Genomic DNA, 124,451 nt, shown 5'->3' on the forward strand with positions numbered 1-124,451 from the left:
ATAGCAACCACCCTGGCAGTTGGTCTTTTGGAAGGGAAAGCATTAACTAAGGAGCACATCTTTTGCACTGCACTGATTACTTCAATTTGTTTGCTACAAGAACTCATATTCAAAGATTCAACAAAAGCAGCATTGTTCTGCCCATCAAAACTATCATTGGCAGGTCTAACTGGATCTAAATGTGAAACTGGACCCAGGGAACCACTATCTTCATAGGCATACTTCTTTTCAGGAAAATGACAACTATCATTAGGGTTGGGATAGACCTCAGTATCCTCCTGGTTTTGACTAGGGCGGTTTCTGCAATCAGCAGAGTCATAATTGGTATCTTTATCTTTATCTAACTCGCCTTTTCCTTTATAGATATTGCCAGCCACATCATCAGCTTCTGTGAGGAGGCTACAATCTTCTGGTGTTGCATAATTGTTGCAAGTTCTGTTAGATCCTTTCATTTTTGTCCACGATGAGAATGAATCCATTGTAATAGCAACAATGTCACCTTCCACCTGCATAGCACAGTCAACGTTAACCTCTTCTAGATAAATGTAAAAGCCACAGTAAGTCAAATTTTTGTTACTGCATCAACTAACGAAGTAGCACTGCAGCTTGCCAGCTCCATCAAAAAGTCATGCTTATAAATGACCCTAAAAATAAGTAGCAAAGGAGATGAAAGAATTTTATCCTAATCCTAATGCCAACAAGAAAATCATATACATGCAAAATTACAGAGAGAAGTCCATAAGAAGGGATGCACCTAGATTGTATGTGCCGGGAGTATATGCCCCACCAAGACCATGTATAATTAACACTACATATAGTTATGCTATGTAATGTATTTCATAAATCCTTGTTCCCACCATCAGCTTAGTATGATTCTCAGTGTTTAGATTCTTCAATGTTAAAAAGTAAGAGACAACAACATAAATTGCTTATACATAATAATGAATTGAATTAAAATCAAACTCATTACCTTATATTATTGAATTTTTATATGGGCACATGAATACTTTCTTCTTTTTTCATTTTTTTTAATAAATAAATAAATGTGTTAGTTTTATTCTCCATCATTCTGCTGAACACCCAAGAAGATTTCATAAAGAAACAATAAACATCTAAAATATAAAGCATGATAAAATCCCATACTTACAGCTCTGTTCTGGGCTGGAATTCCGCTAATGAGTACATCTGTTGGCAATCCGTCAACTTTGCAGTATGCCTACATGTGCAGCAAATGTTTTTAATAATCACTACAATTAGAGTACCAGGAAGCTCAAACTGAATTAACTAGAATGATAGAAAACCTCAAGTCTGTTGTGAGCATTCACTCGAAAGGAAGCTTTAAAAACATCACCCTTCTGCCAAAAAAAAAAAATCTATTTGAGTAAGCACAGTTCAATTCCTAGTAACAGTAGCATATTGATCAATTTTTCAGTCCAGTGCAACGATCTAACCTCGAGTGCCATCTCAACAGCTTCCATGGGCCAGTGTGGACTAAAATAACACCTTTGGGGGCAAAACCCTATCTGAGGGGGAGAAGGGACCAAATCTCCGTTCCAACCATTCCATGAATCTTGTGTTTGCGCATCGACGAATTGCGGCGGCGATTGCTCGTTGATATGCATTGGGGCTGCCGCTGCCGGAATCGAAACCAAAGTTGTATCATCGTGTTGATGATCGTAACAGTAAGGAGCATTGTCACCTTGCTGCTTCATTGGGGAAGCCGTCGGAGTAGGCGCCGCAGTGCCGTCACCAAAGAATTCCGACGATACGCTACAGATCTCGTTCGCTGAATAGAAACTATGTTATCTTCAATGTGAAAATTGATAAAAAGTAAAGAGATTGAAGCAGAAAAAGAAAGGCGAAAGAGTGCACCTGAGGAGGAAGTAGGGTTTTGTTTGGAACGACGATTGGAACGTCGTTTCTTCTTCTTCTCCTTTTCCACATTATTATTAATATTATTATTATTATTATTATTATCAAAGCCCTCAACAGTGGATTGTTCAGTTGCGGCTTTCATAGTTGCCCCCGTAGAAGTAGGGAGAAAAAAATCAATTATTTAAAAAAAAGAATAATTAGAAGAGAAAGAACCCTAATAAGTGAAAAAATCTATGGATATATAGGGTTGGGAGGAATGAAAAAGATTGAGAAGAAGGGAAAGAAGATGTTAGATTAGAGAACAGAGAAAGATTTTAAGAGAAGCAAGTTAGGAAGGAGTGAATAAAGAGAGGAGATTGGAAGTGGAAAGGAAAAGAAAAGGACCTTATCATTGGTCGGCGGGGACATTGGCGCCGACTATCCATTTTCTTTCCCTCCCTCCTAATTTCTTCTTTTTTTCTTTTTCTTTTTTTTTTTAATTTTACTTTTTCTTACCACTTTTTTAAATTTCTTTTTTTTTTTCTTAATTTTTATTTATGACAAGTAAATAAAGGCCCACCGAACTCGACCCGCATTAGGTTGGAATGTTGGGCCTATTGTATCCATCAATTTGCACTCTTATTATACGATGGACGAGTGGATTTATCTTTTGCAAAAATATTTATTGTCACCAATCTTCAATTTCTAATAATATGAAAATAATATTTAATATGAAATATGAAAAGATTAAATATTGAATTTGTAAAAATAAATTTGTTTTATGTGAATAAGATGTAATCGAATTAAGAGATTTAGAATATAATAGAATTAATGTTAAAATTTTAAACCGAAAAATAAAATTAGAGTGGAGCTTATATCTTGCCCCTCTCTACTCATGGAGTCATTGTCACTTCTAAGAAACACCATATGGGCATAGGAGGAAGCAGCAAGAAACAATGTGAAAAGATATTTAGTGAGCCACTTTATGTAGCTTTTCTGCACCTCTAGAAAGCTTGTGTATAAAAGTTTGTTTGAAACCATTTAATATAAAAAAATAATTCCTTTTTTTATATTAATTATTTAAAAAAAATTATTTAAAACTCAATTTTATTATTTGAAATAATTATGATATATTAATAAAATAGACTTTAAGTTTAAAGAGTGTGAGAGTTGATTTAAAAATCAAACTTCTTTTAATTTTGTTTACAAATAAAGAAAAAATGAGAATTGAAATTCTCAAAGAAATTTAAATCATTTAGATTTAGGTGTTCCAAAATAAAAAAAATTCAACTCTTAAATGAATTTTAATTTCTAACTTTTCAAATAAGTTCTAAAAATCTTTAATTATTTTGTGAGTAAATAGCTATTTTTTATCATGAAATATTGAGGTGTTGATAATACTGACCGTGACTAATTTAAATGAACTTTATTAACATAAAAGATTATATCCGTTTGATATTTCTAACCAAACATTAATCTATGAAAGATGCTATTAATAATGTCATCTAAATCCCTTCTTTCTCTTCGAATACTCTCCTTACTCGCAGCTTCTTTACAAAATCAAAACTTAAGTCATCATCTTTCCTCACTCAATTCAATTCCCATCACCACTCCTAGCACACCTTCCAATCCCATCACTACTTCAATTGTCATTGGTGTCTCATATTGAATCAATCCTCAACGAAGTAAAGCTAATTAGAATCCTATCTTAACCGCTCTGTTAAAGTCGTTGACGAAGGTCGTAAAGGCAAAAGTCCTGACTTTCAAAACAGTGCATTTTGGCGCACAAGTGTTGAAGTGGAGAAAAGAAGAAGAGGAGCATGTGTCTAGTCGAGGAAAAGTGGAATTGAAGGTGAAGCGATAGATTTCGATTCCTAGATCAAAGAGGGAATGTTGTTTGTGGTTAAGGCTAGCAGGGTTATGCATGATGAATAGTAATAGTGTGAGAGTATTTGAGTGAATGTTTCTATTTTAGGATAATGTTATCATAGTTATTAAAACCGAATCAGAACGGATAGTTTGATCAAAAAACCAATGAATCGAATCCTTTACAGTTCGATTTAGTGTATTGACCGCTTGAAAAAATAAACCGGTTAAAACCGCACGAACCTGAATCAAATTAGTCCGATCAAACAAGCGCAATCAAGGTCAATCTGCCTATTGACGACGTCATGCTAGCATCAGCGTGCAGGGTTGGGAATTTTTTAAAAATGGAGTGCAAGAGGTAGGAGTCAAACTTAGCTCCTTGTATGAAGGCAAAGCTAACCACCATTGCACTAATATGTTTTGTTGGTATCATTCATCCTTTTTATGGTGGTATATATTATATGTTATATAATATCCTAACTAATACACACACGCACGCCCGCAAACTTCCATCCGCTCACCCGCACGCACGCACTCACGCACAAACACATACGCAAAAATACTTAATTTAATATTTTTTATATTCAAAATTTTTAAACTAATTATTTTTTAATTAAAGTACAAATTAATTAATTTTAGAATAAAATAAAAATTACTTATTATGAGAAAAAATAAATTTATATATAATTATTTAATTATATAAAGAGATTCAAACTTTAAAATTACTCTTTGGATATAGTTCATAGATTGTTATTCTTATTGTGTTCAATTAAGATACTATTATAGTAGTATAGACTAATTTTATGTCTATCTTTCTATTAGCTATTTATAGAATTCGAGACTTAATTCTTCTTAAAATGTTAGTAAAAATATGTATTTTAAATTTTAATTTTAGATTTTTTACTATTTTATATTTTTTATTTACATGAGACTGGTTTTGTCAATTGGACCAATAACTTATCGGTTGAATCAATAAATTAATAAACCAATAATTTAATCGGTTCGATCACCAGGTTAGTTCTGATAAGGGTTAAGTATGATTTTGGTCCCTAACGTAGAGGATGAAAATTTATTTCGTCCCCGGCCTTTTTTTGCTACAAAATAATCCCAAAGGTTTCAGTTTGTTTTACAATCGTCCTTAAAACGAAAATACCCTTCCCTTTCTTTCCCAAAATCAACCAAATGTAGAAGCTAAACCAGAAGCTGAAGCAGAACAGAAGCAGAAGCAATACCAATGACCAGAAGCAAAGAATAACAATGGAATCCAAAGAACAACAGCAAAAGCAGCTACAAGCACAAGAACAACAACAACAAAAGAACAAACAAAATCCTAGAACTCAAAAAATCATCATCATCATCATCAAAACTCAGAACCTCAGAACCTAGAACTCAGAATCCAAAACTCAGAAAAAAACCCAGAACTCAGAACTAAAAAAAACAATGGATAATGGAATAAAAAGAACAGAAACCAAAAAAATTTATAATCAAAAGCAGAAGCAGCAGAACTAGAAAAAACCAAAAACCGGCGAAGAGCAGCGATGACCGGCGACCGAGCGAGGAGGAGGAGTAGAAATGGCGAGCGGCGCATGACGTCCACCCTCACGGATCTGCCGTCGACATTGAGCTAGGAAGAGGAGCAGCGGTGAGATCTGGCGTAGATGCGATGACTAAACGATGAGGAGCAGCGGCAGCGGTGGCAAAGAGCAGCAGCGACAGCGATGAAGTCCCCTCCCCTTCTCTTCCCCATCTTCTTTCCAAACCCCCCTTCTCCCTTTGCGTTTTCCCTTCCCCCTTTCCCCTTTACACATTTTTTTTTCTTTTTTTTTTAATTTTTTAGTAAGGATAATTTAGTAATAAAAATAAAAAATTTGGTAAAAAGGACTGTAAACCCTAATAAATTAGTAGATAATTAGTCAATAATTTAGTTTTTAATAAGAAAGATTAGAAATGTAAAAATAATATTAAATTAGGATAGAGCTCAACGAAATGAGAATTTTGACACTAATTTTGAAAAAATCGGTCTAAGATTGGACCGAACAGACTGAACCGGTTGAACGGAGCCCAAACCAGGCTATCGGTCCAACCGGACCAACCCTTTTAAGTGAGCCCAAATCCTTTCTTCCCCTCCATTTTAACAGAAACGAAATTGAAGCACACATAGATGAGGGAAGAATGAAACTTCACCAAACCCTTACAGCAATCTTCCATGTGTCGTAACTTCTCAGCTGGCCCACTTGTGCCTCCAAATTTCTGATGGAGGATCTTGTTTCACTCATGAAACTGAAAGTGGCCTTTGACAGATCAGAGACTAAATTGGCTAAATTAGAAGTGTTTTGTTCAGAATTCTCTGTCTGTTGCTGAGAAGATGATGGAAAAGGCTTGCTATTGCTTAGCCTATTGCGTCCACCATTGTTAAAGCCTTGTTGAGGCTTTTGTTGATCCTTCCATGAGAAATTTGGATGATTTCTCCATGATGGATTATAGGTGTTTCCATAAGGTTCACCCATATAATTTACCTCTACTATTGCAGGGTTCTCAGGATCATAAGCTTCTTCAGAAGCTGCCTCTTTAGTACTGTTGGATGCATTTTGCCATCCATTCAGACTTTGAGAGATCATGTTGACTTGCTAAGTCAACACTTTGTTCTGAGCCAATATGGCATTCAGAGCATCAATTTCAAGAACTCCCTTCCTTTGAGGCGTCCCATTATTAATGGAATTCCTCTCAGAAGTGTACATGAATTGGTTATTTGCAACCATGTCAATAAGCTCTTGAGCTTCTGGAGGTGTTTTCTTTAGGTGAATGGATCCACCTGCTGAATGGTCCAATGACATTTTTGAAAATTCAGATAGACCATAATAGAATATATCTAATATGGTCCATTCTGAAAACATGTCAGATGGATACTTTTTGGTCAACTGCTTGTATCTTTCCCAAGCTTCATAGAGGGATTCACCTTCTTTTTGTTTGAAGGTCTGAACATCCACTCTAAGCTTGCTCAGCTTTTGAGGAGGATAGAATTTATTCAAGAAGGCCGTGACCAGCTTATCCCATGAGTCTAGGCTATCCTTAGGTTGTGAATCCAACCATATTCTAGCTCTGTCTCTTACAGCAAAAGGGAAAAGCATGAGTCTGTAGACTTCAGGATCTACTCCATTCGTCTTTACAGTCTCACAAATCTGCAAGAACTCAGTTAAAAACTGGTAAGGATCTTCAGATGGAAGTCCATAAAACTTGCAGTTCTGTTGCATTAAAGCAACTAGCTGAGGCTTAAGCTCAAAATTATTAGCTCCAATGGCAGGAATGGAGATGCTTCTTCCATCAAATTTGGACGTGGGTTTGGTAAAGTCACCAAGCATCCTCCTTGGATTATCATTATTGGGTTCGGCTGCCATCTCCTTCTCTTGTTCGAAATTTTCTGAAAGGTTACTTCTGGATTGTTGTAATTTAGCTTCTCTTAGTTTCCTCTTCAAAGTCCTTTCAGGTTCAGGATCAGCTTCAACAAGAGTGCTTTTGTCCTTGTTCCTGCTCATATGAAAGAGAAGAAAACAAGAAAAGAAAGAGGAATCCTCTATGTCACAGTATAGAGATTCCTTTATGTTAGTAGAAAAAGAAGGGGGTAGAAGAAAGAAAAGTGAAGAATCCAAACACAAGGGATAGATTGGGTTCGGATTTTTAGATGAAGAGAGGTGAAGAGAAGTGTTAGTAAATAAATAATTAAATAGAATAAGAAAAGAGATAAAGAATTTCGAAAATAATTTTGAAAAAGTAGTTAGTAATTTCGAAAATTAAAGATAAGATATAATTAAAATTAAACTTTAAAACAATTAAAAAGAATTTTTGAAAAAGAGAGAGGTATTTTCGAAAATTAGAGAGGGATAGGTAGTTAGTTGGTTTTGAAAAAGATAAGAAACAAACAAAAAGTTAGTTGGTTGATTGAAAAAGATTTGAAGTTTTTAATTTTAAAAAGATAAGAAGATAGGAAGATAGAAAAGATCTTTTAACGTCAAATTTTGAAAAAGATAAAAAAGATAAGGTAAAAAGATAGGATAAAAAGATAAAAAATGATTTTAATTTTTAAATTTAAAATTACTTACTTCACTAACAAGAAACTACAAGATGAGATTCTAGAACTTAAAGATTGAACCTTTCTTAACAAGAAAGTAACAAACTTCAAATTTTTGAATTAATCACATTAATTGTTAGTGAATTTTCGAAAATATGATATAAAGATAAGAAAAAGATTTTGAAAATATTTTGAAAAAGATTTTTGAAATTTTTCGAAAATAATGAGAAAAATGGAAAAGACATGATTTTTGAAAAAGATTTTAAAAAGATAAGATTTTTAAAATTGAAAATTTGACTTGACTTGTTAGAAACAACTAATTTTAAAAAATTTTTTTTGACCAAGTCAACCCAAAATTTCGAAAATTTGGAGAGAAAAAAGGAAAAGATATTTTTTTTTATTTTTGAAATTTTTATTGATGAGAGAGAAAAACATCAAAAATACTCAATGCATGAAATTTTTAGATCAAAACAATGAATGCATGCAAGAATGCTATGAATGTCAAGATGAACACCAAAAACTCTTTTGAAGATCATGATGAACATCAAGAACATATTTTTGAAAAATTTTTAATGCAAAAAAAATATGCAAGACACCAAACTTAGAAATCTTTAATGCAGGGACTCTAACAAATGAAAAATGCACATGAAAAACAACAAACAACACAAAACAAGAAAACATCAAGATCAAACAAGAAGACTTACCAAGAACAACTTGAATATCATGAAGAACACTATGAATGCATGGAGTTTTCGAAAAATGCAAGAAAATTTTTTTTAAAGCATGCAATTGACACCAAACTTAAAAGTTGACTCAAGACTCAAACAAGAAATACAAAATATTTTTGATTTTTATGATTTTATGATTTTTTTTTGGATTTTTATTAATTTTTTTCCGAAAATATTTTTGAAAAAAACGAAAAAGAAAAGAAAAATTTTGAAAAAGATTTTTGAAAAGAAAATTACCTAATCTGAGCAATAAGATGAACCTTCAGTTGTCTATACTCGAACAATCCACGGCAACGGCGCCAAAAACTTGGTGGACGAAATTGTGACCCTCTTTGTATTTGCATGTGATTTATTTAATGGCTATTGATTATGTGTGGACACAACTCCGTTCATCTTAACCAGCAAGTGTACTGGGTCGTCCAAGTAATACCTTACATGAGTAAGGGTCGATCCCATAGAGATTGTTGGTATGAAGCAAGCTATGGTCACCTTGTAAATCTCAGTCAGGCAGATTAAATGGTTTATGATGAGTTCGAAAATTAATAATAAACAGAAAATAAAATAGAATAGAAATACTTATGTAAATTAATGGTGGGGATTTCAGATAGGCGTGTGGAGATGCTAAAATCCTCTCGAATCTCTATTTTCTTATTACATTCATCCAATCCTTCCTACTCATTTCCATGGCAAGCTGTATGTAGGGTATCACCGTCATCAATGGCTACTTTTCATCCTCTCGGGAAAATGGTCCTATGCGCTGTCACTGCACGGCTAATCGTCTGGAGGCATCACCCTTGACAATGGCTACATCCCATCCTCTCAGTGAAAATGGTCCAAATGCTCTGTCACAGCACGGCTAATCATCTGTCGGTTCTCAATCAGGTTGGAATAGAATCCATTGATTCTTTTGCGTCTGTCACTAACGCCCAGCCTTCAGGAGTTTGAAGCTCGTCACAGTCATTCAATACCGGAATCTTACTCGGAATACCACAGACAAGGTTAGACTTTCCAGATTCCCGGAATCCTACTCGGAATACCACAGACAAGGATAGACTTTCCGGATTCCCATGAATGCCGCCATCTATCTAGCTTATACCACGAAGATTCTGTTGGGGAATCTAAGAGATATGCGCCCGGCTTAAGGTAGAATTGAAGTGGTTGTCAGTCACGCGCGTTCATAGGTGAGAATGATAATGAGTGTCACGGATCATCACATTCATCAAGTTGAAGTGCAACGTATATCTTGGAATAAGAATAAAAGAGAATTGAATAGAAAATAATAGTAATTGTATTGAAACTTGAGGTACAGTAGAGCTCCACACCCTTAATCTATGGTGTGTAGAAACTCCACTGTTGAAAATACATAAGTGAAAGGTTCAGGCATGGCCGAATGGCCAGCCCCCTTGGTCTGAGAACAAATCGTCCCAAGATGATCCTAAGATCTATAGTGATCAAAAGATGTCTAATACAATAGTAAATTAACCTATTTATACTAGACTAGCTACTAGGGTTTACATGAGTAAGTAATTGATGCATAAATCCACTTTCGGGGCCCACTTGGTGTATGTTTGGGCTGAGCTTGATCTATCCACGAGCTGAGGCTTTTATTGGAGTTGAACGCCAAGTTATAACGTGTTTTGGGCGTTCAACTCCGGGCCGTGACGTGTTTCTGGCGTTTAACTCCAGACAGCATCATGTACTTGGCGTTGAGCGCCACTTTACGTCGTCAATTCCCGAATGAAGTATGGACCATTATATATTGCTAGAAAGCTCTGGATGTCTACTTTCCAACGCCATTGAGAGCGCGCCATTTGGAGTTCTGCAGCTCCAGAAAATCCTTCTTGAGTGCAGAGAGGTCAGATTCCAACAGCATCAGCAGTCCTTTGTCAGCCTCCTATCAGAGTTTTGCTCAAGTCCCTCAATTTCAGCCAGAAATTACCTAAAATCACAGAAAAACACACAAACTCATGGTAAAGTCCAGAAATGTGAATTTAACATAAAAACTAATGAAAACATCCCTAAAAGTAGCTTGAACTTACTAAAAAACAATGCCAAAAAGCGTATAAATTATCCACTCATCACAACACCAAATTTAAACTGTTGCTTGTCCCCAAGCAACTAAAAATCAAATAGGGTAAAAAGAAGAGAATATACTATAAATTCCAAAATATCAATGAATATTAATTCTAATTAGATGAGCGGGACTTGTAGCTTTTTGCTTCCGAACAGTTTTGGCATCTCACTTTTTCCCTTGAAGTTTAGAATGATTGTCTTCTCTAGGAACTTAGAATTTCGGATAGTGTTATTGATTCTCCTAGTTAAGTATGTTGATTCTTGAACACAGCTACTTATGAGTCTTGGCCGTGGCCCTAAGCACTTTGTTTTCCAGTATTACCACCGGATACATAAATGCCACAGACACATGACTGGGTGAATCTTTTCAGATTGTGACTCAGCTTTGCTAGAGTCCCCAGTTAGAGGTGTCCAGAGCTCTTAAGCACACTCTTTTTGCTTTGGATCATGACTTTAACCACTCAATCTCAAGCTTTTCACTTGGACCTTCATGACACAAGCACATGGTTAGGGACAGCTTGATTTAGCCGCTTAGGCCTGGATTTTATTTCCTTGGGCCCTCCTATCCATTGATGCTCAAAGCCTTGGATCCTTTTTACCCTTGCCTTTTGGTTTTAAGGGCTATTGGCTTTTTCTGCTTGCTTTTTCTTTTTCTAATATTTTTTTCGCCAATTATTTTTTTTCGCAAGCTTTTTGCTTTTTTTTTTACTGCTTTTTCTTGCTTCAAGAATCAATTTCATGATTTTTCATATCATCAATAACATTTCTCTTTGTTCATCATTCTTTCAAGAGCCAACAATTTTAACATTCATAAACAACAAGATCAAAAATATCCACTGTTCAAGCATTTATTCAGAAAACAAAAAGTATTGTCACCACATCAATATAATTAAACTAAATTCAAGGATAAATTCGAAATTCATGTACTTCTTGTTCTTTTGAATTAAAACATTTTTAATTTAAGAGAGGTGAAGGATTAATGGAATTTATTCATAGCTTCAAGACATAGTTACTAACTACTAATGATCATGAAGTAGAGACACAAAACATAGATAAACACAACATAAAAACCAAAAAGCAGAAAGAAATAAGAACAAAGAATGAATCCACCTTAGTGGCGTCTTCTTCTTGAAGGACCAACAATGTCCTTAAGCTCTTCTATGTCCCTCCCTTGCCTTTGTTGCTCCTCCCTCATTGCTCTTTGATCTTCTCTTATTTCATGGAGAATGATGGAGTGCTCATGATGTTCCACCCTTAATTGTTCCACATTGTGGCTCAAATCTTTTAAGGAAGTGTTGAGTTGTTCCCAATAGTTGTTGGGAGGAAAGTGCATCCCTTGAGGCATCTCAGGGATTTCTTGATGATGAGCTTCCTCATGCATCTCTTGAGATCCGTGGAGGGTCTCTTTTGCTTGCTCCATCCTCTTCTTGGTGATGGGCTTATCATCTTCAATGGGGATGTCTCCTTCTATGATAACTCCAGCTGAGTAACATAGATGGCAAATAAGGTGAGGAAAAGCTAGCCTAGCCATGGTGGAGGGCTTTTCGGCTATTTTGTAGAATTCATTGGAGATGACTTCATGAACTTCTACTTCCTCTCCAATCATGATGCTATGAATCATGATAGCCCGATCCACAGTAACTTCAGATCGGTTGCTCGTGGGAATAATAGAGCGTTGAATGAACTCCAACCATCCTCTAGCCACAGGCTTGAGGTCCAGTCTTCTTAGTTGAACTGGCTTGCCTTTGGAGTCTCTTTTCCATTGAGCTCATTCCACACATATGTCCATTAGGACTTGGTCCAACCTTTGATTAAAGTTGACCCTTTTAGTATAGGGGCGTTCATCTCCTTGCATCATGGGCAAGTGAAACGCCAACCTCACATTTTCTGGACTAAAATCTAAGTATTTCCCCCGAACCATTGTGAGATAATTCTTTGGATTCGGGTTCATACTTTGATCATGGTTCCTAGTGATCCATGCATTGGCATAGAACTCTTGAACCATTAAGATTCCGACTTGTTGCATGGGGTTGGTTAGGACTTCCCAACCTCTTCTTCGGATCTCATGTCAGATCTCCGGATACTCATTTTTCTTGAGCTTGAAAGGGACCTCAGGGATCACCTTCTTCTTTGCCACAACATCATAGAAGTGGTCTTGATGGCTTTTGGAGATGAATATTTCCATCTCCCATGACTCGGAGGTGGAAGCTTTTGTCTTTCCTTTTCCTTTTCTAGAGGATTCTCCGGCCTTAGGTGCCATTGATGGTAATGGAAAACAAAAAAGATTATGCTTTGACCACACCAAACTTAAAATATTGCTCACCTTCGAGCAAGAGAAGAAAGAATAGAAGAAGAAGAAGAAGAAAATATTGAGGAGAAGGTGGAGTGTGGGTTTTGGCCAAGGTATAGAAGAGGGGGTTGTGTTGTGTGAAAATGAAGTAGAATGGAAGGGTATCTATAGGAAAAGGGGAGAGGTGAGGTTCGGCCATTTTAGGGTGGGTTTGGGTGGGAAAGTGTTTTTGAATTTTGAAGGTAGGTGGGGTTTTTGGGGAAGAGTGGATGGATGTGAGTGGTGAAGGGGGTAATTGGGAAGAGAGATTGAAGTTGATGGGAAGTGTGACATGGGGAAGAGTGAAATAGGATTAGGAGGTAAGGTGGGAATATATTAGGTGGGGATCCTGTGGGGTCCACAGATCCTGAGCTGATCCTGTGGGATCTACAGATCCTGAGGTGTCAAGGAATTACATCCCTGCACCAAATAGGCATGTAAAATGCCTTTGCATACCATTCTGGTGTTCAAACACCGAGGTAATGCACGTTCTGGGCGTTCAACGCCCATATGTAGCATGTTTCTGGCGTTGAACGCCAGTTTCATGCTTGTTACTGGCGTTCAGCGCCAGCTTTTCTCAAGGCACATTCTTGGCGTTCAAACGCCAGAATGTTGCTTGTTTCTGGCGTTCAGCGCCAGATTCATGCTCTGTTCTGGCGTTGAACGCCAGCCAGATGCTCCTTACTGGCGTTGAACGCCAGTCTGCCTTTCCTCCAGGGTGTGATTTTTCTTCTGCTATTTTTTGATTCTGTTTTTAATTTTTATATATTTTTTTTCGTGACTCCTCATGATCATGTACCTAATAAAATACAAAATAATAATAAAATAAAATAAAATAAAAATTAGATAAATAAAATTGGGTTGCCTCCCAACAAGCGCTTCTTTAATGTCAATAGCTTGACATTGTGCTCTCATGGAGCCACAAAGGTGATCAGGTCAATGTTGTATAGTCCCAACACCAAACTTAGAGTTTGGATATGGGGTCTTAACACCAAACTTAGTGTTTGGTTGTGGCCTCCCAACACCAAACTTAGAGTTTGACTGTGGGGGCTCTTCTTGACTCTGAACTGAGAGAAGCTCTTCATGCTTACTCTCTTGTATCACAAAGGGATGGCCATGTGCCTTAAACACAAGGTAGTCCCCATTCAATTGAAGGACTAATTCACCTCTGTTGACATCTATTACAGCTCCTGCTGTGGCTAGGAAAGGTCTTCCAAGGATGATACACTCATCCTCTTCCTTCCTAGTGTCTAAGATTATGAAATCAGCAGGGATGTAAAGGCCTTCAACCTTCACTAACACGTCCTCTACTATTCCATAAGCTTGTCTCAATGACTTGTCTGCCAATTGTAATGAGAACAAGGCAGGTTGTACCTCAATGATTCCCAGCTTCTCCATTACAGAGAGTGGCATAAGATTTATCCCTGACCCCAGATCACATAGAGCTTTTTCAAAGGTCATGGTGCCTATGGTACAAGGTATTAAGAATTTGCCAGGATCTTGTTTCTTTTGAGGTAAAATTTGCTAAATCTAGGTATCTAGTTCACTAATGAGCAAGGGAGGGAACCTTTCCCAAGTCTCATTACCAAACAACTTGGCATTCAGCTTCATGATAGCTCCTAAATATTGAGCAACTTGCTCTCCAGTCACATCTTCATCCTCTTCAGAGGAAGAATGGTCTTCAGAGCTCATGAATGGCAGAAGGAGATTTAATGGAATCTCTATGGTCTCTATTTGAGCCTCAGATTCCTTTGGATCCTTAATAGGAAACTCCCTCTTGCTTGAGAGACGTCCCAGGAGGTCCTCCTCACTAGGATTTTCGTCCTCCTCCTCCCTTGTGCATTCGGCCATATTGATTAAATCAATGGCCTTGCACTCTCCTTTTGAATTCTCTTATGTATTGCTTGGGAGAATACTGGGAGGAGTTTCAATGACTTTCTTACTCAGCTGGCCCACTTGTGCCTCCAGATTTCTGATGGAGGATCTTGTTTCACTCATGAAACTGAAAGTTTCCTTTGACAGATCAGAGACTAAATTGGCTAAATTAGAAGTGTTTTGTTCAAAATTCTCTGTCTGTTGCTGAGAAGATGATGGAAAAGGCTTGCTATTGCTTAGCCTATTGCGTCCACCATTGTTAAAGCCTTGTTGAGGCTTTTGTTGATCCTTCCATGAGAAATTTGGATGATTTCTCCATGATGGATTATAGGTGTTTCCATAAGGTTCACCCATATAATTTAACTCTGCTATTGTAGGGTTCTCAGGATCATAAGCTTCTTCAGAAGCTGCCTCTTTAGTACTATTGGATGCATTTTGCCATCCATTCAGACTTTGAGAGATCATGTTGACTTGCTGAGTCAACACTTTGTTCTGAGCTAATATGGCATTCAGAGCATCAATTTCAAGAACTCCCTTCCTTTGAGGCGTCCCATTATTAATGGAATTCCTCTCAGAAGTGTACATGAATTGGTTTTTTGCAACCATGTCAATAAGCTCTTGAGCTTCTGCAGGTGTTTTCTTTAGGTGAATGGATCCATGTGCAGAATGGTCCAATGACATTTTTGAAAATTCAGATAGACCATAATAGAATATATCTAATATGGTCCATTCTGAAAACATGTTAGATGGACACCTTTTGGTCAACTGCTTGTATCTTTCCCAAGCTTCATAGAGGGATTCACCTTCTTTTTGTTTGAAGGTCTGAACATCCACTCTAAGCTTGCTAAGCTTTTGAGGAGGAAATAATTTATCCAAGAAGGCCGTGACCAGCTTATCCCATGAGTCCAGGCTATCCTTAGGTTGTGAATCCAACCATATTCTAGCTCTGTCTCCTACAGCAAAAGGGAAAAGTATGAGTCTGTAGACTTCAGGATCTACTCCATTCGTCTTTACAGTCTCACAAATCTGCAAGAACTCAGTTAAAAACTGGTAAGGATCTTCAGATGGAAGTCCATAAAACTTGCAGTTCTGTTGCATTAAAGCAACTAGCTGAGGCTTAAGCTCAAAATTATTAGCTCCAATGGCAGGAATGGAGATGCTTCTTCCATCAAATTTGGACGTGGGTTTGGTAAAGTCACCAAACATCCTCCTTGGATTATCATTATTGGGTTCGGCTGCCATCTCCTTCTCTTGTTCGAAATTTTCTGAAAGGTTACTTCTGGATTGTTGTAATTTAGCTTCTCTTAGTTTCCTCTTCAAAATCCTTTCAGGTTCAGGATCAGCTTCAACAAGAGTGCTTTTGTCCTTGTTCCTGCTCATATGAAAGAGAAGAAAACAAGAAAAGAAAGAGGAATCCTCTATGTCACAGTATAGAGATTCCTTTATGTTAGTAGAAAAAGAAGGGGGTAGAAGAAAGAAAAGTGAAGAATCCAAACACAAGGGATAGATTGGGTTCGGATTTTTAGATGAAGAGAGGTGAAGAGAAGTGTTAGTAAATAAATAATTAAATAGAATAAGAAAAAAGATAGAGAATTTCGAAAATAATTTTGAAAAAGTAGTTAGTAATTTCGAAAATTAAAGATAAGATATAATTAAAATTAAACTTTAAAACAATTAAAAAGAATTTTTGAAAAAGAGAGAGGTATTTTCAAAAATTAGAGAGAGATAGGTAGTTAGTTGGTTTTGAAAAAGATAAGAAACAAACAAAAAGTTAGTTGGTTGATTGAAAAAGATTTGAAGATTTTAATTTTAAAAAGATAAGAAGATAGGAAGATAGAAAAGATCTTTTAACGTCAAATTTTGAAAAAGATAAAAAAGATAAGGTAAAAAGATAGGATAAAAAGATAAAAAATGATTTTAATTTTTAAATTTAAACCTACTTACTTCACTAACAAGAAACTACAAGATGAGATTCTAGAACTTAAAGATTGAACCTTTCTTAACAAGAAAGTAACAAACTTCAAATTTTTGAATTAATCACATTAATTGTTAGTGAATTTTCGAAAATATGATATAAAGATAAGAAAAAGATTTTGAAAATATTTTGAAAAATATTTTTGAAATTTTTAAAAAATAAAGAGAAAAATGGAAAAGACATGATTTTTGAAAAAGATTTTAAAAAGATAAGATTTTTAAAATTGAAAATTTGACTTGACTTGTTAGAAACAACTAATTTTAAAAAAAAAAATTTTGACCAAGTCAACCCAAAATTTCGAAAATTTGGAGAGAAAAAAGGAAAAGATATTTTTTTATTTTTGAAAATTTTATTGATGAGAGAGAAAAACATCAAAAATACTCAATGCTTGAAATTTTTAGATAAAAACAATGAATGCATGCAAGAATGCTATAAATGTCAAGATGAACACCAAGAACTCTTTTGAAGATCATGATGAACATCAAGAACATATTTTTGAAAAATTTTTAATGCAAAGAAAATATGCAAGACACCAAACTTAGAAATCTTTAATGCAGGGATTCTAACAAATGGAAAATGCACATGAAAAACAACAAACAACACAAAACAAGAAAACATCAAGATCAAACAAGAAGACTTACCAAGAACAACTTGAAGATCATGAAGAACACTATGAATGCATGGAGTTTTCGAAAAATGCAAGAAAATTTTTTTTAAAGCATGCAATTGACACCAAACTTAAAAGTTGACTCAAGACTCAAACAAGAAATACAAAATATTTTTTATTTTTATGATTTTATGATTTTTTTTGGATTTTTATTAATTTTTTTTCCGAAAATATTTTTGAAAAAAACGAAAAAGAAAAGAAAAATTTTGAAAAAGATTTTTGAAAAGAAAATTACCTAATCTGAGCAATAAGATGAACCTTCAGTTGTCTATACTCGAACAATCCACGGCAACGGCGCCAAAAACTTGGTGGACGAAGTTGTGACCCTCTTTGTATTTGCATGTGATTTATTTAATGGCTATTGATTATGTGTGGACACAACTCCGTTCATCTTAACCAGCAAGTGTACTGGGTCGTCCAAGTAATACCTTACATGAGTAAGGGTCGATCCCATAGAGATTGTTGGTATGAAGCAAGCTATGGTCACCTTGTAAATCTCAGTCAGGCAGATTAAATGGTTTATGATGAGTTCGAAAATTAATAATAAACAGAAAATAAAATAGAATAGAAATACTTATGTAAATTAATGGTGGGGATTTCAGATAGGCGTGTGGAGATGCTAAAATCCTCTCGAATCTCTATTTTCTTATTACATTCATCCAATCCTTCCTACTCATTTCCATGGCAAGCTGTATGTAGGGTATCACCGTCATCAATGGCTACTTTCATCCTCTCGGGAAAATGGTCCTATGCGCTGTCACTGCACGGCTAATCGTCTGGAGGCATCACCCTTGACAATGGCTACATCCCATCCTCTCAGTGAAAATGGTCCAAATGCTCTGTCACAGCACGGCTAATCATCTGTCAGTTCTCAATCAGGTTGGAATAGAATCCATTGATTCTTTTGCGTCTGTCACTAACGCCCAGCCTTCAAGAGTTTGAAGCTCGTCACAGTCATTCAATACCGGAATCTTACTCGGAATACCACAGACAAGGTTAGACTTTCCAGATTCCCGGAATCCTACTTGGAATACCACAGACAAGGTTAGACTTTCCGGATTTCCATGAATGCCGCCATCTATTTAGATTATACCACGAAGATTCTGTTGGGGAATCTAAGAGATATGCGCCCGGCCTAAGGTAGAACGGAAGTGGTTGTCAGTCATGCGCGTTCATAGGTGAGAATGATGATGAGTGTCACGGATCATCACATTCATCAAGTTGAAGTGCAACGTATATCTTGGAATAAGAATAAAAGAGAATTGAATAGAAAATAATAGTAATTGTATTGAAACTTGAGGTACAACAGAGCTCCACACCCTTAATCTATGGTGTGTAGAAACTCCACCGTTGAAAATACATAAGTGAAAGGTTCAGGCATGGCCGAATGGCCAGCCCCCCTGGTCTGAGAACAAATCATCCCAAGATGATCCTAAGATCTAAAGTGATCAAAAGATGTCTAATACAATAGTAAATTAACCTATTTATAGTAGACTAGCTACTAGGGTTTACATGAGTAAGTAATTGATGCATAAATCCACTTCCGAGGCCCACTTGGTGTATGTTTGGGCTGAGCTTGATCTATCCACGAGATGAGGCTTTTATTGGAGTTGAACGCCAAGTTATAATGTGTTTTGGGCGTTCAACTCCGGGTCGTAACGTGTTTCTGGCGTTTAACTCCAGACAGCAGCATGTACTTGGCGTTGAGCGCCACTTTACGTTGTCAATTCCCGAATGAAGTATAGATTATTATATATTGTTGGAAAGCTCTGGATGTCTACTTTCCAACGCCGTTGAGAGCGCGCCATTTGGAGTTTTGTAGCTCCAGAAAATCCATTTTGAGTGCAGGGAGGTCAGATTCCAACAACATCAGCAGTCCTTTGTCAGCCTCCTATCAGAGTTTTGCTCAAGTCCCTCAATTTCAGCCAGAAATTACCTGAAATCACAGAAAAACACACAAACTCATAGTAAAGTCTAGAAATGTGAATTTAACATAAAAACTAATGAAAACATCCCTAAAAGTAGCTTGAACTTACTAAAAACTAACTAAAAACAATGCCAAAAAGCGTATAAATTATCCGCTCATCAACAACCAGATCCCAATGTATCCACCGGATCAAGAAAAAACCTCGTTTCTCACACCAAAAGCAAATTATTGCTACATGATAATGCCTTTCGGCCTTTAGAACGCGGGAGCCACTTACCAAAGGCTAATGAATAAAGTCTTCTCAGACCACATCGGAAAAATCATGGAGGTCTATGTGGATGACATATTGATAAAGACACAAAGTGAAGGGACATTACTGACCGACTTGGTTCAAGTATTTGACACCATACGGAAGCACGACATGCGACTCAACCCGGCTAAATGCACCTTCGCAGTGGAAGCAGGTAAATTCTTGGGCTTTATGCTCACACAAAGAAGAATTAAGGCAAATCCAGATAAATGCCAAGCCATACTCAACATGAAGAGCCCAACATGCGTCAAAGAGGTACAACAACTCAATGGGAGATTGGCGGCCTTGTCTAGATTCCTAGCAGGGTCAGCAATAAGATCCCTCCCCTTCTACGCTACCTTAAGGAAGGGAAAGAAGTTCGAGTGGACAACGGAATGTGAACAAGCCTTCCGAGACTTCAAAGAATTCTTGGGACAACCACCTATCCTATCTCGACCACAAGAGGGAGAACCACTCATACTGTATCTCGCAGTAGGAAGTCGGGCAATAGCCTCAACACTAATTAGAGAAGACGAAGGGGGACAACAACCCGTCTACTTCATTAGTAAAGCACTACAGGGGTCAGAGCTGAACTACCAGAAAATAGAAAAGTTTGCCTACGTTCTGATACTCACATCTCGACGACTTCGCCCATACTTCCAAGCGCATACCATTAAAGTTCGGACTAACCAGCCCATAAAAGGGATATTGCAGAAAACAGATCTAGCAGGAAAAATCCTACAGTGGGCAATCGAGTTGTCCGAGTTTGACCTCCAATACGAGGCGCGGACAGCCATTAAATCACAATACCTAGCCGACTTCATCACAGAATTCACAGACACCACGGAAGTCCCCATAGAGTGGAACAAATACGTGGACGGTTCCTCGAATAAAATCGGAAGTGGTGCAGGTGTGATAATCGAAAGCAACCAAGGAACCCAACTTGAGCTTTCCCTGAAATTCAGATTCCCGGCCTCAAACAACCAGGCGGAATACGAAGCGTTATTAGCTGGTTTGAAGATGGCTAGGGAGGTCGGAGCTTAGAAACTCAACATCTACAGTGACTCACAAGTCGTTACCTCACAAATAACGGGAAGTGTTCCGAGGGTTACCTGAAACTGTAGGTCGATCTCGGACGAGATATTATGTGTTGGTCGGAGCCGATGTGTCCGGCAGGTGTACGGCGGTCGGAACTGATGTGTTTGATTTGTTGGACTTGGTGGTGGTGCTGATCCTGTGTTCCCGGAGGGTGGGGGTACCTGCAAGGGACTCCGATGCTTAAGTTAGCAAGGGTATTAAGCAGGTATTGAGTAGAATCAGAGTATGAGTTATACCTGGGTGCTCCAGTGTATTTATAATGGTGAGAAGTGACCTTTCTAGATAAGATAAGTTAGTTATCTTATCTTATCTTATCTTATCTTTGGGTGAGGTCAGCTTATCTTCAACGGAACCGCCTTTATCTCTGTAGGCTGGGATTGCCTCTGGATTTGGGTCGTGTTCCTCTATTTGGGCCCTTTATTTGGGCTTTCCTATTGATTTGGCCGAGCTCTTTGAGAAGAGGTCGGATAGTCTGACCTGAAGAGGTCGGTCGCCTTGTCGCTAAACATCCCGGGTCGATCATCTCGACCCAGGGTATGAACAGTGCCCCTGCTTGAGCTCGGTTCTTCCTTTGGAGGTTGAGTCCTTGACTTCAGTCCTTCTTAAGTGAAGTCGAACTCAAGCATTTTGTCGATTCCTTTTCTTTGTAGAGTCTTTTTTGAATGTAGAACGTTTTCTTCTAAAAGACGCGCGCTTTTATACCGGCTCTTTTTTGGGAACGTGCGAGGGTTTAATGCTTTTTAATTTTGAGCATTAATTGCCCCATTTCCTTTAGGCTCTTTCACTTTGGATTTTAAAACCCTGAAAACGGTTTCTCTTCTTTTGCTTTTTTCGTAACTTCTTTTCTTAGTTCTCTCCACTCTTTGTTTTTTCGTTTGCATTTCTGTTTTCCTTGTGGTGCGGCGTCATTTGGCGTTGGAGCTTGGGGTCTTTGTGTTTCTTCCGGCGACATTGCTCTTGTTCATATTCCCAAATTTCGTCTTCCTCCTTTGGTTTTTTGTTGAAGCTTGCTTGTTCTTTCCAGGTTGGTAATAGCTTTTCTCGTCTTCTTCGTGGCTTCGTCTTTAATTTTGGTGAAGTTCTGGTTTTGCATGTTTGAAAGTTTGGATCTTTTGCGATCTTTTACTCTTTGCTGTGATATGCTTTTCTTATCTTCCTTCTTGTGGTTTTTCTTGGAATTTCTGTTGAGGCTTTCTGGGGTTTTACTGTTGCTTTCTGGTTGCTTTTGATACTGGTAAAAGATCTGTATCTGTTTTTTTTTTGAGATTGCTTCCTGTCTGATCTTTTTTCAAAAAAGGTTGCGTCTTTAATGGTCCCATGCTTTGTTGCTTTGGGAATGTTTTGTTTGGTAGGCTCTGTGATGATTTGCTGTGTTTTTTCTTTGATAAAAATGCTTGTTGCTTTGAATCCAAAGGATGTGTTCTGGAAACCTTGCATTATTGCTGCCTCCAAAGGATGCCCCGGGACTTTGGTTTGAGTCTTGGGGTTTTCCTTTTCTTGCTTTTCATTGCCTCAGAAGCATTAACCGAGTTGTTTTCCCCTTTGTCCGAGATGTTTGTAGTAACCTCGTTTTCTTTTCTTACTTGTAGGATTTAGTTGGCCCCATGTCTTCTCGCAATAACATTGTAGAGATGTCTTCCAGAGTTCCCGAGGGGATGTCCGATTGGCTGGACTCCTTGTTTTGTTGTGTGTTTCCGTTGTGGACGCTGAATTTTGCACAGAGCTGAGGAAGCGTCATAGGATTTGTGGTAGCAATGCTCGCGAGGGGGATTACGAGCTTGTTGCTCCTGATTCTGATGAGAGGGTTTGCTTTCCGACTTCCATGGAGAGGGAGCGTCCCTTCTTCTATGCCTATGAATACTTTTTCAGCCAGTTGAATGTTACTTTTCCTTTTACTACTTTTAAAACCGACCTGTTGTGGTCGTGTAATATTGCTCCATCCCAGCTTCACCCCAATTCTTGGGGTTTTATTAAAATTTTTCAACTTCTCTGCTGTGAACTAGATGTAATACCTTCCCAGACTCTGTTTCTTTACTTGTTTGTTTCTGCCAAGCCTGGCGGTTCTTCAAAAAAGAAAGCTTCTTGGGTTTCTTTCCGGTCCGCTCAGGGCCATAAAGTGTTTGCGATGTATGATGAGTCCTTTAAGGACTTCAAGAATTGCGTCTTTAGAGTTCGAGCTGTTGAGGGGGCCTGCCCCTTTTTTCTTGATGAAAATGACGAGCCCTCCTTCCCTCTAGAGTGGCAGAAGGATGTAAGAGTGTCTCGCTATACCTGGGAGATGTTGGATGATGTTGAACGTGCTTTTGTAGTTGTTCTTGAGGATCTCTGGGGGAAACCACCTCATCTTGATACAAAAAGATTTTTGACTAATTCGTCCTTGGTTCGGACTGCTTTGGGTATTTGTTTGTCTATTTGTCTGACTTGTTTCTGTACTTATTTCCTTTTTCTTCCTCTTTTTTAACTCTTTGTCGTGGCTATTTTTGTGTTTTGTAGAGATCTCAAAGAATAATGACTTTATGAAGGCCTTCAAAAGGGCAAAGAAGGCAACTGCTGCTCTGAACATCTCGGCCAAGGTGGCCGGCGAGGGATCTTCACAGGTCCCCCTGAAGCCGCCTGTGCCGAGTTCCCTTGGGCTGAGGAAAGTAATTCCTACTCCCCAGTTTCATCAAGTCGATCCTCCTCAAACTTCTGCTACTGCTTCTGGTGCCCCACCTTTGAAAAAGCAAAAAACATCCGAGCCCTTTAACTTGGATGCCCCAGACTTTGATGCCATTGAGTTTGTTGACCAGCAAATTGCCCCCTATGGTGGGCTTTCCATGGAAGACGTGTCTCTTCTTCGGCATTTGGATTTTATTACTAAAAATAGTGTGAAGATGGCTCATATGGGTGCCGCTATATTCCGAACAATTCAGGGGATTCCGATTCATGCCACAAAATCCTTTATGGAAGAGGCTAAGTTGGAATTTGATCGAATCAAGGGTTTGAAGGAAGAGTTGGAGGTGAAGTTAGCGAAGGTGGAGAGGGAGTTGGAGAGTGAAAAGGCCAGCTCTATTGCCCTTCTTGCTTCTTTGAAGCTGGCCGAAGACATGGCGTTGAAACATAAGGACAGCTATGTCTCAACTTATAGGGAATTAATGCATCTTCGGGAGGATTTGGAAACAGCCCGGGTTAATTATGGTGAGCTTCAAGGTTACCTTGTGGGTAGCGTAACTGCTGCTTCCGAGAACCTGATGGAACAGTTCCGGGTTGTTGCTCCTGATGCCGACTTGACTCTCATTAGCCTGGACAATGTCGTGAGGGATGGTAAGATTGTCCCTGATGACCAGGATGATGATGAGGCTGATCCTCCCCCAGTGCCTTCTCTTAAGGTGTCGACCTCCTCTATTCCTCCCGTTGCATCTAATCCGGATTGCCAGATTCTAAACCGGGATGATGGAACCGTAGATGCCGTGCCCCTTCAGACTCGTCCTCCTTCTCCTCATACTGATGCTGCCGGGAAAGCTCTCGATCTTTAGCTGATCTTTTTTCTGGATATTTTGTGTAAATAGCCCGGTTTGTGGGCTTTTGAACTTTGTTTTGTTTGTTCTTCTTGACGCTTCTAGTTGTCTGCCTTGCAACTCTTTTTGAAAAACAAAAGTAGCTTCCGAGGTTGGTTTTGTGGTGGCCTCTTGAAGCTTTATCGTATTATGCATGATATCTGTTGAAATTTTGCTGTCTGGCCTCTTTAAGTTGTTTGCGTGCTTATCGTTTGTAGCTTGGATCCTTTTGAGGCCGTGCCTGTGGGGGGTCCGACTTGTTTCTCGGTTTCCTCACTTTTGTTTGTATCTTTAGCACCTTATGACCGATTTATGTTGGTCCCCCTCAAAAGTTATTTTTGTGATCCCCTTTTCTGGGCCTTTACTCGGTCTCTCTCAGGGATTATGTTGATAACTTTTTAGTAGTAGGAGTCCGACTTGGTTATGTCGGTCTCCTTTAAGTTATTTTTCGTAGTCCTCTTTCTTGGATCTTTGTCAGATCTCTTTCAGGGACTATTCGTATAACTTTTTAGTGGTAGGAGTCCGACTTGGTTATGTCGGTCTCCTTTAAGTTATTTTTCGTAGTCCTCTTTCTCGGATCTTTGTCAGATCTCTTTCAGGGACTATTCGTATAACTGTTTAGTGGTAGGAGTCCGACTTGGTTATGTCGGTCTCCTTTAAGTTATTTTTCGTAGTCCTCTTTCTTGGATCTTTGTCAGATCTCTTTCAGGGACTATGTTGATAACTTTTTAGTAGTAGGAGTCCGACTTGGTTATGTCGGTCTCCTTTAAGTTATTTTTCGTAGTCCTCTTTCTTGGATCTTTGTCAGATCTCTTTCAGGGACTATTCGTATAACTTTTTAGTGGTAGGAGTCCGACTTGGTTATGTCGGTCTCCTTTAAGTTATTTTTCGTAGTCCTCTTTCTTGGATCTTTGTCAGATCTCTTTCAGGGACCATTCGTATAACTTTTTTAGTTTTGGGCTGACTTTGTTATGTCAGGCCCTTCTAAGTTAAAGTAATCCTCTTTAATAGGGTTGGCCAGACCTTTTTTCAGGGTTTACTTATAACTTGGGTTGACTTGGTCCGACTTCTGAACGTCGGCCAGTCTTTTAAGTTATTATATTAGCTATCCGTAAAACCTCGTCAGGTTCTTTTTTTGGATTGCTTTCGATAACTTCTTACATTACTCTGTGTTCATCTTTGCCGATTTGTAGAAAATGGTTGGAATCTTTAGATCGTCTTTTGGGTGAATCGCGTTTTCACCTTTATCAGACGATTGTCTTTATCGCGGTCGCGCAGTGAATTTGTTTTTCACTTTCTGCCGACCTGTTGCTTTATAATCGGACGATGAATACTTCAGATTAATGCGTCTTGGAATCTTGTAGAATATCTCAATAAACTTTATTCAAAGAAAAAATACAAATATATACATGTGGGAATTTCCTTGTCCCTTTAAGTCGGGTATGATCTAGGTCTTGATATGGTGCCTCATTAAAAAACCTTTTTAGGAAAAAGAGCGCATCCATTTAGTGAGATCCTTTACCTTTTCTAACTGTAGTACCTTCTTAGGTTGCAGGCGTGCCATGATCGGGGAAGCTCTCGTCCATCAAGCTCGGACAGTCTGTAGTAGCCCTTCCCCAGTACTTCAATGACTCGGTAGGGTCCTTTCCAGTTTGCTGCCAGCTTTCCTTCTCCGGGTCGAGTTGTTCCAATGTTGTTTCTGATTAGGATGGGATTATTCTCTGCAAAACTTCTCGGCACTACCTTTCAATTGTATCTGGAAGCCATTCGTCGCTTTAAAGCTTCTTCCCTGATCCGAGCTCTTTCTTGGATCTCGGGTAACAAGTCGAGCTCTTCTCTCTGAAGTTTGGAGTTTACTCGTTCATTGTAGTGGACTACTCGGGGAGATCCCTCCTCGATTTCTATTGGAATCATTGCCTTCGCTCCGTATGCTAGTCGGAATGGTGATTCGTTTGTAGTAGAATGGGGGGTTGTTCGATACGCCCATAGGACTTGTGGAAGTTCCTCGGCCCAAGCTCCCTTTGCTTCTTGTAGCCTCCGCTTTAGTCCGGCCAATATGACTTTGTTGGCCGCTTCGGCTTGTCCATTGGCTTGGGGATGTTCGACGGAGGTGAACTGGTGTTTTATGTTCAAGTCGGTCACCAGTTTTCTGAAGTCTGCCTCTGTAAATTGGGTACCGTTGTCCGTGGTGATGGAGTATGGTACCTGATGAGCGGATAATTTATACGCTTTTTGGCATTGTTTTTAGTGTGTTTTTAGTATGATCTAGTTAGTTTTTAGTATATTTTTATTAGTTTTTAGTTAAAATTCACTTTTCTGGACTTTACTATGAGTTTGTGTGTTTTTCTGTGATTTCAGGTATTTTCTGGCTGAAATTGAGGGTCCGGAGCAAAAATCTGATTCAGAGGCTGAAAAGGACTGCAGATGCTGTTGGATTCTGACCTCTCTGCACTCGAAGTGGATTTTCTGGAGCTACAGAAGCCCAATTGGCGCGGTCTCAACGGCGTTGGAAAGTAGACATCCTGGGCTTTCCAGCAATGTATAATAGTCCATACTTTGCCTGAGATTTGATGGCCCAAACCGGCGTTGCAAATCAGCCTCAAAATTTCCAGCGTTTAACGCTGGAACTGGCATAAAAATTGGAGTTAAACGCCCAAACTGGCATGAAAGCTGGCGTTTAACTCCAGAAAAGGTCTCTACACATGAAAGCTTCAATGCTCAGCCCAAGCACACACTAAGTGGACCCAGAAGTGGATTTTTACGTCATTTACTCATTTCTGTATACCCTAGGTTACTAGTTCACTATTAATAGGATCTTTTGACATTGTATCTGTACCTCATGACACTTTACACGTTTTATTTGTGTACCTTCCATGGCATGAGTCTCTAAACCCTATGGTTGGGGGTGAGGAGCTCTGCTGTGTCTTGATGGATTAATGCAATTACTACTGTTTTTCATTCAATCATGCTTGCTTCCATTCTAAGATATTACTTGTTCTTAAACCGGATGAATGTGATGATCCGTGACACTCATCATCATTCTCAACAATGAACGTGTGCCTGACAACCACCTCCGTTCTACCTTAGATTAAGTAGATATCTCTTGGATTCTTTAATCAGAATCTTCGTGGTATAAGCTAGAACTGATGGCGGCATTCAAGAGAATCCGGAAGGTCTAAACCTTGTCTGTGGTATTCTGAGTAGGATTCAAGGATTGAATGACTGTGACGAGCTTCAAACTCCTGAGGGCTGGGCGTTAGTGACAGACGCAAAAGAATCACTGGATTCTATTCCAACCTGATTGAGAACCGACAGATGGATAGCCGTGCCGTGACAGGGTGCGTTGAACATTTCCACTGAGAGGATGGGAGGTAGCCACTGACAACGGTGAAACCCTTGCATACAGCTTGCCATGGAGGGAGCCTTGCGTGCTTGAAGAAGAAGACAGTAGGAAAGCAGAGATTCAGAAGATGGAGCATCTCCAAAACCTCAACCTATTCTCCATTACTGCAAAACAAGTACTTATTTCATGTTCTTTTACTCTTCACAATCAAACCTGATATTTATTGATATCCTGACTAAGATTTACAAGATAACCATAGCTTGCTTCAAGCCGACAATCTCCGTGGGATCGACCCTTACTCACGTAAGGTATTACTTGGACGACCCAGTGCACTTGCTGGTTAGTTGTGCGGAATTGCAAAAGTGTGATTGCAATTTCGTGCACCAAGTTTTTGGCGCCGTTGCCGGGGATTGTTCGAGTTTGGACAACTGACGGCTTATCTTGTTGCTTAGATTAGGACTGTTTTATTTTTGTTGGTTTAGAGTCTTTTAGTTGAGTGTAGTTTCATATTTTAAGTTTGGTGTCAATTGCATGCTTTTGTTTTTCTTTTAATTTTCGAATTTGAATGTTCTTAGTCCCTTTTTTATCCTTAAAAATTCTAAGTTTGGTGTCCTCTTTGTGTTTTTCCCTTAAAATTTTCGAAAATTAGTGTTTGATTTTCTAAAAATTTTAAGTTTTGTGTCATTTTGTTGTTTTTCTCTTTCCTCATTTCAAAAATCAAATCTTTTTCATAAAAATTTTTTTCAATCATATCTTTCTAATTGCTAATCTCAAAATCTTTTTAATTAACTAATTGATTCAGTTTTCAATTTGTTTTGATCTTATTTTCTTTTAATTTTCGAATTTTTATTTTATTTTCCCTTTGTTTTTATTTTATTTTTCGGTTAATTCAAAAAAAAAATTTATCTGTTTGCAATCCATATCAGTTCCCTTTATCCACTATGGACCTAAGTGGGATTGATCAGTCCAGAAGGACTCTGGGGTCATATGCTAACCCCATTACAGCTGCATATGGGAGTAGCATCTGTACACCTCCCATCAAAGCAAGCAGCTTTGAGCTAAATCCTCAACTCATTATCATAGTGCAGCAAAATTGCCAGTATTCTGGTCTTCCACAGGAAGAACCTACTGAGTTTCTGGCACAGTTCTTACAAATTGCTGACACAGTACATGATAAAGAGGTGGATCAGGATGTCTACAGACTATTACTGTTTCCATTTGCTGTAAAAGATCAAGCTAAAAGGTGGTTGAATAACCAACCTACAGCAAGCATAAAGACATGGAAACAGTTATCAGACAAATTCCTGAATCATTTTTACCCTCTAAAGAGGATGACACAGCTAAGGCTGGACATCCAAGGCTTTAAACAAGAGGATAATGAATCCCTTTACAAAGCCTGGGAGAGGTATAGAGGTATGCTAAGAAAATGCCCCTCTGAAATGTTTTCAGAGTGGGTGCAGTTAGACATCTTCTACTATGGGCTTACAGAAAAAGCTCAGATGTCTTTAGACCACTCAGCTGGTGGATCTATACACATGAGGAAGACAATTGAAGAAGCTCAAGAGCTTATAGACACTGTTGCTAGAAATCAATATTTGTACTCTAGCAATGAGTTCTCCCCAAAAGAGGAAGTCATGGCAGTAGCCACTGATCCTAATCCTCAAGAACAGATGATTGAGCTTAATCAACAATTGCTCCTGATGACAGAACAGTTAGCAGAATTTAAAGAGATGCTCCATAAAACTAAAGTTGCTAACAAGAACATAGAACTGCAGTTGAATCAAGCAAAACAACAGATATCTAAACAGATAACAGAAGAATGTCAAGCAGTTCAACTGAGGAGTGGGAAGACATTGAATAACACTGCTCAAAGTAGCAAAAAGCCAAATAAGGAACAATTGACAGAGGATAACCAAACCACTGTTCAAAATCCCTCTGAGGACAGTAAGAGCCCAGAGAGGAACACTTTTGGCGTTCAAACGCCAGAAAAGGGGGGAAAGCTGGCGTTAAATGCCCATTCCCTGCCCAGTCCTGGCGTTCAAACGCCAGAAAAGGGGGAAAAGTTGGCGTTAAACGCCCATTTTCCACCCAATCCTGGCATTCAAACGCCAAGGGAGGATCAGACACCTGAGAGTGCTGACAGTAATCCCTCTAAAAAGGCTTCTTCAACCACTTCTGTAAGGAATAAGCCTGCAGCAACTAAGGTTGAAGAATATAAAGCCAAGATGTCTTATCCTCAGAAACTCCGCCAAGCGGAGCAGGATAAGCAATTTGCCCGCTTTGCAGATTATCTAAGGACTCTTGAAATAAAGATTCCGTTTGCAGAGGCACTTGAGCAAATACCTTCTTATGCTAAGTTCATGAAAGAGATCTTAAGTCATAAGAAGGATTGGAGAGAAACTGAAAAAGTATTTCTCACTGAAGAATGCAGTGCAGTCATTCTGAAAAGCTTACCAGAAAAGCTTCAAGATCCAGGAAGCTTTATGATACCATGCACATTAGAAGGTGCTTGCACCAAGACAGCCCTATGTGATCTTGGAGCAAGCATCAATCTAATACCTGCATCCACTATCAGAAAGCTTGGGTTGACTAGAGAAGTCAAACCAACCCGGATATGCCTCCAACTTGCTGATGGCTCCATTAAACATCCATCAGGCATAATAGAGGATATGATTGTCAAGGTTGGGCCATTCGCCTTTCCAACTGACTTTGTGGTGCTGGAAATGGAGGAGCACAAGAGTGCAACTCTCATTCTAGGAAGACCTTTCCTAGCAACTGGACGAACTCTCATTGATGTATAAAAAGGGGAAGTAACCCTGAGAGTCAATGAGGATGAGTTCAAGTTGAATGCTGTAAAAGCTATGCAGCATCCAGACACAACAAATGACTGCATGGGCGCTGACATTATTGACTCTCTGGTAGAAGAGATCAATATGACTGAAAGCCTAGAATCAGAGCTTGAGGACATCTTCAAAGATGCTCAACCTGATCAAGAAGAACCAGAGGAAACAAAGGAATTTTCGAAAGTTCCTCAGGAGGAGGATAAGCCTCCCAAACCTGAACTCAAACCACTACCACCATCCCTGAAGTATGCATTTCTGGGAGAGGGTGACACTTTTCCAGTGATTATAAGCTCTGCTTTAAATCCACAGGAAGAGGAAGCACTGATTCAAGTGCTAAGGACACACAAGACAGCTCTTGGGTGGTCCATAAGTGATCTTAAGGGCATTAGCCCAGCTAGATGCATGCACAAGATCCTGTTGGAGGATAATGCCAAACCAGTGGTCCAACCACAAAGGAGGCTAAATCCAGCCATGAAGGAAGTGGTGCAGAAAGAGGTCACTAAATTACTGGAGGCTGAGATTATTTATCCTATTTCTGATAGCCCCTGGGTGAGCCCTGTCCAAGTTGTCCCCAAAAAGGGAGGCATGACAGTGGTTCATAATGAAAAAAATGAATTGGTTCCTACAAGAACAGTCACAGGGTGGCGTATGTGTATTGACTACAGAAGGCTCAATACAGCCACCAGAAAGGATCATTTTCCTTTACCATTCATAGACCAAATGCTAGAAAGACTAGCTGGTCATGATTATTACTGCTTTTTGGATGGCTATTCAGGTTACAACCAAATTGCAGTAGATCCTCAGGACCAAGAGAAAACAGCATTTACTTGCCCTTCTGGCGTGTTTGCCTACAGAAAGATGCCTTTTGGTCTGTGTAATGCTCCTGCAACCTTTCAGAGATGCATGTTATCCATCTTCTCTGATATGGTGGAGAAATTTCTTGAAGTCTTCATGGATGACTTCTCAGTATATGGAGACTCCTTCAGCTCCTGTCTTAACCACCTATCACTTGTCCTGAAAAGGTGCCAAGAGACTAACCTGGTTTTAAACTGGGAGAAATGTCACTTTATGGTGACTGAAGGAATTGTCCTTGGACACAAAATTTCAAGCAGGGGAATAGAGGTGGATAAGGCAAAGGTAGAGGTAATCGAAAAATTACCACCACCTGCTAATGTTAAGGCAATCAGAAGCTTTCTGGGGCATGCAGGATTCTATAGAAGGTTCATAAAGGATTTTTCGAAAATTGCAAAACCTTTGAGTAACCTGCTAGCTGCTGACACACCATTTGTGTTTGACACACAGTGTCTGCAGGCATTTGAGACCCTGAAAGCTAAGCTGGTCACAACACCAGTCATCTCTGCACCAGATTGGACATTGCCATTTGAACTAATGTGTGATGCCAGTGACCATGCCATTGGTGCAGTGTTGGGACAGAGGCATAACAAGCTTCTGTACGTCATTTATTATGCTAGCCATGTTCTAAATGATGCACAGAAGAATTACACAACCACAGAAAAAGAGTTACTTGCAGTGGTCTATGCCATTGACAAGTTTAGATCCTATCTAGTGGGATCTAAAGTGGTTGTGTACACTGACCATGCTGCTCTTAAATACTTACTCACAAAGCAGGATTCAAAACCCAGGCTAATAAGATGGGTGTTGCTTCTGCAAGAGTTTGATATAGAAATAAGAGACAGAAAGGGGACAGAGAACCAGGTAGCTGATCATCTGTCCCGAATAGAACCAGTAGCTGGGGCGTCCCTCCCTTCTACTGAGATCTCTGAGACTTTCCCAGATGAGCAACTCTTTGCCATTCAGGAAGCTCCATGGTTTGCAGATATTGCAAACTATAAAGCTGTGAGGTTCATACCCCAGGAGTACAGCAGAGTGCAAAGAAAGAAATTAATTTCAGATGCCAAGTACTACCTATGGGATGAGCCATATCTCTTTAAGAGATGTGCAGACGGAATGATCCGCAGATGTGTACCCAGAGAAGAAGCACAAAGGATCCTATGGCACTGCCATGGATCACAATATGGAGGACATTTTGGAAGTGAGCGAACAGCCACTAAAGTCCTCCAATGTGGCTTCTACTGGCCTACTCTCTATAAAGATGCCCGAGAGTTTGTGCGCAACTGTGACAGTTGCCAAAGAGCAGGTAACTTACCTCACGGATATGCCATGCCTCAACAAGGGATATTAGAGATAGAATTGTTTGATGTATGGGGAATTGACTTCATGGGTCCATTCCCACCATCATACTCAAACACTTACATTCTGGTAGCAGTGGACTATGTATCTAAGTGGGTAGAAGCAATTGCTACACCCACTAATGATACCAAGACCGTGCTGAAATTCCTCCAGAAACACATCTTCAGCAGGTTTGGTGTTCCCAGAGTACTAATCAGTGACGGGGGCACTCATTTCTGCAATAGACAGCTATACTCTGCTATGGTCAGATATGGAATTAGCCACAAAGTGGCAACTCCGTATCATCCACAGACAAATGGGCAAGTTGAAGTCCCTAACAGAGAGCTAAAAAGAATCCTGGAACGGACTGTGATAGCCCGAAGAAAGGATTGGGCAAAGAGCTTGGATGATGCTCTGTGGGCATACAGAACAGCATTCAAGACTCCTATAGGAACCTCTCCATACCAACTGGTGTATGGGAAGGCCTGTCATCTGCCCGTGGAACTGGAACATAAAGCATACTGGGCAACCAGATTCCTAAACATGGATGCTCAGTTAGCTGGTGAAAAAAGATTGCTCCAGCAAAATGAGCTAGAGGAGTTCAGACTCAATGCCTTTGAATATGCAAAAATTTATAAGGAAAAGGCAAAGAAGTGGCATGACAAGAAGTTGTCATCCAGAGTCTTTGAGCCAGGACAAAAAGTTCTGCTCTTCAACTCTAGGCTCAGATTGTTTCCAGGAAAACTTAAATCCCGGTGGAGGGGTCCGTATGTGATTACAGGAGTATCACCGTATGGATATGTTGAGCTTCAGGATATTGATTCTGACAAAAAATTCATTGTTAATGGACAGAGAATCAAGCATTATCTTGAAAGCAATTTTGAGCAGGAATGCTCAAAACTGAGACTTGAGTGATTCTCAATAAGGGTCCAGCTAAAGACAGTAAAGAAGCGCTTGCTGGGAGGCAACCCAGTCATTAGCAGGTTATATGTTTTATTTCTACAGAGGCAATTATCAAAATTGAAGACATTCACAGAGTTACAGAAGGATTCAGCGCAAAAAGCAGAGAAAAAGAGCTTACTGGCGAAAAAACGCCAGTAAGGGGCATTTTGGGCAGTAAACGCCAGAATGGGCACCATTCTGGGCGTTTAACGCCAGTAAGGGTGCCATTTTGGGCGTTAAACGCCAGAATGGGCACCATTCTGGGCGTTTAACGCCAGGTGTGCAGCATCCTGGGTGTTTAGCAAAACGCCCAGTGACAAAGGGGATTCTGGCGTTTAACGCCAGCCAGGGCACCTGGCTGGGCGTTAAACGCCCACATTGGGCAACAAATGGGCGTTAAACGCCAGAATGGATGCCATTCTGGGCGTTTAACGCCAGAAAGGTGGGGGACCAAGATTTTGTTTTCCAATCAAATTTTTTTCAAACTTTCCTTTTCTTACCCATACATTTCCACATAAACACATTTCAACCTTTCATCATTCACCTTCAAATCTTCAAAAATCAAAATCATTCTTCAAATCTCTCTCAAATCAATCCCAAATCTTGTTCAAAAACTCACCCTTCTCTCAAATTCTCTCCATATCTTCTCAAATCTCCTTTCAATTTTTTCGAAATCTCCTTCCCCCCTTATAAAAACATGTTCGGCCTCCTCATTCCCCCACACCATTCGAATTTGCTCTTCTCCTCTCTCTCTTCTTTCCTTTCTTTTGCTTGAGGACAAGCAAACCTCTAAGTTTGGTGTGCTTTTCTGTGATCACTAAGCCAAGATTCATCAAGATCATGGCTCCTAAGGGAAAACAAACCAATTTAAGAGGAAAGAAAGAGAATAATCCAAAGAATCTTTGGAATCAAGAGAAGTTCTTAACCAAAGAACATGAAGACCATTATCACAAAATAATGGGTCTGAGGTCAGTGATCCCGGAAGTTAAATTTGATCTGAAAGAAGATGAATATCCGGGGATCCAAGAGCAAATTCGAAACAGAGGATGGGAAGTTCTAACCAATCCTGAGATAAAGGTTGGAAGGAATATGGTTCAGGAATTCTACTCAAATCTGTGGCTAACAGATAAGCAGAGAATGACTGGAACTGCTTACCATACATACAGAACCATGGTAAGAGGGAAAGTTATGTACTTCCATCTGGACAAAATAAGAGAAATCTTCAAATTGCCTCAACTGCAGGATGATCCTGAATCCTTTAATAGGAGAATGGTGAGAGCAGATAAAGGGTTGGATCAAGTTCTAGAGGACATATGCCTTCCTGGAACTAAGTGGATAACCAATTCAAAGGGTGTCCCAAACCAACTCAAGAGGGGAGACCTCAAACCAATTGCAAGAGGTTGGCTAGACTTTATTGGGCGTTCCATACTGCCCACTAGCAACCGTTCTGAGGTCACTATCAAGAGAGCAGTGATGATTCATTGCATTATGCTTGGAAAAGAAGTGGAAGTTCATCATGTGATTGCTTGTGAGATCTACACAATTGCAAATAAGAATTCCACTGAAGCCAAATTGGCTTACCCAAGCTTGATCTCCTTGCTCTGTAAAGAGGCTGGGGTAAAGATGGGAGTAGATGAATTCATACCCATTGAACATCCAATCACCAAGAAGTCAATGGAAGGACAAATGCAAGACAACTCTATCAAAAGGAGGGCGCAGGAGTTCCTCCCTGAATTTCCTGAAATTGGCTACTGGGCCAGCCTAGGAGCATCTATCACCAAGTTGCAAGAGACTATGGAGCAACTTAAGGAAGAACAGCAGAATCAGAACTGCATGCTTTGCAAATTGCTGAAGGAACAAGAGAAGCAGGGGCGTGAACTTCAAGAACTGAAACGCCAAAAGTTCTCCCCTCAATTTGAGGGAGCATCCACTTCTCAAAATCAAGGTTGTTGAGTCCTAACTCTGTGAAAACCTCTATCATTAGGAGCCTATTTAAATTTTTTGTTTTCTATTTTTTTAGTCTCATCTTATATCTATTTTTGAGTCTTGTTCTTAATTCATAATTAATAAAATTTAAAATTCATGTCTTAAAGCTATGAGTGTCCTATGAATCTATCACCTCTCTTAAATGAAAAATGCTTTAATCACAAAAGAACAAGAAGTACAGGATTTCGAATTTATCCTTGAAACTAGTTGAATTAGTTTGATGTGGTGACAATACTTTTTGTTTTCTGAATGAATGCTTGAACAGTGCATATGTCTTTTGAATTTGTTGTTTTGAGAATGTTAAAATTGTTGGCTCTTGAAAGAATGAGGGAAAAAGAGAACTGTTATTGAGGATCTAAAAAATCATCAGATTGATTCTTGAAGCAAGAAAAAGCAGTGAATACAAAAAAAAATTTCGAAAAAAGAAAAGAGAGAGAAAGAAAAAGAAAAAGAAAGAAAAAGAAAGAAATAAAGTTGTGAACCAAGGCAAAAAGAGTGTGCTTAAGAACCCTGGACACCTCTAATTGGGGACTCTAGCAAAGCTGAGTCACAATCTGAAAAGGTTCACCCAATTATGTGTCTGTGGCATGTATGTATCCGGTGGTAATACTGGAAGACAGAGTACTTTGGGCCACAGCCAAGACTCATACACTAGCTATGTTCAAGAATCATTATACTCAACTAGGAGAATCAATAACACTATCTGAGTTCTGAGTTCCTATAGATGCCAATCATTCAGAACTTCAAAGGATAAAGTGAGATGCCAAAACTGTTCGGAAGCAAAAAGCTACTAGTCCCGCTCATATAATTGGAGCTAAGTTTCCTTGATATTTTGGAGTCTATAGTATATTCTCTTCTTTTTATCCTACTTTGATTTTCAGTTGCTTGGGGACAAGCAACAATTTAAGTTTGGTGTTGTGATGAGCGGATAATTTATACGCTTTTTGGCATTGTTTTTAGTGTGTTTTTAGTATGGTCTAGTTAGTTTTTAGTATATTTTATTAGTTTTTAGTTAAAATTCACTTTTCTGGACTTTACTATGAGTTTGTGTGTTTTTCTGTGATTTCAGGTATTTTCTGGCTGAAATTGAGGGTCCGGAGCAAAAATCTGATTCAGAGGCTGAAAAGGACTGCAGATGCTGTTGGATTCTGACCTCCCTGCACTTGAAGTGGATTTTCTGGAGCTACAGAAGCCCAATTGGCGCGGTCTCAACGGCGTTGGAAAGTAGACATCCTGGGCTTTCCAGAAATGTATAATAGTCCATACTTTGCCCGAGATTTGATGGCTCAAACTGGCGTTGCAAATCAGCCTCAGAATTTCCAGCGTTTAACGCTGGAACTGGCATAAAAAATGGAGTTAAACGCCCAAACTGGCATGAAAGCTGGCGTTTAACTCCAGAAAAGGTCTCTACACATGAAAGCTTCAATGCTCAACCCAAGCACACACTAAGTGGACCCAGAAGTGGATTTTTACGTCATTTACTCATTTCTGTATACCCTAGGTTACTAGTTCACTATTAATAGGATCTTTTGACATTGTATCTGTACCTCATGACACTTTACACGTTTTCTTTGTGTACCTTCCACGGCATGAGTCTCTAAACCCCATGGTTGGGGGTGAGGAGCTCTGCTGTGTCTTGATGGATTAATGCAATTACTACTGTTTTTCATTCAATCATGCTTGCTTCCATTCTAAGATATTACTTGTTCTTAAACCGGATGAATGTGATGATCCGTGACACTCATCATCATTCTCAACAATGAACGTGTGCCTGACAACCACCTCCGTTCTACCTTAGATTAAGTAGATATCTCTTGGATTCTTTAATCAGAATCTTCGTGGTATAAGCTAGAACTGATGGCGGCATTCAAGAGAATCCGGAAGGTCTAAACCTTGTATGTGGTATTCTGAGTAGGATTCAAGGATTGAATGACTGTGACGAGCTTCAAACTCCTGAGGGTTGGGCGTTAGTGACAGACGCAAAAGAATCACTGGATTCTATTCCAACCTGATTGAGAACCGACAGATGGATAGCCGTGCCGTGACAGGGTGCGTTGAACATTTCCACTGAGAGGATGGGAGGTAGCCATTGACAACGGTGAAACCCTTGCATACAGCTTGCCATGGAGGGAGCCTTGCATGCTTGAAGAAGAAGACAGTAGGAAAGCAGAGATTCAGAAGATGGAGCATCTCCAAAACCTCAACCTATTCTCCATTACTGCAAAACAAGTACTTATTTCATGTTCTTTTACTCTTCACAATCAAACCTGATATTTATTGATATCCTGACTAAGATTTACAAGATAACCATAGCTTGCTTCAAGCCGACAATTTCCGTGGGATCGACCCTTACTCACGTAAGGTATTACTTGGACGACCCAGTGCACTTGCTGGTTAGTTGTGCGGAATTGCAAAAGTGTGATTGCAATTTCGTGCACCAGTACCCCGAACCTCGTAATATTGTTCCTATATAGGAATTTTCAACTTCTTTGAGCGGTGGTGTTGGCTAGGGGTTCTGCCTCGATCCATTTTGTGAAATAGTCTACTCCTACTATGAGGAATTTTACTTGTCCCGATCCCTGTGGGAATGGTCCGAGAAGGTCGAGTCCCCATTTCGCAAATGGCGAGGGCGAGGTCACGCTGATGAGCTTTTCTGGTGGGGCGATGTGAAAGTTGGCATGCTTCTGGCATGGTGGGCATGTCCTCACAAATTCTGTAGCCTCCTTTTGTAGAGTTGGCCAATAGAATCCCGCCCGGAGTATCTTTTTGGTGAGGGCTTGCGCTCCGAGATGATTACCACAAATGCCGCTGTGCACTTCCTCTAAGACTTCCTTTGTGTTAGAAGTCGATACGCATTTTAGTAAAGGTGTTGATATCCCTCTTTTGTATAGTGTGTTGTTTATGATAGTGTAGTACTGTGCCTCCCTTTTTAGCCTTTTTGCCTCCTTTTCATCTGTAGGGAGTGCTTCTGTTTTGAGGTAATTTATTATGGGGGTCATCCATCCTTGATCCTGACCTATTATGGCTAGGACTTCTTCTTTCGATATTGACGGGTTCTGTAGTATCTCCTGGATGAGACTTCTGTTGTTGCCCCCTGGTTTGGTGCTGGCTAATTTTGAAAGTGCATCAGCTCGGGCATTTTGCTCACGGGGAATGTGGTAGATCATGTATTCTCCGAGTTGTCCGAGCTGTTCTTTGGTTCTATCCAAATATTTTTTCATGGTCGGGTCTTTAGCTTGGTAGCTTCCTGTTATTTGTGAGGTAACGACTTGTGAGTCGCTGTAGATGTTGAGCTTCCAAGCTCCAACCTCCCTAGCCAGCTTCAAACCGGCTAGTAGCGCTTCGTATTCTGCTTAATTGTTCGAGGCCGGGAATCCGAATTTAAGGGAGAGCTCAAGTTGAGTTCCTTGGTTGTTTTCGATTATCACACCCGCACCGCTTCCTGTTTTATTTGAGGATCCGTCGACGTATATGTTCCACTCTATGGGGATTTTCGGGATGTCTGTGAATTCTGCGATGAAATCGGCCAGGTGTTGTGATTTGATGACTGTCCGTGCCTCATATTGGAGGTCGAACTCGGACAACTCGATTGCCCATTGTAGGATTCTTCCTGCCAGATCTATTTTCTGTAATATCCCTTTTATGGGCTGGTTGGTCCGAATTTTGATGGTATGTGCCTAGAAGTATGGGCGAAGTCGCCGGGATGTGAGTATCAGAGCGTATGCAAATTTTTCTATTTTCTGGTAGTTCAGCTCTGACCCCTGTAGTGCTTTACTAATGAAGTAGATGGGTTGTTGTCCTCTTTCGTCTTCTCGAATCAGCACTGAGGCTATTGCCCGACTTCCTACTGCGAGGTATAGTATGAGCGATTCTCCCTCTTATGGTCGAGATAGGATAGGTGGTTGCCCCAAGAATTCTTTGAAGTCTTTGAAGGCTTGTTCACATTCCGCTGTCCATTCGAAGTTCTTTCCCTTCTTTAAGGTAGCGTAGAAAGGGAGGGATCTTATCGCTGATCCTGCTAGGAATCTGGACAAGGCTGCCAACCTCCCATTGAGCTGTTGTACCTCTTTGACGCAGGTTGGGCTCTTCTTATTGAGTATGGCCTGGCATTTATCTGGATTTGCCTCGATTCCCCTTTGTGTGAGCATAAATCCTAAAAATTTACCTGCTTCTACTGCGAAGGTGCATTTAGCCGGGTTGAGTCGCATGCCGTGCTTCCTTATGGTATCAAATACTTGAATCAAATCGATTAGCAATGTCTCTTCGCTTTGTGTCTTTATCAACATGTCATCCACGTAGACTTCCATGATTTTTCTGATGTGATCTGAGAAGACTTTATTCATTAGCCTTTGATAAGTGGCTCCTGCGTTTTTCAGGCCGAAAGGCATCACGATGTAGCAATAATTTGCCTTAGGTGTAAGAAACGAGGTCTTTTCTTGGTCTGGCGGATACATTGGTATCTGGTTGTACCCTGAGTATGCGTCCATGAATGAGAGATACTTGTATCCTGATGAAGCATCTACTAGAGCATCGATGCTTGAGAGTGGGTAAGGATCTTTTGGGCAGGCTTTGTTGAGGTCGGTGTAGTCGATGCACATTCGCCACTTCCCATTTGATTTTTTCACCAAAACGATGTTTGCTAGCCATATTGGGTATTTTACTTCCCTTATGAACCCTGCCTCTAGTAGTGCTTGTACTTGTTCTTCTACAGCCTGAGATCGTTCTGGCCCAAGTTTTCTTCGTCTTTGTTGTATCGGTCGGGATCCCGGGTAGACTGCCAACTTGTGGCTCATTAGTTTGGGATCTATGCCCGGCATGTCGGCAGCTTTCCATGCGAAGAGATCAACATTATCTCACAGAAACTGTATCAATGATTCTTTTGCATCTCCTTTCAGGATCGTGCCAATATTAGTTATTTTATTCGAGGTGTCTCCAATCTGGACTCTTTCTACTTCTCCCTCGGGTTGTGGTCGGAGCTCTTCTTGTCTCTGAGCTCCACCGAGCTCGATTGTGTGGAACTCTCTTGCTTCGCCTCGGAGGTTTAGACTTTCGTTGTAACAGCGACGCGCCATCTTTTGATCTGCTCTTATTGTAGCTATCCCTTCTGTAGTTGGAAATTTCATACATAGATGCGGAGTCGAAACTATTGCGCCGAGCTGATTTAACGTTGTCTGACCTATCAGGGCATTGTAGGCTGAGCTTACGTCGACCACGATGTAGTCTATCTTGAGTGTTCTAGATTGGTTTCCCTTCCCGAAGGTTGTATGCAGCGACACGTATCCCAGTGGTTGAACTGGGACATCTCCTAGTCCGAACAGACTGTTTGGGTATGCTCTTAGCTCTTTCTCTTCTAGGCCGAGTTTGTCGAAGGCAGTTTTGAATAAGATGTCGGCAAAGCTTCCCTGGTCGATTAGTGTGTGGTGGAGGTTGGCGTTTGCCAATATGATCGTGATGACCATGGGGTCGTCGTGTCCCGAGATGATTCCGGATGCATCTTCTTTGGTAAATGTGATTGCCGGGATGTCTGGCGTCTCCTTCTGTCCTTCGATATGGTATACCTCTTTGAGGTGTCACTTGCGGGATGATTTGGAGATTCCTCTCCCAGCAAATCTGCCGTGTATCACGTGGACATGTCTTTCTGGTGTGCGAGGCGATCGTTCAGATCGTCCGACGTCCTCATCCCTCCTTCTTTTCCTTGGTTCTTCGTCCCGATTGGCCAAGAACCGATCTAACTTTCCTTCTCGTACTAATTTTTCTATGACATTTTTCAAGTCGAAACATTCGTTGGTGGAATGCCCTCGAAGTCGGTGATATTCACAGTACTCATTCCGATTTCCCCCTCTTATTTTGCCTTTAAGTGGCCGAGCTGGAGGGATTTTTTCCGTATGGCAGACTTCTTTGTAAACGTCTACCAAGGATACCCTAAGAGGGGTGTAGTTGTGATATTTTTTGATTTTCTCTCCGGAGTGATCTTCCTTTTTCTTAGATTCTTTATCTCGGTAGGTAGAACCGGACCTTGAGGCTTCGCCAAGTCGAGAATTTTCCTCCATGTTAATGTACTTCTGCGCTCGTTCTTGTACTTCATCTAGGGATGTCGGGTATCTTCTTGATATAGATTGGCTGAATGGTCCTTCTCGCAGGCCATTTATGAGGCCCATGATGGCAGCTTCTGTTGGTAGATTTTGTATGTCCATGCATGTTTTGTTGAATCTCTCCATGTAGTTGCGAAGACTTTCTCGGTCTCCTTGCTTGATCCCGAGTAAGCTGGGTGCGTGTTTGGCTTTGTCCTTTTGTATGGAGAATCGAGCCAGGAACTTTTTGGCCAGGTCGTCGAAACTTGAGATGGATTGTGGAGGTAGGTTGTCGAACCATTTAATGGCTGTCTTGGTGAGAGTTGTTGGAAAGGCTTTGCAACGAACTGCATCTGAGGCATCGGTGAGGTACATTCTACTTCTAAAGTTGCTGAGATGATGGTTGGGGTCGGAGGTACCGTCATATAGAGTCATATCCGGAAGCTTGAAATCTTTCGGAATTTTGGTTTTCATAATTTCTCTGGTAAATGGATCTTGATCTTTCTAAGAACTATCCTCCGTGGATGGTCGAGTAGCTTTGGTTTTGAGACCAGCTTCGAGTTTTATAAGCTTATCTTCTAATTCTCGGTGCCGCCTTATTTCCCGGCGTAGATCTTCTTCTTTTTCACGTCGATGTTGGGCTTCTTTCTCAAGTTGCTCCAATCAATTTTGAAGTGTTTCTATTACTCCTGGATTTGATGAATTTTTGTCTCCGTGGGTTTCTGGAGTAGCTTTGAGTATTGTGTCCGCGTTTTTATGCGGCGTTCTGTCTTCCAAACCTGAATCGTGGTCGCTGTCATGGTCATCCGCCATGTTAATGGGATGACTTCCAAGTCCCCGGCAACGTCGCCAATGTTTCGAGGGTTACCTGAAACTGTAGGTCGATCTCGGACAAGATCTTCTGTGTTGGTCGGAGCCGACGTGTCCGGCAGGTGTACGGCGGTCGGAACTGTTGTGTCCGATTTGTTGGACTTGGTGGTGGTGCTGATCCTGTGTCCCCGGAGGGTGGGGGGTACCTGCAAGGGACTCCGATGCTTAAGTTAGCAAGGGTATTAAGTAGGTATTGAGTAGAATCAGAGTATGAGTTATACCTGGGTGCTCCAGTGTATTTATAATGGTGAGAAGTGACCTTTCTAGATAAGATAAGTTAGTTATCTTATCTTATCTTATCTTATCTTATCTTATCTTATCTTATCTTTGGGTGAGGTAAGCTTATCTTCAACGGAACCGCCTTTATCTCTATAGGCTGGGATTGCCTCTGGATTTGGGTCGTGTTCCTCTATTTGGGCCCTTTATTTGGGCTTTCCTGTTGATTTGGCTGAGCTCTTTGAGAAGAGGTCGGATAGTCTGACCTGAAGAGGTCGGTCGCCTTGTCGCTAAACATCCCGAGTCGGTCATCTCGACCCAGGGTATGAACAGGAAGCTACCAAGCCAAAGATCCTACCATGAAAAAATATTTGGATAAAACCAAAGAACAGCTCGGACAACTCGGGGAATATAGGATCTGCCACATACCCCGCGAGCAAAATGCCCGAGCTGACGCACTCTCAAAACTAGCCAGCACCAAACCAGGGGGCAACAATAGAAGCCTCATCCAGAAAATAATGCAGAACCCATCAATATCGGAAGAAGAAAAAATCCTAGCCATAACAGGTCGGGATCAAGGATGGATAACCCCCATAATTAACTACCTCAAAACAGAAGCGCTCCCTACAGATGAAAAGGAGGCAAAGAGGTTAAAAAGGGAGGCACAGTACTACACTATCATAAACAACACCCTGTACAAAAGAGGGATATCAATACCATTGTTAAAACGCATACCGACCTCCAGCACAAAGGAAGTCCTGGAGGAAGTACATAGCGGCATTTGTGGTAATCATCTCAGAGCACAAGCTCTCACCAAAAAGGTACTTCGGATGGGATTCTATTGGCCAACTCTACAAAAAGAAGCTACATAATTTGTAAGGACATGCCCACCATGTCAGAAGCATGCCAACTTTTACATCGCCCCACCAGAAAACCTCATCAGTGTGACCTCACCCTGGCCATTTGCAAAATGGGGACTCGACCTTCTCGGACCCTTTTCCAGGGATCGGGACAAGTCAAGTTCCTCATAGTGGGGGTAGACTATTTCACAAAATGGATCGAGGCAGAACCCCTAGCCAATGTCACTGCTCAAAGAAGTCAGAAATTCCTATATAGGAACATCATTACAAGGTTCGGGGTCCCATACTCCATCACCACAGATAATGGCACCCAATTCACATATGCAGGCTTCAGAAAACTAGTGGCCGACTTGAATATAAAACACCAGTTCACCTCCGTCGAACATTCCCAAGCCAATGGACAAGCCGAAGCAGCCAACAAAGTCATATTGGCCGGACTGAAACGGAGACTGCAAGAAGCAAAGGGGGCTTGGGCCGAAGAACTTCCACAAGTCTTATGGGCGTATCGGACAACCCCCCATTCTACTACGAACGAATCACCATTCCGACTAGCATACAGAGTGGAGGCAATGATTCCAATAGAGGTCAAGGAAGGATCTCCCCGAGTAGTCCACTACAATGAACAAACCAATTCTCAACTCCAAAGAGAAGAGCTCGACCTACTTCCAGAAATCCAAGAAAGAGCTTGGATCAGAGAAGAAGCACTAAAGCGGCGAATAGCTTCCAGATATAATCGAAAAGTAGTGCCAAGAGGTTTTGCTGAGAATGATCTCATCTTAATCCAAAATGATATTGGAACAACTCGACCCGGAGAAGGAAAGCTGGCAGCCAACTGGAAAGGACCCTACCGAGTCACAGAAGTACTTGGGAAGGGCTACTATAGACTGTCCGAACTCGAGGGACGAGAACTCCCCAGATCATGACACGCCTATAACCTAAGAAGGTACTATAGTTAGAAAAGATAAAGGTCTCATCACAAGATGCACTCTTTTTCCTGAAAAGGTTTTTTAATGAGGCGTCAAGATTGAGATTTAATCCGACTTAAGGGTATGAAAAACTCCCGCCTATATATATTTGCACTTTCTTTAAATAAAATACATTTCAGATATTCTACAAATTCCCAAGACGCATTAATCTGAAGCATTCATCGTCCGATTATAAAGCAACGGATCGAACAGAAAGTGAAGAACAGATTCACTATATGATCTCGATAGGAATGATCGACCGACAAAGGTGAAAGAGTGATTCACCTAAAGGTCGATTAAACCAGGACAGAAACCACCATCTACAAATCGGCAAAGATGAACACAGAATAATGCAAGAAGTTATCGAAAGTGATTCCAAAAAGAACCTGACGAGGTCTTATGGATTGCTATATAATAACTTAAAAAGACTAGCCGACACTAAAAAGTTGGACCAAGTCAACCCAAGTTATCAGCAAATCATTAGAAAGAGGTATGGCCAACCCTATTAAAGAGGAATTGCTATAACTTAGAAGAGATCGATCTAACGAAGTCGGTCTCCTACAAGACAAGTTGTAAAAATAATCCCTGAAAGAGACCTAACAAAGGTCCAAAAAAGAGGATTAAAAAAACAACTTAGAAGAGATCGACCTAACGAAGTCGGTCCCCTACAAGACAAGTTGTAAAAGTAATCCCTGAAAGAGACCTAACAAAGGTCCAAGAAAGAGGATTACAAAAACAACTTAGAAGAGATCGACCTAACGAAGTCGGTCTCCTACAAGACAAGTTGTAAAAGTAATCCCTGAAAGAGACCTAACAAAGGTCCAAAAAAGAGGATTACAAAAATAACTTAGAAGAGATCGACCTAATGAAGTCGGTCCCCTACAAGACAAGTTGTAAAAGTAATCCCTAAAAGAGACCTAACAAAGGTCCAAGAAAGAGGATTACAAAAACAACTTAGAAGAGATCGACCTAATGAAGTCGGTCCCCTACAAGACAAGTTGTAAAAGTAATCCCTGAGAGAGACCTAACAAAGGTCCAAGAAAGAGGATTACAAAAACAACTTAGAAGAGATCAACCTAACGAAGTCGGTCTCCTACAAGACAAGCTGTAAAAGTAATCCCTAAAAGAGACCTAACAAAGGTCCAAGAAAGAGGATTACAAAAGCAACTTAGAAAGAGATCGACCTAACGAAGTCGGTCTCCTACAAAACAAGATAACCCCTAAAAGAGACCTGAACAAGGTCCAAAAAAGAAGATTATCAAATAACTCGACAGAGTTCGGTATGACGAAGTCTGCCCGAAAAAGATAAAGTTACAAAAGGTAAAACCTCAAAAGAGATCTGAACAAGATCTAAGAAAAAAGGATCACCTAGTAACGAAATGGGGACCGACATGAAGAAGTCGGACTAAAGCTACAAAAAGTTATAAAAAGTAATTCCAAGGGGTTGCTCGAAAATATCAATTGAGAAGATCAACCAACAGAGGGGAAATAATTCGACCTGAAAGACCTTGACCTCACCATAAAAGCGATCAAAAGAGGATGGATAAAAAACAACTCTGAAAATTTCAGGTAAATGATAAAGAAAGCTGCAAGCAAGCATATCGCAGTTAGCATAAAACAAAGACTCAACAGGCCGCTTGAAGCCAACCCCAAGAGCCAGAGAAACCATTTTGTTTTTCAATATAAAGTTGCTAAAAATAGCAACTGGAGTATCAACAGTCAACAAAGCATCATTTAGAAAAAAGAGTTCAAAACCCACAAACTGGGCTAATTACACAAATACTTAAAAAGGAGGTCAACCAAGATCTGGAGCCTTCTCGGCAGCATCAGTACGGGGAGAAGGAGGGCAAGTCTAAATAGGCACAGCATCTACAGTTCCATCATCCCGGTTCAGAATCTGGCAATCCGGATCAGACGTAACGGGAGGAACCGAGGAGGCCGACACTTTAAGAGAAGGCACTAGAGGATGGTCAACATCATCATCATCCTGGTCATCAGGGTCAATCTTACCATCCCTCACAACATTGTCCAGGCTGACAAGAGTCAAGTCGGCATCAGGAGCAACAATCTGGAACTGCTCCATCAGGTTCTCGGAGGCGGCAGTTACGCTGCCCACAAGGTGACCCTGAAGCTCGGTATAGTTAACCCGAGCAGTTTCCAAATCATCCCGGAGATGCATTAATTCCCTATAAGCTGAGACATAGCTATTCTTGTGCTTCAGTGCCATGTCCTCAGCCAACTTCAAAGAAGCAGCCAAAGCAATAGAGCTGGCCTTCTCACCCTCCATCTCCTTCTCTACCTTCGCCAACTTCACCTCTAACTCATCCTTCAGACCCCTGATCCGATCAAATTCTGATTTGGCCTCCTCCATGAAGGATTTTGTGGCATGAATCGGGATCCCCTGAACTGTTCGGAAAATAGCCGCACCCATATGTGCCATTTTCACACTACTTTTGGTGATAAAATTCAGATGCTGAAGAAGAGACACGTCGTCCATGGAGAGCCCACCATAGGGGGCAATTTTCTGGTCAACAAACTCAATAGCATCAAAATCCGGGGCATCCAGATTAAAGGGCTCGGATGTTTTTTGCTTTTTTAAGGGAGGAACACCAGAAGCAACGGCAGAAGTCTGTGGAGGATCGACCTGATGAAACCGAGGAGTAGGAATTGCTTTCCTCGGCCCGGGAGAACTCGGCACAGGAGGCTTCACTGGGACCTGAGAAGATCCCCCGCCGGCTACTTTGGCCGAGATGTTCAGAGCAGCAGTTGCCTTCTTTGCCTTTTTAAAGGCCTTCATGAAGTCGTTGTTCTTTGACATCTCTGCAAATACAGAATTAGCCACAGCAAAGAGTTGCAGTCACAACAAGAGGAAGAAAAATTAAGAAACAAGTATAAGAGACAAGTCAGACAAGTACCCAAAACAGTCCGAACCAAGGATGGGTCATTCAAAAACCTTTTTGTATCAAGATGGGGTGGTTTCCCCCATAGATCCTCGAGAACAACAACAAAGGCACACTCAACATCATCAAGCATCTCCCAGGTATAGCGAGACACTCTCACATCCCTCTGCCACTCTAGAGGGAAAGAAGGCTCATCATTTTCATCAAGAAAAAAGGGGCGGGCCCACTCGATAGCACGAACCTTAAAGAAGTAATTCTTGAAGTCCTTAAAGGACTCATCATACATAGCAAAAACTTTGTGGCCCTGGGCAGACCTGAAGGAAACCCAGGAAGCTTTCTTTTTTGAAGAACTGCCAGGCTTGGCGAAAAGAAACAAATAAAGGAAAAGAGTCTAGGAAGGTGTTACATCTAATTCACGGCAGAGAAGTTGAAAAATTTTAATAAAACCCCAGGAATTTGGGTGAAGCTGGGATGGGGCAATATTACACGACCACAACAAGTCGGTCTCGAAAGCAGTAAAAGGAAAAGTAACGTTCAACTGGCTGAAGAAGTATTCATAGGCATAGAAGAAGGGACGCTCCCTCTCAATGGAAGTCGGAAAACAAACTCTCTCATCAGAATCAGGAGCAACAAGCTCGTAATTCTCCTCACGGGCATTGTTCCCACAAATCCTATGGTGCTTCCTCAGCTCTGTGCAAAATTCAGCATCCACAACAGAAACACACAACAAAACAAGGGAGTCCAGCCAATCGGACATCCCCTCGGGAACTCTGGAAGACATCTCTACAATGTTATTGTGAGAAGACATGAGGCCAACTAATCCTACAAGTAAAAAAAGAAGAAGAAAATGGGGTTACTAAAAACATCCCGACAAAGGGAGAAAACAACTCGGACAATACGATACAGGCGAAGAAACAAGAAAAGGAAAACCCCAAGACTCAAACCAAAAGTCCTGGGGCATCCTTTGGAGGCAGTAACAAAGCAAGGTTTCCAGGCAAGATCTACAGCTCGCACCCCAGCATTTCTCAGAAAGAATTCAAAACAACAAACCAAGCATCATTACAGTATACCAAGCAAAAAGCATTCCTAAAAATCAAAGCACGCCAAGTAGAAATCATCAAAGGTGCGAACTTTTTCATAATCAGACAAAAAGCAATCTCCAAACAAAGTGAAGAACAGATACAAATTTTCTATCGGTATCAACCAGAAGCAACAATAAAATCCTAGAAAGCCTCGACAGAAATGCCAAGAGAATGCATAAAAGAAAGATAGGAAAAACATGTTACAGTGACAAGCAAATACAAGACCACGAAAAGATTCAAGCTTTCAAACATGCAAAATCAAAGCTTCACCTAAAAACCGAAGACGAAGCTACGAAAGAAGCAAGAAAGCTAGTACCAACCTGAAAGAGCGGCGAGCTTCAAAGAAATTAAAGATGGAAGACAAAATCTGGAAACGCCGTCTCACAAGCAAAAGAAAGAACGCGAACAAGAGCAATGTCGCAGGGAGAAACGCGAAACTGCAAAACTCCAGGCGAAAACAAAAGCTCCAAAAAAAAACGCCAAGCGACGCCGCAACACGAGAAAGTAGAAATGCAGACGAAAAACAGAGAGCGAAGGGAGCAAAGAAGTTACGAAAAGGGCGAAGGAGAGAAACCGTTTTTGGGTTTTCAAAATCAAAGTAAAGAGCCAAAGGGAAATGGGGCAATTAATGCTAAAATTAATGAAAGCATTAAACCCTCGCACGTTCCCAAAAAGCGCCGATATAAAAGCGCGCGCTTTTAGAGGAAACATTCTACATTCAAAAACTACTACAAAGGAATCGACAAGATGCTTGAGTTCGGCTTCACCAAAGAAGGACCGAAGTCAAGGACTCGACCTCAAAAAAGAAGACCGAGCTCAAGCAGGGGCACTGTTCATACCCTGAGTCGAGCTGTCCGACTCGGGATGTTCAACAGACAAAGCGACCGACCTCTTCAGGTCAAGACAACCCGACCTCTTTCCAAAGAGTTCGGCCAAGTCATCAGAAAAGCACAAAGAAGGGCCCAAATAGAGGAACACGCCCCAAATCCCAAGGCAGCCCAAGCCTACAGAAGAAAGGGCGGTTCCCATAAAAGATAAGCTGACCTCACCTAGAAGATAAGATAAGATAAGATAACTAACTTATCTTATCTAAAAAGGTCACTCCACACCATTATAAATACACTGGAGCACCCAGGTATAACTCATATTCTGATTCCACTCAATACCTGCTTAATACCCTTGCTAACTTAAGCGTCGGAGTCCCTTGCAGGTACCCCCCACCCTCCGGGGACGAAGGATCAGCACCATCACCAAGTCCAACAAGTCGGACACAACAGATCCGATCCACGCAGAAGATCTCGTCCGAGATCGACCTACAGTTTCAAGTAACCCTCGGAACAGTTTCTGTTTAATACTTTAAGCTCTATAATCTGAGTGTCGGCGTTCCAGGATTGTCTCTGGCATTTCCAAGACCTTATCTATTATGTGTGTGACACCTTTACCATACTGAGAACCTCCGGTTCTCATTCCATACTATGTTATTTTTTTTCAGATGCAGGTCGAGAGGCTTCTCACTAGGCGTCTGGATACCTGAGGCGAAGTGGTTACGGGGTTATATATATATATATATATATATATACTTGGCTTTCTCTCCGCATAACTTATTCTTTTTTATCCTCTTAGAGGTTTACAGAGAGGCAGGATTGTGTTTATGTACATTTTGGGTTTTGGATATGTATGTATATATGTGTAAATATTCTCCGGTCAGTGTTAACTTCGCAGGCTGAGTCAGGAACTTGCTATTTTGTATCTTTGGCACTCTATTCATACTTTTTTATTCTATGTTTATTAGTTATAGTTTTCTTAGCATGCAAACTGACTCGTTTCTTGAGCGTTGCGCTTTTATTTTGCGATTTTTATTTCTCCTATTTTTCAAGGCTCCTAGCAGATACAATCTTTCTGCTATCATATGTACATATTTTATTTTAGAGGTTGTAATACCACACCACCTCTGTTTTACGACTTAAGCGTAAATTTTTGTGTGGTAGGGTGTTACAAGGACGATTTAAAAACAAATTGAAACCTTCGAGACCATTTTGTTGCGAAAAAAAGGCGGAAAACGAAATAAATTTTCGACCTCTATGTTAGAGACCAAAATTGTACTTAACCCATTCTGATAATTATAAATATTACAGATTGAAAGAGGGATGGTTAATATTTAATAGGTTGCAAAGAAAAAATTATTATTTTTTATTGTTGTTGTTGTAGAGAGACAGAATAAGAAAGTGATGGTTAATTTGTTCATAGACTAATATTTGGTTAGAAATGTCAAATGAATATAATCTTTTATGGTTAGAAAACTTATTTAAATTAGTTATGGTCAATCAGCGCTTCAATCTTTCATTATCAAAAATGACTATTTACTCTTATTTAGTTAGTATCTTATAATTTTACTAAATTTATAATTAAATTTTGATATTTTTAGTTAGATCTTTATAATGTTTTTATTTTTATAATTAATTTTTTTGTATAAAAAGTATTAATATTAATACAATATTCATTTTCAAATACATGTGATTAAAGATTTAATTAGATTTTCAATTATGGATTTTTTTAATTTTTAAAAAAAATAATTTATTAATTCTAACATTTTACATTAATAAAAATTTAATTATAAAATTAAAAATAATATAAAAATTTAATTAAAAAATATAAAGACTTAATTATAAATAATTATAGAGAATATCAAAACTAATTAGAACTATAGAAAAATTATCAAACTGTCTTGGCTTATTATGTTCGCTACCATGGATATTTCAACCAAAAATAGTTATTTCCTATCTACCATTTTTTCGAAGTCCGGTGTGGATGCAAATTCTCAAAATTAATGTTATCTGTTTTTAATATATTTTGTGATTTCCTTGTATATGTTAACATTTGAAACGACTAAATTCTCATTTTAGTTTCTGAGATTCACGTAATTATCTATTTTAATCTTTAAAATTTAAGTTTGGGCACCAATGTAGTCCGTCGTCTCTTTTTGACAATGACTAGACAAATGGAATGTTGAGATGGCACTCTTTCTACCACATTGGATGATGAGTAAACGACGTCATTTATCCTTGGCACCCAAATAAGTCAGAAATATCTTCGCTTTGTATATGAAAGGAGAAGAAAAGATAAAAACCCAAAATAAAGTATTCTTCTTCTTATTTACCTCCACTATTCTTCATTTCTGACTTGTTGAGGCGCCAAGAATAAACGACATTGTTTACTCATCATCCAACGTAACAGGGAGGATGCTATATCAGCACTCTATTTACCTAGTCATCACCGAAAAGAGTCAAAGGACCATATTGATGCCCAAACTTGGATCTGAAAAACTAGTATAAATAATTTTAAATTTCGGGACCAAATTAAGTAATCGCGTAAATCTCATAACCAAAATCGGTAATTTTATTTTCATGTGTTTCAAGCAGGAATGTTAATTTTGTGATTCTACATAAAATGAAACATTGTACTTAGACGGATCTATCTTAGGCAATGTGGGGCAAGTGTCCCCATTAAAATTTTGTTAAGTTACATGTGGTATATGAAATAAAATTTTATTTATCCCCACTTAATAAATAAATTTGACCCACTATCATTTTTTTAATTTATTTTTGTTTTCATAATGTATAGAAAAAAATTTCACTATTTTATAATAATATCATATTAATTATAAAAATAATTAAATAATAATAATAAAAAATAATTAAAAATTTAGTTAGTTATTTAAATTTAAATACTAAAAACAATTTTTTTTATGATACCTAAGATTCTAATTCTCTTTTCTTGTTATTCTTTTTTTATTTTCTGACTCCTTGTAAGACTCCTTAATTACATTATTTAATTTTTTTTATTTAATTAAAGATTTATTTTTATTTTTTATTTTTTTAATTCATTCAATTATTTTGTATTTTATTCTATAATTATATTATTATATATATTTTTATTACATAGTTAAATATTATTGAATAATAAGATTAATTAATAATTTAAATTTTGAAATATAGTAATATTACCTAACAACAAATAACAGTTAAAATGAAAAATAACATCTAAATATACGGATATCTATTGATGTTTCTTCTTTTGAATTTAGTTCTAGTTTTTTAAGTAATAACGACATCAATTAAAAAAAATTAATTATGAATATTATAAAGAGTCAATTTCGTAATCTTATAAGACATGAATTTTTAAATGATTATTTACTAATATATATAAAAAAATAAAATATTTAATTGTATTAATAAAAAAGAATTATTCAATCTTTTTTAAATATCAAATTTAAAAGAATAAAATTCTAAGTTATATGTTATTATTTAAATTACTATATAGGTGTTTTAATTTATTAGTTAAATAACTAGAAGATTAATTATATTTTATAATAATAAAATATAATTATAAAATTATTATCATGTTATATATATTTTACCCTCACTAATAAAATTTTCTGGATCCGACATTGCTTATTAAATAAGGTAGCATTCGGTCCCTCTTTAGAATGGTCAACAAATTCGAATATTTGGAGTTGGGTTATTTATACGGTTTAAAACGGATCGATAACTTCCAATATTCTAGTTCAATATTCGAATTCAAATATTTTCCTTATCTTAGTCAGATAAAATAAAATAAGATAATTACTACCAGCTATATAAAGAGGAGTCAAAGGCTCCCTCAGGTACGTTACTCATTCCACTCACATATATACCTCTTAGATCCTTTTTGACTTGGGCGTCGGAGTGTCTTTGCAAGTACCACCCCCGCCGCTCCAATCAGACGATCCGACAACCGCCTCGACTTGCAAGCGCCCTATCCATCTCACTACCCGTACTAGAGTCTTCTAGTACATTGGCGTCATCTGTCGGGATTGTCAAGTCATAGTGGCATGACGAAGAACCTCAAGAAGCGATCCTCTAGCTACCACCGCAACTCAAACCCGCTAAGCCCAAGAGTCTATACTACGACTATCACTGAAGGCGTGACTATTGAAGGAATGGACAGGCAGCAACAAGAGTCTATACTGTGACTATTACTGAAGATACGGACATAAAACCCAAAATTGTTTTGACCTAAAGGACGCTTTCGAACAAGCCATTCAAGATGGCAAACTTCCTGAGCTTGCCAAGATCATCCGAAAACCCAGGCGACCTAAAAGAGAAAGATCACCAGAACGTGAAGGATGCAACCCAAGGACGATACAATAGGCACCATAGAAAGTCCAGAAACCAACCACATCATAATAGTAAACGTCATCACCAAAAAGGTCAAAGTCAGCACTAAAAAAAGACCTCAAAGTCCTAGCCATAAAAAAGAAGCACCAACCTCTTCAGTTACAGTGACAATCACATTCTCCCTTGATGACTGTCACTACGGCACCTCGGCGGAAGATGCTCTATTCGTCATCTCGGTGAGGGTCAGGACCGGATTGGTAAAAAAATACTGGTTGACACTGAAGCTGATTCTAATATCCTCTTCACAGGAGCCTTCGACAAGCTAGGTCTCCGAAACGAAAATCTACAAAGCTACCGCAATGGGTGATCGGACTCGGAGACAACTTTCTCAAACCAGAAAGTTCCATAGTGTTACCACTAACTATTGGAACTTGAAGGCAGAGAAAAACCATCATTTCCAAATTTGTGGTCCTCAAGGATTCCACTTCCTACAACATCATCCTCGAATGAAAGACAATCAACGATCTATCCACCGTCATCTTCACCAAGTTCCTAATCATGAAGTTTTTGACTGACAACGACACCATCGAAACGATACACACGGGACTGAAAAGTCGCGATGGAGTGCGACAACACCAGCTTGGCCCTTCACAAGAGGTCCCGAGATGCAGCATGCATCTTTCTTGTCGACCTCGATGCACACCAAGCCGGCCAGCCTTGACCAGAATCGAAAGGAGACATGAAAAAATTGCAAATAGGGCAGACCAATGAGAAATTCACATGCATTAACAAAAACCTACTCTATGGTCTAAAGGGCGACCTGATTAACTCCTAAAGAAAAATCGGGGCTTGTTCGCGTTCACCCTGGCTGACATGCCGAGCATAGACCCTAATCTAATATCCCACAGGTTGGCCGTGGCTTAGAGGAGAATGTCCCCCGACCAAGCATCCGAAATCAGGAAGCAAGTCAAAGCCCTACTCAAAGCAGGCTTCATCCGAGAACTCTTTTATGCGACCTGGTTGGCCAACGCTGTACTAGTCAAAAAAGCAAATAGCAAGTGGCTAATGTGCGTCGACTACACGGGCTTGAACAAAGCATGTCCTAAAGACGCCTTTCCCCTACCAAACATCAACAGACTAGTCAACGCTGCCTCGAGACATTAGTACCTCAGTTTCATGGACGCCTACTCCGAGTACAATTAAATACACATGAACCGGCCCGACAAAGCGAAAACCGCCTTCGTAACCCCCGATGACACGTACTACTATACGGTTATGCCATTCGGGTTAAAAAATGTCGGAGCCACCTACCCGAGGCTCATCACCAAAATATTTAGGGATCTCTCCGGAACCAAGCTGGAGGTCTACACCAATGACAGGCTTGCTAAAACCCAAACCGGTGAGGAGCTCATCAATGACCTTGAACTCATATTGAACCCTTAACCCGACGAAGTGCACTTTCAGGATGAAAGCCGAAAAGTTCCTTGGATTTATGATCACTCAACGGGGGTAGTGGAAAACACGAAAAAATTCAAGGCCATTCTTGAGATAAGCATCCTCGCAAGTCTCAAGAACGTCCAAAGGCTCACTGGACAATTAGCCACCTCTCCCGCTTTCTCAGTGCCTTAGCCTAGAAAGTCATCCCTTTCTTCAAACTCATGAAAAAGGGTATGAGTTTCAAATGGGAACCCGAGCGCGAAGAAGCCTTCCAAGACTTTAACAAAAGTGTTGGCAGAATCTCCCATACTCTCCAAACACAGAATTGGAGAGACTATTTAGCTCTACTTATCCATAACGGAGGAAGCACTAGTCACGGCGCTCGTCCGAGAATACGAGCAAAAAAATACAAAGTCTCGTATACTTTATAAGTAAGGTCTTCCAGAATGCGAAAACACACTACTCCCGACTCGAAAAACTCATCTTCGCACTATTCACGGCCTCCCGACGCCTCCGGTAATACTTCCAGGCCCACCCCATTACAGTCCGAACGGACTAGGCGGTTAGGCAGGTGCTGCAAAACTGGACCGCGCAGTGCGGATGCTCGCATGGTCTATTGAATTATCACAATACCAAATTAAATTTGAGGCCAGGAACGCTATTAAGGCGCAGAACATGGCATACTTTATAGCCAAAATGACCCAGGAAATGAACCTGCGAAAACCTGGAAGCTGGATGTTGATGGCTCGCCAAACACTAGCTCGGGTGGAGCAGGAATAATACTGGAGAATGAGAACGGAATCGCCATCCAACAACCATTCAACACGAGTTCCTGATATCTAATTATCAAACCAAATATGAAGCCCTCCTAGCCAGACTGATGTTATTTAGGGAAGTCGGCACAAGAGTGTTAGAAGTCTGCAGTGACTCCCAGGTGGTCAGCTTCTAAATTAACGGAGATTACCAAATAAGGGACCTTATGCTACAGCAATACCTAGCCAAAGTGAGAGAGCTGACAGTCGAGTTAAACAAAGTAACTGTCCAACACATTTCCAAGGAACGTAATGCAAGAGCCGACTTACTCTTGAAACTAGCAAGCACCAAACTAGTCCTGGAAAACCGATCACTGATTCAGGAGGTTATCAGGACACTGTCCATCTTTGTCACGACCTGGGTCGACCTCCTTATCACATGCCAGAACTCTTGGACCTTCCCAATTCTCCAATACCTCACTAACGGGACCCTACCTGAGGATCCTAAGGAAGCAAAATGATTAAAACGGGAAGCAGCGAAGGACACCACAATAGCGGGGGCAACTATTCCGAACCCAGCCCCTGGGTCCCTCCTCGGAACGGTCAACAAACCCGGATATCCGGGGTTGGGCCATCTACATGGTCCAAAATGGATCAATAACTTTCAATATTCCAGTCCAATATTCGAATTCAAATACCTCCCCTTATCTTAACCAGATAAAATAAGATAAGATAAGATAATTACCACCGGCTATATAAAGGGGAGCCAGAGACCTCCTCAGGTACGTTACTCATTCCACTAACATATACCTCTTAGAGCCATTCTGACTTGGGCGTTGGAGTGTCTTTACAGGTACCACCCCCGCCGCTCCAATCAAACGATCCGACAATTACCTCGACTCACAAGTCCTCTATCCATCTCAGTACTCGTACCAGAGACTTCTAGTACAGTATGGAATATTGGAATTGAGACTGAGAAACTGAGATTCGGTATTGTATGTTTGGTGATTAGAAATTAAAACTAAAAGTTTAGTTCTTTCGGTACCTCTAGAAAGTGGGACAAATGAGACTGAAATTTTGAAAATGAAATTTCAAAGTTTATTAATATTTCTTTCTTAAAATGTCCTCGTTAAAAATTTTATATTTTAAGCCTATCATTCACCTTCAATCCCACCCCACTTCTCACCACATCACCACACTTCTGTCATTATCGAATTCTACCACCACCAACAATAATAATATAAAAACAACAACAATTTCATAAATATATGTCAAAATTATATTCAACAATCTCATAACACAAGAAAAGAACTTCAAAATCAGAATAGAAAATAGAAAAACAGTAAAAAAAAAAAGACAGAACAGAAAAAGACAGAAGAGAGGAAGAAAGGAGGAGGAGACAATGATGACAGAGAGAGAAGCAGATGTCGTCGCTACCAATAGGAGAGGAGACAACGAGAATCTTCAGTTTTTTGGAGTTTCTCAAGAGGGGAGAGAACACAGATCAAGAACTCGAATAGATGCAACGCGGAATTGGAACAGAGTCAGCGCAATAGTCCATTGGCAACACGACTAAACACAATACGCAACGAACACAATGCTACCGATGCCATGGAGGGATGAAAACCGTCGCTACTAATTTGTCAGAGCAAAAGAAAGAGGCTGATGTAGAATTTTGTTTTTATTCTTTTTAAATAATTATGAATATTTTAATAATTTTATTTATTTAAGTTTTTATTTTTATTTTAAACTAAATAAAATATTAAGACATAACTCAATTTTATATTAAATATAATATAAAAATTTAATTTAATTTTTATTTTCCAATTTTTGTTCAGTCTCATAATTTTTATTTTTCAATTTCGATCTCTCTTTCAAATACTATCGAAAAAACTTTTTTTTTCTCTCTTTGATAATTATTAGTAACAAACAACATAATGTATTATATTGCAGCAACTTGCTTGAGCTGGACGATTAAGATAGTTGGTACTTGGTAGGTTTCGGAATTATTACATTCAATTATATATAGACCCATCATATCATCATAGTCATTAATTATGTCTTGGATAATAATAAGACGACTAGTAATTCAAAAAATTTGGCAGGCTCGCAGTGCTCGCGCCACATTCTAAGCATCTACCTATCCTATTCCATCCATATTAACTTAATCAACGATGTTAAATGTTAACTAAAATTAATTATTATTATTATTTAAAATTAATCATTAATATAAAATAAATATTAAAATATAAATATATATCTATACATATATTTATATATAAATATATTAATAATTAATTTTAATAACTAATTTTAACATATAAATAATATTTTTATAAATTAATTTATTGATCATGTTGTTTATTCAAATTAGGTAAGGATCACGCATATGGTGTCCTCTTAAATCTTAATAATTGATTTCAATGAAGAATTCAAGCTTACCACAATGGTTAAAATTAAATATGATCCATTTGTCATAATTCAATTGTAATTCCAGGTATAATTCACCAAAAGGGTCACATTTGATTTTGAACTCCATAATATCAAATTATGATGTCTAACTTGTAAATTGTAATCGAAGATACTCAACTTAACCCGTACCAACATATAGTCTCTTGTAAAGATGATTAAAAAAAGTAACAACAATCTTACGGTGTCAAAGTTTTAGAGAATTTTTTGGGGTAAAAATTTTTTACATAAAAATTATATAATGATATTTATATTAATATAAAATTGATACATGTAAATATTTTTAAATTTATTACTATTATAATAATAAACGAATAACTTAAAAGAATAATAAAATATTTTATAATAGTACTATACGATAATTTAAAAATTTTAAATAATTAAATTAAATTAAAATTTTCATCAAATACTTTTTAAAAATTATCTGTGTGATCATTGAACATGTATCTGAGATGATATGATGCAAAACACCTATATCTGGTTACTAGGATGGATCTGACACAAGCTGGAATTGTCATGTATATAGTAGGGTGATGGAAGGAAGGAGTGAATGGAGGTGGTGTAGTATTGTTAGGATTCAATTGTGAATCATTGGTGGAAGGAAGAGAAGGAGAGAAAGTAGTTTATGGAACATCTTAGACTCTAAGAAGGAGGTGATATTTGTTGATTGAATTTATTAAAATAATGTCAAGCAATGTGACCAAAAAGGCCATAAACTTGACATTGAGGTCCGAGATAAATTACCAAAAAAATCGTCCTCCTTTAGAAAAGCGATTTCCTCTGTCTCTTTTTCCATTATATTCTCTTCTAGAATTTGCAAATAAAGGAAAAGAATTCCAAGTGAGATTGGCTTGAATCAAAAATTGAGTTTTGAAAAATTTCAATCATATTATCAAATGTCAAATTTTGTGTTTCAACGTCACACAAGCTAAACATCTCATATGAGATAAGTCTCAATGTAGTCCTTGAAGTTGTACTCGAGCCTCATAGTAGTCCCTGAACTTAAAAGTTCCTCAGAGTCATCCCCGAACTTGCACTCCGGGACTTAAAGTGGTCCTTCCGGCAATTTCAGCACACGTGGCGCAACCGGAAAGCTTAGCTGGCAGCGTTGGTGACACGTGAGACTCACAACGGCTAGCTGATGTGGCAGAGTAAACTCTTCCGACTCAATTTGGTCCCTCAAGTGAAGTTAAAACCCTAATCCCCTTTTTTGAAGGCAACATTGTTTACTCTGCTGTCTCCTCGTCGGTGCTGTGTTCTTCTGTTCTCTCTCTCTGAAGCCCGAAGGTTATGGCTAGCACGAGCAATGCACCTGGGAGCTCGAACAACCCACTATCGTTTGGAAGCATCATGAGGAGAATGAACAGAAACAGAGAAGCTCGTTTACCAAAAATGAAAAAAATTATAGGAAGCCTGGTTTCTCTGAAAGAGGTAAGCCAAAAATGAAAAAAAAAATGTGGTTCCTCTGTTTTTTGATATTGTTGTTAATCTAATATTCACAAAAGTTCAGGCCGTTTTTTCTATTATAATTGGTGGGTATGAACGCCTCTGTTCTGTTCTCTGTGCTAGGGTTTGATCACGACTGGCTTTCGTAGTGGTTTGGCCAAGAAAATTGTAGAGTATGAGTGTTTCTTGTGTTTTGATGATATGAAAACCTGTTCTTTATATGTTAGGGTTTACTGCTCTTAGTGGAGGAGTTTCCAAACTGTTAATGTGTTTCAGGACAATGACTCTGATCAATGAATTTGTTAAACAAAGTTTGCATGATCACAGTAGAAGTAAAGATCTTTTGGGAGTTGAAATTTTTTGTAACTCTGATAATGGATTTTGAATTTGACTGATTTACCTAATTGCCTTTCTTTGTATTGGGTTGGTTTAGTTAAAATGAATGTAATATGTAATGTTGTTTAGTTAAAATGAGTGTGTGATCATAAAGGATTCTTGCATACATAAGTTAGAGTAATATAAAGTAAGTTTTGCAATTGCTAATGAAGTTAACTTAGCTATTGGAATAGTCAAATTGTTTGATGAATTTGGTTTGGACTAGTGGATTAGTTGTGGGAAAGGGTATGTAAATTTGAATGGTTTGATCCACCAAAATTGAAGTTAGTGTCTAGAGAACTACTATTTACCATTACTATTTTTAGATAGTTTTTCTTGTTTCATCTCCACCTTCAGTGTTGTATATTATTTTATTATTTTTTAACCTCTCTAGTTAGTGATTACTTTAGTTCCAAATTTGGCAGATTTTCTTTATTTTTGTGTGCCTTTTTTTGTTGGTAGTAAGTTGTAGTTGTATATATATATTTCCCTCAGTTGTAAAAGAAAAAAAAAGGGTATTGGTCTTGGGTTTTGTGGGGAACTACACGGAGAGTGAAGTTTGGTGCCTGTCCTTGTGATTTATTTGCCAGTTTGATTTAAGGCACATATTGCTGATTATATATGCTGAATTAATCCTGGACTGATTATATGATGTTAATACACTGGGCTGCTGTCTGTATATGCAAAATTAATCCTGGACTGATTATATGCTACAAAATGTTCTGTCAATCTATTGTTACTCATTTATCCTGTTCTGCATAATGTTCTGTAACAGTGCTGTGTAGGGACTAGTTTGATGTCACTTACATAAGTCTAGGAACTAGTTTGATGTCACTTGAACAAGTCTAGGGACTATTTTGATGTCACTTATATAACTGTAGGGACAGTTTTGCTGTCCGAAAACAACTATCTGACCCCTTCTTTGGGATCTGAAACAGGGCCTTATAAATGCAGTTAAGGAGGTTTTTCTAGATGTCCATCACAGATTCTGTGTTTGGCATCTGTGGAAGAACTTCAATAAGAAATGGAAGGATCTCCAGCTTAGAGGGCTACTTTGGAATTGTGCAAGATGTACTAGCCAAGATGGCTTCCTTGATATCATCAAAAGATTGAAAGGGTTAATAAGAAAGTCTGGGAGTATTTGAACAAGTGGCCCTATGCAAGGTGCAACACAGGAAACTGCTACAAGACTTGCAAATTTCATGAAGTTTGTGCCCAACCCTGGATTCAAGGCACCCAAACACAAAAAATGAAGATTAGGATGATTATGTTTAAGAAAAGCAGGCTGTTTTTTTGTATCTATTTTGCTTATGTTGTTTATAATGCCTAAAATATTGTCCCAGTATTGGAGATTTTAGTATTTGAATTTTATCAAGTCAATATGTCAACAACTTTGATATACTTGATGTTTTGGCTCTATATTGTGTCTTTTTTGAATCAACATTACCAATATGAATTATGAATTATGACTTTATTGAATTGAGTTTTCTCAGCCTTTTGTTTATATCTTATCCTCTGTTACAAACTTAAGAGTAGTTCAAATCCTGTCCATTTCTATTTCATTGAAAAGAAGTCCAGGAACAAAAGTATGCATATAATCAAACACTTTAATTTCTATTTCTTTCAAACAAAAGGATAGGAACAAGTACATGAACAAGGAATACATATAACATGCATGTCATTTGTTTTTTGCTAGATACAATTGACTCTGCTATCTATCCAGCTTTAATACAAGAACACCAATTACAATTAGCAGCATGAACACAAACATCAAAATTCTCTCCATTTTTAGAACCCTAATTTCAGCTTTTAATTTACCAAATTTTCAAGCCATCTTCATCTTCCATTCTTCATCATCAACTGAATGTCTTGTTCTATCATCACATGGCATGCCATCTTCCAAAATTTTATCAACCCACATAAAAAATCCACAACATTTCTTACCCACAGTCTGCACATCAAAGAAAATTTAATCAGCAAAATTTATATCCATAAATACAGCAATCAACAACAATAATACTTACATTGTAGTTCAGACAACTCAGGAACGGTCTCCTTGGATTAGAATCCGTCCCTGACCACCGCAGCACCGGTCTCAACCCGCAGGCACACCATTCTGGCAAACGAGCTTTTCTGTTTCTGTTCATTCTCCTCATGATGCTTCCAAACAATAGTGGGTTGTTCGAGCTCCCAGCTGCATTGCTCGTGCTAGCCATAACCTTCGGGCTTCAGAGAGAGGGAACAGAAGAACACAGCACCGACGAGGAGACAACAAAGTGAACAATGTGGCCTTCAAAAAAGGGGATTAGGGTTTTAACTTCACCTGAGGGACCAAATTGAGTCGGAAGAGTTTACTCTGCCACATCAGCTAGCCGTTGTGAGTCCCATGTGTCACTAACGCTACCAGCTAAGCTTTCCGGTTGCGCCACATGTGCTGAAATTGCCGGAAGGATCACTTTGAGTCCCGGAGTGCAAGTTCGGGGATGACTCTGAGGAACTTTTAAGTTCAGGGACTACTATGAGACTCGAGTGCAACTTCAGGGACTACATTGAGCCTTATCTCCAAAATTGGAATTAACCGTGTGAATGATCAACTGTTAAACTTGATTAATGGTTGACCTTATAAATGTGGGACTTTTTTTTCATTGTCTTTAGTTGTGCTTTGAGCTGTTTGATTCTATACGTTGTTGATTTAGTAAAATATTCCTCTATCTTATTCTAAATTTGATAGCTATAAATACAATCTACTATTTTTTTTTGAAGACAGAATTCATAAAAGCAAGTAGCCATAATTAAAGATTATAATCTTCTTGAAGCCATTGTTTATATTGTGAAGAATCAGAACCTGATTGATAGGAAGAAATTGTGAGATACAGTGGAGGAATTTGTTTTATGTAGAGATAATCTTCCAAATCATGTCCTTGAATTGCTGCAAGGGCCTATTATTGCCAAGTGCAATGACTTTTTTCTCCTAATTTGTCATTAATTAGGTTGAAGGGACGAGAATTGAACAATTATGGAAGGAGAGAAAAGTTGAGTGTAGAATTTTGAGGATTGTGATTATTGTGTTGATGTTGTGTATTTATTAGAGTGGAATTTGATTTGTCTGAATTTTTAAGAGAGATATCCATGAATCATTCAACCCCAAACTTGTGATACAATAAAGAGAAAATAAAAACTGAGTTGCTTTAAAAAATAAGGAATGAGAAAATATGAATAGCAGTAGCAGAGATATACACTGCAGACTTTGATTAAAGAATTGATGATGAAAATGAGGATAAAAACTGTATTATTCTATTGAATGAATGTATAATTACAAAGGACTATAAACATTTATATATATATACACTTGCAATTAACAGAATTTGAAGCCTAAGAACAAAAGTTTAATTACTTAATTACCAATCTTGTTTTCTTGTTGACTTTTCTCACTTTCTTGATAGCCAAGCTTTGACTCCTTTTCTATTTGTACTCTCAATACAAAGTATCCTTTCATTGTCGAAGAGTGATTTGAATCAATCTGCAATATTTTTTAAATTTCTTACACTTTCTGTAATATTTAATGTGATCTTACTCAACATTATACATTCAATCCCATGACGAATGCTATGAGTCTTGACACTAAGCACAATTTTTTCTTTACTCTAGAATTGTTGTCCAATTTAGAATTCAGTTGGAGCTGATGTATCATGTGAATCTCTACCTCCAAATCCAGATTGTACGTCTGGAAAATCCTATTGTTTCATGACCTCCAAGTTTAAACTCAAAAAGTACAACGGATATGGCTGCATTTCAGAACTCGAGGAGTCACCCTAGCCAACAAGAATACTCCTCCCTAAATCCTCATTGCTATCCTCAGTTATTATGGCTGGATCTATATCCTCATAATTTCACAGTGTATCTTTCATGGGATCTGGTTCTCTACCCCCCATTGAAGCTCGTATCATTTCAGGAGAAGTTGCCATCACAATCGCAAGCTCACAAAAAAATTATCACTAATTTAGTCGTTATTAACGCAGTTTAAATCAACTAAAAAGGATAGAGATGTCACCAATACTGCTTCGGGTGCAACTGCAACTACAAATGTAGAGGCAACTACAAGCATTGAGTTAGAGGTTCTAGTAGTGCTACAGATTGAGGATTTCGATTCGATCTTCTTGAACTAGTGACAACATCTCCAAACTTAACCAACAATTTATGGGTTCTTACCTCAAGAAACTAACAACGACAATAAAACAAAACTTGCAAATCTGCATCACTCTCTATTACAAAAAAATCGTACTTTACAAAATCTCACGCAAAACTAATAAACTGTCTAATAAAGACACTTATTTGATCTTTATCAATAAATTTTATCTCTTCTTGCAATTTTTTTTAATCGTCTTTCTGCAGTACACAATAACTAAAATCCTATTATCATTAGTCATTGTGGATACCACTCTAAACAAAAACAAATGTTTAAGATCTACCACTTGCTAAATGGAATTACCATATTTCATAATATGATAAGTAATAAATCAATTTGATTTAATTCAATTTATCATATATTTTTTTGTATAAATTGAGTTGGCCTATTTTTTATTTGTCATGGAGGAAGTTTAAATTCCTAAAATTGAAATACTATTTCTCATATGTTAATAAATCGAATAAACTTAATTCAATTTATATAAATGCAAACTTTTATGCATAAATCGAATATGTTTCATTTGATTTGTATGTATATATTTAAATTGAGTTTGCTTGATTTAATTTATATAAATTTAATTAGGACAAATGTATAATCAAACTCGCATGTCTGCATAATTTTAGCCTTTCATCATTTTATTAAAATAAATTATCTTTTTAAAAGGATACCAGAATAATTATCTAGAAATTTATTTGATGGTATATATGATGCTGAGTTGACTCCATTGGATTAGTTGATGGGGTGACTTTTGGCGGTGCTCAAAATATATGTGGTCATCTATTCAAAGATTGCGGTTTATAATTAGAGGTCCAAGCTTAATTATATGGTAGTTTATCTTTTGAAAAGTTCAAACAAAAAACCATGAATGGGGTCACAAAGATGACTTGTCAAGAAATAATTGGTATATAGTAAGAAATTTATTCACTCTTAAGCTACATGATTTTGTTATACACATTTTTTTTTTATTATTTCGTGTTTGGTAATAACGGATTATATTTAAGGAAGTAAGAAGGAAATATATATAAATAGTGGTAGATTACAAAATTTTCATTCCTCTATCTTTATCCCCTAATAATCAACAAAAAATATTATTTATATATTAAAATTAAAAAAAATATAAAAAGTCAATAAAATATTTGTACAATATGTATAATAAAAGTTTAAAGATGTTCGATTCAGTATTAGAGATATAATTATTAATATTACTTTTTTTTATCAACTTAAACTTTTGAAATGAATGGTTTCATAACATGATATTAGAATTCTAAATTTAAAAGATCAAGAATTTAATATTTGGTAAATCTGAAAATTAGGCTAAGTTAATATTTCGTAACTACATATTTAAAGACGTGTTTTCATGTGCATGTTCTCCTTATAATAATAATAATATAAAAAAATAATAAATTTACTTAAATCATTGTATGAAAAGAAACGAGATGAGGTGTGGAAGAACGCATGGTGCATAAGTACAATTATTTGGTAATAAACAAACTTAACTATTCTTGTCATGCTGGCACATAAGTCGTCACAAGTGTGCAATATTTTATTAGAGAATTGTGGGCATAGAAGACATACATGTTAATTGTCTAAATGATGTAATGCATGTAACATATGGCAAAGGAAACGGCACCTAGTAATAAGTTTGAACCATGTAACAAACACCCATAACAGATCAATACTACTTGCAAAAATAAGACTTTTCAACTAAAATATATATCAACTAAAGAAGTTTTATATAAAATATCAAATTTAAATTTTTAATATATTTATTATGTATTTATTAAAATAAAAAAGTTAAATTTTTTTATTAATAATAATTTAAATAGATGTCTTAAAGTATCTGTTAGCTACACTTATTTTATTTCTTTTGAGTCTATCCTTTTTTTAACAAAAATAGAAAGACTCGAATCTATAACCTCTTAAATGAATATAGAAAAATTATGTCATTTGAATTATAATTTATTGGCCTTTTGAGTCTATCTTATTCCAATGATCATACAATTAATTAATAACAATTCTGTTAAATAATTAATAAGAGATCTAGCCAACGATAAATTAATAAATATTTTTAAATTATATTTTATATTAATTAATTATCATTAATTAATAATTATTTAAAATTGATTGGTTAGGAGTTATGTACCTATATTTTTTTAATTAATAAATAATGTCCACTTTCATCATCATTTAGAATTTGAGGGACAAGTTGTTAGAGAGCGCAAAAGGCTGGGAAGCAGTTTCACTTGTCAACGCATATATGGTTAAGAAATAATTATTAAGTATCCACAAAATACCATTATCTTATTGCAATATATTTATATATTTAAATTGGTGTTTTAATTAATCATTAAAATATACATTTTAAATTTTTTTATATTTTTCATCTTAAAATCCAATAAATATTCCATCAAACTTTATAAATTATACAAATACTATGATAAATTTTAGACGATCTCTTTTATTTCTATAAAAAATAGGTCTAATTTCCATCAACTCACACTTCGACACAAAAAAATTTCTTTTTAGATAAATATAAAAAAGATTTTTTTTACAAAATTTATTATTTTTAATCAATAAAAATAATTTTATATTTAAATTCTAATTCTAAATTTTAATAATATCAAAATAAAATACTAACAAAAATATCAAGTAATATTGATAAAATATGTTAGTTCTTTTAATATTGTAAACATAAAATATGATTTATTATGATTAAAGAATTAACAAATTCCAAATAGACCAATTCCACATTTTTCCAAAAGTCCAAAATAAACCAAAAGCATGTCCTAATTATTCTCCTCTGTTTTCATCATTGTTTCACCAAATTATTACACCATGAAACCTTCCATAATATCTTCCTCTCTTCTAATCATCTTCCTCGTCTTCACTGCCACTGCCACCATCTCAGGCTACACCTTCAAGGCCTACATCACTCCAAATTTCAGTGCCACATACCTCCAATTCATTGATGACTCTGGAACCTTCTTAATATCTCCAAACGGAACATTCAAGGCTGCAATATTCAACCCGGGTTCCCAACAAACCAGCTTCTATCTCTGCATAATCCATGCTGCATCAAGAACCATCACTTGGTCCGCCAACCGCGGCCGCGCCATCTCGAGCTCCGGCCAGATGAATCTAACTGCTAAAGGGATAACAATTTCTGATGAAAGTGGAAGGAATAATCCTGTATGGTCAACTCCACCATTGAGATCACAAGTTGATAGGCTTGTCCTCACTGACATGGGTAACCTCCTACTCCTTGATCCTTCCAATGTTTCTCTTTGGGAAAGTTTTCGCTATCCAACCGACACAATTATCATCGGCCAGAGCTTACCTGTTGGATCATCTTTGTCAAGTTCTTCATCAGATTCAGACTTGTCCATTGGAAACTACAACCTCACAATCACTTCCTCTGATGCAATTCTCCAATGGTATCAACTTATCAATAAACTTTCTTATGTTTTTTTGGATAATCATTCACACTGTAGTTATAAAAAATAATTATTTTTACTGACGTGACATAAATATATTTGTAACATAGGCTTGGACAGACATATTGGAAACTTTCAATGGACACAAAGGCGTATAAGAATTCATTAAGCATGGTGGAGTACATGGCTGTGAACAGAACAGGCTTCTACCTATTTGGAAGTAATGGAACGGTTGCTGTGTTTCTGGTAGGCTTACCGGAGTCGAATTTTCGAGTAGCTACATTGGATAACTCTGGCCATTTTGTGATCAAAAGTTTTTCTTCCGGAACCGGTTGGAAGCAGGAATTTCAAGGGCCAGATGATGGTTGTGGAACTCCCTTAGTTTGTGGCAGAGTTGGTTTATGCAATGATGATGATACCTCTTCTTCATCTTCTTCTTCTTCATCATCATCATCACCTGTTTGTTCTTGTCCCCAGAATTTTCATGTAGGTTCAGGTAATTCTGGTGGTTGTGTTCCAAGCAACGGTTCTTACTCCTTTCCATATTCTTGTGATGTTTCTAATAATGATAGTTACCACAACAACAACAACCAATCAAATTCTGCTTCTTCCATTGTTTCATTCTTGAATCTTGGAAATGGTTTGGACTACTTTAACAATATCTACACCGATCCTGTTATGGACAGTGTGGATTTATCATTATGTCAAGACCAATGTTCCAAGAATTGTTCATGCTTGGGAGTCTTCTATAAAAACTCATCCGGTTCATGCTATGTGATTGAAAACGAGTTGGGGTCAATTTTGTCAAGTAACGATGGAGCCAATCAAGACATGTTTGGCTTCATCAAGGTTTCTATAGGATCCACAACCACCAATGATGATACGAGAGATGCTGAAGATGGCGGAGGAGGCTTTCCGGTGGTGGCCACAGTGTTGTTGCCGATCACAGGCTTCGCTCTCTTGATGGCCTTTCTTTTCTTCTTGTGGAGAAGATCTATTAAAATTTCCAAAAGAAAACAAGATTTGGAACTCGGAAAACCCAACAATAATCCTCATTCTTCCGGGGACCTTGATGCCTTCTACATCCCGGGTTTGCCTCGAAGATTCGACTACGACGAACTCAAAAAGGCCACCGATGATTTCAAGACTCTGATCGGCTCCGGTGGTTTTGGTACGGTGTACAAAGGAGTTCTCTCCGACAATGCCGTCGTGGCGGTCAAGAAAATAGTCAACATAGGAGTTCAAGGGAAGAAAGACTTTTGCACAGAGATTGCTGTCATTGGAAACATCCATCATGTCAATCTTGTCAAATTAAAAGGCTTTTGTGTCCAAGGGAGGCATCGGTTTTTGGTGTATGAGTACATGAATCTTGGTTCCCTCGACCGAACGTTGTTCGGTGGAGGGCCACCGTTGGAGTGGCAAGAGAGATATGACGTGGCATTGGGGACGGCGCGTGGTCTTGCCTACCTTCATGGTGGGTGTGAGCATAAAATTATTCACTGCGATATCAAACCTGAAAATATTCTTTTACATAATCATTTTCAAGTTAAGATATCGGATTTTGGATTATCAAAACTTTTAAGTCCTGAACAATCTGGATTGTTCACAACAATGCGAGGTACACGTGGATACCTCGCTCCAGAATGGCTCACAAATTCCGCCATCACAGAAAAAACTGATGTGTATAGTTACGGTATGGTTCTTCTCGAACTTATAAGCGGAAGAAAAAATTGTTATTTTAAATCAAGAAATCATAGTATAGACGAGGATAGTAATTCTTCGTCATCTTCGACGTCAGGATTGCTTTATTTCCCTTTGTTGGCATTGGAAAAGCATGAAGAAGGGAACTACATGGATCTTGCTGATCCGAGATTAGAAGGGCGCGTGACGAACGAAGAGGTGGAGAAGCTTGTGCGGATTGCGTTGTGCTGTGTTCATGAAGAACCGGCGTTGAGGCCGAACATGGCGGCGGTTGTTGGGATGTTGGAAGGTGGTATGGCATTGCCGCAACCAAAGATGGAGTCTTTGAACTTTTTAAGGTTTTATGGTCGTAGGTTTACGGAGGCTTCAATGATAATTGAGGAGAATAACGATAACGAAGGAGGAAGAAGAGAAGTGAATAATAATTCTTCAAGCATGACAAGTGGTGGCTCTCAAGCTGCTTTAGTTTCTTACATATCTTCACAGACTGTCTCAGGACCAAGATAGGGTAAGATATATATTTCGCACCAAAAAATTGAAGAAGAGAGTATGTTGATGTATTTTTAAAGTTGATAATCATCGATTGTATGATAAATGATTATTCTATCTTTATTGCTTGTTCATAACTATTAATTTCTGTGTTCTTACTTCTTAGGATAAATAAGAACAAATAATATTCTAAATTATTCAGTGACAACTCATGTGATAATTAAGTAATAAATTATTGAGAATAAAAAAAAAATATATATATATATATATATATATATATATATATATATATATATATATATATATATATATATATATATATATGTGTGTGTGTGTGTGTCAATAATTGGTAAAAAAAAAATACGAAAACGTGTCCTACTTTAGTATACTACTATAATTTAGTGTTTGAAAAATGTTAGATTAGTAATTATTTATTTATTATTTATTTATTTTGCGTAAATTTTTAGGACAAATAATTCACCATGTGGTGTTCGAGTTTTTGTGACGGTTTGAAATTTAATCTTTATTAATTATTTCTAAGAGAAAAAAAAGTGTATAAAGCAAAATTGAAAAAAAAAATATGTTGTGCATACTCACATTTTAACTTCCGAGAGATTTTGGCATGCATGTTGGAAATGTATATATCAATTCTTTGTTATTAGTGAATTCTACTTAATTCTTTCTAAATTAAAAGGCAAATTATCTTTTTGACATGTCTTATTATTAAATAAAATAAAATGAATTGATTTATCATAGTTAACTTTATTTTGGAAAACTACCCATGGCATATACATTTGCGTTCCTTGCTCACCAAGCTTCTATGCAAAACACTCTTGTACTTTCCATTGCTTAGTAGCTCCCACAAACCCCCAAAAATTATATAGTGATGGCCCAACTTTTTTTAAATATATATGATATATCTTCACATGTGATTTTTGTGGTAACTTTTTAAAAAATGACTATGATGATTATGTTTTGGCAGGATAAAACCAAATAAAATGCATGAAATTTTTTATTTGGTCAAACATTCATTGAAAATTGTATGCACCACATACATTTTGTTTTATTCTGTCAAAACATAGTCATCATAACTATTTTTAAGAAAAATATATCATTATTGAAGTCACCTCTATATATATTAAATATAAATTAAAAATTAATTATTTGTAGAAATATATATTAAAATATAAAATATAAATTAAAAATTAATTAAATAATATATTTATATATAAATACATAATAATTAATTTAATGATTGATTTTTGATATACATTTAGTTTTTTGGTGTTTATATATATTCACTACATTCAGTTTACCTCAAGTTGACCACCAATATGAACAAAGATTGCATTTTGCAAGTATAATCAACGGGGACCCATTTGTTGTCCTTCCAAACTTGAAGGCCAGAAACTTTATTTGGGACAAGCAAGGTAATTGCTGACATATCAGTGTGAGGCTCTACTCCCAATGCAAGTTCAGGTTGTGGGCATGCATGGTGGATACATGTTAATCTTCATCTCTAGTTATATTTTTTCATCTCCCAAACTTGACTTCAATGCTTTTTTCTCTAACTCTAACCCTTCCCACAAAAGCTCTAAAGCCTCATTTGTCAACCTTAACATCTCTTTGTTGTATTCTTCTGTCACTTCCCTGTCACCCATCCATAAAATTGGGTACAAATTACATTACATAATCAAGGATTTGTTTAGATGAACTTTCAATAAAAAAAATTGAGTTATTTTTTTAAAAAAAATTTATAAAAAAATAAAAATTATTTTATATTTGTATATATATTTTATACAAAAAAAATTTTATTTATTAATTATATTTGAGTATAATAATATAAAAATATTTTTTATTTATTATATAAAAATATTTTTTTTAAAAAATATATAAATTGTAATTTTTTAAAAAATAAATTTTTTTATTTTTTACTACTTTTATTTTTATTATTAAAATTTTATTAAACACGTTAAAAAATAAAAAAATTATTAATAAAATTTTTTTTATCAATTTAATAGCATCTAAATAAGAGAAGTTCTCTGGTGCTGATGCTGGGTTATCAGCATGTTATACTTTTAAGGTGTATCATAATGAGAAGGTGACGTGTGAAAGGTGTGTGGAGGGTAGCTTGGTACGTGGGTCACAGTTAAGTGTTGGTTAAGGATATGTGGATTTGGGCATTTTTTTCCTATAAGCTCGACGATGATATTTATTGTTTTGTAATGCAAAATAGATATGATTAGAGCTCGAGAATGCAAGAAAATATTTTTTAAAAATAATAAAAAATAAAAAACATTGAGCATTTATTTTTGACAATCACTACCTTAGGTGTATTTTAGGACTAAAGTTTGGAGTAGTAATGATTTAATAGGTGAGAGAAAAAAAATTTAAAAAAAAATTGTTCTTCGTGATAAGAGTAGATTTACGGTTAGCTGATTCTTTTTCATATAAATAAAATGTTCTTAGCACTGCTGGTTAGTGAGTTTGCGGGTTATAATAACAGTTTAGATGGCTAATGTGATGATTAGAAGTGGGTGCTATGTGTATTTTGCTGAATTTTATGTTGTAATTAGATTATATTTGATGTTAATAAAGTATTATGTATTGCAATTTATGTGTCAATTCTCTAACGGCATAAGAAGTCATATAGTAGATTGCGGTAAAAAAAATTTTTTTTGGAAATTAAGTTTGAAAATTTAAAATTAAAATGTACCATCGAAGGTTTAATGAATTTAAAAATACTTGAGATTAGAGTTGAAATATGTTAAATTTTTTCTAACTTTGTTAACAAATTAATTAAAAAAAGATTAGTTAAGCACAAGTATTAGCAGATAGTGGTGGAAAAAATTTGAAGGATATTAGGATTTAAAATTCAAATTGAAGTAATAGAGGTACAATATGAAATAAATATTTTGAGAATAGAGTTGAAAATATTTAAATTTCGTAAATATAGTTAATAAATAAATTGAAGAAAAAATGTTAAGCATGATCCATTTATCAGCAGTTACCTTTTACGCATCACCTTTTCACTATGACACACCTTAAAAATATGCTATGTTGATAATCAGGGTCAGCACCAAAGAACTTCCCTCTAAACAAACACTAAATTATCTAATGGATAGATATTAAACATTTTGCAAATAGGCTCAATTATTTGGTTGGTGTTAATCTACTAGCCGTTACTATATAAAATAACTCATACTTCTTGTATGTTATGAATTAATTAAATAATCCGGCATTATTAATAATTAATCAATTAAGTTTATTAATCACGAACCTATAGGAAGGAGGGTTTTTGAGCCACTTGTCATAGTTGGCCTTAGAAGAAGGAGCCATCATATGGAAAAAATAGTCAACCCACTCTACCTTCTCTTCATGGTTCTTGGTCATCTTTGTCCCATGACCTTCAAAGTTCTCATTAGAAGAGTCATTAGCATAAGGCTCTTTCTCCTTCTGAGGTAGGGCAAAGAACTCCTTTCCCACCTCTTGCAACCGTTTGATCAGCCACGCTGATATTTCGTGGCTGGTCACAACAAAGAATTTCCATATTCTTATGGATAAAAATAATTAAATTTTTTATATTAATTTTTTTTAAAAGTGTTTAAGAAAGAATCCTCATAACCCAATTAAAATTTTCTTATGAATAAGTATTTAAGAAATAGGGTAAAAAAAGTTATTTTTGCTAACTTGATAATAACATGAAATTAAATATCAGTACAATCCAAGTATATACAATTGATACATATTAAAATGTTTTATTTTTTTATTCTTAGCAATCGAATATGCTTTTTGGCAACATAAACAGTATGTTATTTGATTAAATTTTTTATTTATGTTTTAACTTTTTATTTTAAAACTGTTTAGATGTGAAATTTAAAATATTAAGTTGACTATTTAAATTTAAAATTAATTGTGTAAATTATTTTACTATTAAATTTGACATAAAATATATTTTACTAGTTAAAAATTATTATTTACTTTTAAAATTTTATAAAATTTAGATATATTTTTAAATATATACTAACATATATATATATATATATATATATATATATATATATATATATATATATATATATATTAATCGTGGCTAAAATTGTAGCTACAAACTTTGACCAAAAATTGATGGCTTAAATGAATAAATGGGCTGTTAAAATTGTACTTTTGGCTTTTTTTTATTATTTATTTTTCGATTGGATTCATGATCTATTTACATTATCCATTTTTTTTAATCAGAAAAAACGTTTAAAATTTTAAAACTAAACATCTAAAATGAGCAACAGATTGAGGAAGAAATGAAAGGATAAAAAAAAAATTTAAGAAATAAAATAAAATTCTGGCTTCGCAGAGCCACTACGTTGGTAGAATTTGGATAAAAAGTCATTTTACTCCCCAAATTATAGTAGATATGATATAATTAGAGGAAAGAGGGAACTGTATGCATACTTACATATGTATCTACACAAATTATAATTAACAACGAATTCAACAACTTATTACCACCGTGATTATTTGATTCACCTGTGATTTTTTTTTAAAATATAATTGACTGTTTGTGCTTTTTGCTTTTTTATCTGAATTAATTAATTATGTAAAAATATTTGTAGACGTTTATCAAAATACACACATACTAACAAACATTTTCGTCTTTGAGTTGCTCAATTTTGGGTTCAGCCACCTAACACATACATTAATGTTGCTGCCGTAGGCGAGAACGTGTTTGCACGCCTAGTGTCTCCATTCAATAATTTATTTCTTGTAGTTTGTAGGCGTCGTGAATAAATAAACGATAGCTTTACATGTCAAAGACCCTTTACTCAAGTATAGTATATACTCTGTAAAATAAAGTCATAGAGATGAGATAATTTTGTAAAAGAGTGGCGAGAGAGAAGAAAAAAAAGAAGTCATCATATGCAAATCCATATATTTGATTTAGAAAGCAATCAACGGTATAAAAGGATTGTTGCTTTTATTACTGTCTATTACTTTAATTAGAAGTACACTTATGAACATAAGCAAGGCCAAGGTTTTGTAACTCTAGCTCTAAAAGCATCACTGATTGGCAAGTTTGTCAACATATGCTTCAATTTCTTGTCACCATTTTCCTCTTTTCCAATAGCATCTTTTTCTTTCTAATGATAAACTTATCATCTCTGGCAGCAACTGTATTAGACCTTGGAGACTCATTAGCCATAGACCATAGTTTCTTTTGGGGAAATTATATATGTACCCTTTTGTCATCTTTTTTCTCCTCATAACATGGCTCATCTAAATTCATTAAACATTTGAAAGCTCATCAAACATTAATTGAAGTCCTATCAGCTCAAAGTTCTATAGAAATTATTGAGCCTCAAAGAGAAATAGTAAATTGCATCACTCTGCTTCTCCATACCCGAGTCCTTCCTGTAGAAAAATTTCACTGCTTCTAAATTAAGAAGGATCTTGTGGTAAAACTTGGACTTTTCCACCAACAAACACAGTCCAAAGATCAAAAGTAGATATTACCTTCTGCTATGCCCCAATTGTTATGTGCTAGTATCATATCCCGTTGCCCAAACAGGTACACAGTAGATCAAGATTCCAAGGACAAATGAGGCACACATTGTGATAATGGCATACACATAGGCTCTCCAAGGATGATTGCTTTCTCTCATTGCATTGAATTCAGCTGCAAAAGTTGAGACAGTACTCAAACACCCCAAGAGACCTAACTGTGTTCCAATTACAATAGTGTCACAATCTTTGGTAATGACCTGCAAAATTTGTGATGAGAAAAATAAGTTTTTTTTTTTTTTTGCAATGTGAAATTGGTTTCTCTTTATCTAAAACTAAACTTTATATCACAAACCCTTTATAGACTTCATACCAACCATTGGATATCACATCACATGAATCACACTACAACTTTTTTGTGAATGGCTCATATGAATCCACCTTTAGAGGTTGTTGAAGATTTGGATTTGTAACAATAAAATCTTTACATCAGGAATATATTAATATGAATACTAAATGTACAAATGATTCTAATTTGCTATTTCTTGTATGTTTAACACGCTACTTTTGATGGTTGTACTAACATTTTTTTTGTACATTCATAAATCAATGTATCTAGAGTCTAGACACAATTGTAACAATTTCTCAATGGTATCTAATTTAATTGTAATCCTATTACTATTATTAGGTTAGAGATTAGCAAATGCAGCAAATATTGGAGCACTGGGAGACAGAGGAGCACAAAAGAAACTCACTGCTTCCTTTACGGTGGAAAGTGCAGCCATTACACAAGCAGCCGATACATTGGCAATGAGAGTTCCAAATGGCATCCATTTAAACAACCCTGCCCTTCCTAATCCACGACCGTTGAGCCGAGCTAAGAACCATCGAATCCACACGCCTACAGGTCCAACCATGCAAGCGAACCATAACTCGGCACCACTTCCACCATTCTTGAATTTAGCCTTCACCAATGCACCACTCACACCCCATAATATTCCTAAAATCACCAAGAACATCGTCATAGCTGCCAACTGACGTTGGGGGCTATCTACTCTGCAGTTGATCTCAGAGTTATCACCACTTCCTGAACACATATTCAGCTTATTTAGAAGCCACTTGAATCCCTTGGCAGTTTCAATTCCAACTATGATGGAATATCCAACAAGAAATAAGCCTGAGAAACCACGTTGCAAACCCACTCAGTAATGCTAAATGCTAAATAGCCGGCAAAAACACTTCAAAAATTCAATAAGACTAAGATTATGTTTATAACTAAAAGAAAACTTCTCTTATCTAGTAGACCTATTTACCAAATAAAAAACCAAGTATGGCGAAGAGCCAATGTCCGGAGACACTGAGTTGAAGCATTTTCTGATTCCAACCGCTGAAAGTTGTAAGGCTTCCTAGGTAACCAGTTGTTATTGCTATAGCTAGATGTTCTGAAACTTGAGATATGTCGGCTTTGAATACAACACCAAACCATCCCATCAAAAATGAACCAATCTGAAATAACATGTAAAATAATTACATTAAGTTTCATTGTTTTCCAACAGCAATTTTATTTTGCTATCAGTTTAAGCGTACCATTTATTATTATGTAGTAAAGAAGGATTCATAACTAATTTGTAACTGTCTAGTTCTTTAGAAAAAGGCCTTAAGCGCATCACTAGTTGAATATCATAGGAAGGTTCAAATCAGATTTTCAGTTGTTCAACCTAGATTTATTTAAAAAGTACACAATGAAAAAGCAGCTCCACTAACTACAGGATCAGAAACCAAAACTTTCTTATTTGGCCCCACCTTCAGCTTAGAAAGTGCTACAAATTTAGACTACTGTTATAAAAGCAAAAAGATATGAATAATTTAACACACATGGACATGGTGCTTTTAAGCATATAATAATAATAATAATGTGATATCTGAAAAATAGCAAGAAAAATAACATGGAAAGAAACGGCTACCATATTAGCAGGAAGATCAAGGTAAAGAACAGTTTTGTTGCTTGTTAAATTGGCTTCCCCAGGGCCAAATAGCTTCTGCAGTAAATATCTTGTTAAGACCTGCACATATAGTTACTGTGGCTATTAGAATCTTGGTTTAATACCAGCTAAAGAATATCAAAATAAGCAATTAAGCACTCATCAATTACAGGCTAGCAAATACTGTAAAGTTAGTAATCTAATTAAGTTTAACAACTAAGTTTAAGAGGATATTTACGTACCCCTAGAATTCCGAAAACAGCCATATGAATCATACATGAAGCATAGTCCAGAAACTCTGGCAAACCTTTACGAGTTTCCTGAATGTACAAACACATTCAAAAAAGAATGTAAGTCATACCATGATATATATGATTAGATCTATCCACATATAACACTTTACATAAACATCAAATCTTGTCCTAAATTAAAAGTACTAAAAATGAAAACATGAGATGGAGAAGAGAGATAGATAGCTCACTTTCTTTGGTTCTTCAGAAGGCAAAACTGCATCGGTGGTGGAAAGAGGAGAAGCTACGAGCTGAGGTGGCAAAGGCCTAATAGCAGAAGAAGCTCTTGGCGGTTGCAGTTGTTCCACGTCAGCAGCAGTACCGCCATTCTCATCTGATTTTGTTTCATCGAAGGAGAACCTGAAGCTGTTGGTAGCGCTGAACCTTCTGCTCGGAAGAGCACGATCTCCAATGTCACCGGCTTCTGAAACGCTCTCGCTCTCGGCGTCATCGTCGTTTTCCGTGCGGTGGCTGACGTGGCTGGATATGCTGAGTGAGCGCCTCCTAATCGAAGAAGAACCCACGCCACTGTTCAATCTCTCCATTGTTATTCAACAAAGAAAACAAGAACCACACGGGAAACTTGCGCGTCACTGCGTTAAAATCGCAAAACAATTTAAAAAAAAAAAAGCAAACTAATGTAACAGGTTGACTGCAGTTGCCACCCTGCCACCCATGCTTATTCAAACGAATATATTTACATATCAGCAAAAAATATAACTATCATATTTTAGATATAAGAGGTTAAATACACTCAATTTTCTCTATTTTAGATTGAATTAAAGGAGCAACTTTTAATAATCTTAAAAAAATATTTATTTTATAAATAAAAATATCATTCTCTCATTTTAGAAAAACTTTAGGGACAGCAATTTTATTGAATTTTGACCAGCATGTAATCAGCAGAAAAAGGTGAGTCATTGGATGAAATCTCACACCAATCTCACACCATCAAATTATTATTAATGGCTAGTTGATAGCTAATAATCACAAAAATTACTGGCTCCTAGCATTACTCCTCATTTTATATAAATTATATGTTATTTTTTAGATAATATAATCTCTTTATACTCACCTATAAAATTGTGAGGTGGAGACTCTTATTTTTTTTAAAAAAAATTCTGTTTTATTTGTTTTTTTCCTAATATTTTTCGTGTGGCGCTACTTTTCGTGTGGCACAGTGCAATTAATGTGGCGCAGCCACGGGTCCTTGTTTTACCCAACACATTGGTTCGTAATTTGCTACACTTTTTTATTTTTAATATTAAATTAATAACGATATTTTTTAAATTATAATTTATTGTAATATTTTTTTAAAATGTGAAATAAATTAATTTATGAAGTATAAATTTGAACTGTTTAATTTTTATATTCGGACCCTACCTAAATTTTTTTAATTTTTTAAATACAAATCAAACCGTATCCTAAATTTTTGAAACTTTTTAAACACAAATCGAATAATTCAATTTGTATATCTCTTATAATTTTAAAAAATATCAAAAATTACTATATTAAGACATAATACTCATTCTACTTCTATATTTAATTTTTTTAGCCCAATTTACTACTGCTTATTATATTTCATATTTTAATTATTATTATTATTATTATTATTATTATTATTATTATTATTATTATTATTATTATTATTATTATCCATTTTTCATATCTAGATCTATGTAATTATGGAGTTATTGCCTATGGTTATTAGTTAATATTTAGTCCACCGTGTATTAAGAAGGAATGACAGAATAAGGCATGATATTAGATATATTGAAAATACCAAGAATAATATGTATTTAAGGTCACGGTTTTATTTATTTATGATTAAAATTAATTTTTACATATAAATCATTTAATCAAATAAGTCTATTTAAATTATTACACTTGCATGCACACATTTTTTTTTTGTGTTTTTGTTGCACGGAATTCTTTTTTCTTTATCTTTGATACTTCGTTTTTTTAATATTATTTTTTTTTATTATCATCCTCAGTCCTCACCAACATCATTACCCTCTCTTTCTTTTTTTATTTTTTTAATTTTTTTTCTTTTTCTTTTATCATGATCATCATCGTTATAGTCATTGTCATCTTCTTTTTATAAATATCGACTATCGTCGATATTATTATCATTATCGTAGAATTTTTATCATAACGTTGTTTAATCCAAAATTGATTTGGATGTGTTTTTTTATAATTCAATCATTTTTGTGTGTTATTTTCAAACTGAGTTTGTGTATCGCAATTATTAAGTAATTTTGATACATTTCTGAGTTAATTGAGATTTGTAGCAAAAATTTCGGTGTAAAAATTGAAAAAATTATATGTTATTATTAAAAAATTTTGGTGTATTTATATTCTGATAAGTTCTGCATAATTCAAAACTCTTTATCTTCTTCTTCCTCATGTTTTGCTGCTTTTTTTTTCTTTTTCATCATTATCATCTTTTTTTTATTCATTTTTTCTTCTTATTTTACCTTTTTAAGTTTCTTTTTGTTTTACTCTTTTAATAAGAATAAAAATAAAAAAAATCAAACAAAGAAAAAAATATATAATGTTACAAATTACTTGAAAGAGAATGAACCTACATTCATTCAACTAAAAGAAAGAAAGAAATAAGAAAAAAAATATAACATTAAAGAAAATATTTTTATGCATTTTTAACAAAACTTTAGTGTAAAAAGCTAAGAAATTTATGTGCTATTATTAAAATATTTCAATGTATTTTTATTATAATTTCAGAATTAATTGAGATGCATGCCAAAAATAAATCCAGACAAAAAGTGTACTTTATTTAGATCCATAATGCATCGAAATTAAATTTATAATACACCAAAATTACTTAATGATAACCCTCAATGCACTGAAATTACTTAAGATAATCCTCTTAAAACCTTATATCACAATTAAAAAAATTTCGATGTCAAAATTGAGAAACTTCTAACGGTTAAAAAATTTCGGTATTATTTTTTGATAAATTTTGTATAATTCAAAACTTTTTTTCGTCTTTATCATTATCATCTTCTTTTCTTGTTCATCTTCTTTTTATTTTACTCTCTTCATAAAAAGAATCAAATAAAGAAGAGAATGAACCTACATTCATTTAACTGAAAGAAATAAATAAATAAAAAAAAAAGATAAAATGCAGCATTAAAAAAATATTTGTGTATTTGTAGTAAAATTTCAGTGTAAAAATTAAGACATTTATTTATTATTGTTAAGAAATTTTGATGTTTTTGTATTCTGATAAACTCTACTTAATTCAAAACTCTTCTTCTTCCTCCTCTCATCTTTGTTACTACTTCTTTTTCTTGTTCATTATCATCATTTTTTTTATTCATCTTTTCCTTCTTATTTTACCTTTTCAGTTTTTTTTGTATTTTACTTTTTTAACAAGAATAAAAACAAAAAAATCAAATAAAAAAAGAAACATATAATATTACAAAATTATTTAGAAGATGAACCTACATTCATTCAACTAAAAGAAAGAAAGATATAACGAAAAAAATATATTAAAAAAATATTTTTATACATTTGTAGCAAAATTTTAGTGTAAAAATTAAGAAATTTATGTACTATTATTAAAAAATTTCAGTATATTTTTATTCTATTATAATTATAATATAGAACTGAATATTGTTAATATATCAAATTTAATTCATAGAAAAATTGTATGGTAAGAAAGTTCTTTTTTTTTTTCCTTGTTATGGTGAGCTAAAAAATGGCATTTCATTAAATTAGTTTTATTTTTGTTTGTTCTTAGCACAAGATTGATATGTTGGGATAGGGTTGGTTGGTACAGAATTTATTAATAAAGAAAAAATTATGGAGTCATGAAATAGAACTTACACCTCAATGATCTCCGTCAATGAGTTTCTTTTCTTTTCTGTTGACAATGAATAATCCATTTTAAAAAGCTGTCATTTTTATTTTTATGTTTTTTTCATGGAGAAATTTGCTAAGAACCACTAAATAAACATTTGGCACAAACAGGTTTTACATATACATATTTAAAAAATGCAGTTGACACAACACCTCAACTCCCGAAGCACATCATTACCGATTCAGAACCATCCTTAATGCATATACTCATACATTAGTAATTAGGAAAGTTATCAAGTGTGCCATTGTCCTTTTTGAAATAGCAGTGTTCCTAGCGCTAACGGGTAGAATGGGTTTTTTTGTCGTTATTCAAACTCTAAAATTACAATGACGTCCTCGTTTTTTATTTGTGAAATTACATGAAGGGTCAGCTGGATTGGAATGAGGAGTTTGCAATAGCCAAGTTGGTAACAGACTCAGCTGAATTGGAATGAGGAGAGAGAAATAACCAAATTGGTGTTGGGATCGAATGGGCTAGTTAGCAAAATTGGGGTTTCGGTGGTGTCAGAAATGGAAGATGGTGAAGGCTTGAGGGTCGGTAGCAATGCCAAAGGAGGGTGCCACGGGCAGCGTTAGGGGATGTTGGATACGGTGGACCATCATTTAAAGAAACAAATTTCACTTGGATGCATCGAGACCAAAGTGGGTAAAGTATGCTTTGAACTTCCTTTATTTCTTCCTATTTAAACTACTGTATGATCTGCTTGTACATTTGAGGGTACTATGAATTTCCTCGTCCTTTTTAATTTTATTAAAGGGCTATGATCTTGCCAATTTATGTAGGTTGAACTATATATGTATATATTATGAATATCACAAATTCATTAAAAGCAAAAGTATTGTACTCTAATCTTGCACTCTACTGTCAGCTGTATAGTTGGAGTGAGCTTTCGAAAAGGAGTTTGGAGAAACTTCAGACATCTCTGACAACAAGGTTTGTTTCTTTACCAAATGAAAGAAGTAACCTATAACTTTTCACTTATCTGCATGAAAGTGCTGCTCTCTGGAACACTATCACAAACTTTATAAATGCAATTTTAATTATTAAATTCATTGGAAGTGTGATTTTCTGTCATAAGTTACTTAGCATACATGCTTTTTTGAGGAAAAACATGGGTTGATGAATCATTTTCTCATGGAATTGTAAACTTTTGCTAAAACATGTGTTTTGGCAGCATATAAGCATCACAATATTTCAACAAATTCTTTCCTGGATTGAAGAGCAAACTATTAGACGGACAAATACTACAAATAAGGTTAGTAATAAAGACACATTAGATATAGATGATATTTATGATGAAGTATAAACATGTTTAATAGTTTGCTTGCAATTGAGAATGGTGTATTGTGAGGCATTGATGGTGGTTTATTGAGTATTGGATTGTAGGAGAGGTGGGTAATGCTGCTAATGCAGTCGAAAGTATGAATGAGTGAACTGCGGTAATGTTGGGAGTGTGCTCGCAACGTGGTTATTAGGAATTGAAATTTGGGAAGGGTTTGAGTGGGAGATTACAAGTGAGACAGCAAAATGGTTATTTGTTGCATGTTAAGAGTATGTTGAGTTAATGTGAACGATCATGAAATTGAAAATACCAGTTTAATGATAGTGTTTGAGGTGTATGGTTGTGAATTGTTCTTGTTTCAATCAGGTTGCATGAAATAACTGCTTGTTGAAATTGGAGTTGATGAGATATATTTGAAAATAATAATTTCAAGACCTACTCGGTTTGAGCAATTGAGATTAGTTGGTGTGCAGGTCAGACAAAGTGATTCATAATGGAAGAGGTTCGTGGGTCCTGGATGGAAGGCGCATTTGCGGATGAGGCGGTATTGGATGGAGTGAGTGAAAGGGTGGGGGACGTTGCCTTTGAAGAGGTATGTGTTGGGGAGGTTTGGTTAAAAGTTGTATTTTACAATGCGGCAACTCAATGTGAATATGCAAATAGCTTCATTATTTAATTTTGGCAATGTGGACTCAATACATGAATTAATTTTGTTTTCAGGAAATAGCACAAGATATGGGAATGGAAGATGATGAGGTTGAGGTAGGAGGAGGACAGCAAAGTGTTGAGAATGGAATGGACGCGGCTGAAGTTGTGACAATAACGGCTGATGATTTTTTGCGAATGGAGTTCAACAATCCTAAGGAAGCTGCTCGCATATATGAAGAGTATAGTCGGGTGAAGGGTTTTGCTGTTCGACAAGGTAAGAAGATAAAAAACAAGAGAGGAGAATTTGTGCGGATTACGTATTTGTGCAATAGACAAGGTTTTCGGGAGAAGAAATGGTTAGAAAAGCAGGATCGCAAAAGAGAGCACAAGGTTGTCACCCGTTGTGGGTGTCCTGCCGAGATGCGGATAAAGCCAAGGATTGGCACGGGAAAGTGGTTTGTAGCCCGTTTTGTGGATGACCATAACCATGATCTTTTGCCTCAAAAGTTTGTGGAGTAATTGCCTGCGCACAGGAGGATCTCGGATGTTGACATAGCACACATGGATAGCCTACGACAAGTGGGAATTTCAATCCCGAAAATATATGAGTCGATAGCAGCACAAGCTGGGGGTTTCAACCGCGTATCATTCACCAAGCGAGACATGTACAACGAGGTTAGGCGACAACGGTCCTTGCAGAATGGTGATGTGAATGCAGCACTAAGGTTCTTGGAGGTGGCTTCTAGGAGAGATGAGAAGATGTATTGGAGGTATGAGGTAGGGGTTGGTCAACACATGTGTGACTTATTCTGGAGTGACGGTCGTAGTCAGGAGGATTTCAGATTATTCGGTGATGTTCTTGCCTTTGATGCTACCTATGGACGAAACAAATACAATCTTCCAGTTGTTGTTTTCTCTGGGGTTAACAATCACAACCAGACATGTGTTTTTGCAACGGCAATGGTATCAAGTGAAACACAATCTTCATATGTATGGGTTCTAAGAAAGTTTCTTGAATGTATGGATGGCAGAGCTCCGAAGGCCATAATAACTGACGGGGATAGATCAATGCGAGTAGCTATCCAGGAGGTCTTTCCCGATGCTCATCACAGGCTTTGCGCATGGCACCTACTGAAAAATGCTACTTCCAATGTATGTATGCCGAGGTTCACATACTTGTTTAGGCACTGCATGCTAGCAGACATAGAGGTGGAGGAGTTTGAGTTGCAGTGGGAAGCGATGGTGAGTGAGTGTGGCGTGAAGGATCATGAGTGGGTGAAGGATTTATACTCGAAGAAATTGCTTTGGGCAACAGCTTACATACGTGGAAGGTTCTTTGCTGGCATTAGGACGACTTCCCGATGCGAATCATTGCATGCGAAGCTTGGGCGGTTTGTGGAGAGCAGGTACGGGATTCTTGAATTCATAACAAATTTCCAACGGTGTGTGGAATTCCTCAGAGACAACGAAGATGAGCTCGAGTTCCGATCATCATATGGGACCCCTGTAATCCAAACAGAGTTTCCCGAGCTGGAAAAGTCAGGTGCAATGAATTTCACACGTGAGATTTTTGCAAGATACCGGGAGTCATTGAAGAGGTGTGTGCGTGTAACAGTGTTAGGGTGCATAGAATCGGAAGGCACATGCACATACGTGACTCAGAAATATAGGAGGCCAGAGAAGAGGTGGAATGTGACTCACCATGGAATGTCCGACACTTTTGTATGCACTTGCTTAAGGATGGAATCTTTCGGAATTCCTTGCGTCCACATACTTGCAGTGCTTGTCCGATTAGACATTGGATCCCTCCCGAAGAGCCTGGTGCTGCAACGATGGTCGAAGGCAGCCAAGGTTGAGATGTCTGGGGTTAATCAAGTCGACGACACGGAGGCACTTTATCGTAACCGTGTTGGTGCTTTCTTGCAACATTGCAAAAGGTTCGCTCGGGTTGCTTGTCAGAGTGAAGAGAACTTCAAGGTGTATACAGAGAAAGTGGTGGAGGACACACTGAGGCTAGAAATGATGAATGGAGATGCTGGTGATGGTGCAGGGAGTGGTCATGCGGCGCAGGGGGTTAGAGACCCAATTGGTGTTCGCACAAAGGGGACCGGGCGAGCTAATGAACCGTTTGGATCAAGGGCTGTCAAGCGGAGAAAGTGTAGCACATGCGGTTGCCTGGGACATAGACGTACTCGATGTCCCAATGGGCCACGAGTAACAACTTCATATACAGAGCAGAACACCGTGCCAAGTCAGCATATGCCTAATAGAGACCCAACGGTGATATGGGATAAGCAAAAGATATTTTTAAGCATGTCAATTTGTTTATAGGGGACGGTCGATGTTAAGCCATGATTTGTAAATGTTGCAGGTGTCACATGCTGGCAATGGAAGCAACAACCGTCGAAGGAGAGTTGGCTAAATTTGGACGTAAAAGAATGATTTATGGTAAGAGTGAGATGCTGTCAAGGAATTGGTACATGTGTGTTGGCAACAGGTAAACTAATGTCAAAACTGAACTGAATATGTTTCATGTTTCTAAAGAGATGATACCCACAGTGTCAATTAATTTTATTTGAAGATTTTTCTTCTTAATATGAATGAGGTTATTAAATTCGATATGAGGTAACCATGGTGATTACCATCAGCTTGACCCATAGAACACGGTGTTTCATTTGCAAGTATGTGCAATTTCATAATATAGAATCAACCTGTGTTACGTAACAATCAAAAGTTTTGATTCTCAAAGCAATCCACCTAGATCTGAGATCAACCCCAAAGGTGATTTTAGAGTCAAGTCATCGCATGAGTACAACAAGCACATGAGAGTACCCATTATTAAATTTCGGAAACATTTCTCCATGTACAAACAAGAGACTGGTATAGAATAATTGGGTCACTGTACTTCTCAATTACTATAACCTGAAATTTACCTTGTCCAAATTTATCACAATTGACATTTAGCAGGAGTACATACAAGATACCACATGCAGCTTAGGTTGAGTTACACAAGTGCAGGAAACCATTAATAAGCATCAGCTTTAAAATGTTGTTTATAAAAAGTGTATAAAGTTTCCACTTCAAAATTTCTAAGCTGAATTTTAGAATTTTAAATCTTAAATTCGCAACTTAGATTAAAGATTTAAAATAGTACTTAATTTCATTTCCGTTTTGCCACTTTGGATGACTAACAAAATACAATTTAAAAACAATTTTTAGAAACTAGTTTGGATGTTATAAACGAAAAGAGAAACGTTTTTTATACAGATACATCTTAGTCATTTTATCACGTTCAAATATGTACTTCATGAAGAAAACCTACTAATTATAAACAGCTATGAATAGTTAGATTTAGAAGGACGATAAAAGACTTGAAGTTCATAGATTACTACCATTTATCTTTTCATTATACAATTCTGTCTTGCGTGGATTTGTATCATTGGCCATCCAAGAACCCCTAAAACTCCTGTATGTTGGATATCACTTGTTCGGTTATCTACATTATTCATCTTTCTGACCGATCTAATTAGAATTGGAATAAATTAATATTGTTTAAATGTAAAATAAGTTAGACATGTACGTAAACCGCTACATTCCGTTTTCGATAAAAGCGGCAAGGCACAAATATAATCGGCAGGAAAGTTGAGAGGTTCACTTCTCCTTCGTAGCTAAATTCGACTGTAAGAATTTCACCTAAAACCGTGAAATGAGAAAATTATTTTTTGAGGTCACCACGCGATTTTGAAAGGATGATATTGCCAACTCGGTTGGAAATGTTTATATTGTCATAACTATTTAAATTACCTGTGCGAATAAGAAGACAATAAAAGGAGGCAACATTTCATAAGTTTTTCGCATAACTACACCCTAAACATGGATTCATGGTCTCACAACTAAAATAAGGCCAATCACCCAAGGCATGACTGGACTTGTTTTAGTTGCTACACGAGCAGTTGATCCCCTGGGTAAAACTTAACAAAGCTTATAAGACAGACATCAGTTGATTCCCACTACACTATTAACATAAACACGGGATATAGGTTCTAGCATGTGCTAAACCTTGCCCAACACACATAACAAGGTGGTGCAAAAGGCCCTTGAATACGCTGCCAAAAGGAGCAACAAGTTAGTGTCATGATCTTCTGCTCAAACGACCCACATAGACTTAGTGCCACAAATAATTAACATGACTTCTTCCGAGAAAAGCATAATTGACAACAAACATATATCTGCTCTGATTAGTTGAAGGAAATGACGTCCATCCAGTTCATTTGCGAGCGGACATCTATAGATCCTCCTTCTTCGTTCCCAATGGACTGAATTATCTTGATCGCTGCCTTCATCCTAACAGTATCGGTATCGACCTGCATGGAGTCGAAACTTAAACTTTGTCAATGATGTTAGCAACTGAACCTGGTGTCCTAACGTCTTATTCATTAAATCTTTTCATCACATTTTGGCTGCATTCTCACCAGTGTCTTAATAATTATTGAAGGGGACATGCAAGGTATGGATGTGGAAGAAAAATCATATGTTTAGAAGAATACTCACCCATAAAATCTACCATTTCCAAAATCATTAATTATGGAAATTTACATCTAATTCCATAATTCTAGCTACAATAGCACTCAACGAAATTTACAAAACTTTAAATTTCAATCCACAATGTAAGTTTTTTTGCTGTCACAGTCAACATCCGAATAAGAACTAGTCACCTTTGATTACAACAAATTGTTACAGTAACATGTTTTTAAACAATTTTTTTCAAACATGAATTCTCACTTCAGTACTCAGCAAAAATGCAACAAAGCTAGCTGCAGAGAATTTAATAGTCACAAATCTCCGATTTCGGAATTCATATTTAGAATATAAATTTGCAGAATTAGTGTCTACAACAGCAAAAACTTCAAAATCAACAAGGAATTCACATATCACAGCAAAAGTTCACATCAAACGAGAAGAAGGAGACTCATCAAATTTCATTTACAAATTCCTACCTTAACAACAACAACAGGATTCAACAGAAAGTGCAGCTCAAGCAGAAATTCAAATCTCAAACCCGGAAATTCAGATTTATCCATCAGCTCCACTTTTTACGGCAAATACAGAACAAGCCAAAATTTCAATCAATCCAGTATTTCAATCAACAATACAGGGTTCTGCAATTCGGGACAAGACAACACAAGCTACTCACCAAGTAGAAGATTCAGAGGCATATTTGGAATTACCTACCGCGATTTGGATTTATGGTGTCGAGGTGGATGTACGAGCAGTGGAGGACATCAATTTTGGGCAACGGTAATGGGACTCGAAGCGGCGTGGTCGCGATGTCGAGGGTGAAGTTCGCGGATTCAGCACCGACACAGGAAACGGTATCACAACCACCACCACAACCACCACATCTGATCTCTCACGCGGTGCCAACGACGCTACAACCAAGACAGAGGAGGCGCCACCGAGGGGGGAGAAGGAACACATTAACATTGCTGGAAGCGAAGCCTTCCGAGACGAATGCCGTGGCGGTTTCAAGTCGGTCCTGGTCTGTTTCTCCGATTGTGGACAACCCACCACCACTAATGGCGGTAGTCTTTCCTTGGGAGTGTGACAATGGGATCACACCAGAGAAAAAACAGGATTAGAACAATTCCCAAACATTTTCCTCTAATTTTTACTGGCAATATTTTTTTCCATGCCACTATGTTTTTTTATCCCAACAAAAACTACTCCATTGTAATATTCCCATAAAAAAAAAACTCCCAATGCTAAGTCCATACTATTGAGCCCATAGCCCAAGTGAATGTCGGCTCGGCTCAGTTTTCTAATTCCAACTAAAGCAATCACTTCAATTTGGCTGACTTCTCACAGCTTTGACCACAAAGCTGGCGTTCAGCCTTTTGAACTATGCACAACGATACTACCGGTTTCCAGAGTACCGTGAACCTCTTTTGCTGCTTTTTCATAATACATTTTTTACACTGCATCAACACCATCACCTTTATCTATATTAAATTTAGACGGATCAGTTTATTGGAATTAAAAAGTTCCAAATTCGTACGGTGGTACACCTGATAACCTTCCAATTACTTAATATTATAATCATAAAATATATTTTTACTACTTAAGCAATGACTTAAGGATAACACGGCTAAGCATACAAAAACTAAAGATAACAAGCTGCAAGCAATGATGTCAGTGCATTGGACAATTAAATGCAGGCCACTAGAAATATTGATTTTAATTGAGAAATTTTTAAGTAATCGATAAGATAAGCAAGGAAGGTCGATCAAATATTCAATTATTGGAGGTGAACGAAAATAAAAAATAAGAATAAAATGGTATAAGTATAATTAATAAGTCAAAGGGAGAAATTCCTACGTAACGTTGGGGATTTGGTTGAAAAGGAATCAAATGAAAGCCAAAAACATGTGTTTGTTTCCTTTCGGATGGCGGGTTTTACTGGTTTGTATTTAACGAACCAAAAACCAAAGCAAAGGGTTAGGAGTGGGGTCTACGCTCACACTGTCACACATTACCCCACTTGATCACATGCACCGTCCAATACGTCCATGAATGATTCTTGATGGCTGATGCTCGTTTGTTAAAAATTTCTCTGTCTTTTCCCTATTCTTTACGGCAGACCATGAAATTTTTTTCTTTTTGGGTATCCGGTCTATGAAATGCAACCGAAATACATGCCGTTAATTTTATTAATTTTATGTGAAATTAATAATTAAAAATTATTAAATAAAAATTTAGTCAAATTATTTAATTATTTAACAATTTTTAACTATAATCTTACGTGAAAGTTAACTTAACTCAGTTTTTACTAATTCCAAAACATCTCAAGGTTGCGAAAATCGAAATTAAATCGGAATATAAAATAAAATATTTAAATGTAATAGTTCAATGATCTAGTCCGAATCACAAATTGTACTTAAATTAGTTTAATTAAAAATAAAATAAAATTTTAATTTAATAATTTTTAAATGAATAAAATTAAAAATTCCACACTTTTAAAAGAACCGGTACCACTAAAAGAAACTGTATGTCAAACAGATATCATCAAACAATATTAAAATTAAAGGAGCTGTGGAGAGGACTTACCAGGTTGGTTGTGGAGGAATGAAAATGGAGAAGCTTGTGAATTGGAGGTCGTGGCTAGAGAGATGGGTGAAGCGGATGTGGCGGACTCCTGAGGAACGATGAAGGGCAGTGGATTGCTGGATTTTTGCACCGGAGCTATGGGGAATGGTGAAGGTGTTGGAGCTTGCATGCACGATGGGCTTCAAGAAAGTGACCGTGAAAGTAGATGTTGCTGGGTGGGTTAATGGAGAAGCTTATCAATTGGAGGCTTATAAGTTATAACTCATAGCACAAGCGTTGAGCAAAATGTCATTCACATTGTGTGGGCTGGGCTAGCATGATAAATAGCACAACTTTTTTTATTGGGCCTATGTCTCCATACCCAAAACAAATAGAGATCAAGCCTAATCAGCACGAGAGTAATGTCCCAACTCCCAAACAAAAGCCAAACGGATAACCAGCAATTGGATTGGAATTATAAATTTATAATTGATTTTGGTCCCGCCAAACGAAAACAAGTTGCTACCAATATTAAATTATTAATAATACATAATATCCTCATTTTTTTTATTGCCTGGTACTAGTGTCCAATATCAATAACTAATTTCCATGAGTGATTCTCTTAGCTTGAAAAGATCCCATATCTAGGTTAGATAATTTTGATACATAACTCTAAAATTTTTACAGAATTATCTATTTACATTAGTTTTTTTAATGATTATTCATGTTATAAATTAAAAAAGTAATATATTAAAATTAAATTGAACTTTTATCATAATAGAAAAAGGCGTATAAATTATATATATAAAAATATTTGTTAAATCTCAAAAGCCAAATATTATATATTTATTTATTTATATTTATATATAAAAATGATCGGTGATCATAATAATTAAATATTTGATTATAAAACAGTTAAATTCATTATAATAAAATAATTATATTTTTTTAAATATGAAATGCATATTATAATGGACTGATAATAGTGGATATGGCATCTAAATAAGAGAAAATGGGTAGTAGGGTAGACATCTTATTTCTTTCACTTCCACAGGAATGGACGAATCACATTGCTCAGCTTGACACTGCAATTGAGCGTCACGTTACTAACCTTTTACAAACCCAACATAACGGAAAAAAGAAACTTCTACGTTTAATTTCTTTCCAGAACCTTCTCTTCTTTCTGTTTTGGGTTTTGAGAAGCAATGGCAGCGGAGACTCAGAGATCCACGGGCACAGTGAAATGGTTCAACGCACAGAAGGGTTTCGGATTCATAGCTCCCGACGATGGCGGCGAGGATCTCTTCGTCCACCACTCTGCCATTCGATCCGACGGTTACCGTACACTCTCCGAGGGCCAGCCGGTTGAGTTTGCCGTTGATTACGGCGACGCCGGCAGAACTAAGGCCGTCGATGTCTCCTCCATGACTAGATCTCGCCCGTTTGGTGGTGGCTTTCGAGGTGGAGGGGGAAGAGGAGGAAGAGGAAGGGGTGGTGGAAGGTTCGGTGGGCGTTATGGCGGCGGTGAAGGCCGGGGCGACGGTGACGGTTACAGTTACGGAAGAGGTGGAGGCGGTGGTCGTAGAGGAGGAGGTTATGGCGGTGGAGGAGGCCCTGAGTGTTACAATTGTGGACGAACAGGTCACTTGGCGAGAGATTGTTACCAGGGACAGGGTGGTGGAAACCGGAGACGAGGCGGCGGCGGCGGCGGAAGCGGCGGCGGTGGTGGTGGAGGTTGTTTTAACTGTGGGGAGAAAGGGCATTTTGCGAGAGAATGTCCGAACGCTGAAAATTGAGTGTTGATTCTGATCTTTGAATTCTGTTACTGTTTGTTGGGTACATAGATTCTGCAGATTGTGCGCACAAGAGTATTTTATTGTTAATTTTAATTTTCATTTTCATTATTGGGGTTTTGCATGAGTTGCTATATTTAATTAATTAATTCTATTAAATGCGGGTTGCTTCCCATCTCATCGGTCTTAAAGTGGTTGTGGTTGTTGTTCGCCATTTTCTGCATTTATTTGCATGGTGGCAATCATGCAAGCCTGCCATACATTGTGGTTGAGTTCTCATATTAAATTATTTAACAATTTTGAAGTATTCCTTCCATATAAAAACAGGTAGTTAAGTTTCTATTGTAAATTATGGATGTTTTGAAAAAAATAAAGAATAGTAGTTGATGATTGTGGGGGCAAGATCTAACTCGGCTAACAGACCTTATCCATTTTGGTAACAATCTCTGCTGGGCATTCCCGCAGATGCAGTGGTCCTACCATACCCATTGCAACATTTTCAATTTAGCTTTATTCATTGTCCTCTAGTTTTCTGTGTGGATCAGATATATTGTCATTTTTGTTTCATTATCCTTCGCCATAATATCATTACATTAATATGGTCTTATGGCGTCGATGTTCTTTCTCTCCTTTACTTCCCTTTTGCCCCCAAAACAAATAAATAAAATAAGTGTCATAACAGAACTTATGTTTAGTATAATATATAATGCTCTCATGAGATGTTAATATAATAATCATGACATATATAGTGTCACGCAATATACTATTGAACATTTTCAGGTGTTTTATAGATACTGATATTCCGTTAATTTTAGTTGTTGATCTAATTATATAAAATATATATAATTAAAATCAACAAATAAAATTATTAAAATATTGATATTTTTAAAATATCTGAAATTCTTCCCTAATTTATTTTTGAACAAAAATGTTACTTATTTTTTAAAAGCTTACCGTATAAGCTTTTTTTTTTTTTATATAAATTTTAGTAAGTCATTTATATTGACGCGCTTCGTACTATTAGTGCATGTTCTTTTTTCTTTTTCGTTATTGTCGTATCAATACCACCTCTTTCTCCTTCTTCTCTTCCTCCTTTTTTTTATTAGAATTTCTTTTTTTTTTCTTTTTCATCCGTTATCAGTTATCTTATTGTTGAAAATAATGAATAATTGAAGTTCAGATTGTCAATTGAACCAAAACGAAATTGATTATTGTTTTGAATCCAATCAAGTAGCTAAGGTGTGATTCAATTCAGAAGAAAAAAATGTAGCATTAAAAAAAATATTTTTCTGTATTTACAGCAAATTTGGGTGTAACACTAGGGGTAAAAACAGGCCAGGCCAGGCTAGACTTTGCTCTTAATAGGTCTGGCCTGTCATGTAGTTCATTGGCTTGAGTCTAGCCTGCAACCTGCTATAGGCTCTTTATAAAGTACTAAACTTGGTCTGTTATTCAACTTGACCTGACATGAAGCCTGTTAAAATGTCTGATTTTTTTTTTACAAAAATAAAATTATTATTTAAAAAAATCATTTTTTAATAAAAATATTTATATGTAATATGTCATATTTAATATTTATAAGAATTTTTATTTTTTTATAGTATATTAAATATACAAAAATATTTATAAAAAATATAATAAATTTAAAATATCTCATAATTTTGTTAATAATACAAAAATTATTTATATATTTAATTATGTGTTAATAGATTTAGACAAATTTAACAGGCTAATAAAATTAGTCAGTAAACTTGAACCTGACTTATTAATATATTAAAATTTTAAAAAAATTTTAAACTTGGTTCTATTTTAAAACAAGCTAGGTCAGACTAAACACACACCCTTGCTCCCTAGCCTCTTTCCACCCGCTAAGTCTATTAAACTCACTTAGACTAAATTCACTTTCTAATAGTTTTTGGTCAAACATTCATCAACTTCTCCTTCTTCTTCTTTTTTTTCATTGAACAACGTTCATAAACTTCTGTCATTCTGTCCAAATATGTTTTTGGTGGTTTGGGATTTGTGGAGTGACTCGTATACTATTGGGCCTCATCTTGAGAAAAGAAAACGATATTGGATTCCAAGAACAACCAACTATTCGAACAAAAAGGTTCAACCCATTACTTCGCTGTATTTTGTTTTGTGTATGTATACCTTTAGGGAGGGCTCAAAAGGCCCATATATGTTCACTATTTTTCCAACCCAAAATCAAAAGCCCACGTTTTAACTCATCCAAGGTACTAATTACTTATACTTTAATAATAATTTAGATGAAGGTATTTTGTTATTTATAAATTCTGTTTAAAATAAGTTTCCAAAAAGGAAAATGAGTTGGAAGAAAAAAGTTAAAAATGTCATAATAATTATTTTGCAACATGGTCTTGTCTTCCATTTTCTTAGAGAAGTTTAATTTCCATACACACAAATATTAGGGACCAACATTTTCTCTTACATATATTTATTTGCCTTGCATTTTAATGAACATTAACTATCTCTATTTTTTACACTAAAAACATTAATCTCTTTAACATTTTCCTTTTCAACGTGCTACTTTGGCGGCGACAATTTTAACTAACTGGTTTTGAAATTTTGCATTGTGATGATTATTCTTCAATGTGGCAAGCATGTACCATGCCCATCATATTAAAAAAAAAAAAGGAATGATGAATAAATGAATGAAAAGGCAACTTGGAGTGACAAAGATACATTCTATTATTGAACCAATATCAGCTTTGGAATTACTCTTAACTTACGTTTTATACATACCACTCAAATTGTGTCCTATATAAGATAAAATTAGTAGGTATTATAATTTTGAGAACAATTTTTTTTTATAATATTTGGATATCCTTAGCTTGCTCTTATAAGAGTTTTTGTTACATTATACTTGATAGTGATGATATAAACTATAAGATATTTTTATACAATTTAAAACATTTAGTAATTTAAGTTAAAACAATACCACTGTTATAACTCAAATAGTATAGTCTTTCTATATAATTATATTCACTTAGAGTTTGTGAATTTAAATTTTTCTATCTTTCGTATTAAAAAAACAACTAAATACTAATTAATTTTTGACCGTGCAGAGAGAGAACCTCTCCAAATCCGCAAGTCCCATCAATAAATATAGGTGCTATAATTTATAAAAAAAATTTGAAAGATAATAAAAAATAATTTAAAATAATTCAATTTTTTATTTTGTATTTTATAATTATTACTGAAATAAATAAATAATTTTAAATATAATAAACATATAATTATAAACATTAGATATATAAAATTATAAATATTAAATAAAATAAAATTTCTTTAAATTATTATTTCTCTGTTATTTTTTTTTTATCAAATAAGAGTACTAGAGTAGTTTATATTCATCATCATTTTAATTATTTAAAAAAGTAGGGGCAGTAGGCAGTAGTGTATATAATCCATGGTGGTGTTGGAAGGTCTTGAATATCATTTTGCCTTGTGTCCGATCCGATTATGTATGTGTTGAGTTTTCAAATAATGCATGATAAGATATTTATACACTAATGATGAATATATAGAAAACTTCTAACTATTACAAACCAAAAACACCAGTCCCATATGATTCTTCTTGCCGGAGCCCTACATAACTTTGGATCGGATCATTTTATTTTAAGCACTAACAATCCCAAATATTCATTATTATATTATATATCCAAAATCCATTATTGTTGAGTAGTTTGACAACTAACAAGTGGTATATTATTATTATTATTATTATTATTATTATTATTATTATTATTATTATTATTATTATTATTATTATTATTATGGATTTCTTTAATTTAACAGACAATAAGAGTAATTTACTGTAAATATATATGAACTTTATTTAAAAATTTATTGTTAATCAATAGATTATTATATACATCAAACAATATTTAAACTTTTGATACTTAATTAAAGAAATAAATAATAAATTGATCATTTAACTCACTTAAATTTGTTTCAGTAGTACAATTTTGATCAATCTCAATTGCATTCTTCAGGCTAATAATTTTAAAGTTTATTTGAACTTCATATAAGATTGAGAAAACAATAACATAAAAATTTAATTATTTTGTAAGTTTCTATAATTTTATTAAATTTATAATTAAATTTTTATATATATTTTTAATTAGTTCTTTACAGTATTTTTAATTTTGTAATTAGATATTTTTATATAAAAAATATTAAAATTAATAAAATATATTTCTCAAAAAATATGTAGAATATTTTTAATTTACTGAAAAATATTCAATTAATAACTCTAACATTTATTATACTAAAAATGACATAATTATAAAATTAAAAATAATTTAAGAACTCAATTAAAAAATATATATAAAAATTTAATTATAAATTTGATAAAACTAAAGAAACTAACCGAATAATTAAACGTAACATATATTATATATATATAGGATAATAGTTGGCAAATCTACTTTGGGAAAATGGGAAAAGATTATAAATTCGAATTATATCCTAAAGTTTTTAATATATAGTGACATACACATGTAATAATCTTAGTGTCTATCTGACATCACAATAATCTGAAATCACGCTGAAAATAATGGTGACAATTAAATTTGGACCCGCACATATATATGTGTGCAGCACCCAGCAATGCAGAATTAATGGTGTTTGATATATATATGCTTGGCTCTTATCATTGTTTTCATGCACCCTTGTTTATGTTTAGCAATGCAACAACTCAAATCCGTACAAAAGCATTGATGAATCAATTATGGTCTCTATGTATATTGGCAGCATTTTAATTTGGATCTTAGCGTTCATCGTTGCCAAAATAGTCATCATAATAATAATTGTATGTGTGTGTGTCTAAACTGCTACCTGCTTTTATTTATTCACTTTCCAGAATAAGGATATTCAATTATTATTACTCATTATGCAAATTTTATTTAATTTACTCGTGGCTTAGCATGACAAAATGATTTTGACTTTTCAGAGGGGAAAGTGAAACTTTTCTGAAAGTAATCTGAAATATGTTGTCTTTGCCGATATGGAAATTATTTATATACTATATTATATTTATATTTGTTTGATGAAGTTTTAAATTTAATTTCCAAGAATAACTTATTTTCAAAAAAATTTATTACTTAAAATATAAAATTTTATTCTTAGGCTAAAAGGTGGATTTTTTAGACTAAGAATAAAAGAGAAATATTAAGATTTAGAATTTAGTCTGAAGGTTGTGGTAGGTTTAGAAAAGGGGGTTGAATCTATGCCTTCTTTTTAGTTGCAGTTATTACTCTTTTAAACAAACTTTTAATTCAGGTTCTGTTTGAACACAGCAGCGGAATTTTATGAGACAATTTATTTTTGTCTCATGAATATTAGAAAACAGAACTCAACAGATAAGAGAAAAGTTAACACCAGCATGTATCCTAGTTCGGTTGCCTTGTGCTATGCAACCTACATCCAGTCTCCTCCACAACTATGGAAGAATTTCACTATAGTTAACAGTATTACATATACCAATTTCACACTCAAGTTCTAACCTAACTTGACATTGGCTATGCTAACTCCTAACTGTTCACTCTTAGTGCTAACCCAACTAAGAAAGGGATACCAAACAGGTACAAGATATAAGACCCTTAACCAACCTAAAGAAATCAGAAAATAACTCTAAGCTTTTCTCTCAAGTGTATCACTCAGCCTTTTTCCACTCATGGCTTTTACTTGAGCTTTCTAACAATGCCTTTTCTCACAAGAAATTACAGAAAGATAAACTTAGAAAAGTACATTACAATCAGTAAAAACATGAAGGAGATTAACTTCATCAGCAACCTCTTTGCTATGTGCAAAACCAGATTCGCAAACCTCAGATGCAGTTCTTCAGTATTGGCCGAATGCTTCTTTGAAAGAAAGCATTATCCAAGTAGAGGAACTTCTTAACAGCACACTGTTCTCACTCTCTGGTTTTCTCTCCTTACTTCTGAATGAGCAAGAAGTCTTCTTTTATTCTCCTTACATGTTGCTGGGATCTTCTCCCAAGGTCAACACCTTGAGCCTTGAGCTTCACCAACCACAGATTTACTTTTTCTTAACAATCCTCAGAATAGACACTCTCCTTCTGACTTCCTCATCTTGGCCGAAAGCCATAAATCAGCAACCATAGAAATCTTCCAATGGTCAACATGATCTGAGCCCTTGAAAACTAACTTGGTCCCCAAGTTTGTTTAAGACCGTAGATACACAGCAGAGAAGAACAGAAATCCTCTTTCTCTTGTATCCCATTTCGGATAGAGCAGAGTGTTGGGAAGAAGAGATGAAGATTTGATGCATGCAAGAGGAAATGGGTTACCTTTAATTAAAGCTAGATTTGGTTTGATCTGAGTGATTTGATATCTGCCTTTCAAACTTAATCCTTCTCTCTCTTGCTTCTTTGGTGACTAGCTTGGTGAGGAAGCTCTCTCTCTTTCTTCTTTCTTACTTTTTTGAAACTCTGATTTGACTAGGACAAAAGAGAGATGAACGTTGCTTTTGGTTAAGCAAAAGAGAGGGATTTACTTTTGTGAAACCATATCGGACTTGGATCGGGTATTGATATGCTTGGCCTGATTTGATTTCTTTGGCTTCTTTCTTTGCTTTCAGCCCAACATTTTTGTTTTATTTTCCATTTCATTTGGGCTGCTCAATTTAATTAAGGCCTGCAACATAATAATAAATAATTAGCAACATATACTCACTAATTAATTAATCAACACTAATTATTTATTTTGCCAAAAATAATGTTTGTCATCACTAATTAATTTAGTTAATTTCTTAACTCAACAATCTCCCCCTTGATGACAAACAAGATTTAAGCAATAACCAAAAGGAAATGAATTTGAGTAAGTTTTAAAAAAACTCTCTTTGATTTTTGTTATTAGCTCTTGTGTTGCTCCCCCTTTCCTATTTAAGATAAGCTCCCCCTGGATTTATGCTTTCCTCTTTGTTCCTGTTTTACATTACACTTAAAGAGAGTGTAGTAAAGAGCTATATGTATCAAATGAGCAACACCATATAATCAACCCAATCATTAAGCTAATATCAGCAGCAAAAGGGATTCAGCATGTGAAAACAAGTTTTAACGCAGCAAACCCAAAAACTTATCCTAACACATTTACCATCTTATTATCCTACTCCCCCTTTTGTCATCAAGGACGGATAACAAGCAAGGTCCACAAAAACAACATATTGTACCTACAGAAAAGAGTCAGACCATAGTCCAAGACACTAACTGAACTAGCAAAAGTGCAACAGTATTCAGAGTTATTACAGTCATCCAAAATAAGAATAATTCAAAAGTAGCTAAAGAAACAGAATTCATGAGACAAAAAGAGAGTAGCAGCAACAGTTTTCATGAGACAATTCTTAGGCATCAGAACCATTCCCCTCCGAGGCATCTTCTTCTTCAACATCAGTGGCAATGTCTTCATCATTTTGAAGGTTATTAATGAAGGTCATGAGCACAGCCACCCTATCCCTTGATTTCTTCAGGAAGTTCTCATGCTTGCTAGCTAGCTTCCTTTGTTCCTTGCTCATGGCAATCATGTGATTTGATTGGGAAACAAACTCTTGAGCGACATCCTTGACCATGTTCAGCAAAGCTGATTTCTTCCCAGTAGAAATGGAAGTACCTTCAGTGGAAGGAGGAGGAGAGTCATCTGGGATGTACTCTTCATCATCATCATCTAGAACCACTCTCTCAGATCGAGTTGGTCCTTTTTGCTGTTTCACTGAACCACCCCCTTTTAGGTATGAATGTTTATTTTCATAATCCTCATTTGACAGGTCAACACCAAAAGTCTCAAATATGCAAGTCAAAAACATGCCATAAGGTAGTGCTTTATCTTTCACACTTCTAACAGAATCAAACATGTATCTAGCCATCAAATAGGCAAAAGAGATTTCTATTTTAGTGATTAGGGCATACAAAACAAGTGTGTCTGTGTAAGAAACTCTTTGATATGAACTGCTTTATGGAATTAAGATGTGATTGACAATACGATGCAACTGAGCACATTTATATCCTAGGGCTTTGTGAGTGGGTGTGATGCCATCAATTAAGGAAACATGTTCACAAATGTGAGCCAGAGCATCATGGTAAGAGATACCAACACCTTCATCCCACTTCACAGATGTATAAGCACACAGCCCAACATTAGTGTACTTCAAGGATTCACTGATAGTTTCATTATTCAAGATAATGTCTCTGCCCTTAACGTAAGAATGCACACTTCCTTTATGATAAGTCATGTTTGCATAAAATTCTTTGACTAACTGAGGATATACGGGTTTTTTTTATTTTGAAAAGGTGATTCCAGTCTAAAAATTCCAAACTTTCAACAAAAGGAAAACCTTTCTTTTTCAAATCTGGTAAATCAGCAAGAAAAGAGGGACATAGAGTACGATACTGAATAACTCCCTCATAAAAATCATGGTTCATGGCAGATTTGAAACGATGGGGGTTATAGTCTGAGTGAGATGTCATGAAGTGTGATTTGTGAGCAAAAGGATCAATGTCTAGTTCTCTAACAGATTTGAGAGGGCGATGAGGGTTACCTCTTTGTGAGCGCACTGGAACCGACCTGGATTTGGGTTGTGTTGGTTCGGGAATGGGTTCTTCAGTCGCCAGACGTTTGCCTTTGGATGAGCTAGGCTTTGCAAAACCAGGTTTTGAGGAGCCTGGCTTGGAAGTTGTGGCCTTCGGTGGTGGTGTCGGCTTGGCAGGGGCAGGGTACCTTGGTGTAGTCTTGGTTCGTGCCATGGGAGTAGTGCGAGGAGGAGAGGTAGGAGGAGAGGGTGAAGGAATAAAAGTGGTGTCTTGAGAACGAGTTGATGGTCTAGGATATCCTGGAAGTTTATGGATTTTCTCACGCGGTGCTCTTTTAGCAATAACTTTCTTCCCCATTTTGGTTAGATTGAGGCTTTTGATGGAAGAGAGACAGTGGAGTGAGAGGGAAGAAACCGAAGGGTTTGAGGAGAAGTTATGGAGAGAAGAGAGGGAGTGTTGGTAACCGTACCCAAAAGTGGATTTCCAAAACCATGCAACTGCATCACCTTTTGAAATGACATGAAAAGACCTGACCTCATAAAATAAAGATTTGATTTGATTTGAAAATAAAACAGGAAATGAATTTTAAATTTTGAAAAATAAAAAATTAAACTGAAAAATCTTTTTGGATTATAAACATTAAATGAAAAATTATTTTCAAAAAAAATACACAGCCCATCAACCAAAAAATGTAACATTCATATATGGACCCAGAGATAGTTGGATTTAAGGAAACACATTGGACCACTCTAGATCTGATTTTGAGATTGGCCCAGATTATCTTTCTTTTGAAATAAGCCCAGAACACTCTGAATTGAAGAGAACGTTCATCACCTACCCAGAATTGTCTCATACCTGTTTATGAGACAAAAAGCTCCAGCAACTACATCAGCATTTTTCAAATAAGGAATCATAACTCAAAATTTCTAGACAAGTCCTAAGCATGCAGAATCTATCCTCAGCTAATGGTTTTGTGAAAATATCTGCTAATTGTTCCTCAGATTTAACAAATTGAATACTAATATCCCTTTTTTGGACATGTTCTCTTATTGAGTGAAATTTCACTTCAATATGCTTAGTCCTAGAGTGCAAAACTGGATTTTTAGAAATATTGATGGCACTCATATTATCACACATTAAGGGAATATTTTTAGCATTTAATTTGTAATCAGCAAGTTGTGTTTTTAACCATAAAAGCTGAGAACAACAAGAAGAAGCAGCTATATACTCAGCCTCTGCAGTGGATAAGGCCACCGTTGGTTGCTTCTTACTTGACCAAACATTTAAGGACTTCCCAAGAAAATAACATAGGCCTGAAGTGCTCCTTCTATCAACTCTAGCACCAGCAAAATCTACATGACAATAACCAACTATAGAAAAATCATCAATCTTAGGATACCAAAAACCAAGATTGGATGTTCCATGAACATATCTAATGATCCTTTTAACTGCTGAAAGATGTGACTCTTTAGGTTTGGATTGGAACCTAGAACACAATCCAACACTTTGCACAATGTCGGGTCTAGAGGATGTTAAGTACATAAGAGAACCAATCATTCCTCTATACCTAGTCTCATCTACATCTTTCTCAGTTTCTCCTTTATCTAATTTAGAATTAGGGTGCATGGGAGTTCCCATGGGTTTGGCATTTTCCATACCAAATTTCTTAACTAATTCCTTGGCATACTTCCCTTGATGAATGAAAATACCATTTTCAGTTTGTTTAATTTGTAGCCCAAGAAAGAAATTAAGTTCACCCATCATACTCATGTCAAATTCACTTATCATGAGTTTTCCAAATTCAGAACAAAGGGATTCATTTGCTGATCCAAAAATAATGTCATCAACATATATTTGGACTAGAATAAAAGAATCATTAGAATTCTTGATAAATAGAGTTGTGTCGGTGGTGCCTCTTTGAAAACCATTTTTCAAAAGAAAAGAGCTAAGTCTCTCATACCAAGCTCTAGGAGCTTGTCTTAAACCATTGAGAGCTTTAGATAATTTGAAAACATAGTCAAAATGCTCTTTATTTTCAAAACCAGGAGGCTGCTCCACATACACTTCTCTATCTATCACTCCATTTAAAAATGCACATTTCACATCCATTTAATATAATTTAAAACCACAATGTGCAGCATAAGCTAAGAGAAGTCTTATGGCTTCCATTCGGGCAACAGGGACAAAGGATTCATCAAAGTCTATTCCTTCTTCTTTGACATATCCTTGTGCCACTAGCCTTGCCTTGTTTCTTGCAATGCTACCATCTTCTCCCAACTTGTTCTGAAAAATCCACTTGGTGCCGGTCACTTTCTTTCCACTTGGCCTTGGAACCAAAGTCCATACTTGGTTCTTTTCAAACTCAAGAAGCTCATCCTCCATAGCTTTAACCCAAGAAGGGTCACTGAGTGCTTCCTTGACGTTTTGAGGCTCAATTTGTGAAAGAAGGGCAATGTTTGATCCTTCATTTGCCTTTCTAGTGGAAGACCTTGTTTGCACTCCATAAGAGACGTCCCCAATGACAAATATCTCAGGATAATTCTTCAAGAATCTCCATTCACGAGGTCTGGTGGACTTGGATGCAGATTGAGATACCAAGGGATTCTGGGTGCTGTTGGCTTCAGGATTTTCTTCAGATTCATGAGACAAAATGGAATTGTCTCTCGAATTTTCAGCAGTTGCAGTTTCTGGTTCATTTTGACCAGAATGTTCTTTCTCTTGATTTTGCACAGTTTCAACTTCCTTTTGAGCTTGATTTCCTGCATCATAATCTTCCAAAATATTTTGTACCAAGTTAGTATCACAGAATGTAATATGTATGGACTCCTCAATAATTCTAGCATCTTGATGATAAATCCTATATGCTTTACTAGTTGTGGAATATCCTACAAACAAACACTCATAAGCCTTTGGATCAAATTTACCAAATTATCTTTGTTATTTAAAACAAAACACTTGCATCCAAAGATGTGTAAGTAGTCTAAGTTTGGTGGGTAGCCTTTCCAAAGTTCATAAGGGGTTTTCTTAAAAAACTTTCTTATGATTGTTCTATTCAAAATGTGGCAAGCCGTGTTAACCGCTTCAGCCCAAAGGAATTTTGGAAAATTGCTCTCATAAAGCATAGCTCTTGTCATCTCTTGTATGCTTCTATTTCTCCTTTCCACCACACCATTTTGTTGTGGTGTCTTTGGACAAGAGAAGTTGTGAGATATTCCAAATTCCTCACAAAAGGATTCAAATAAATTATTTTCAAATTCAGTTCCATGATCACTTCTTATAGAAGAGATTTTTAAATCCTTTTCATTTTAAATTTTCTTGCAAAAAGTTTCAAAGGCCAAAAAGGCTTCATTTTTGTGTACAAGAAATAAAACCCAACCAAACGTAGTATAGTCATCCACAATTACTAAACCATAATGTTTACCACCTAGGCTTTGAGTTCTTGTTGGACCAAATAAATCAATGTGTAGCAACTCAAGTGGTCTTTTAGTAGAGATGTCTTCCTTTGGTTTAAAAGAACTTTTTGTTTGTTTTCCCATTTGGCAAGCATCACAGGTGATGTCTTTGTCAAACTTTATCAACGGAAGACCTCTTACTAATTCTTTCTTTACAAGTTTGTTTATTTGAAACATACTTGCATGGCCCAATCTTTTATGCCATAACCACTTTTCAGATTCATTAGAGTGAAGATAAGCTACATTTTGATCCTTTAGTTCATCAAGAGTAAGTCCATACATATTATTAAAACGCTCGGCAACAAACATTACTTCATTTGTATTTTTATTCACAACACAGCATTCAGATCTTTTGAAAGTCACTAAATATCCTAAATCACACAGCTGACTTATACTCAAAAGATTGTGTTTCAAACCACATACCAAAAGTACCTCATCAATGAAAGTTGATTGCTCATTACCTATTTTTCCAACAGCAATGATTTTACCTTTACCATCATCTCCAAAGGTCACAAAACATCCATCATACTTGTTTAGTTTGATGAAGTAGGTTGACCTTCCAATCATGTGCCTTGAACATCCACTATCCATGTACCACATGTCTTTTTTGTTCTTGGATGCTAGGCAAATCTGCATGATGAGTTTCAAGTAGCCTTAGGTATCCAAATTAATTTGGATCCTCTGAAGTTAATCCATCTTGGTTGCCCAAGTGCATTGAAATCACAAACAACATTATAGACTTTGTTTCCTACAACTCTCTTTTCAATAAAGCATTGTGCATATGAGTGACCAAATTTCTTGCAATTAACACAATAATTTTCTGATGTGTGCCGCTGAAATTGAGGTAAGTTATATTGCTTGAAATGATTAAATGGTTGGAATTTTCTGGTTTTTGAAGGAGATGCATTTCTTTTGACAAACTGATTTTTGTTATAATTATTCCTCTTTGCAAAAATATTTTCACCAGAATTTTTTTAAACATTTTTACCTTTCGAAAATGAGGTTTTGTTGTAAAATAGTGGTTTCTTGAAAAGCATCCTCATTTTTCGAAATGTAACCCAAACCTGGCCGGTTTGAACTCGGACCAGTTCTTGGTGAAGGCTCAGTTTCACTTGTGTTTGCTTCATCAAATTTTTCTTCACAAGTTGAAACATATCCGATACCTGATTTGCTTGGTATGGATTTGGTATTTGATGAAAAAGCCACAAATTTTATAGAGGAAGTATTAAAAACCGCATCTTCCTTGGCTATGTAGCCTAAACCATATTTTTCAAACAATGGTCTTTGACTTGCAAGTAATTTGTCCAAGTTGCTAGAACCTTGAGCAAATTTTGCTAAGTCACCATTCAGCTTTTTAATCATATCATTTAATCTTTCATTTTCAGCAATTAACTCATGAGAAGGATCCACAATGTGCTTTCCTTTTAATTTTTCAAGTTCAGATTTTAGAAATCTGTTTTCTTCAATGATGTCTAAAGCACATTCAGTTTCCTTCACTTTTTCTTTTAAAAAATTATTTTCAGCTCTTAACACATCTCTTTCAGATCTGCATTCATTGTATTTATCAAGCAGTTTTGATGTGTTTAAAGTGAGATCATCAATAATAGCATGCAAGTCTTCAATGGTCAAATCATAATAGTTTACCTCATCAAGATTGTTTTTTCTAGCCATGAAGCAGTCTTTGTCATCTCCTTCAGATTCTTCTTCTTCATTTGAGTCATTTTCAAGATCCTCCCAAGCTGCCATGAGTACTCTCTTCCTTTCCTTCTTTCCTTTGTCCTCCTTTTTGAGCTTTGGACAGTTTAGCTTGAAGTGTCCAGCCTCCTTGCAGTGATGGCACATCACTTTGCTCAAGTCGATCTTGTGCTCTTTTGAACTTGAATCTTTGTATTTGCCCTTGTTCTTCATCATTCTTCTAAATCTCCTAGCAAAAAACAAAAGCTCGTCGTCTGAAATACCATCACTAGACTCACTCTCTTTCAGTTCTATTTGTAACTTGAGGGCTATTCCCTTTTTCTTTGAGTCTGTGTTTGTGTGTGTGGCTTCATAGGCAAGGAGTTTTCCTCTTAGCTCATCATAGGTTATGGGACTTATGTTGTTACTCTCGGTTAGAACAGTGGCAGTGTTTTCCCATTCTTTTGTGAGGCTTCTAAGGAGTTTTCTCACCAAGATTTGTTCTGCATAGTTTGTACCCATAGCATTAAGGTTGTTGATTATGATTGAGAATCTCTCAAACGCTTCATCAATGCTTTCTCCATCCTTCATGCTAAACATCTCGTACTCTTTTCGCAGCATATCAATCCTCGTTTCTTTTACTTGTTTGGTGCCTTCGTGTGTAACCTGGAGTTTTTCCTAGATTTCTTTGGCTGTCTTGCATCTAGACACCTTCCGGTACTCTTCAAAGCTGATAGCACAGTGAAGAAGGTTGATTGCTTTAGCATTCAGCTATATCTTCTTCTTGTCATCCTCATTCCATTCAGCTTTTTCTTTTGGAGTCACCACTCCATCAGCACTTGTTTTTGTTGGGATCTTTGGACCGCTCACAACAATCTTCCATATGTTGTAGTCAATGGATTGAATGAAAATCCTTATCCTTTCTTTCCAGTAGGAGTAGTTTTTTCCGTTGAAGAAAGGTGGCCGGTTGTTTGACTGGCCTTCAGTGAGGGTGTTGGCAACTGTGGTTGTGCCCAAGTTGTTCGTCATTGGATCTTTGCTCCAAGCGGTTAAGCTTGATTCTTGAGACCTTAGCTCCTAATACCAATTGAAGGTTGTGGTAGGCTTATAGAAGGGGGTTGAATCTATGCCTTCCTTTTAGTTGCAGTTATTACCCTTTTAAACAAACTTTCAATTCAGGTTCTGTCTGAACACAGCAGCGGAATTTTATGAGACAATTTATTTTTGTCTCATGAATATCAGAAAACAGAACTCAACAGATAAGAGAAAAGCTAACACCAGCATGTATCCTGGTTCGGTTGCCTTGTGCTATGCAACCTACATCCAGTCTCCTCCACAACTATGGAAGAATTTCACTATAGTTAACAGTATTACATACACCAATTTCACACTCAAGTTCTAACCTAACTTGACATTGGCTATGCCAACTCCTAACTGTTCACTCTTAGTGCTAACCCAACTAAGAAAGGGATACCAAACAGGTACAAGATACAAGACACTTAACCAACCTAAAGAAATCAGAAAATAACTCTAGGCTTTTCTCTCAAGTGTATCACTCAACCTTTTTCCACTCATGGCTTTTACTTGAGCTTTCTAACAATGCCTTTTCTCACAAGAAATTACAGAAAGATAAACTTAGAAAAGTACATTACAATCAGTAAAAACATGAAGGAGATTGACTTCATCAACAGCCTCTTTGCTATGTGCAAAACCAGATTCGCAAACCTCAGATGCAGTTCTTCAGTATTGGCCAAATGCTTCTTTGAAAGAAAGCATTATCCAAGTAGAGGAACTTCTTAACAACACATTGTTCTCACTCTCTGGTTTTCTCTCCTTACTTCTGAATGAGCAAGAAGTCTTCTTTTATTCTCCTTGCATGTTGCTGGGATCTTCTCCCAAGGTCAACACCTTGAGCCTTGAGCTTCACCAACCACAAATTTACTTTTTCTCAATAATCCTCAGAATAGAAACTCTCCTTCTGACTTCCTCATCTTGGCCGAAAGCCATAAATCAGCAACCATAGAAATCTTCCAATGGTCAACATGATCTGAGCCCTTGAAAACTAACTTGGTCCCCAAGTCTTGTTTAAGACCGTAGATACACAGCAGAGAAGAACAGAAATCCTCTTTCTCTTGTATCCCATTTCGGATAGAGCAGAGTGTTGGGAAGAAGAGATGAAGATTTGATGCATGCAAGAGGAAATGGGTTACCTTTAATTAAAGCTAGATTTGGTTTGATCTGGGTGATTTGATATCTGCCTTTCAAGCTTAATCCTTCTCTCTCTTGCTTCTTTGGTGACTAGCTTGGTGAAGAAGCTCTCTCTCTTTCTTCTTTCTTACTTTTCTGAAACTCTAATTTGACTAGGACAAAAGAGAGATGAACGTTGCTTTTGGTTAAGCAAAAGAGAGGGATTTACTTTTCTGAAACCATATCGGGCTTGGATCGGGTATTGATATGCTTGGCCCGATTTGATTTCTTTGGCTTTTTTCTTTGCTTTCAGCCCAACATTTTTGTTTTATTTTCCATTTCATTTGTGCTGCTCAACTTAATTAAGGCCTGCAACATAATAATAAATAATTAGCAACATATACTCATTAATTAATTAATCAACACTAATTATTTATTTTGCCAAAAATAGTATTTATCATCACTAATTAATTTAGTTAATTTCTTAACTCAACATAGTCAATACTTTGTGTCAATACCTTATATTATTCTTTTACTACTAGAATTTAAGGAATTTAGAATTTGTTAAGTATGGAATAAAAATAATAAATTTTGTTAATCATGTAATATTATTTAAAATAAAAATTTTAAGATATAAATTTATTATTATATATATTCTTCAAATATTATATATGTTTATTGACAAAAGAACTCATCTTTTTATTGATATTGAGGTTATTTTGAATATTAAAAAACTATTCCCAAGAATACGTATTTTAATTTATTCATATGAATATTAAAAGCAATTCCCAACCATTTAGAACGCTAAACAAACAATTTTTTTTTATAATACCCAAGTATTATATGTTATAACATAATATTCTCGCCATTAAATTAAAATTTCCTGACATATATTTTTTAACTTTGAAACAAAATAAGTTAAAAGAAATTATCTGTAACAATTTAACTATCAACGAGGCCACGTGTATGTAAGTAAGTAATTATGGCTAATTGTTAGAGGACCGCACATGGATAGGATAATATCCACATATCTGCGACAATTATCTGCATTCGATTCAAATTTTGTGGAATATCCGATCCGCATAGTCATCGGATTGGATCGAATTCGATCCGCATTATGGTAGGATCGGATTGTGGATTTGACAGTGATATTCGCGGATCCGATCCACAAATTTGTTTATTCGCACATCACATATAAATAGCATAATTTAAGAAAATAAACCCTAATGTGATATGATTTTTAGTGTGTTGTTTTATGAATTTTATGATATCTTGTTTTTTATTTTTTATATTGTACTTCGACTTAGAATAATCAAACTTAAATCTTGTGTTATTATTTTTTTTTTTGTTATTCAAGAGAACTTTTATTAATAATATTTTAGAATTAAATATGCTTAAACAGGGTAAAAAATGAATTTTTTACGTAAAAATAGCAAAATGAAATTTAAAAATATTTTTTAATTATGCGGATATACTCGATATCCGATCCGACCTGAAAAATTGTGGATATTGTATCCGATCCGATCCGATGAGTGCAGTGTGGATCGGATAAAATTTAAGCTATATCCGATCCGATCCGTGTGCATCCCTAAATTGTTAAATTAGTCCATAAAATGAGGTATTCTTTAAATTTGTTCCTAAAAAATATTATTTTATTATCTATCAATTAAATTAGTCTTTCAAAAATTATGAATTAAACATATTTGTCCTTTAGTTATTCCACCTACAATTTTTGTCAACAATTGATAATATAAAATATTAATTCATGGCATACATGATACCTAACATGTCCAATTGAACATTGATCAAATATATTTATGAAAATTTATCAATTTAATCGCTAAGTCATATTGAAAATATGATTTTTGTAATTTGAAAAATGACTAAATTAATAAATTTTCATAAACATATTTGGTTAATGTCTAATTAACATTTTATAACATCAATCTTTAAAAAATATATATATATAATGAAATGATTCGAGGATAAATATGATTAAATTTTAATTTTTGATGGACTAATTTAATTAAAAAAAATTTCTGAGACAAATTTAAAAAATGTCTTATCTTTTTAAGAACTAATTTAATTATTACTCTTATAAAATGATGATAACATTCTTTTTTAGATGTTTAAATACTTCAAAATTAATAATATCTATTTTATGATAATTATTTTTTTCATACTGGTTTACCTCCTAATTTAGCATTTAATTTTACTTCTAAATTATATATTGGACATTGAATTTTTTCGGTGACTATTATTATTATAATAATAATAATAATAATAATAATAATAATAATAATAATGACCGGTACTATTTTACATTTCATTCTAATAATAACCACAAGTAGATTCTTTCACATTAACCACGAAATTTTATTGATTAGTGGCAGAAATATTAAATTTAACCACGGAATTAATGACAAATAATATCCAACCATAAAAATTGTGTTGGTGATAATCAGCAACAAAAGATTTTATATATCGTTAATTAACGATAAATTTTAGCAACACACTTTTTAAAGAATTCGTCGCTATACTAAATACGAATCCAACTTTTCTAATATGATAACGACAGATTACATCCGTCGATATGGGTTAACCGTTAATAAGACATTATTAGTGTGAATAATACACCATAAATTGTTATAGATGAGGCAACTAAACTAATGTACTTGAGAATGGGGTCTTGGAGCGTTTGAAGTTGTGTGATAACTCATAACCACCTTTTATTATGAACTTTTTCTAAGTTACAGGTACTCTTACCTTATCTTTCTAAGATATTAGGTCCCCTAACCAGGTGATAGATATAGAACCACCTCTTTTTTTCTTTTTTAAAGTGACTTTTAATGCTGGCTCTCTTAATATAGGGGGTGGTCCATTCTTTCAAGTGATATTTTATTTATGATTTTGATTGATGGTCAAAAAGCAAATAACTCTCTTTGTAAAATCATCAAAGATTCAATGATCCTTTCTTCATTATATTTTGATGAGTCCACAAGAAAAATAATTAATTGAAATATTCTATGATAGCTACTTATCAATCCTTGACTTGGAACTTTCTCTAGAAGAAAATGGTGATGATGAGAACTTGTGGCCTCGTTGGTTACCCCATCACTGTTTCATAGATTGTTCTTTTCTTCAATCCTTCAAATTCAATATTATCATCGTCACTACCACATGTATGTCCATGTGCATTTTAAACTTTGTTATTTCTACATATAATGCATAAAATGGTGTGTTAATCTGTATAGAATATATATTAAATAAAATAAAAAATATATATTAAAAATACATATAACTGATTTTGTAATTAAATTTTTGTATTTACATATATAGTATTTTTTAATCTAATTAACCGTGAAAAGCTATCTATGCATTTAAATAATTCAATATATTAATATTTGGTGGCAAAGAGGCTTTTTAGTTGTTCCGAAAGAGATGAAGGAGTTGAAAATTGAAAATGCTGAAGACGAATAGAGCTAAGCATAGCATGTGGATGAGGTAGCTGTTAAAGCATTTATTCACGTTGTAGCCATTTTACTTTTCAACGTCTTTACATCCCTTTGGACACGAAACCAAGGACGATATGCTAGGCCCACCACACTTTGGGCCCATCTATCTCTCGGGCCCATGTCCTTCAACTTACTTGTTGCTATTATAGAAAAGGGAAATTATCTTCATCTATATCTTTTTATAAAAAATGCTAATATGCTAGGTTATAGTATTTGTCAAAATCTAAGTTTAGTTGATTTAGTGGTTAGTTTACTAATCCGATTAAATAAGTATCAAGAATTTAAATAATGTCTTGTAATATAGCAATTCATTAGCCAACGGCAAACTTTTAAATAAAGTTCTGATTTGCGACGAATTAGTCATTGACTCGCTAGATTTGAAGATACCATGAGAAACAAAAAAAGCCTTTGTCAAAATCTACTATGCTTATCAAGTAGTCAGCTCACTTGTCCGTTTAAGTAAGTGTCAAAGGATTCGAATTCTGTCTTGTACAATAATTTATTGGCCAACAATAAATCTTTAAATAAAATTTATATATGTGACAGATTAGACTTTAACTTAAAAGATACATAGTAAAAAAATTTGCTACTATGCTAGGTTATAGTATTTGTCAAAGTCTAATGAAATCTTTTATGGCTTACTACACTTAAATGAACGGGTAATCTTTATTTATTATATATTTAATTAATAATGACTATACTTTTCATTAACAATTTTATCTATATATTTTGAAAAATACCTTTGTCATCCTAAATGTATTATTTACATACGTTTATATGATGCGATATTAAGTATTTATATATTTACTGCTTGATAAAATTTTCTATAATCCTGTTTTACAACACCTAATGAAAAGTTGAAAACAAATTACATTAGATAGCATCCAATCTATGATATGTGAACTTAATTAGATTATAGGTTGACAACTAAAACCAAATTCATAAAACAGATTTGTTAGAGAATTAATTTTTCCTTTTAACCATCCAATAATCAATCAATAAAATAGTAGATGATCAAAGTTTTAAGGTTGAGTTGTTATTCTAGAGAGAAAAAGAGAATATTGATTAATTATTGGTAAAAAAAAATAATTTCCATATTTTCGTTCCATTATCAGAATATATGCCTTTTAAACATGGTTAAATAAAATTTTAATTCTGATCAAGTATATGATTTTCTTTTTTTTTCTTGTCCATATAATCCTTTTTCTTTCTAATTTTGGATCAAAAAAGTTAAATTTGCAAGATGTAAGTTTGAAAATAAAATAAAATAAAATAGATATAATACATTTTGTTTAAATTTTGGTTTTATTTTTATATTTTTAATATATAAAATAGTGATTTTTTATTTTAATATTACAAAAACAGTATGGGAATTCATACATATCGATAAAACGGTATTTAAGGAGAAGTTAAGAATTGACAATATGCTTCTAGTAAATTGTATGTTTACAAATAAAAAATATTTTTTTTTATAATATACGTTCTCGCAGATTATTTTTTTATGAATAAAATATAATTTTTTCTACAATACGCTTTCTATAAATTATAGAAACTATTCTAATGAGCTATAACTTAAAAGATAAAATTATTCTCACTCTATGGACGGAGCTCGATACTTTGTCGTTTTTATTGATGATTATTCCCGTTTTATTTGGGTTTATTTGATGACTAATTGCCATGAGTTATCTCATATTTATATCAACTTTGTTACTATGATTAAAATTCAGTTTTCCAAGGTCACTAAGGTTTTCCAACGTGATAATGCTATGGAATACTGTGATTCCAAACTCTTAGCCTTTCTTGCAGAATAGGGTACTCTGTCTGAGTTTTCTTGTCCTGGTACGTCTCAACAAAATGGTAGAGCTGAACGCAAACACCGTCATATTCTTGATTTTGTTCGTGCAATGCTCCTTTCTTCTTCGTGTCCTGAACGTACTTGGGGTGAAGCTGTTCTTACTGCTGTTCATGTTATCAATAGACTCCCTTCTTCTGTTCTTGGTAATGTTACTCCCTTTGAGCGTCTTTATCATACCCCCCAGATTACAGTTCTCTTCGAGTTTTCGGTTGTGTATGTTTTGTTCTTCTTCAGCCTCATGAACATAGTAAACTTGAACCTCGGGCTCGTATGTGTTGTTTTCTTGGTTATGACACTGAACACAAGGGTTATCGTTGTTGGGATACTCTCTCTAAATGTATTCGTATATCTCGTCATGTTGTCTTCTGGGAGCATCACATGTTTTCTCGGTTCTCATCCTTTGAGTCAATTCCTACTACTCAGTCACCTTTGTTTACTAACCCCAATGTTGATCTTTTTCCTAGTGATGATTCTACAGGTCCTATCTCGAGTGACCCTCCACAGCCTCCTGTTCCTCCGCCTTCTCCATCTCCCGATGATTCCAGACCGAACGATGATCCTGCTCCTACCGTCATGCCTCCTCCTTCCGCTCGTTCTTCTAGGGTAAGGAATCCACCTCCTCATCTTCTTGATTACCATTGCTTTTCTACTATTCTTCATCAACATGAACCTAAGACATTCAGAGAAGCCTCCTCAAACCCAAATTGGCAACAAGCAATGCAAGAAGAATTACAGGCACTTGAAAAAGCACACACTTGGGATCTGGTTGATCCTCCTTCTGATCAGGAAGTTGTGGGCAGTAGATGGGTATACAAGATCAAGACTCGCTCTGATGGCTCTATTGACCGTTATAAGGCCCGCTTGGTTGCTCAAGGTTGTACGCAAGAGTATGGTATTGATTATGAAGAGACTTTTGCCCCTGTCGCTCGTCTTACGTCTGTTAGAGCTCTTCTTGCCATTGCCGCGGTTAAAAAATGGTCTCTCAGTCAGATGGATGTGAAGAATGCATTTCTTAATGGGGATTTGAAAAAGACAGTCTATATGAAACCACCTCCGGGATATCCTTGTCCTTCTAATAAGGTTTGTCTCCTTCGCAAGGCACTTTATGGACTTAAGCAAGCTCCTCGTGAATGGTTTGACAAGTTCAGCACTACCATATGCAGTCTTGGTTTTACTTCTAGCCCTCATGAGAATGCGCTCTTCATTCGTAAAAGCGAACGTGGAGTTGTTCTTCTACTTTTGTATGTTGATGACATGATAATTACTGGAGATGATGTTGATGGTATTTCTGATCTCAAGGCCTCACTTCACCGTACCTTTGAGATGAAAGATCTTGGTTATCTCAGCTATTTTCTTGGTCTCGAGGTCATCTCCACCGATGATGGCATCTATCTCTCTCAGGCTAAGTATGCTTCAGATCTTCTTGCTCGTGCTGGGATTACAGATAGTCGCACTGAGTCTACTCCTCTTGAGCCTAATGTTCGATTTACCCCCATGGATGGCACTGTTTTGGATAATCCGACTCTCTATCGACAGTTAGTTGGCAGTCTCGTCTACTTGATTGTCACCCGACCAGACATCGCCTATCCGGTTCATGTACTTAGCCAGTTCTTGTCAGCTCCTCGTACTACTCACTATGTGGCAGTTCTACGCATTCTTCGCTACATCAAAGGCACTCTCTTTCATGGTCTTTATTTTTCTGCCCATTCCTCTTTGTCTCTTCAGGCTTACTCCGATGCTGATTGGGCTGGTGATCCCACTGATCGTCGTTCTACTACTGGTTACTGTTTGTTTCTTGGCGTGCTAAGAAACAAACGTTCACTGCTCGCTCAAGCACAGAAGTTAAGTAACGTGCCCTCGCTGACACCACTGCTGAAGTTGTCTCGGTTCGTTGGCTTCTCAAAGATTTGGGTGCTCCTCAGTCGTCCCCTACTAATGTTTTTTGTGATAACCGCAGTGCTATTCAAATCGCTCATAATGATGTCTTTCATGAACGCACCAAACACATTGAGCTTGATTGTCACTTTGTTCGGCAACGTATCCTTATTGATGCTATTCGTCTCATTGTTGTTGGAACACTAGATCAGACTGCTGATATCTTCACGAAAGCTCATCACCCGACTCGTTTCCGGACTTTGTTATTCAAACTCAAGTTGGTATCCTTAGCTCCCACTTGAGTTTGAAGAGGGATGTTAGAGAATCATTAGCATCAATTAAGATCAATTAGTATCGTCTATATTTATATAGTATATCTGTATATTAATTATAGGATTCTGTGCCTTTATTACTCTGATTCATTTAGCACCTATAAATACCTCTTGTATATTGTACCTTTGATCAGATCGAATAATACACTCTTCACATACCCAACATTTAAGATATTCACCAACATTAAAAAAATATGAAAAAAAAAGCCAATTCACATACTTCATCTTTCACAACAGTTAGGCTATCAATAATTTTAAGAAAATCTATAAAGAGAACAATGAACATTTTCATATTTGCAAGGGATTTGAGATAAGATTATTGGATGTGATGATGAGATCACACCATAATTTCAGCGTGAGATTTGATCTTCAATCTTCCAACATATCTCATCTTCGCAACCTTCGATATTTAATTAGGTCGTTGTCGTTTTCCATCTTCTCTAACATGGAATTCCCAAAATTAATTCCCATTATTCTTAAAACAAATCTCAAAGTATTCTTTTTGTTGGATACAAATTGGTGTACGTGTCAATTATCAAATAGCCAGGGCCAGGTAGTATTAAACTATTAATAATTCTTTTGGTTCTTAGTTTATATTACAAGTTATTGATTTTTCTTTTCTATTTTGTTAAATGTATAAATAATAATGTTTTAAAGGTGAAACTTCTTATCAATGTTTCATTGACATGTCTCTCTTAAGATGCTTAAGTTAGCTTAGAATATATAACATAAATAGCGATAGAGCATAAAATTATGAGTAGTATATTTTCGATAATATAAAGATCTAAATTATCACAACATGAAATAATGATTAACCCCCACACGAAATTCTAAATCTGATTTCGTATAATAATAATAATAATAATAATAATAATAATAATAATAATAATAATAATAATAATAATAATAATAGGGGGTGGCCATGATTGCCATCACTCCCTTTTTTAGTTGACACAATTAACACCAATTAGCTTAATATAGTAGCTAGTAGTAAAATAAAAAAATGAAAAAAAGAAGAGAAAAGTAAAATTAAAAAAAAATACAAATGGCAATCTCTTTACACACATGTATGGCGATCTCAAAATATAAGTAGAAATTGGGAAAATTAGGAACTTAATTTAATTTAATTTAATTGAAGGCTTGTTGTGAGGGGGACATTGATAGCACTTTGCAAAGAGTCCGAAAGTGTTGATTTGGTGAATGAAATTAAGCATACTTGCCCATCCTCCCAACCCAAACCCTACCACCAAAACCCATACCACCACAAACACATTCATGGAGTACAATCCTACCCAACCTCCTAACATTGATGGTGGTCTCTCCACAGCATTCTGTCCAAAGTTTGCAAAAAGAAAAAGATATAATTAACTTGTTAGTTGTTACATTAATAATAAACACCTAGTTAATCAGCAAAAGAAAATTTAATTAATTAAAGGAATCCATGTATGTATTGGTAAAAACTCACAAGTAATTGTCTTTATATGAAACTAATAGTTAAATGATTTGATAAATTTAATTAAAATGTTACTGATCTTTCTAATTTTTTATATTTTTTTAAATTGGATTTCTATACTATTTTTTATTTTATAATTAGGTCTTTTTTAATATAAAAAAATATTAAAGTTAATAGAATGTTTTTCTGCAATTTACAGGTATTTACAACTAAAAATCTAATTAGATATTTGATGACAAATTTTTTGAGAGAAAAATTCTGTTAATTTTAATATTTTTGACAAAAAATGATCTAATTACAAAATTAAAAACAGTATAGGTATCTAATCAAAAAGGAAAAAAAAGTATAAGAACTAGTTGTAAATTCATTGAAAAACCTATAGAGACCAAAATAATAATTAAACTATTAAAATGCAATGTATATCTCAATAAAAACTCACGTGTAATTGTCTTTGTATGAAATTAATAGTTAAAATTTATTAAGAGCTTATTTAAAAATTATTTAACATGAGAAAAGAATTCTATTTTCTTTAAGAAAATAATTTATTTCTATTTAAAATTTAATTCTATAATTTAAAATAACTATAATATATTAATTGAATAGAATTCAAGTCTGAATAGTGTATGAGTGGATTTGGAAATCAAATCCCTTTTGATCTGATTTACAAACAAAGAAAAAATGAGAATTGAGATTTTTTAAAAAAATTTAAATTATTTATTTTTAATTGTTTTAAAGTAAGAAAAAAAATTTAGCTCTCGAGTGAATTTTAATTTCGAACATTCCAAACAAACTTTAAATAATTTGACAGATTTAACTAGAATGCAACTGACCTCTCTAGCAGGGGCAGGAGCGAAAGTGATCATGTGAGCCAAGGCAGGGATGATGTAAACAGTGAAGCTGACCAAGAGAGATCCAACGGTTGAATTGATGGGACCAAAGAAGGGGAATATGATTGCAAGGAACCAAATTGGTACGACCACAGGAAGCCTGGCCAATGCTCTCTTGAACAAGCTCTTCGTCTCATGAACACCAATGAATTTCTCCCACACAAAGTATAGTGGGGTGCATGCAAACCCAAATGTTATGAACTGGTGAATCAGCATCAAAATTACGGCTGTGTCCCTGAACCCTGTTCTTGGGAGCAATGAGAGTGCATTGGCATGTGTTAGAAGCAGATCTCCAAATGCCCAATACACTGCTGAAGCTGATGGCAATGTTAGTGTCAACACATACAATGTTGCTATCAGATATATCATCTTAAACTTCTGTGGCTTCCACATTGCATGCATAATTTCCCTACATTAACATAATATATGAGTCAGATTTATCTTTCTAATTGTTTTTAGGTGAAGATATTTTATTTTAATCATTGGACCGTAAATTATATTGTCTGATTTTCATATGTTATAAAAACGGGCTAAAATTTTTATATATGAATAATTTTAATGTGAAATACATAAATATTTGATTATTTTAGTTTATACGGTTGTGGTGGTAGCACAAAACGTCATTGACGTTTTACAATAAAAAAGTTTAATTATAAAAGAATAAAACGTTATTAACGTTTTGTAATAAAAAAATATTATTTTAATTGAAGAAACCCTAAACGTTACTGACGTTTTGTATTTTTTAAAGACTAATTTAAAACGTTTGATTTTGTAAGACCAAATTAAAGCATTAATTAAAGATTAGAATACTCTAATCCTCACACTGTAACAGCATGTCCACCAAAAGTGTAGAGAATGTTTGTAGCACCGGTGAAATAGAGAACCAACTTGGTTGGCCCTGAGTGCTTCACCCCTTCAACCTTGATCAATAAAAAAAATAAACATTTTATTTATTATTAACATGAATATGAGAATATGAATTTGTAACTTGTAGTAGTAACAAGTAAGGTTTGAATTGAATTAAATTTACCTGGCCGTGCATAAGGGAAGCTATGGTCATGTACCATGCTGTGTAAGTAGTCATTAACAAACCCAAGAATGACCATATCCTATAATTGTGGAAAGATGGTATGAACACTGTTGTTGCACAGCATGCTCCAAATATGTATGTCCAGGTTCTCTTGTCCAGATTGTCGTTTATGTAATATATGTTACTGAAAATAATAATATTCATTCTATTACTTATATTATTTTTTATCAGTAATAGATGTAGACTCAATTGTAATTAGTTAGTCACTTTAGCATATGTCAATTAGAATAGAAATTAGTTTAGTTTACTATACCTTGCACAAGCAATTAGTTGAATAACAGATCCAAAGAGAAGGAAAGTACAGTTGAAAAAGAGACCAAGATTCCTCCAGTGTTTGCCTAAAAGTCCATCAAGAACTTCAAACCACTGCAACAAAACAGTATTATTAGAACAAGAAAGAAGAAGAATAATCTAAAGCAACTAACCCTCACTCCATGATTAATTTTTCACCTGAATTACATGGTTTCTAAAATCAACCTTTTCCCTCTCCTTTCTTGTTCTATACTCAACATAAAGAACACTTATGAGGTATGCGGTCCAACTTCCCATGAGTCCATAAAAAAGCTGAAATATAATCCCAGACACCATACCAAGTTGTGAAAATGAATATGGAAGTGTTAATAGCACTTGTGCAACCTGCATTCAATTCAAATTAAATCAAATCATATTTATCATTAATAATGTTCTATTATAATAATATTAATTGATTAATTAACTATGCATGCCTGATTAGAAGCACAGCTAAACCATGCATCATAGACAGAACCACCATGCCAGATGAGGCTAGAAAGTTTGCTAGCAGCAGATTTTGAATCTTCCTCTTCTCTCTCCATTTCTAAGTAATTCCCAGCAACAACTGTCTCAACCTTCTCGGAAGCCATTGTTGAAGGGTGAGAGAGAGGGAGGATAGGACTACAAGAAGGGACTACTTGAGTATATATAAAGAAAGATAGATAGATATATGGTTTGTTTGTTTTTTTAATTTAACACATTGCTAGTTAATCTTATGCATACTTCACTTTCCTTATATAAACTTTTTAGTCACCACTGTACTACTCAATTGGCCCCTAGTGGGGGACCTATTATATTGCTTAGTTCACATGCATTTATTTATCTTACCCTTTCTTCTTTCTTTCTTTTTTTGAAGAATAATATATAAATTAATTAATATTTGCCTGCTTAATAAAGCTATTTTTTTATATTGGAATGTTATTGGTGATTTTTTTTTAATATTACGATGTTTGGTATAATGCAGTGATATATGCCGTGTATAAAATAAGAAGAAATCGTCATTAACAATTTTAAATAAAAAAAAAATAGAAATCGTGAATCATAATTTTATTTTATTTTTTTTGTTATATAAATTAGTACTCGTAATATTTGAAGAATACCCTAATTTAAACTCATGTAAGTATATTATACAACTTAGTCCATCTTATAAAAGATAATTAGCGGCTTAATAACAATTCTCTCTCACCAATGAAGGTGCAACTTCATCATCATAACCAGTTTTTGTGGGCTCTGATGGGCCGTGGGCCCATGGCTAGCTGCAGTGCACGAGCGGGCTGGCCCACCATTACCCTATTTTTCTTTTTCACAATCTCAAAAGAGCCCATGCATACCCACTGATTGATCATGAAAAAAGAAGAGGGGTGAGAGTGTGAAAAAAAAAAAAACACAATTTTCTGTAGTGGGTGATGGGATTTATTTATTTTAGTAATCTTCTTATGACCTTCTGAATTGTCATACAATACCTTCATATAGCTGGAATTTAATCATCAGTTTTTGTACCCAAAAAAAAAATTCAGTTTTAATTAAAAAGGATAGTTAGATTTTTAAAAAATGGATAATTGAGTTGGTAACTTGAACTATTCGTAATTGTAAACAAATAAAAGGTGTCAATATTATTCGTAGTCGTATTTTCATTTTCTGTCTTTATTTTGAATGTTTTACGTTTTCTAAAAATTTGTTTTAAAAAAAAGATGAAAATAAAAAAATTATTATTTTCATTATTTTTTCTTTCACAAAATTATTAAAAATATAAAATATTAAATATCAAAATAAAAAATGAAAACGCAGATCAAATATATTCTAATAGTTTTAGAATTTAATTTTATATACATTATTGTTAGAATTAAAAAAAAATCATAAATATCTACTCATGTATTATAATTTCCGCTAAGGTGTATTCATTTCTTGAAGAGGGAGCTTAGTGCTAATCATGATTAGCACCACACGTATTACAACTGGCTTCACTAAAAAATACAGTTATCATAACCCCATCTTCATATCCTTTCTTATTTCACTTTTTGAGTTTTTTCCTTCATTATTAGTCGGCTATTTTAGATTATCTAAACGTTCTTCTTCATAATTCGGCCATCGAAGTGGGATATGTACCAATGATGATGCTAAGTGCCCTACAACTCTATAAAGTTACATGTGCTTCGAAATTTCCGTTTTCAATTATTTGTCATTGCCAAAGTTTTCTTCTATTCAAAATTTTTTCTAGTGTTTATGCACCTACAAGTGATTTAACATTTTAACGCTACTTAATGATATGAATGGCTCCAAATTACTCCTAACTTCATAGTTTTTATTTTTTATTATTTTTTTTGTTCACGGTATATTCCAATCCGATAAGTCAAGAATTAATTCGTCGTAAACCTAGACTTCATTTAAGGGTATGTGGCTCGCCAATAAATTATTGCATACACAAAATGAAATTCAAATCCAACGAATGAACTAATATGTGGCTCGCCAATAAATTATTGCATACACAAAATGAAATTCAAATCCAACGAATGAACTAACCAGTCGACCATAGGGGATGGCAACGGAACGGGTAGGGGCGGATTTTTGCTCTATCCAACCCCGCCCCGCCCTACAATAACCCTCATAGAACTCGCCCCAACCCCGCCCCGCCCTCCAATAACCCTCATAGAACTCGCCCCGCTTCTACCCGCGAATAGTAAAAAGTTGAACTCTAACTTGCTTCCGCAGGTTACCTGCCCCTATTGTTATATTATTAAAATCCAATAAATAAAATTAAATTTTAAAATTTATATAACCATCATCATACACAATACTATTAATAATTTTATTAATTATTTTACATATATTACACATATTATATATTAAAATTATTATATATATATATATATATATATATATATATATATATATATATATATATATATATATATATATATATATATATATACTAGAACGGGTATTATCTAAAGTCCGCCCCCTTTCTGCTTAAGAACTCGTCCCACTGCTGGGCGGATAATTATCCGTTTCGAACGGATAGGAATAGGGTGGATACCCTTCGATGGTGTTGTCATCCCTAGTCGACTAATTCAAGTTAATTTTTTTTTAAATAAAATATATGTGAAGGAAAACGAAAATGAAGAATTTTATTTTTGGGTAGGACTTAGTTATTAGATCCTTATCGTCTGGTCAAAAGAGCAATGCAAGAAAAGAAGTCTGATTAGACTGTGTGGTTTCTGATGGCCCAACTCTTACCAACCCATCAGGCCCACTAACAGAATAATTGCTGAATTGGTGGGTTTCCTTTTTTTAAAAAAATAAATAAAATAAAATAAAATGTTCGGTTATCTGTCTAAATAATTAAAGAAAAATGTTATTTGTCTTTTAACTTTCGACCTTTAGTCAATTTTTTTAAGAATTTATTATTATTTAATTAATTTAAATATCCACTTTTATGTATTAGTTGGTCAAAAAATTAAAAAAATTATTTATTTTTTATTTTCTCTCTTTTCTGAAAACTGAATAAAAGATAATATTTAAAAGATACCTAATTGCACTAATAATTAAATATACTAACAATAGAGCAGCATTATCATATTAAATTAAATTAATTTTATAAGAGTTATTGTATCATTAATATATATATAACTAATATTATTTGGTTAACTATGATGATTAATTTTATATTAATTATCATTCCAACAATTAATAAAGTAGAATTATCATACGATCCTTTTCCAATAATTTACAATTAATTATTAATTATAATTATTATTCTTAATTATATCCACACTGTTATCTAATTATCATTTTATTTCAATTTATAAATTATTATATGCGATATTATATAATTAGTTATTTGTCAGGGATTTAAGATTAAGATTATTTACTCTTAGGATTAAACTCACTTTTTCATATATTTATCAAATTAATATTGCATTGATTTACCTTGAACTATTTTTTTCGTAATTATGTTTAAAGTATAAATATAGTTTGACAAGTTTTATTTTTATCATTTAACAAATTAATATTGCTTTTATTTTCTGGAACAATTTTGTCTTAATTATATTTTATTATTTATATTATTATATAATTATTCATCTTTTGAAGATTTAATTTTCGATTTATGGGTAGGTATAAAGCTTTCATTTTCAGGGCATAATTTATTAGTTTGTAAATTCCATTTTTTATGTTGAAAACATTAATATTGCTTTAAATTTTTTTCTAAATTATGTTTATACTATTATATATAGAAGTTTCATTTTTCAATTATATATGGTATAAATAGTTTAGGGATAGGATAAAAGTTTTGAATTTTAGGGTTATTCATTTATAAAGGATTTACGTTGTATGGTTTATCAATATAAGATTAAAGCATTAGTTTAGAGTCTATATAATTTTAACAGTGAGGGAAAAGTATACATAGCATCATAATAAATTTTATAATTGTATTATATTTTTATAAAATATGATTAATCTTCAAATTATTTAACAAATAAAATAAAATAATAAAATAATATTTTTAAATAATAACATAATTTAGAATTTCATTATTTTAGATTTTATATTTTAAAAAATTAAATAATTCTTTTATTGTTAATATAATCAAATATTTTTTTGTTTATATAGATCAGTAAACAATCATCTAAAAATTTATTTTCTATACGATTATAAAAGCGGACTCTTTATGACGTTTATAACAAAAAAAAATCCTATTAATTGATAGAGATGTTAGGAATAAAACTAAATCTAACTTTTAAAAAAAAATATTAAATAGATAAATAATATTAGGAACAAATAGAAAAACGATAATTTTAGAGTTTAAATTTAGATTAC

At 35.7% G+C, this 124,451-nt stretch overlaps 6 protein-coding genes, 1 long non-coding RNA gene, 1 other non-coding gene and 1 pseudogene across 19 annotated transcripts in view; 4 read left to right on the top strand and 5 right to left on the bottom strand.

Annotated features, from left to right (window-relative positions):
• The window catches only part of LOC112706093 (DIS3-like exonuclease 2), a 6,437-nt gene extending 4,095 nt beyond the window's left edge, over positions 1-2,342 (bottom strand). The window contains exons 1-5 of the mRNA XM_025757203.3: positions 1,873-2,342; positions 1,452-1,786; positions 1,302-1,355; positions 1,148-1,216; positions 1-506 (exon numbers count right to left, since the gene is read on the bottom strand). The exon at positions 1-506 is cut by the window's left edge and continues 1,786 nt beyond it. Coding sequence (XP_025612988.1) covers positions 1-506; positions 1,148-1,216; positions 1,302-1,355; positions 1,452-1,786; positions 1,873-2,017 — 1,109 coding nt within the window. The 5' untranslated portion in view covers positions 2,018-2,342. The remainder of the gene's footprint in view (positions 507-1,147; positions 1,217-1,301; positions 1,356-1,451; positions 1,787-1,872) is intronic.
• Positions 2,343-15,530: 13,188 nt separating this feature from the next.
• LOC112708575 (small nucleolar RNA R71) lies at positions 15,531-15,634 on the top strand. The gene has a single exon (XR_003156427.1). It is a non-coding gene; the product is annotated as a small nucleolar RNA R71 (small nucleolar RNA).
• Positions 15,635-67,108: 51,474 nt separating this feature from the next.
• Positions 67,109-70,130, top strand: LOC112706094 (G-type lectin S-receptor-like serine/threonine-protein kinase At5g35370). Its single transcript, XM_025757204.2, has 2 exons — positions 67,109-67,806; positions 67,917-70,130. Exons 1-2 carry the CDS (start codon positions 67,208-67,210, stop codon positions 70,012-70,014), a joined length of 2,697 nt encoding a protein of 898 aa, XP_025612989.1. The 5' UTR covers positions 67,109-67,207; the 3' UTR covers positions 70,015-70,130.
• A 568-nt stretch (positions 70,131-70,698) lies between these two features.
• LOC112704996 (flavonol synthase 1-like) lies at positions 70,699-75,193 on the bottom strand (annotated as a pseudogene).
• Positions 74,910-78,609, bottom strand: LOC112706095 (uncharacterized). 3 transcript variants are annotated; one of them, XM_025757205.3, is made up of 7 exons: positions 77,956-78,609; positions 77,717-77,794; positions 77,457-77,555; positions 76,806-76,998; positions 76,248-76,669; positions 75,505-75,752; positions 74,910-75,402 (listed from the first exon to the last, which is right to left on the bottom strand). In XM_025757205.3, the coding sequence occupies exons 1-6, from the start codon at positions 78,307-78,309 to the stop codon at positions 75,525-75,527; spliced, it is 1,374 nt and encodes a 457-aa protein (XP_025612990.1). In that variant the 5' UTR covers positions 78,310-78,609; the 3' UTR covers positions 74,910-75,402; positions 75,505-75,524. The 3 variants fall into 3 exon arrangements, with proteins under 3 accessions (XP_025612990.1, XP_029144153.1, XP_029144152.1); XM_029288320.2 differs by having other exon boundaries at positions 74,910-75,418; positions 77,956-78,486; XM_029288319.2 differs by having other exon boundaries at positions 74,910-75,752; positions 77,956-78,540.
• Positions 78,610-81,849: 3,240 nt separating this feature from the next.
• Positions 81,850-86,196, top strand: LOC112706097 (protein FAR1-RELATED SEQUENCE 5). 10 transcript variants are annotated; one of them, XM_072200671.1, is made up of 6 exons: positions 81,850-82,288; positions 82,516-82,580; positions 82,822-82,902; positions 83,392-83,521; positions 83,650-85,857; positions 85,949-86,196. In XM_072200671.1, the coding sequence occupies exons 5-6, from the start codon at positions 84,139-84,141 to the stop codon at positions 85,997-85,999; spliced, it is 1,770 nt and encodes a 589-aa protein (XP_072056772.1). In that variant the 5' UTR covers positions 81,850-82,288; positions 82,516-82,580; positions 82,822-82,902; positions 83,392-83,521; positions 83,650-84,138; the 3' UTR covers positions 86,000-86,196. The 10 variants fall into 10 exon arrangements, with proteins under 10 accessions (XP_072056772.1, XP_072056769.1, XP_072056776.1 ...); XM_072200668.1 differs by having other exon boundaries at positions 82,020-82,288; positions 83,403-83,521; XM_025757208.3 differs by having other exon boundaries at positions 82,027-82,297; positions 83,403-83,521.
• Positions 86,197-87,396: 1,200 nt separating this feature from the next.
• Positions 87,397-90,145, bottom strand: LOC112706098 (uncharacterized). The gene is made up of 2 exons (XR_003155643.3): positions 88,810-90,145; positions 87,397-87,941 (listed from the first exon to the last, which is right to left on the bottom strand). It is a non-coding gene; the product is annotated as an uncharacterized lncRNA (long non-coding RNA).
• A 4-nt stretch (positions 90,146-90,149) lies between these two features.
• Positions 90,150-92,628, top strand: LOC112706100 (cold shock protein 2). The gene has a single exon (XM_025757218.3). The coding sequence runs from the start codon at positions 91,866-91,868 to the stop codon at positions 92,454-92,456; it is 591 nt and encodes a 196-aa protein (XP_025613003.1). The 5' UTR covers positions 90,150-91,865; the 3' UTR covers positions 92,457-92,628.
• A 24,185-nt stretch (positions 92,629-116,813) lies between these two features.
• LOC112706101 (auxin transporter-like protein 3) lies at positions 116,814-120,422 on the bottom strand. Its single transcript, XM_025757219.3, has 7 exons — positions 120,071-120,422; positions 119,796-119,981; positions 119,599-119,711; positions 119,286-119,469; positions 119,078-119,175; positions 118,199-118,664; positions 116,814-117,246 (listed from the first exon to the last, which is right to left on the bottom strand). Exons 1-7 carry the CDS (start codon positions 120,224-120,226, stop codon positions 117,034-117,036), a joined length of 1,416 nt encoding a protein of 471 aa, XP_025613004.1. The 5' UTR covers positions 120,227-120,422; the 3' UTR covers positions 116,814-117,033.
• Between the last annotated feature and the right edge of the window lie 4,029 nt (positions 120,423-124,451).

This window comes from Arachis hypogaea, chromosome 8 (genome assembly GCF_003086295.3).
Source record: "Arachis hypogaea cultivar Tifrunner chromosome 8, arahy.Tifrunner.gnm2.J5K5, whole genome shotgun sequence".
Classification (NCBI taxonomy): domain Eukaryota; kingdom Viridiplantae; phylum Streptophyta; class Magnoliopsida; order Fabales; family Fabaceae; genus Arachis; species Arachis hypogaea.

Excerpts from the sequence above, each read along its gene's own strand:
- LOC112706094 (XM_025757204.2), top strand. The coding sequence starts at position 67,208 with ATGAAACCTTCCATAATATCTTCCTCTCTTCTAATCATCTTCCTCGTC. Across the intron at positions 67,807-67,916 it reads TCTGATGCAATTCTCCAATG|GCTTGGACAGACATATTGGA; the intron begins GTATCAACTTAT and ends TTTGTAACATAG.
- LOC112706095 (XM_025757205.3), bottom strand. The coding sequence starts at position 78,309 with ATGGAGAGATTGAACAGTGGCGTGGGTTCTTCTTCGATTAGGAGGCGC. Across the intron at positions 77,795-77,955 it reads CTTCTGAAGAACCAAAGAAA|GAAACTCGTAAAGGTTTGCC; the intron begins GTGAGCTATCTA and ends TTGTACATTCAG. Across the intron at positions 76,999-77,456 it reads TTGATCTTCCTGCTAATATG|ATTGGTTCATTTTTGATGGG; the intron begins GTAGCCGTTTCT and ends ATGTTATTTCAG.
- LOC112706097 (XM_072200671.1), top strand. The coding sequence starts at position 84,139 with ATGGATAGCCTACGACAAGTGGGAATTTCAATCCCGAAAATATATGAG. Across the intron at positions 85,858-85,948 it reads TGCCTAATAGAGACCCAACG|GTGTCACATGCTGGCAATGG; the intron begins GTGATATGGGAT and ends TAAATGTTGCAG.
- LOC112706100 (XM_025757218.3), top strand. The coding sequence starts at position 91,866 with ATGGCAGCGGAGACTCAGAGATCCACGGGCACAGTGAAATGGTTCAAC.
- LOC112706101 (XM_025757219.3), bottom strand. The coding sequence starts at position 120,226 with ATGGCTTCCGAGAAGGTTGAGACAGTTGTTGCTGGGAATTACTTAGAA. Across the intron at positions 119,712-119,795 it reads TTAGAAACCATGTAATTCAG|TGGTTTGAAGTTCTTGATGG; the intron begins GTGAAAAATTAA and ends GTTTTGTTGCAG. Across the intron at positions 119,176-119,285 it reads CTTCCCTTATGCACGGCCAG|GTTGAAGGGGTGAAGCACTC; the intron begins GTAAATTTAATT and ends TTATTGATCAAG.